This window comes from Halichoeres trimaculatus, unplaced genomic scaffold (genome assembly GCF_033239565.1).
Source record: "Halichoeres trimaculatus isolate MK-OKI-2021-1 unplaced genomic scaffold, fHalTri1.1 fHalTri1_scaffold_17, whole genome shotgun sequence".
NCBI lineage: Eukaryota > Metazoa > Chordata > Actinopteri > Labriformes > Labridae > Halichoeres > Halichoeres trimaculatus.
The window spans coordinates 25,891,500-26,012,433 of NW_027437195.1; the positions used below are offsets into that span (position 1 = coordinate 25,891,500).

At 41.7% G+C, this 120,934-nt stretch overlaps 9 protein-coding genes across 11 annotated transcripts; 6 read left to right on the forward strand and 3 right to left on the reverse strand.

Moving 5' to 3' along the window:
* Positions 1 to 2,123: 2,123 nt before the first annotated feature.
* On the forward strand, positions 2,124 to 13,829 carry coch (coagulation factor C homolog, cochlin (Limulus polyphemus)). 2 transcript variants are annotated; one of them, XM_074692491.1, is made up of 16 exons: positions 2,124 to 2,145; positions 2,299 to 2,376; positions 4,053 to 4,094; positions 4,240 to 4,284; positions 7,262 to 7,418; positions 8,447 to 8,580; positions 9,263 to 9,334; positions 10,537 to 10,593; positions 10,804 to 10,951; positions 11,149 to 11,252; positions 12,059 to 12,285; positions 12,411 to 12,525; positions 12,636 to 12,779; positions 12,869 to 13,025; positions 13,142 to 13,236; positions 13,326 to 13,829. In XM_074692491.1, exons 3-16 carry the CDS (start codon positions 4,061 to 4,063, stop codon positions 13,496 to 13,498), a joined length of 1,662 nt encoding a protein of 553 aa, XP_074548592.1. In that variant the 5' UTR covers positions 2,124 to 2,145; positions 2,299 to 2,376; positions 4,053 to 4,060; the 3' UTR covers positions 13,499 to 13,829. The 2 variants fall into 2 exon arrangements, with proteins under 2 accessions (XP_074548592.1, XP_074548591.1); XM_074692490.1 differs by lacking the exon at positions 2,124 to 2,145 and having other exon boundaries at positions 2,257 to 2,376.
* A 2,555-nt stretch (positions 13,830 to 16,384) lies between these two features.
* Positions 16,385 to 22,163, forward strand: drc2 (dynein regulatory complex subunit 2). The gene is made up of 9 exons (XM_074691930.1): positions 16,385 to 16,468; positions 17,121 to 17,336; positions 17,450 to 17,617; positions 19,173 to 19,324; positions 19,525 to 19,675; positions 19,762 to 19,917; positions 20,005 to 20,223; positions 20,302 to 20,418; positions 21,640 to 22,163. Exons 2-9 carry the CDS (start codon positions 17,154 to 17,156, stop codon positions 21,910 to 21,912), a joined length of 1,419 nt encoding a protein of 472 aa, XP_074548031.1. The 5' UTR covers positions 16,385 to 16,468; positions 17,121 to 17,153; the 3' UTR covers positions 21,913 to 22,163.
* On the reverse strand, positions 22,150 to 47,303 carry strn3 (striatin, calmodulin binding protein 3). The gene is made up of 16 exons (XM_074691929.1): positions 46,733 to 47,303; positions 35,197 to 35,300; positions 31,832 to 31,905; positions 31,617 to 31,695; positions 31,367 to 31,528; positions 31,145 to 31,283; positions 30,887 to 31,022; positions 29,873 to 30,012; positions 29,605 to 29,783; positions 29,020 to 29,067; positions 28,765 to 28,886; positions 27,442 to 27,609; positions 27,216 to 27,356; positions 27,033 to 27,140; positions 25,882 to 25,968; positions 22,150 to 25,075 (listed from the first exon to the last, which is right to left on the reverse strand). Exons 1-16 carry the CDS (start codon positions 46,997 to 46,999, stop codon positions 24,906 to 24,908), a joined length of 2,124 nt encoding a protein of 707 aa, XP_074548030.1. The 5' UTR covers positions 47,000 to 47,303; the 3' UTR covers positions 22,150 to 24,905.
* Positions 47,304 to 48,098: 795 nt separating this feature from the next.
* ap4s1 (adaptor related protein complex 4 subunit sigma 1) lies at positions 48,099 to 51,022 on the forward strand. Its single transcript, XM_074691290.1, has 6 exons — positions 48,099 to 48,347; positions 48,642 to 48,794; positions 48,873 to 48,959; positions 49,076 to 49,144; positions 49,237 to 49,248; positions 49,612 to 51,022. Exons 2-6 carry the CDS (start codon positions 48,657 to 48,659, stop codon positions 49,738 to 49,740), a joined length of 435 nt encoding a protein of 144 aa, XP_074547391.1. The 5' UTR covers positions 48,099 to 48,347; positions 48,642 to 48,656; the 3' UTR covers positions 49,741 to 51,022.
* Positions 51,023 to 51,136: 114 nt separating this feature from the next.
* On the reverse strand, positions 51,137 to 84,393 carry hectd1 (HECT domain containing 1). The gene is made up of 44 exons (XM_074691291.1): positions 84,164 to 84,393; positions 73,926 to 74,105; positions 73,602 to 73,751; positions 73,283 to 73,517; positions 72,267 to 72,494; positions 71,019 to 71,300; positions 70,643 to 70,913; positions 70,461 to 70,537; positions 69,868 to 69,966; positions 69,629 to 69,743; positions 69,344 to 69,518; positions 69,076 to 69,214; positions 68,786 to 68,956; positions 68,464 to 68,686; positions 68,113 to 68,376; positions 67,808 to 68,019; positions 67,579 to 67,725; positions 67,399 to 67,493; positions 67,208 to 67,313; positions 66,975 to 67,109; positions 66,543 to 66,682; positions 66,169 to 66,381; positions 65,960 to 66,070; positions 64,479 to 64,645; positions 64,118 to 64,294; positions 60,309 to 61,304; positions 57,900 to 58,121; positions 57,605 to 57,738; positions 57,359 to 57,515; positions 56,115 to 56,185; positions 55,816 to 55,967; positions 55,679 to 55,733; positions 55,357 to 55,585; positions 55,192 to 55,274; positions 54,934 to 55,061; positions 54,582 to 54,783; positions 54,330 to 54,467; positions 53,747 to 54,225; positions 53,436 to 53,594; positions 53,020 to 53,098; positions 52,819 to 52,912; positions 52,225 to 52,375; positions 51,989 to 52,133; positions 51,137 to 51,903 (listed from the first exon to the last, which is right to left on the reverse strand). Exons 3-44 carry the CDS (start codon positions 73,739 to 73,741, stop codon positions 51,766 to 51,768), a joined length of 7,734 nt encoding a protein of 2,577 aa, XP_074547392.1. The 5' UTR covers positions 73,742 to 73,751; positions 73,926 to 74,105; positions 84,164 to 84,393; the 3' UTR covers positions 51,137 to 51,765.
* Positions 84,394 to 85,451: 1,058 nt separating this feature from the next.
* Positions 85,452 to 109,259, reverse strand: heatr5a (HEAT repeat containing 5a). 2 transcript variants are annotated; one of them, XM_074692106.1, is made up of 42 exons: positions 109,153 to 109,259; positions 107,662 to 107,861; positions 105,008 to 105,201; positions 104,718 to 104,929; positions 104,445 to 104,553; positions 103,462 to 103,611; positions 103,170 to 103,341; positions 102,918 to 103,081; positions 102,582 to 102,831; positions 102,356 to 102,511; positions 102,028 to 102,278; positions 100,786 to 100,897; positions 100,513 to 100,665; positions 100,179 to 100,278; positions 99,904 to 100,013; positions 98,303 to 98,472; positions 98,060 to 98,223; positions 97,836 to 97,941; positions 97,489 to 97,679; positions 95,593 to 95,752; positions 95,239 to 95,428; positions 94,975 to 95,144; positions 94,819 to 94,845; positions 94,364 to 94,508; positions 92,239 to 92,421; positions 91,906 to 92,145; positions 91,650 to 91,828; positions 91,295 to 91,543; positions 90,978 to 91,200; positions 90,753 to 90,857; positions 90,533 to 90,667; positions 90,318 to 90,445; positions 89,903 to 90,050; positions 89,572 to 89,745; positions 89,387 to 89,488; positions 88,898 to 88,981; positions 88,561 to 88,716; positions 88,276 to 88,421; positions 88,064 to 88,171; positions 87,670 to 87,772; positions 87,353 to 87,506; positions 85,452 to 87,207 (listed from the first exon to the last, which is right to left on the reverse strand). In XM_074692106.1, exons 3-42 carry the CDS (start codon positions 105,131 to 105,133, stop codon positions 87,054 to 87,056), a joined length of 6,159 nt encoding a protein of 2,052 aa, XP_074548207.1. In that variant the 5' UTR covers positions 105,134 to 105,201; positions 107,662 to 107,861; positions 109,153 to 109,259; the 3' UTR covers positions 85,452 to 87,053. The 2 variants fall into 2 exon arrangements, with proteins under 2 accessions (XP_074548207.1, XP_074548206.1); XM_074692105.1 differs by having other exon boundaries at positions 88,561 to 88,722.
* hikeshi (heat shock protein nuclear import factor hikeshi) lies at positions 109,188 to 110,681 on the forward strand. The gene is made up of 2 exons (XM_074692110.1): positions 109,188 to 109,808; positions 110,171 to 110,681. The coding sequence occupies exons 1-2, from the start codon at positions 109,434 to 109,436 to the stop codon at positions 110,390 to 110,392; spliced, it is 597 nt and encodes a 198-aa protein (XP_074548211.1). The 5' UTR covers positions 109,188 to 109,433; the 3' UTR covers positions 110,393 to 110,681.
* A 760-nt stretch (positions 110,682 to 111,441) lies between these two features.
* On the forward strand, positions 111,442 to 115,140 carry LOC141806527 (dehydrogenase/reductase SDR family member 13-like). Its single transcript, XM_074692108.1, has 5 exons — positions 111,442 to 111,979; positions 112,950 to 113,068; positions 113,366 to 113,489; positions 113,586 to 113,912; positions 114,242 to 115,140. The coding sequence occupies exons 1-5, from the start codon at positions 111,850 to 111,852 to the stop codon at positions 114,496 to 114,498; spliced, it is 957 nt and encodes a 318-aa protein (XP_074548209.1). The 5' UTR covers positions 111,442 to 111,849; the 3' UTR covers positions 114,499 to 115,140.
* A 681-nt stretch (positions 115,141 to 115,821) lies between these two features.
* LOC141806528 (dehydrogenase/reductase SDR family member 13-like) lies at positions 115,822 to 119,667 on the forward strand. Its single transcript, XM_074692109.1, has 6 exons — positions 115,822 to 116,043; positions 117,210 to 117,328; positions 118,054 to 118,177; positions 118,298 to 118,470; positions 118,958 to 119,111; positions 119,236 to 119,667. The coding sequence occupies exons 1-6, from the start codon at positions 115,917 to 115,919 to the stop codon at positions 119,493 to 119,495; spliced, it is 957 nt and encodes a 318-aa protein (XP_074548210.1). The 5' UTR covers positions 115,822 to 115,916; the 3' UTR covers positions 119,496 to 119,667.
* The last annotated feature ends 1,267 nt before the right edge of the window (positions 119,668 to 120,934 follow it).

Here is a 120,934-nt window from a genome sequence, read left to right on the forward strand (position 1 = left end):
CCTACATCCACACCAGAAGAGAAGGAGTCTCATGTTAGATGTCATGTTTGAATTCCAGATCCTTAGAATAAAGTCGACTCTATGAGCCTATAAGAAAAATGCTGGTATCTGTTTCCTATTTCCAGGACTTTATTCTTTTGGGCACAGCTCAAGCTCTGATCCCATGAGAGCTGGGAAGCAGAACAATAGGTAAGTTTGGAGCCAGCATTACCTCAACTGCTGCTGCTTACAGTCTTTTTGTCTTTACCAATGAACAGCATCACATCATCTGCAAAAAGGCGGATATGCAACACTGACTCTGTTATATAAGATGATTTTATATCTCAGCAGCACTTGGAGACTATGATTTAGAGCATCCCTTTTGACCAGGGTCATGTCAACCCTACAGAAACTTTAAGTGCTTGGAAGAAGCTTAAATGAAAGAGTTTTGCTGGATGCCTTCCCCCATTCTCTATGGAGCCCATCTTATTTTCAGAAAGCTCATTAGTTAGAAGACCCGTTAGCTAGAGGGCCCACAAGTCAAGAGGTTCTATAGTCAGAGGGCTATTTAGTAATAGGCCCTGCAGTCACAGAGCCCACTGGTCAAAAAACTAGAAAGCTTGTTAGTCAGAAAATCTATTTTTCAGAAAATAAGTTTAGATTCAGTTGATATTCTTAAATCAAAACTAATTTCTGAGTAATTGGCCTTATGACCAACGGACCTTCTGATTTCCTAAATAAAGTATCTTATGACTAAATTATCTCTGACTCATGGGCTTTCTAATTCTATTACTAATAGGCCTTCTGATTTTCTGACTAAAGAGCCTTCTATTTTTTTTTTTTTTTTGACTAACAGGCTTCCTGATTTTCTAACTTAAGGGCCTGCTGATTTTCTGACCAGAGGGCCTTCTGTTTTTCTGACTAATAGGCTTTTTGTTTTTCTGTCTAACAGGCCTTGTGATTTTCTGACAAAAAGCCTTCTGATTTTCTGACTAACAGGCCTTCTGATTTTCTGATTGATAGGCTTTCTGTTTTTCTGATTTATAGGCTTTCTTTCTTTTCTGACTAATAGGCTTTATTTTTTTCTGACTGACAAGCCTTCTGAGAATCTGGCGGATCCCCTCTCGACCTTCTGTTTTGTCTCTTTTAAAGTAACCTTAAAAACTTACCCAGACATCTGCGTCTTTAATCCATCAACAGAACTCAGTGTTGTATATATGATGCTTACAGTCATCTTTTACATTGAGTACCATTCTGACTTGGATTGGAGAGTCACAATATAAGATGATGTATGTTTGGTCAGTTCTTGTTCCTACATGTGATGTTTTTACCTTCAGGCTTCACTGACATCTTGACAACAGCCTCAACCTACAGAATGACAACAACACAACTCAAAGATTCAGTGACAGCAGATGATATATGTGACATATATGTCAAGTCATCTCATTACCTACACTTCCTTTGTGTCATTGTTTCCTCTCATGTGTCCCCCTGAAGTCAGGCTTAGTCACGTTTGCAGAGGTCTCAAAACAAATGACATCATTACATTATATCCTGATAAAAGCTGTCAAACCAAAGAAAAGGATTACAGTTGAGTTCTGTTTTCATCTACTTGCTCCAACAACAATGAGGAACAATTTCTCGACAGCAGGTGGTGATGCTCATGGGAAATCAATCAATCAATCAGTCTAACACCTGTTAATGTTTATTTATTTATTTATTTCAGACCATATTTTGTACTTATCCCTTACTTGTAAAAGTGAAAAAATTATTTTTAAAAAAAATCTGTGCATGTGTAAAGAAACTCCAACAGGATCCTGTCCTCTTATTAAATATGGATGCATGAGCTGATGGAAAGCTCCTGTGAATTGTGGTTGAAACTATAAAAATGTAAACTGGGTTTTGGATGTGGTTTTGGATGTGGTTTCCTGTTTTCAGTTATCGGATGATAATGGTGAGACTGTTCCTGTTGTAGTTTTATATAACACTAAAGGATTATGGGTATTTTCCAGAGTAAAAGATGATGTAAATGATTCAGAGAACTCCTCCGTCAATCTGTGAAGTTTTTCATCTTTCTTGGTTCTTCGCTCTTTTCTCTCCTTCTTTTTCTCTCAGGTTGACCTGTCAGGGAAGCCCCTCCCCCTCCTCTGATGTCATGACTGTAAGGTGTGTGTGTGTGTGTGTGTGTGTGTGTGTGTGTGTGTGTGTGTGTGTGTGTGTGTGTGTGTGTGTGTGTGTGTGTGTGTGTGTGTGTGTGTGTGTTTGAGAGCTTATTTAAAGGGCTGACTCTTTCTCACTGGGTGACCAACACTGGCTCAGCATCCCTCGCTTACCGCCTGCTGCTTCCAGGGAATAAACTCTGAACTTTCTGACAGACGTCTGCTGGAGGAACAGTCAGTAAGGACACTCATTTTACTGCCTGCTTTGCAGATTCTTATAGATGGGACAGTTTTAGTTTAAGTGAAGAAAATAATTTTATTGTTTCAAACTTTTTGACTGTTTTCTTAGGTTGTCACTCTCCACATAACCTAACTTTTTCTATTGCTGACTGTTTCAATTTTGATTGATTTACTTGATACCTCATTAAACTTAACAGAAGAAGTGCAGCAGTTTGTGTTTGGTAGATTTGGTAGAGCCGGTTTATTTCTCTGATAAATGGAGCCACAGTTGTTGGGAACATGCATTTGTGGGATGAGTAGCAGAGCTGAGTCTGTGGGTTGTGCCCATGAAAGATTTTACAAATCTTCTTTACCACTGCTAAATGATTTAAAATTAGAATTATCACCAACAAATAAATAATCTGCTTTAAACAAATAGCCTTACTTTTTATGCTAAGTTTTGTTAATCGTCAGACTTCAATTAATCAGTCGACATTAGTTTATCCAGTTTATCTCTTTGCTGGTCACTTTTTAACTCTCCTGTTTAAGTTTCAGTTTGGTAAACAGCTACAACTAACTGGTTTATTAACTCTTTACCACACACATAAATACATTCAGTATTTCTATTATTGGCCTTTTTTCAAACTATCACTAACAGCTTGCTGAAGTTAACTCTTTGGGATAACCAGCCAGTGCACTTTTTGCATGCTAACTGGTTATCTGCTTACTGACTACTGGTTGGTTACTGGCCTTAATGAGCTGTTTTTAAAATTGCTGACATTCCATTTACTAGTTTATCAAATTTACCATTAGATGGAGGTTTCTGGCTGACCTGACTTGTCTTTTTAACAGACTAGCATCTTTAAGCCCTTAATGTCTGGTTAACGGACAGACTGTCCTTTCACTAAAGTAGTTTGCTGACTGCCTGATTAGTTTACATCCATGGTGACTCTTGTATCTCTCTCTGGAAATCCCTTTTGTTTACTTTTTTCTGACTTACAACTGGTAAAGACACTGGCATACCCACATGTCAATTTGTTTTGTTTTGATTTTTTTTTTATTGCTTGTTTTTTTTTGTTTTTTTTTTTTTTAATTTATTGGGTTTTTTTTGTTATTTTGCTCAGTACTTTTCTATCATTATTGGTTTTTAATCTCTGAACTAGTTTTTTCTGTTTTTTTTTTTTTTTTTTTTTTTTTTACTTATTAACTTTCTTATTCACCCCCTTGACTAAATGGCTTAATAGTTCAGTGACTGGTTTAGCAATTACTTCTTGTCTTGGCTGTCACCTTGGTATTGGTTTGATAATGGTTTGGGTTGTAGCTTGCACAGCATCCAACATTACTGTTTCCTTTGTTGAAATGAATTGCTAATCACAAATTTATCATTGTCTGTTGGTTACAGTTTATGATGACAATGGTTTGTAAATATGGAGTTACTTACCTGTAAACCAATGACCTAAATGCCATTAACTAACAGTTATGAAATAAGCCAAGTCATTCAGTCTTTTTTAACCTAATGTATCAACCAGGAGTTAACTAGTTAACTGTTTTACGTTTTGTTCTGTCATCTCCTGACTTTAAGCTAGCTTACAAGCTACCTGACCAGGTTAACCATGTTTGATGTGTCTTCTGACTGCACAGAGACATCTCTGACATCAAACCGACTTTTTAATCTGAGTTTTATTCACATTACAGGTGCAGATATGACTCAGCTGTCTCACCTGCTGCCTGTCACAGGTATACACTGCTTCATCACAATCTGAAGTTATAGATAATGTCCTGAAGTTCTCCATCTTTCTCTTTCTCCCTTTTATCTTTCTTTTTCTGTCTTTCTCTGCTGTGTTTGATGTCAGGTTAATGAGATCTGTCTCCTCCTTTGCAGGTCTTTTCTTCCTGATCTCCTCAGCCCTTGGCTCAGAGTCAAACGGTATGTTTGAGATGTTACGCTCTTCTTCCTTTTGTTACAGAGAGGACTTTATAACTGATCTTGAATAACTGATCAATTTTATATATTTGTCTGTTAATAATCCATGGTTTAAAAGTAGATTATTATTGTCAAAACTCAGCATATCCAAATGCTATTTTTCACTATCCTTGTTTGAGACAGTTTTCCCCAGGGGAACATGAATCCATTTCTTTTACAGACAACTTAAACTGATTTAATATTTTCCACATTCAATAAAAATTTACAAGCTGTAATAACCAGAGTGTACCTGAACAAAACTGAAGGACTTCAGTCCAATCAGAGCAGAGTGTTGTCCAGCTGGTTTGTTCTTTCCAATCAAAACAATTTAGGCTCATTAGAACTGGAAAGCACTAAACCGTGTCGACATATTTTACACCATATGAACACAAACCCTTCCTAACTGACATAATAATGAGCAGTCTCCTTGTATTTCATCCTTAAATATGACTTTTATGGTGTGCCAGTGGAAAAGCTCTTGCCTCCTCTTCTTCCTGTCTCCACTTTGATAAATGACCGTGTGCTTTTCAGACACTGCCGCTGTGTCTCTGGAGGTAACTTTAGACTTCCCCGTATGACTTCTTGTTGATCCTCAGAACTCTTCTCTGTTTATTTTGAGCCTGAATCATAAAAATGTCTGAATTTTAAATTTCAGTTCCTCTAATAGATGAAACAGATGAAAGCTTCCTTTATCCTGTGTCAGTCTTTCAAAGAGCACTTTTTTTATTTTGACTGTATTCTGATATATGATCGGCTCTCTCAGGAATATTATTATGTAACATTGAACCTTTTCTCTCCTCGGCCGAGAATCCGGTCCACTTCTACAAATTCAGTTCAAGAAGTTAAACGTTATTTAATTTAACTCTTAATACATTACTCATGGATAACTAAGGTACCCTAAAAGCTTTTTCAAGTAACCCTTTTGCAATCTCTTGCTTTGTCCTCACCTACCTCTATCAGTTTAAAGGACGATTTGGTGTCTAATTATAGTTTATCTCAACTTCTGTTTAAGGATATATGTAGTTTAAGGTACCCTGACATATTTTACTGTCCTAAGGAATCCTCTCACGTCCATTTAGAGATGATCTTTGACAGTTGTTTTAGTTTTCCTTTAAGGTTTTAGGTACCTCCTCTAGCCTCCTCTAGCCAGGGCTACACAGGCACCTCTTTAGAGGTGCCTGTGTAGCCCTGGCACAGGTGTTACATTTTACTGTTTTAACAAATCCTTTCACATCCCTTTAAAGGTTACATTTGGTATCTGTTTTGAGGGTCTGTTTCATGGTACCCCAAAAGCACTTTCATGTTTGCTTTGTACAATCTGATAAAGTGTATCCACACTAGAGATAGACTGATATGGATTTTTCCGGACCGTTACCAATAGGCCTACTGATTATTTGTAGACAAGGAGCCGGATATCAATTTGCAGTCAAAGTGCAAATATTGGTGTCAAAATGTTGAACAATACGAACTCCAACACTTAACTTCATGAGTTTATTAAACAGTTCCCAGGCTCAGCAGCATGTTTTATAAAGCTTAATTAAAATTTAAAAGAATAAATAGATAAAGTTTTCTACAGTAAATAAAGTTTTCCAAAATTTCAATGTAACTGCAATAACTGTAAGAACTTCACTGCTGGTTGGCGTTTTCCCAAGCCACGGCTCTGCTTGTAACCATCAGGTGATACTGTGGGTGGGACAAAGCTGGGGACTAGTTAGTGACAGCAGACAGTGGAGGCTGCATCAGAGTCGCAACAACACAGTTTTAAATTTGTTTCTTATCGGCCGTCAGGTTACAAAAAAGGCTGATGCCAATATGCCACAAAATGCCAAGTATCTGCCCCGATCTTACTGATAATCCATCAATCCCTAATCCTCACATGTCTGTACCAGTTTGAAAGACCATTTGATTTTAATTGATGGATCACACTAGCCTCATTTTCAGGGTACATTGGGTTTTGAAGTGCCCTGCCTGCAAAATTAGTTAAAGCTACCTGTTTGTTTCTGATTCAAGTGTCTGTTAATGAAACATTTTACTATGCCAACAACTTTTTGGCATCTGTTTCGTGAGTCCGTTTTGAGGTTACCCTTAAAATTTGGTCATGTTATCCTCCTAAAACTTTTCAGAGCCTAATGTATCCTCACATTTCTGTTTTAGTTAAAAGGACTATTTAATCTCCTTTTTTATATCACCTTAGCCTCTGTTTACCCTTCGATATATAATAAGGTACCCTATTAAAGGCAAACTAATGTTTAAAGCGACACAACCTTGTGTTTTTTTTCCAAGATATCCACACATGTGTGTTTTAGGCAAAAGTTTTGTTGTGTTTCAGCCTCGCGTTTACACGAAACGTCGTTTCAGCCGACCTAAAACGCAAATTTTTGAAAATGGCCTCCAGAGTGGGATTTTTCTGAAACGCTGACGTCACACTCCGCCTCGCGCGAGCGCACACAACGGGACAACAGTACCGTTGCTACGATCGTCGCGAACTACTGCATTGTGCTTGTGCTGCTCAATCTGCTGAATCTGCTGACTGTCTTTCAACAACTTGCTTATCTGTTACTCCACTTTTTAACTTAGTGTTCCCTAATCCACCAGATGATCAGCTCAACTCTACTTCGGTGGAGATCTACCAAAAGCGGCTTCTGGACAAGACGGTTATACCGCCACCTACAGGCTACTGCAGCGTTTTCAGTCCCTCAGCGTTTCCGTGTTTTCACTTCGTTTTAGCATTTTCATATGAAACGTTGTCGTGTAAACGGGGCATTAGAGATCCTTTCCAGTGTCTGTCATGTCGTACTTTTACAGTCAATTCAGGCAGCTACTTTTAGCATCCGTTTTAAGGTACCTCCTTTCTGGTTACCCTAAAAACGATTTGAACCCTGTACCCCAAATGACCCACCATCATCCATTTTTATTCTTCATTCTATCTCTCATTCATCAGTGCCATACCCGGTGACCTGTGTGACCCGTGGAGCCGACCTGGTGGAGGACGGCCTGGTGGTCTTGTGTCCTCCAGACTGCACCCAGTGGAGAGTGTCTGTGTTTGGAACAGGGATCTACGCCGCCATCTCCTCCGTCTGTGGAGCTGCTGTACACAGGTGAGACCTTTAACACCTGCCTCTTGGGTTCATATACTTCCTACCTCTTTGTCTTTTTGTGTTTTAATTACTAAATGTTAACTTTATCCATGGGACGGCATTGAAATTACACTCAAATTTCTCAAAACAAAACACATTTCGCAATCACAACATCTCACAGGAATTCATCTAGTTGAATTTTTCATTATTGTCTTCAGAATGAGCTGCTTACAGCAACACCCAGACTCTATATTTACAGTAGGCTGATATTTATTTATTCTGTTTAAGCTCAATCTGGACAAACGTTTAAAGTATTGCCTGTAGATCCACCACAAGACTACAAACACCGCTCAGTGACTGACAGCAGCTGCAGATGTGACATAATAATGATCAGCATGAGTCCTACTGTGTGCTGAAGCTCAACAAAACACCAACACCATGAAGGAATGTGCAGGATTAAGCGCTCAACCCTGCATGACCTCCTCCTTCCTCTGCAGGGGCCCAGAGAGGAAAAACTCTGAGCGACACCGAATCTGTTCCCTCAGGATCCTTTATTCAATTCTTCGTGTCTCATCTTTCTTTCCGCTGTGTTTCACCCTGGTTAACAAAACTTCCTTTTCCAAGATGACTTTTTTTTAAACAAGGTTTCAGTCTTAATTTAGACCTCGCTGTGATCAGTACTGAATCAGCTTAACCAGAATCCTTTCATTCCTTTCATGCAGTGCTGAGCGTTAATTAATCATAATTATAGTCTCTTAATATTATTAAGTGCTTTAACAGATTATTTTACTCTGTTACAGCTCAGGTCTTACCATGATCCTCTTTGCACAGTGATATCCTGCCCGGAGAACAAAATGTATTCACAGCTTTATTTTATTAAACCAGTTATAACTTTGTCTGGTTTGAATCCTCACAGGTTGAAAACCAGGCTTAAGTTTCACTTTCTTCCTACTTGAACACACACACAAGCGCACAGATTGTACCAAAATAGAACAAAGAGAAAAGTTGTTAAAAGCTTCTCTCTCAAACCTCTTTATTTTATCCTGTAGGGGGGTCCTGGGTCAGTCTGGTGGTCCGGTCCGGGTTCACAAGCTGCATGGACGGTACAACTACCTGAGCTCCTACTCCAACGGCATTCAGTCACAGGCCCTGTCCCGCTGGACCGCGTCCTTCAGCCTCACCAGTAGGTGGAGCCACTTTGGCCATTATCTATTTATTTTTATTCATTTTTTTTAAATATCCTTCCTGACACATCAGAAATCTACAGTTGAATTCACCAAAAAATAAATAAAAATAATCCCCCAAAAAATCCTGTTTTTATGACATTAAAACATGATTTTGATTTTCTGTTTATTTTTGATTATCCTTGTTTTTATGAGATCCTATCTTGTAAAAACAGGAATTTATTTTATTTTTTATTTACCTGTGTTGACCCTGCAGCTCTGCAGAGCGTCATGGGAAATCCCTATTTTAAAAGATAGTATCTCATTTAAAAAAGAAAATAAATAAATCAAAGATAAATAAATTCCTGTTTTCACAAGATAGTCTCTCACAAAAACAGGGAATTCTAAAATAAATTAATTAAATCAATTAATTTGTTTTTATGAGAGTTGTGTTGTAAAAACAGGATTTTTTTTTCCAATTGAATACAATATACCCTGCAAGAAATCAAGATAAACATCCTGGAATTAAAAAAAAACAAAAAAAAAAAAACAGGCCTTGCCCATCCTGTCACGATCCTGACCCCAGGACCACCTGCTGCCTTTACCCCTACAAACCCTTACTTAATTACCTGTCAGAGAGCTCTTTGGTCTTGTTAAACTCCATCAATACAGCCATAAATGTTTCTACTCTGTTGTTATCAGAGCCGGTTAGTTCTCCCCTGGAGCTGACCAGTGAGACCAGCACCACAGCACTACCTGCAGCCGCACAGCCAGGTAAATACACATATCATCACCACCATTCTCATCATCACTTATGTCAGATTAATTCTCAGCACTTTTCAAGCTCGTATTGTGTATCCTTATTGGTTCAAGTGTTTATTTACATCAGGTGTGGAGAAAAACAGAACGTTATCTTTATACTTTGCGTAAACAGTCAGGTTTTGTGTTCTATTTTAGCACGACTTTAAAACACTTTCTCAGTTTTTGTTGTTTAAAAACTTTAGTTTCATATTTTATATCCGAGCAGCCATGGCTCTGATTGACTCACTTTTGAAGCCTGGCAGAATTTTCTTTTCTTTCCCTTGCTTATTTAAGATGAGCCTGTTTTACATCCCCAGGTTAAAATAAAACAAATGTTTTTAAACTATGAGGAAATTTTATGGAAGAGGATTAAAAAATAGGGACATACAGCCTCTAAAAAGTTTTTTATTCTGTTATATATTCTTTTGCCTTTGGCCTCCTTACAAACAGCTACAGAGTGCCCTCCTGTCAGCCAAGTCAGCCATGCCTGTAATTATAAAAGAAATCAAAAGTGAAACGTTTTTTTAAGAGTATAAAAGAATTACAGCGAGTTTTCATAAAGAAATGAGCAATCCAAACCAAAATCATTATTTCGTACCAGGCTGTAAACATGTTCATTTTTCACTATCTCTGAATGGCTGTGTATCTGGTTTGTAGTGCTTCTGCAGCTAGCCCCAAGTGGACGCTTGAGGAACTGCAGTCTCAACGACAAACTCTTCTTTTATTTTCACGAAATAAATAATTTTATAGTTTTAAGTATAAAAATTACAAAAACATCTGCGTGAAAGAACATGTTTTTGATTTACTTCAGTCTTTAAAGTTTTCGTTTCTGCCTGTGACAGCTGTTATTAAACTTTAGGTGTTCCTTCTCAAACACCTGAATGTATAGTGTGAGCAGTGTCAGGGCAGAAAGACTCAAAGCCGAGCTTTATTTGCTCTTGTTTGAAATTTGTTGTGCCTCTTTAGTTAATTGTACCGCAGCTTTATTTGGAGAATCAAACCAACACAGAGACACACAAACAGACTCTGCTGCTGCTGTCGGGTATTTTTCTTCCTGCAGAGCGTCCAGTCACAACAGGAGTCTGATGTTTCGACCAGACTGTGTTACCCCAGCTCACCCTCCAGTGTGTTTGTTTGTGTGTGTAAGTGTGTTTGTTCCTGTGTGTGTTTTGCAGCAAAGAAACCACTGAAGAAGCCGTCAGTGAAGAAGGCTCTGACAGGCGGAAACAAAGGTACGCCGTGTGCTCTTTAACAGTCACTGAAGAAGTCATAAATGTGAACGTAAATAGAATTTACCGAGAAAATAATGATGATAATGAAGATAAACCAAGCTAATAGTATTAAAAGGTTCATAGTTACAAACACAACAACCCAGGATTGTTGATTTTGGGGCTTAATGAGTCTAAATGTGATTATTAATGTCTATGTGTGTGTGTGTACAGATTGTCAGATGGACATTGCTGTTGTAATCGACAGCAGCAATAATATCGGGCAGCGGCGATTCAACCTGCAGAAGAACTTTGTCACCAAACTGGCGGCCATGTTGAGAGTGGGACCAATGGGACCTCATGTTGGGCTGATCCAGGCCAGGTCAGACACACACACACACACACACATACACACACACAAAAGTAAAAAGTATCAGTATTACCAAAAAAACAGATTTAATTCATGAAACCAGCTTTGGTCGTCAAAAAAAATACAATCTTGACCTTGTGTGTGTGTGCGTGTGTGTGTGTGTGTGTGTGTGTGTGTGTGTTTGTGTGTGTGTGTGTGTTTGTGTACAGTGATATGCCCAGGACAGAGTTCCTCCTGACAAACTACACTCAGCCAAAGGAACTTCTCTTCGCTATTAAGGAGGTGGCCTACCTGGGAGGAGACACCAACACAGGTAACATATACAAAGATATACCTGTGTGTGTGTGCATCGAGCTGCTTTTTCCTCTGTAAACTGTGTGTTCTCTATAAACAGCGTTTAAGAATCACCCATTGTTTAGTTTGGTTGTCTTGTGTTTTTCTAACAAGATGATCCAAACAACTGATTATTGCTGGAGGCAGAAATGTTGGTGGCCCTAAAGTGCAAACCATGACAACAGAAAAGACAAAGTGAGAACAAAAAACAAAATGTGACAATATACACGCAAAAAAACAGAACATGAAAAAAACCCCAAAACAAAATAAAAAAAGTACTTGACAACAAAAAAAGAAAGCAAACAAAAAGCAAAATGTGACAAAAAAACACACAAAAAAGAAAAAAAACAAAATGATCAAAAAGAGAACACAAATACAAAAAGCAGAACATGAGACATAAAGGAAATCCCATACAAAAAAAGAAAACTTAAAAAGTAGAGAGCAGGAAAGGTACCTTTCATCAAGTCATCAAACTTTGTTGTTTTTTACATCCTTGAGGAAAGGTTAAAGCTTCATGAAAACAATGGAAAAAATGGCCGAGAAACTTTTGTTTCTGTATGAAGACAAGTCTTCTTACAGGCAGTTTGTTTGCCTCCTACTGGTCATTAGAAAGAATGCAGGTTCAAGGTATTTCACTTTTTTCATGTTCTCGATTTAGAAAAAAATCTTATCTTCTAATAAAATTTAATTTTATCAACACTAAATCAAACAGGCTGATGGGGAAAGCAGTTAAAATGACTTCAAAGTGACATCAACATCTTTTTTTGTCTTGTTGATCTGGTTCAGGTAAGGCCATCATGCACACAGCGGAGACCTTTTTCACCCAGGAGAATGGGGGCAGGCGAGGTCATCCCCGGGTCATGATGGTGCTGATAGACGGCTGGCCTTCTGATGACCTGGAGCAGGCAGCCATGTTGGCCAGAGAGTCCGGCGTCAATGTGTTCTTGGTTTCTGTGGCTAAACCAGCACCTGAGGAGCTCAGCATGGTGCGAGACAAGGAGTTCATGAAGAAGGTGGAGAATGAATTTAACTTTTTGATCACTGATTAAACTTTAAAAAAAAAGGTTTTGATTGTATGACGACTGTTGAAGTAAGACATGTCATCGTTATAGCAGAGCATCTCTTCCTCTTCCTGCAGGCTGTGTGTAAGGATAACGGCTTCTTCAGTTATTTGATCCCCAGCTGGTTCAGCACCACCAAACACGTCAAACCTCTCACCCAGAGAATCTGCTCGCTGGACGGCCTGCTCTGCAGTAAGACTTCATTTTAACATTAACTCTGTACACACACAGCCAGTTTTTAAATGTAAAAAATATGTATTTTTTTCTATACAAGAAATACATTCAAAATATCTATTTTGTAGGTAAAACCTGTTACAACTCAGTGAACATTGGCTTCCTGATTGACGGTTCGTCCAGCGTTGGTGATGGAAACTTCCGGCTGGTCCTGGACTTCCTGGCAGGAATTGCAAGAAGCTTTGACATCTCAGACGTGGGCGCTCGTATCGGTGAGCTCACAGGAAGAAAACAAAAATGGATTCAGTGTTAAGCTGATGAGCTGACAGGCTGATTGTTTGTGCACGTGTGTGATGTCCAGGCGCGGTGCAGTTCACATACGATCAGAGGCTGGAGTTCGGTCTGTTTGATTATCACAACAAAGACGAATCCATCAATGCCCTGAGGAGGATCCCCTACATGAGTGGAGGAACCGCCACTGGAGCAGCCATCACCTATGCCACCCAAAACCTGTTCAGGTCCACTTTTGATCTTTATAAAAACTGAGGCTTACAGGCAGAACGAGGATTCACTTTGTCTCGCAAATCATCTGAATTTTTTTTTTTTTTTTTTAATGTTTTTTTTAATGTTGCAGGCGGACAGGTCCAGGCCGCAACTTCCTCATTGTGGTGACAGACGGCCAATCATATGATGATGTCAGAGGACCAGCGATGGCTGCCCACAAACAAGGTGTGTGTACTTTGAATATATAAAAGAAAAAAAAAATGTTGAAAATTTGAAAGCGTCATGTATTTTTACTTCTACGATCAAACTTCCAGGAATTACCATTTACTCTGTGGGCGTGGCCTGGGCACCCCTTGATGACCTCAGATCGATGTCATCAGAGCCCAAAGACAGCCACACCCTTTTCACCAGAGAGTTCACCGGCCTCGGCGAGTTCATCCCACAGCTGGTCCGAGGAATCTGCCGGGACTTCACAGAGAACAACTGAGAACACACACATACACGCACACACATACACATGCATACATATTAACTATCCAAAGACCAAACCTAACATTTAAAAAGTACACACTTGTCCTCACATTGCAGAAACAACACAAACACAGTGTAAATATACTGACCAACCACTAAACTAATGCATACACTTGAAAACACATTTAAACTGTATATAAAGACTTTAAACATAGAAACCATTCATATATATACCAAAAAAAATCTATTTAACAGAGGAGGCATCAGGATTTAAACAATCATCTTCTTCATAACAATAAAAATAATACATTTTATTTAAAAGCGCCTTTCATCAGTGGTATAAAACGAAAACAGTCATTTTTTTACATCAACTATTGCAAATGTTTTTGTTTTTGTGGTCAGTTTTGTCAAAAAATAAATAAAAATGAAAAAGAGGAAAAGTAGTATCATGAACAACTTGCAAAAGACTTGGCAAACATTATGTATAAGAGCTAGCTCCATCGATTGGAACGTAGCCAATAGTTTGAGAAATTGTCCGGGACACTAAAAATAGAATTAACTGGATTAATCATAATGTAAATATAAAAAAATAATAAAAAGAACATTAAAATTAATTTAAAGGTACTACTTTATGGCTGTAAGTTTCATAATTGATTTGATTTGAAAGCGTTGGGCCTCCAGCGTTGTTATTTACAAAGTTGGTGTTTAAAGCCCCACCCCCTCTTGGTTTTGATTGGTTGGTGACATAACAATGACATTAAATGAAGCAGCAGGAAATCCATAAGTGACACATTTTCAAACTGTGTAGCATCAAAAATAACCTAATGAGTATTTTTGTGCTTGGATTTGGTTTTGTACAGAAAACAGGTGCTGCAACGCAAAAAACACAGGATCTTTTAATACAGTAAAGACAGTTTTTTTGTTACCTAATAGTTATGTTTTGAGTTTTAATTTTTGTAATTATGTACCATGTTTTTATTACAGCAAGAATTAGATTTTCAGCTCAGTTTGTTACAATTTCTTCATTTTAAAAGGAAGCATTGTTGAATCCTTCTGAATGACAGAAGAGAAAGAGAACTTTGCAGAAACCTCAACAAGAAGGTTTTTGTTGAAAATGCAATCTATTTGGACTCTTTAAGGTGCCAAAGTGATTGCTCAAAGAAGAATCTGAAACTTTTACCCCCCCCTTTGGCGTAAATAAGCTTTAAACAGATGATCAAAACTAGAGTTTCATTTCCCGACCCCAAAGTTTTCAGAAAGTCAATATTCAGAACGCACGCAGACCAAAATCAAACAATTAAAACCAGCCTGTTATCAAGAAAGGATTTTTCCACATTAAAAAAAGGAAATGCACTGATATCTCTCTAAGCTTCTCCCTTCTCTTACAGTTACTTGTGTCAGAATTTAATCATAAAACACAGGATCTCTTTTACTGAACTGTAGCGTTATCTTCCTGAAGTACATTTGCCAAACCTGTCAGCTTCTTTATTTTTCTTTTCAACATTTCCTATTTCATGAGGGTGGAGCTGCAGCTGGAAAAACTTCATATGTACTGTCATGAAAACTATTTTCTTATTATTCATTTTACAGAGAAACAGAAAGAAGTGAATTCAGGGACATAGAGAGCTGTGAATGTAAATGCATGGCTAAAATGTATTTTCCAAAAGAAGTGTGCCAAACATTTCTGTCACACAGCAAACATTATGTACCCTAAAATGCAACAGAATTGAATATGAAAGCATTTTTTGCAGTTTTGATTTTATTAAAGAAAGAAGTCTATCTTGCACAAGATTAAAATTTAACAGTTTGTTTCCACAGAAACGACACTTACCAAAACATTAACTTCAGTTGTAAACAGAGATTTTTTGATAAATAAATGAAAAATGCAACCAGAGTGCTTCTTTGCATCTAGTCCCAATGTGTCTGTTCACTTGATATTGGAGGAGTCAGTCTGTCATTGTAATAATTGAAAATATCATTTTTTATCTATGTGTGAATGAAACTTTCTATGCAATTGGATGTAAGATGATGATCTGTCCTTTTCTGTATTTATTATCTGTTGTTTCCTTTATGTCTCAATAAAGAATAGTTATTTTTACACCTTTTTACAGATGTGTTCATGGAACAAACTTTAAACAGGGAGTTGGCGCCACCTGCTGTCCAAACTACAGACTGTAGGAATCAACCTCTTATGGCAGAAAGACATCTATCTATCTATCTATCTATCTATCTATCTATCTATCTATCTATCTATCTATCTATCTATCGATCTATCTATCTATCTATCTATCTATCTATCTATCTATCTATCTATCTATCTATCTATCTTTCTATCTATTCATAGGACAATAGTCTTCTTCCTCTTAGTCCATCTTCAGGGTTCAGATCCAGAGAAGATTCTGGTATTTCCACATCATTTTAATATTAACAAATGAATGAAGTGATAAACTGTTTTTTTAAGCGATCTTGAGCCCATGCAGTGATTTCCACTTCAGAGTCGTGTTTGTTTTTACTGCAGTTAATTATAATTTTATCATTATCTCTATGAAGACTTACACAACACGTTTATACATTCGATAAAAGTAAAGTTAGTATTTTAAATATTCTTTTCATACAATTTTGAGGGTCCTGAGTCGTTCGGCCCAACATCCACGTGCACCAGCAGTACATACTGTACTATAATTTGGTCTTTGTGTAAAAGATACTAAAGACTGTAAATTTATGTAATAATTAATCTATATCCAGTCAACGATAGAAAAAGTCTGCATAGCTAAAACGTCGCAGCTTGTTCGAGTTAGCTTAGCATCGTAGTTCAGAACCTTCTAAAAAAAAAAAAAAAGAAAAGAAAAAAAAAAGAAAAAAAGTTTCCCGCCCCAAAATATGACGCAACGCCCACTGTATCCATGGAGACGGGACTCAAACACGGAAAGCCGGGTGCTGTGGCCGCAGAAACTAATTTAGAGGTCATTTCTACAAAGGTTTACAGGTCAGCTTATTTTATTTTTCTTTTGTCAGGCGGACATTTTCGTTGTTTGATAGACTGTTGCTAAATTTAGCTTTTCCAAACACCAGTTAGCTAACGTGAATTGAGTTAATAGCGAGGTTTTTACTAGTTCAATGTACGTTAGGGAACGGTTAGAACGGTTAAACGGAATGATAGGGAAGCCAAATGATCAGTCTTTTCTGTGTCGTTGCCCTGGTTACATTAATGGAGTTGCAGACATCAAATTGACAGGATAGCGTCTTTAGAGTCTTAGGATGCTTTCAGTTTGATCTCTTTACTGATAACTTTACAGCTTTGTCATAATGACAGCTGTTTCAGACTACGATCTCCCTGTATATCTTTTCAAAATAATGTCAACACCAGATTACAAGGCTGCAAATTGAAATTTGTGCTGAGTGCCATCTTGAATTGAATATGGAAAACTGTAGCAGAGATTTAATAATAATAATAATAATAATAATAATAACAGTAATAATAATAATTGAGCTGTACTAAATATGAGCTGACCAGGCGATGTATTTCTCTTGTCTGAATACTTTATGAAAAACATCATTACACTGTCATCCTTTATCATTAGGTTTATACACTGATGGTAAAAATATTTATTCTGATACTTTGTCCTTTTCTGTGTCAGGTGCTCCAGCAGAGGTAAAGAGGAAGAAGAGTGATGCCGAAGAAAGGGAAGAAAGCTGAAGGAGGTGGAGGAAAGAATGGAGAAGGTGGGTCGTTGAATGAGCAGCAGAAAGCTGGAACATGGGAGACGGACAGAAAGGAGGCGCATTTGAAGGAAGTTCGGCAGAGAGCTCAGGTCGAAGAGGACAGGACAAGACAGAAGGAGAGGATCCTGAAGGTAACTCAGTTTAAAGTATAATTCAAAAACTGCATTCTGGAAACAGTAACTCATATTTGTTTCCTTTGCTCCCTCAATGTGAATATGTGTGTTGTTTTCTGTGTGTGAATCAGGACAAGCTGCAGAGGGAGGAGAGGAACAGTGCAACGAACCTGATGAAGATCAATCAATGCTGGCTGAGGATTCTGGAACAAGCGCAATCTGTTGAGCAGAAAGAGGAAATCGCTGTGATGAAGGCGACTTTTGAGAGGGAGGTGGAAGAGCTGGACAGCATCGCTGAGGTGAACTTTTTCTATTCAAATTGATTTAAGTTGTCACTAGTTTGAATCTACTTTTTTTGTTACAACAGTAAAGAATGGAATAATAAACACATAAAGAGGGGGTAGTTTTCTTTTTGTTTGTCTTAATACTGCTCCTCTGGTGCTCCTTTGGTAACTTAACATGATTTAAAGCTAAAAAAAATCCTATTTTTCTCACTGGTGTTTTAGACTTCAGAATATATAAAGAAATGTCCGCTTTAAGAATGCATTTTCTAACTTTTATTCACTTTTCAATAATTACTACATTTGTCTACAACGGTGAAATTATTAACAAACAAAAGCCAGACTCACGCATGTGGGTTGTTGCAAAAATGAGAGGGCATTCAGGGCTCTGTCAGCCAAGGTGGGGTACTCCTTTCTTACATGTAGCCAGTAGTTAGACAGGGGAAGAGCCTCAAAGTTCCCCTCAGGTTTTTAGAGAGCTTTATAACAGGCGTAAACTGGCAGGTCGACACAGGTCATGACATCTTCATGGTGAAGTTGCAGCTGTCACATTAAGTGAGGTTTGGTACAATTGGAGAAGTGTACCTGGCGATTACGGGACTTTACGTGTTGCACGTTCAGAACAAATGGTTGAGGAAAAAAAAAAAAAAAAAACATATATAGGTATAAATGATAAAAAGTAAAAAGTAAAACTTTGATTCCATTTTTTTTCCTTCCCGCCAATTTTCTGAACCCCTCTTGTGGTCTCTAGCCCCAGAGGGCCACGGCCCCCACATTGGAAACCACCATTTTAGGCCCGGTTTACATAACAACTTTTCATCTGAATATGCTAAAACGCAGTGAAAAAAATCTCAATGACGTGGAAACGCAGAGGCACTGAAAACACTGTAGTAAGCATGCCAGGCCTGTAGTCGGCGCTATAACTGTCTTGTCCAGAAGCAGCTTTTTGGGAGATCTCCACCGAAGTAGAGTTGAGCCAATCATCTGGTGAATAGGGGAATACTAAGCGGAAAAGTGGAGCAACAGATACAAATTTTGTATCAAGACAATCAGTGTTGTATGAGCTTGTGCAAAGTGGAGTGTGACATCAGCGTTTCCACTGAAAACGCTGGTTTACTGTTGACACAGCAACAGTGTCGGCAGCGTTTCGGAAAAATCCCACTCTGGAGGCCGTTTTCAAATTTTTGCGTTTTAGGCCGCAAAAAGCCATTTAGGTTGAAACGCTATTTCAGTGTAAACGCGAGGCTGGAACACAACAAAACTTTTGCGTTTCACCCTAAAACCGTTGTCGTGTAAACAACCCCATAGAAAACCTCTGTTTTAGCCTTGGTCTGAGATGCTGTATTGTAGCTACTGTCTCTTTAAGGCTCCCCACTCCACAAACCCCCTCCCATCTGACTGGTCAGCCTTATGGACGCCTGTCAGGGGCAGAGCTATGAGTAGCTTTTTTCAGAACGGAGCATTTTTATCAGTTTACAGACACATTTGGGATTTCTATGACATTTCTCACCATCACAAACTACATCAAACTCACACTTGAAAGTTCACCCTTGCCGTCTCCTCCTTGTTGCAGGACTTGGAGCGTAAACGTCAGGAGCAGGAGCGTCGGTTGTCTCAGGTGCAGCATGATCACCAGCAGCATATGGAGCGTCTGTGTGATCTGCATGAAAAACGTCTGACGAGGGTGCATGAGCAGTGGAAGAGCTGCATGCTCCACTATAATAGGTAAGTCTTTTTCATCTTCTTTAACCTCCTCTTCTTTTTTTACCATGAAACATTTCCTCTTAAAGCTTTAAGGTGAAAAATCATTAGAGTATAACAAAACCAGCAGGATGTGTCTAAAGTCTGTGGATGTTGTTGTTGATGTTTCTTGAGGTGTTATTAAAACTGTTCATGTATGTTTTGAACTTGGGTTTTTCTTTCAGGAAGCAGAAGATGGGACACTCTAAGGAGCAGCTGAGGGCCGAGCTGGACAACGCTCTGCTCGCTATACGAGAGGGGGAGAAAAAAGAGACGGATGAAGTGCCTGAAGTGTGTCAGATGGCCCAAGAATCTCCTGATGAGACAGACATCCTGGTACCACACAGACACAGACACCCCTCTTTCTTCCTCACGCTCCCTGTCCTCAGTCCTCACTTTGAGTCTCCTTTCTCCCTCTGCAGTCCGAGTTTGAGACTTCTGATTCGGAAGAGTTGGAGGAGGTCAGAAAGAAACCCAAGAAGGCCTCAAACGCCAAAAGACTGGTGAAGCCAAAAGCGGCACTTTTAACCTTTCCCAACAGGCCGAAGGAGGACATGAAGAAGAAACAGAAGCTGAAGGTCAGAAGGCAGACAGTTGGTTTAGTGGAGGAGATTCAACAGCACAAATACCAGTGGATGAGTCAGTAACTCTTAAAAATCTCTCAGGAAACTGTCAGCTTGATGGAGGACAAGCTCATCTCCAAAAGGTTGGAGCAGGAGCAGCAGGAGCAGGTGCTGAGCGGAGCCAATGACCAGTTATACCGCGAATCTCTCAAGCTCCGGGATCAGCTGTCCAAGAATCGGGCTGCAGCGAGGAAGAAGCTCACCGACCTCACAGTCCACAGCAGCGCCGCCTCCAAGAGACTGAAGGCTCTTATAGCCAAGGTGACACCCCTCCCGTCCTGTTAACGCTCATGTCCTCTCTGTTCCTCCTCTCACTCTGGTTCCTCTCTGATGCTGCAGGGAGAACGGATCGTTCAAAAAGGTAACATCTGTCAGAAACTGGAGAGCAAAGTCCTGGCGCTGCTTCCTCCTGAGTTTGCTGCCCTGGGTGAAGACACAGAGGCAGTTTCTAATGAGGTAAGACAGGATCCAGGTTCTCATTTGGTCCAGAATCCTCAGAAAAAAGTCTATAACATCCAGCTTAGGGTTCTGTAACCTTTACTTTCATTAGAAAGCCATTTAGCCTCAGCTCACCTGAATTATCATTCCAGAGCCCCAAAATCTACTTTGTCTTCACAATTGAGACAATTAAGTCTATAAAATTCTGTTATTAGAATTCTATACATAATTAAAATCTAGTAAATATTTATCTTACTAAGAAGTTCTTTGCAATTTATGAAATATTCATGTCTTAGTTTTTGTTTTTTGTTTTTTTAATAAATTGGCAAAAATTTCAGAAAAATTTAATTTCAAGAATTTGCAAAAACTAAATAAAATCGAAAATATTCAAAATTTTCTATTTTGAAAATGCAAAAATTTACAAAAATTAAAACAAAATCAATAATATTCAAACATTTCAAAAATGTACAAAATATAAATTAAAATCAAAAATATTCAAAAATGTACAAAAATTAAAATAAAATCAAAAATATTCAGAAATTTCAATTTTGCAATTTCAAAAAATTGCATAAATAGAAAAAAAAGAAAATTAATATTATTATGGAATATTATAATTAAAAAAAATCAAGATTTTAAAATACTTGAATTTGATAGCATACATTGATAATATCAATAATTAACCATATTTTGTTGTTTGCTAAAGCCTTGCCATATATCAAGTATTTATATTTAACCAGGACATGGCAGTTAAATGAATCCATCCACAGAATTAAAATCTGTATTTTCTTCCAGATTAGTCTTTTTGTAGATGTAGTTATCCTCCCAGGGCTGTAAAACTTGAGGTTAGCCACAGGTGCATGGAAAGTTGGTGGGCTGTTGATGTTGTAGGAGGTGAAGTAGAGCGGTGGCAGGCTTTATTGACAGATGGGATGAAGATTTAGTTCAACAAAATGTTAACACATGATTTTATTTAGTGTCAACGTCTTCAATCATCAGTAGCCTCTGTAAGGAAAAAAAAAAAACCTTCATTTCAGTCATATTTTTGGAAAGCTACAAGGTGCCACAGCAAAAGGAGCAAAGAGCTGCAGGTTGCAGACCCTTGAGCTAGCTTAAATCTGAGGGCTCAGTAAATTTCAGAATAAAGACGCAGCTGTCAGTAGTGACATTGATTAGAAATGATCTTAATGTGAAGTGAAACCAGAGCTGGTAACAAACCTCTGACCTCTGTGTCTCCTGCAGTTCCCTGAGCTGCAGAATCTCATGCGGCGCATCAACACCGCAGCGCTGCAGGGAGGCACTCTCAGGAAACGCAGACAGGACCTGGTCAGAGAAAACCAGGAACTGAAGCGCCAACTGCGTCTGCTGCGTGACGGCAACTCACCGCAGCATGCCCTCTCTATAAGGCCCACCCTGCTCGACGTGGGGCCTGCCCCCACCTCCCAAGCCCGGGTGAACACTCAGATCTGCCACACCGTCAGTCAGGGTGTTCACCTCAAGAGACCGGGGAAGTAGGACTGATGCTGTGAGAGGAAAGTGAATATAAAAATATGCATTCTTCACTGTACCTAAAGTCTGTTCAAGAAATCTACAATCAAAAACCAAACAGACACTTTCACTAATTATTAATTAAGTTAAACTAGCAGAATGAAATTTTCAAAGATGGCATCGTGGCTTGACTTTTGTTTTGAACATGCATTTCCTGGTTGAGTGTGGTGAATGTGTGGACAGAATGAGCAGCGGAGCAGCAGCCTCTGTACAGGTACACCATTTAATAGTTATTATAGACATTTTATATACAGTTGTATTCTGCTATGTGGTACAATCTTTAAAATCTGCTGTTTCATAGTTTGTAAATCAATAAACAAACAAACAAAAAAACTTACAAAACTCATCAAAACTCGCAAACTGATCAGAACTTTTTTTTTCCATTTTTTGGAAGACTAGAAAAAATACTTTTATTGTATTAATCATGCATTACACAAACAGAATAGTTACACAGGAGGAGGTGAAAGAAAAAAAAATGTTTGTGGTGATCGATCAGGAGCCCCCTGCTTTTACAAATCCCTTCAGTTAAAAAATTAAATTAAAACAAACAAACAAGAGCAGGTCGAGGTGTTCAGCCAATCAGACGGCAGCTTTGTGTTTCAAACCAGGCTTCCGATTGGAGAGTTTCTCCTGGAGCTTGAACAGACTAAAAACACGTTCAGTGATAAAAAATAACTTTAACTTCTGCTTGTTGAGGCTGAGGAAGGAGAGTGAAATGTACTCAAACTCACACAGTGATTAATGAGGAAGAAGAGGAGAAGCGATGAAGGCTCCAGCTGAACGAGGAGGGTTTCCTGCTGCTTCTGAAAGGAAGTGTTTCCTGTGACAAACACTCAGCCACTCAGGCCAATCCAGGTGCCTTGTGTGGAGCCTATCCACCAATCAGAGACTCTGTGACAAAAACAAGATTTCTTTTCATGCATTACTCTTTTCTTTTATGGAATCTTGACTGGGTGGGTAGATTTATTAAAGGGATTGTTTTGACAGCTGATGAGTGACGTGTCAGAAAAGGCTTCAAAACATTTCAACTTCTCAAGCACCAAACTGCTGCAAAATCAAACGCTCAGGCCGCCACAAATAAAAAACATGCTGAGGAAGTCAGGGCAGGACTGATTCATCGAGACTTTTCAGCTGCTTCCTCCTCCTCCTCCTCTTCCCTCTTTTCAGTCTACATCACATGAAATCCTCTCTTCAGATCCAGAACCTGAACCAGATCCCCCACCACCTTCACGTGTTAAGATAAAGAAGGTCAAGACTCGTCATGTGACTGCAAAAAGAAGAAGATGGGCGGGGTCTGTGAGTGGCATGATGTCAGGACTGGACGGGACTGAGGGACCAGAGTCCTCCTCGCGTCTCCACGTTTATAAAAACGATTATAAAAACTAGATTTATTTTACACAAACACAAAATGTCCATGAGGAATTACAGTAACGCTAAACGTCCCAAGCCTTCGCTCCATAATGCAGGGCTCTGAGTGGCCCACCAGGGGCTGAGGTGGGGACGAACTATCCACTCCTCAGGAAGTTTTATAAAGGACGTCCAATCAGCTCAGAGGGAAAAACACAGAAGCATGATTTTTAACCCGGCGTGGTCGGTCATGAAGTCTATTTCCACGTCTTTGTTTCCTATTTATACTTTTAAAACACTAAAACATCTGCTTTTCTTTTCATGAGGACTTTAAGATAAAAACTACAAACCAAAGCACGCTGGGCTAAAACATCAAACGATCTGTTCCTCCTCTTTGAAAGCCTCTCTTCTTCTCTGACTGCAGCAGCTCGAGGTTGGCACTTTGAAGGAAAAAAACCCTCAGGTGTTCTTCTTCTGTTGTTTTGTTCAGACTGCGGTTCACTTCCAGGTCTCAGACTAACAAAAGATCATCTCTGGACTGTTTCTGCCAAATTCTAAAATCACACAAACTTCCAAAAGCTTTGAACTCAATGTTCCAAATACTACAACCATAAAATGACAGAGTATCAGGTGTTTATCTGTTTGTGGTGAGTCTCAGCTTCACTGTAAACTGTAAGGTAAACAGGTTTCACTCTTGCTTCCTTAAGCAGAAGGATTTCCTGTCATCAGGAGGAGAAAACAACTTCTTTTCTGTCGTTTATTTCTTGAATAGAGGTGAGATTCATCACTTCTGATGCATTCAGGGAAGTCAGGAAATCTAAATGCTGATTGTCCTTATTAACATACATTGAGCAGATTTGAGTCTCAGTGTAAATGTTTGATCTAGAACAGACTGGTAGCTGCTCTTTATGCTGGAATAAATCCTCAGATGGGAGCTGGGATTGTGTCCCTCCTGCTTTTGCTCTCCATACAAATACCAGATAAGATCGATGCTACTCAGACTACAAACAAAAACCAGAACACCTCTTAACCCTGTAAACAGAGACTACTTTTCTGCAGAATGTGGGAGCACAGAAACGATAAAGCTCGGTCTGACCTTTCAATCTGAAACTTCTGCAAACAACAACAACAGAAGAAGAAGATTAAGAAATCTACTAAACTAAGAAACTAGAAGCAGCTGATACAGGGGATTTTTCCTTTAAGTGCGTCCTCTGCTCCATTCAGGGGTCAGGAGGTGAGGCTAGTGTTAGAACAAGGGGAGGTGTGGTGGAGGAGGAGGGGGCGGGGCTTATGTAGTGTCATCAGGATTCTGCAGACGGGGGGATGACATCACAGGACAAGTGAGCTGCTCAGTGTCAACTTTTAGAAAACAACCGCTGAACATCTCTCAGTGTCTTCAGTCAGAGCTGTGTTTGTGTGTTTGTGTGTGTGTGTGTGTGTGTGTGTGTATGGTCATCCTCTCCTCTCTGTCATGAATATCCTCTATGTTCAGAGCTGAACAGACCTGAATACTGTTTGTGTCACAGAACAGCCCGTTTATCTCTCTCTGTTTGTCTCTGAGTGTCTGCGTCCTCGCCCCGTGTTCGTCGTCTTCTTCTCCTTCTTCTTCTCGTCTACACGTAGACCCTGGCGAGGGCGTCGGCTCCAGCGGAAGCGATGTAAGCCTTGGAGGGATGGAAGGCCACGTCGTAGATCGCCTCCTCGCTCTTCTTTCTGTGAGCCGTGATCTCTTGGACGCACGTTTTACTGTCCAGGTTCCACAGACGCAGGGAGCAGTCGTGACCTGAGGAGGAAGAGGAGGAAGAAGAGAGATGAGAGGGGACAGAGAGGAAGAAAGAAAAAGAAAGAGAAGGAGCAAGGATAAAGGAGAAAAAGGAAACAAAAAATAATGAAGGTGGGAAAACTGAAGATGAATGAACAGACCAGGGGTCTGCAGCCTCAGCTCACCTGGACTTAAGTCATTCAAGAACCACCAAATTATTAAACAAGGTTTTTTTTGTGCTTATAAAACTGTAGATGTAATGTACATTTTTAATTTTTAATGAATTTGCAAATATTTTCTTAAAGTTGAAAAAAATTGTAATAGCAATAATTTTATAAATTTGCTAAATTTATAACATTTATTGGGTTGTTTTTTTTTTCAAAATTAAATTTTAAAACTTTAAAAAAAAATTCAAAAAAATTCAATCAAAAAAATTTCAAAAATATGCAGAAATTTAAAAGAAATTTGAATTTGCAAACATTAATTTTTTTCAAATCTAAATTTCAAAAATAAAAAAAAAACTAAAAGAAACCCAAAAAAATAAATAAATAATTAAAGCTTTATTGCATGAGGTCGTGCATATTTAATTCAACAAGCATGCATGATTTTATTTAGAGTCAAGGTCTTCAACCATAATTACCCTTTGTAAGAAAAATATAGTTTTTTATCTCAAAAGTATTTTTTAAAGCTACAAGGAGCCACTGCAAAGGAGTCAGAAAGCTGCATGAGGCTCTAGAGCCGGTTGTAGATGCTTGGAATAGAAGAAAAAAAGGAGAGGAGGAAGAACAAAAGCAAGTGATGGAGGAGAGGACTGGATAAACACTCACTGCCGGACATCAGGTAGATCCCGTTTGGATCCACAGCCAGACTAGTCACTGCGTCCAGGTGAGCCACCATGGCATGGATCACTTTACCTACAGAGACAGAGAAGAGCATGTCAACACTGGTGCTCATACCTCAAAGACAATCCAACCTGCAAACATACCTGTGAGGCTCACCTTTAAACAGACATTTATTCATTCAAAATTAAAAAAAACTGTCTCTATGCAGTGCATTCAAAATATTTACCTATTTATACTCACCAAATTTCTAATACATCAGAAAAATACAACACAAAACAAAAACTTGTGAATCTCTAAAAGAATGCTTGTAATGCCCTCACAGCCCACCAGGGGGCCACAGCTCACACTTAGAGAATCCGATAAACGGAAGATGCTTGGAAGACTTGTGTTGGGGGATATGAGAAAAGACTTATATCACAGTATTTCTCTTATTCAGTGTTGTGAACTGAATAGTCATGTGATATCAAACACTGCTTCTCAGGGATCTGCTGCTACACCACGTTCCCTCCTCACTCATGCTTGCAATCATTTTCATCAGCTGCACTTCACAAAGACATTCTGAGTCTTTTAGCTCTTCTTAACAGCTGGGAGGGGCTAAAGTGTGCTGATAATCAGGAAACAAAGTGATAAAAAGAGAGACCAGTGAGGTACCAGGGAAATGTGCGGTCAGAAAAAAAGTGGTGTCTTCTTCAGTGAGAAAATATATGAGGAGGCATTAGCTTCCTTTTCATGGCTGGAAAACACCAGATGCGTCCGTCTGCCGTCCGTCTCCGCTTTGTCACAGTAACGGATCAGATAGGTTTCCATTCAAGTCTGCTGTAGACGTATCTATGTATAAGGGCTGGGACGATCCCACTCCCACTCATACTGTGTATATGAGGCTTCATACATAGTTTGTACATAGTAAACTAACATTTATTGTAACCATGAGTAAGGAGGGGATACAGGTGATGTGAGATCCTGCTGCATATTGTAAAGTCGTGAGGCTGCTGCGTCATCATGCAGTCTGCCTGTGTCAGGAAAGGACATTATGAATCCATGACATAGGAATCTAAATCTACATACATGTGATGTTTTCACACCAGTCACATCAGCTGTTTCTTAACTGCTGAAAACGTAAACAGACAGGAACTCACCTGACTTATTATCGTAGAATTTGATGTGTCTGTCTTCATGAGCTGTGATGGTGACTGGCAACGTAGGATGACTCACCACCTTATTGATATGATTCGACCCTGGGAGAGCTGAGAGGAGGAGGAGGAGATAAGAATAACATACACATGTAACCAGAAGTATCTCAGTTTGTGTGAGAGACTTACTGCCTTCTCCCTGCCCTTTCAGCACCAGTGCATTCTGGGAAGTCTCCAGGTCATACACTACTACATCTCCACTGTTAAAAGATGCCACCATGTGGGCGGGATCACAACCGTTGAAGTCCACCGATGTGGGGACGCCGTGCTCTGTGAACGCACACAAAGACACGATGCTCAGCAGGTGGATCTCTATCTCTCCGTCAGCCTTTACCCGAGGCCACGCCCCCCTCACCTTTGTTTGAGTTGAAAGTGCTGATGCAGGGGTTCTTCTCCGTCGGGTTCCACAGTTTGACCGTTCCATCGGCCGAGCAGGACAGGAGGCGGTTCTTGATGCCACTGTAAGCCAATCCCCACACGGCGTCTGTGTGACCGTGCCACGACCCCGCCAGGACACTGGGATCTGATTGGATGAGGGAAAAAGAGCAGGGTTTCTCATTGGCTGACTCACACTGCTTAAGTCACTGTAAAGCCTGACCCATGAAACAATAACCAGAATATTCTAATTTTCACCTCTGCCAAGGAAGGTTATGTTTTTGGGAGAGTTTATTTGTCAGTGATCAACAGAACTCTGATCTTGATGAAATTTTCAGGAAATGTTCAAAATAGGATAAGGAAGTAGAGATTCAATTTTGGAGGTAATCCAGATCACCGTCTGGATCCGGGAATTTTTTTTAAAGGATTCTTTATCATTGTGAGATGGGCCATTTTCACCATATGTGTATATAACTCCACCATAAATGGTCGGATTGCTTTGCAAAACAACACAAGACAAGGTCACCATAATTTCTGACAGATGTAAAAGTACGATCCAGATCCTGGAAATATTCTGGATACTAAGATCTGGAATATGAAATATGTGCTGAGTCATCATAATTTTCAACACCGTTAGGAAACAAATTATCATACAAACCTGCAACTAACACCAAATTGTAGCAGACAGTCTGCTGAAAGGGAGTATAACATTAAAGTAGGACTAAAGTGTTGGTGACAATCACAATATGCTTGGTGGAGGTCTGTGCTCTCTGAGTGCTTTTCTAGTTTTAAAAAAGTTTGGTACGATAATCTGTTTCCTGACAGTGTTGGAAATGATGAAGACTCAGTACATATGTCATATTCCAGATCTTAGTATCCAGAATATTGCCAGGATCTGGATCAGACTTTTACATCTGTCAGAAATTATGGTGACCTTGTCTTGTATTGTGTTGCAAGGCAATCTGACCATCTATGGTGGAGTTATATACACATATGGTGAAAACATCCCTATCTCACAATATAAAGAATCCTTTATAAAATCCTGGATCCAGACGGTGATTCGGATCACCTCCAAAATTTAATCACTTCTTCCTTATCCCATTTTGAACATTTCCGTTAGTTACTTTTTGAGTTATCTTGTTCACAAACAAACTCCCAAAAACATAACCTCCTTGGCGCAGGCAATACTGCTGAACAGGTTTTTAAGGAAACTATTTATCATGTTGATGAGATAGAAATCTTTGAAACTAGGGTTAAGTCACCAAAGTGTGATCATTTCCACTTCCTGACTGTGTTGGCGTACCGTAGGTATCGTAGGGGTCGACGTTAGAGCTCGGGATGTTCCACCACTGGATGGTTGAGTCGATGCCGCCGCTGAAACATTGTTCACCGCTGGAGGTCATCGCCAATGACAACACCGGACCCCTGGAGAGAACAGAAGAGACTTTATAAACTTCTAACAAGTTGTATATTCCATTAAAAAGCATTACAAACTTTCTGCAGCCTGAGGGTTTCACGTTTCATTAACACAGCTTTACGTGCGTGTGAAGATACGTACTCGTGGGCTCTGAATGTGTAGATGGGTTCCACGTCAAAGGAGGCACTTCTGTAGAACAAAATAAGAGAAAATCCTGTATTACAGACTGTCCTTGAACACATCGGCAGCAGCAGTAGCAGCAGCTGAGCTCCGTTGTGATGAAGTAAATCCTGAGGGGAGTTTAGAGCGGGGATTTAGAGCAGCACGCTGAAGGGAGTGTTTGAAGTTCAGAAGAATAGTGTCAGAAATGCTGCTGTGAGGAGAAAATGAGATGTAAATACTGACAGATCCTTGAGGAGAGGAAGAGAGGAGAGAAAAGGAAGGAGAAACAGAGGAGAGGAGAGGTGTTTCTGATAATATTTTGTTGTATTAAGTTATCAACTGAGCATCGCATTAGCATGTTAGCTCCTGCAGCAGTGCGAGGCATTATTAATGGAGGAGGCATCACCGCAGGGTTTTTACTCTGACTGATCTGACAGCTGGATCCATGTTGGGCAAACTTAAACCCACTGAGAGGTTCAGACAGAGTTTGTGGACTGCTGGAGCATTCACTCTTTAAGAGGTTTGTTTTCCCTGTCAGAGTATCTAGGTTCAGCGTTGACATACTTTTTGGCAGGGACGGTCTTGGTGAGGTTCCACAGTTTGAGCGTGTGGTCCTCTGACACGGTGACCAGGCAGGGCTCGACGGGGTGGAAGGCCAACGCTCGCACACCGTCGAAGTGGCTCCGCAGCGTGTACTTAGGGTTCCACGTCTTCCTAAACGAAGACTCCTTATTGGACGGCAGCTGAGGTCAACAAACAACAGATAACACAGTGAGGGTGATTGTTTATACTAAAGTCTGTGATTTGCAGCGCTGTGTTTTAGGCGTCTTACGTCGTAGCTGTAGTCTGTTTCGTCGTTGGTGACGGTGAGGTCAGCAAGGTCGCCCAAACCCAAAACGCTCTCTAATACGTCGTCTGATCCCCCCAACAGGAAGGACTTCCCCCCGCCAGGAGGAAATGGAAGAGGCTCCGCTACAGAAAGAAAAACTTTACTTTTACACAAGATCTTTGTTTACATTCAAATGTTCCTCAACAAAGTTTTTTTAATATTTAGGGTCTAAACTATGGCATCCCAAACGTTTCATAATTAAATTAATAAAGATTTTTGAAATAAATACCATTTTGATAAATAACTGTAAAATTTATATGGCCATTTAATTATAAAATACGGCAATATTATTATATAGAAATATTAAAATGAACTATTTTATAATCATTATTTTAACAGTTTCATACTTTTTAAAATAATTACTATTTATTTATTTTACAAGCCTTTGTAAAAAATCTAATTTTTTTATTTTTTTTTTACAAAAAACAAAAAAATCATTCCGATGAAAAACAACAACAAAAACAACATGAAAAAAAATGACTTTGAAAAAAAAAAAAAAAATTACTTTTATAAAAGCTTGGAAAATAAATAAAAAGTCTTTTTTTAAGTATGAAATTGTTAAAATAATCATTATGACATATTTTTTCATAATAATTTGGTATTAAAGAATAATAAAAAAATATTTCATAATAATATTGCATTATTTTACAATTAAATGGCCATATTATATATTTGTCTGTTATTTTTCTGAATGGTATTTGTTTCAAAATGTTGTTTTCATTTATTCAATTATGAATCCTTTGGGGTTCCATACTAAACAAACAAAAGAAGACGGGAGGAGTTGATCTACAGCTGCTTTCTTCAGTCAGTTTGTTATTCGTGGCTTTATGGTTTTGCCTTTGCCTCACATTAGGGAGCAGTAGACCAACAACTCCTGTGTCCACTGCGGTAAAAACACAGTGACTAACTTTTGTTCCCAGACCAAACTAAACGATGCACGTCTGAAGTTGTCCTTACCCCACTCTGTCCCGTCTCCAGAGCTCCGCGCCTCGCCTGCTCCCTCTCCGTCCTCCGCCGTCACCAGGAAGTCAAACTCCTTCAGAGCCTCCTCTGTGTCTGCGTCGTCTTCGGACGCTAAACCTTCGTTCCCCACCTGCAGGAGGAGGATGAGGAGGACAAGACATTAAGGAGAGGAAGGAAGGAAATAAAACATTAGTGTACATTTGTCTGTGTGTGTGTGTGTGTGTGTGTGTGTGTGTGTGTGTGTGTGTGTACCTTGGTTTTGTGTTTCTTTGCTCTGTGGTGTTTGTCTGTGGTGATGTCATCCATCAGGTCTCCCTCTTCGTCCTCCTCTTCATCACTGTCCTCAGCATTCTCTAGGAAGTTAAATGTCTCCAGTGCATCACCTGGACTCCTGAACACACACACAAACAGAGTTAATACTGTGAATGATGTGTAACCCCATGTAACTGCACGTATGTGGAAACACGTGTGTACCTCTTGGTGTCTTTGCGGCGCTCCGTCCCGTTGATCAGGTGCTGAAGGTTTTTGTTCTCCACGGATCCGTTCTGCTCGGAGCCCGAGAGGCCGAGCAGAGAGCGAACCCTCTGAGTGCGGACGTCCAGGATGGTGTCCGTGTATCCCACCTCCTGTAGGTACCTGAGGACACACAGCACACACACACAAAATTAAAAATGTGTTTCAAACCCGCAGCTCAGGGTCCGCTTCTGTAAGAAGGCGATCTTACTGTCTGAGTAGTTGTCTTCCTTGTTTCCAGGTGAGCTGACTGTTGGCAGGAACAGCAGAGACCTCGGAGTCTTTGGTGTCTAAAACAAAGCAGATCATGAGGACACACTTTCAGAAAAGGCTCAGTCATGTCTTTACTGACAACAAGCTGACTGGAGGAAAACACGAGGACATAGAAGCTGAAAGTGAAGGAAGGAGACAGAGTCCGCTTCTTACCTGATTCAAAGCTTGGCATCTTCATCTCTCCTTGGTTTAACTCTGTTCCATATTTTAACTTGTGATATTTTGCTCTGGGGAGGACAAACAAGAAGATACACTTCATCATCTGCTCTCAGGTATCACCTATTTATGACTGTTGAATCAAAGTTTTACAATTCTACATCTTATCCGCACAGATTGGGAATGCACCGGACGATCCTGGAGTCAGGTTTCAGTCAGATACTGAAACAATAAGCTGGATCAGGTAATGATAAAAACAAGCTAATCCATGCAGCCGGTTTGTTTAATGTAGCATTTATGGCAACCATGTACAACCTGTAGCCCATAAAAGTAAGGAAACTGTGTTGAATATAAGTAAGTGTGTGGAAGTCACCATATTTTTTTGTTGTTGAAACTTTCAAATTTTTATTTTATTTGAATATATAAGATTGAAAATGTGAGGATAAGATCATTACTCAGTTCAATTACAGTCAGTAAAAATGAAGAGAAGAGTAAATTTTATAGACAGGCACAGAACAAAGACAAAAAGAGAAAACTCTTAAGAGTTTTCGTGGGTATAACAATCCTATTTTTCCCACAGTCTATCTCCTTTCTTCTTCTGAAGGCGAAGAGCAAAAGTCATTTTTTCCACACTGCAAACAGAGTTAATAACACTTTTAAGATGTAAATTGAGGGGAGGTTGTTCTGCTACCAGCTTTTTGTTATTGCTTTCTAACTTGCAGCAGAGTAAGCTAAAATAAGCCTTGGAGCTTCAGCCTATCCCTTTTTTGGTTGCTGTCTTTTTTCTTTTTTTTTGTATAAACATGATTTTATTTTATTTGTTTTGTTGTTGTTTTTTTAACCGAAATAAAGCATTCATTCATTCAACTAAGAAAATCTTCAGAAGATATGTATCTCTCCTTCTGAGGACTTCAGGTATTTCTCCAAGATATCAAAAAAATGACAGAAAATTCTAATATTTCTTAAATCTCTTAGATCAGGTGGAATTCACTGTGTTTATTATAAAAACAGACATGACTCTTTAGTGGGAGTCACCATATATATAAAAAAGGGACAACTCTATAGTGATACCCACCATATTTAAAGAACAAAAATGACGGAAGTGACCATGATTAAAAAAAGGACATGACACTATTGATGAAATGACTGTTTTTGGAAGCACGACATGACCAGAGCTGGCAGGCAAGGCTATTTATGTTTGCACGCAAAGAATAATTGCAATGACACAGAGAAAAAAAAATGAAATAAAATAAATTAGATAATAAAATTATTGTTTTGTATTCTATCTAACATTTAACCCGTATGAAACAACTATTTTTTCAACCAGAAATTCATTGGCTTTGGCTCATTTTCTGTGAAGAACATAAATCAAAACACATTTTCTCTGACCAGATACTTTACACCCACCCTACGCATTTATATTACATACAGGGTGTTTGGGTCCACTGGACCCGGGGCTGACGTGTAGGTCCTGTGAACCCCTACTATGTCTTCCTCCTTTCTGGGCCTCATGATAGTGTTTTCTGCCCCTACTGTTCCTACACAAGGTGTGTGTGTGCGTGTCTGTGTGTATTTGTGCCTGCGTGCTTGAAAGTTGAAACATTTTTTGTTTTTTTATATTAAACCTTTATTTAACCAGATAAAACCCATTGAGATCAGGATCTCATTTACAAGGGTGACCTGACCAAGAGGTCAGCAGCACACGTCATAATTATACAAGTTGAAAATTCAACAAACACCATCTACTCTTACATTCCTGCACATTTTCCCCTTTTGTCTTGCAGGAACCAAACTTTTTTTTTCTCATACACTATCCCATAAATAGACCCACAAACACTGGCTAAGTAACAACAATACTAATACAACACAAGGGTTAAGAAATTGAGCACACTATAAATGCTCCTATGTAAAAAATTTAACAAATAACTTTAAATAACACATTTAAAGGATTGACATTATAAGTGTGCGAATGTATCTCCCAAGTCCGTCACCGCAAATCTCTTGGGATGTCAGTCTGCTAGCTTGCAATCACATTTATTTAGCGGCAAAACACTGTTAGCAAAGTATGCAAAACAAAGTAACACATTCAAAACTTTCTGTACTGATAAAAACCAAGCAACGGAAAACCATTCAAGGAGACTTTCTGATCAACTGTCCATGATTTTATGAAAAAAAAGTAAGCCTTGGCAGATTGGGCATGAGTGTATTTTAAAGTAGGGATGCACGATATTGGATTTTTGCTGATATCCGATATGCCAATTTATATCGAAACCCCTTTTGGCCGATACCGATACCGATCATCACAAGTTTGTTTTTTCACTGTAAAGAAAGCTAAGTCTATCCTGTACTTGAATTTATATGTTACTCTTATTATGACGGTCTTATTTGTTTAAGAAACACACATAAAACAAGACAAAAAACATTTGATTTTACCATAAATAAGAAATGTATTATTTTTTCAAACTCAACACATTCAGTATTGAAATAGAGAAAAATAATTTCTTTAGATCACATGAACTGTAAATGTACAATGCATTTTTAAACATAACCAAGTTGCATTTGATTATTTTAGAGCTACTGTAACAACCTGGTGACAGACACAGAGCTCTGCAGTGCAAATAAATGAAGTGCTACATTTTATTTAAGGAGCTCATTTTTCAGATGGAAAATAATAATAATCCTAACTGAATAGCACCTTATTGGCTGTGCATATCGGCAGAAATTTTCATATCTGCCGATACCGATAAACGTGTTTTTAAGCTTTAATCAGCCGATACCGATATTGTGCCGATAATATCGTGCATCCCTATTTTAAAGTGGCACAAGTCATGGAAAAGGTTGCCTATCCCCACTCTACAGATAGGATCATCGTATTTTAAAAATGGTCATGACTCTGTTGTGGATTTCACTGCATAGACTCAGGAACACCTACACATATCAGTATCTATAAGAAACAGTCCTTTGTGCTTTTCTCAAATGTAACTTTTAGCTCTGTTATGCAGAGAAGAAGCTATATGGGAACAATCCAGAAACACCACTGTATAAAATATAGATTTATGAGACTTGCAAATCATTGCATTCTGTTTTGTATCTTTCATTTTATATGGGGTTTTACTACATTATTTATCAATAAGTCTGTGCATTTTGCTTGGTGTAGAACTTATGTCAAGAAGCTTAATAGTTTAAGGGTATTGCACGGTTGTTATGTCTACAGCTCGTGCAGCAGATATGACAGAGAGTGGTGGTAGTGTGGTGAAATATAATACATTTAATTTAAAGTACCTACTAAATCATATATCATATATATGAAAGAGATCAACCAAACAAGAGCAGGAAGTGAAATGAAGCACTTAGTTTCTTACCTTTCCTGTTTTAAAGCGTATTCTAACATTTTTATTCTTCTAACCAGGTCGTTCTTCAGGTTCTCCTGACCTTTCCTTTCGCCCTGCAGGAACGCTATCCTCGCCTGGAGACACAGAAAGAAACACAGAGAGTAAATTCATGGTGTCATCCTCCAAAATAAACATTAAAGTGACACATTCAAGGTACGCCTGGTCCTGTTTAGTGTGTAGCAGCGGCACCAATCCAACCATTCCACCCACTGGAGATACCTCAAAGACCTGTGAGCTCCAGATGTTTACTTCATTTACAGAGGGGATTCATGTGATAGCTGCTTGTGTGTGCATTGATTCCCTTATTTGGGGAAATATCCCAAGATGCAATGAATAAAAGCTGAAGTCAAGACTTAAGAAACAGCTAGCTAGCTCTATAATAAGCTGTTTGGCATTGGCAAAGAAGATCAGGCAAATTTTTCATTGGTGCAATCCACATACTCAGCTCTGCAGCTCATACCACAAATGCAACTTTCCTACAACAAAGAAAGATATCTAACAAACAAGTACAGCAGCATTTTAAGTGTTCTTTGTTTATCAATGAAACAGGCTCATACATCAAAATGAGCAATAACAGGTTTGTTTTTATCTTCGCTGTAAGCCCCCCAGCAGGTGTCTGCACACCTGATGCTGAGCTCTGATTGGTCTTTGATTCTCAGGTTCAAACTTTATTAAAAAAGACACAACTGAGCTTGTTTTATTTTTCAGATGCTCTGAGTATAAAAGCTTCCTCGAGCTCCTGAAGACATTCTGCGAGTAAGCGTTTCACATCAGATCTCTTCTTTGAAGGTGTTTCACTGAAGGGTTGTTAAATCCAGCCGTGTGGATAAACTGCTTTCCAGCTGAGGATCTGGATTATAAATGCATCATTTCACTCCGCGGGAGTATCAGAGCCCCACTCTTTGTGGTGTTTTCAAACCATCTGAGCAGGAAAACAGCCGAGTTCTTCCTGTAGATCATTTATCGTGACGGAGCTTTTCACCAGACGTTTGCATACAGACGGGATATTTACACCCCTGTTACTCCTTGTCTGCAAAGTCATTCCTCGTCTGATCCTCCCACAGAGGCAGAACAGCGCTGTGTGTGTGTGTGTGAGAGAGTGTGTATGTTGTGCTCCTGCTGTGTGTTTACAAGCTGTGCCTCTCACACTTCTGTAACCCTGTAATGCAATGTGTAATCACACACCGGGATACATCAATGTGACGCCTTTTTGAGGTGCAGGGTACAAGTTTAAAGGTATAGTGATGGCAGAGTTGACAGGTTTGTGTTAAGGATGGATGTATATATATTGTGTTTTAATAAAGTCCACCAGCGTGCCCCTGGTGTCAGGTTTATTAAAAGTAGTATGATATATTTCAGATTATTTCCCCTGTGTTGAGCTATGAAGTGATGTACACCATATTCTGTGGAGAAAGCGTGTCGAGTAGTTCTCAGTTATTTAATTTATAAATGTCTGAATTATTTACAGTTTCTCTCTGAGTCAGATTTTTCACATTTTCGTGATGATTTTTTAACTTTATCAAAAAGCTGACAGAGGGCAGATAACAGGAAATGAGAAAGAAGAAAGTTGTTGAATGACATGTGACTTTTGAAGCAGAGTCCTGCACGGGTCCAATTTTGAAATCCGCGCCGCCCCAACCCGGGGACGTACAAACCCGCACCCGAACCGCAAACCAGCGCATCAGCCTGATTAGTACCGCAACCCGATCCGACCTGTTGAAACACGACCCGCAGCCCGACCCTTAACCTCATTTAAAGTAATCATTGTCTGAAAATTGTAAGGTATATCGCCATAGTTCAGATGCCAGTGAGTAAACGATGCACCTGAATGAAGCAACTCTTCCAATAAGAGCCTGACTTCAGCTCCATCATCAACCCTCTGTGATCTTCTCACATACAGCTGTAAAATTACTCGTTTTTTACCTTGAATGCTTTTAAACTTGTTATCTCTTAAAAGGACCTTAACATGTGTAATAGTAGACTTACTTTCGGTCCAGACTTAAGCGACGCTCAGCAGGTACGAGCTGTGATCATGTCACAACCATGGATGTATTAAAAGAACTGGATAGCGTGGCTATATGGTCACAGCCTTACAACCAGCTTACAACTAATGTTTTTATTTTATTGTATTTATTATCATTTTATATTAATTTTGATGTGTCAAACTAAAACCCACGACCCGACCCGCATGTTATTTTTTCCACCCAGATCCGAACCCAGGAAAAAAAGTTTTTAAAAACCACCCGCAAACCAGCTGTTTTTGCGGGTACCCGACCCAGTGCATGACTATGCCTTGAAGTCCTGAATCAAGGATGATACAGAAACAACAGGAAGTCCAAGGAAAGGTTTAATCTAAAAAGAACAGGGATAAAAAAGGATCGCCCACATGTTTTAAAAAGAGAAACAATATTTGAGTATTTAATTTAGCATTTGGGGAAAGTTGATGTCTCCCAAATTGAACTGACAATGGAGCGCTCCGTTTCTCTGCATCTCTGTGCAGTACTCCTCCAAAACACACGAGGGCAGTGTAGTCTGTATGACAGTCAGATTCACAGTTTGCTTTTTCAAAGTGACAAAAACTGAGCATTTTGTGTAGCACTGAAGCTAAAACATGATGCTGTCTGTAGCACAGCAAGTATCAGAAGGACGGATATGGAGGAAACAATGGAGATGTAGCATACGGCGATGTGCAGCGATTCCAAGAATGTTGGAAATAAAGGAAGCAATCACAGGGCTAGCAGCCCCCATTGTTTCAAAATACAGTGGGGTACCTTTCACATTTAAAACGACACAGTACCAATTTTTTGTACTTTTCTGTGTTTATGTGGTAATACATATGAACTTGTTTAACGGTAAAATCTCAAAGTTTTCAATTTAACATATTCATTGTTCAGTATATAAACTTGTAATGCTGTGTTCATGTCCAGTATGGAAAATTACCTACTCTTCCACTCCCACTCAGCCATAAGAATGCATTTAGGAAACCTAAACAGGGTAACGTTTGATTTTACGTAAACTGGACAAAGTTTTGTCAGTACCTATAAAAGTAAATTAAATCAGGCCATATAATATTTCAACTATGATCTGCAGTGTCCCGTGATTCTGAGATCAAAGTCAGACCGCCTGCTGTTGCTCCCCGTACAGCCTTTTTTTTCCTGCCGACACCTGACTGGTAAACAGTCCTGAGACTACAAACAGAAACCAGAGCAGTCCTCAAACTAAAATCCAGACCCCCTCCTCAAGTATGGATTCAATGTTATGCTGCGATCACAGCCATGCGGTGAGAGTTATAAGCAGAAAAAGTGGAATACCCCCACAGCCAGAGGCTCCAGACCCCCCTCCTTCAACCTGCAGACCTCCTGTCTCTCTGACCGACAAATGGAAGAACAGTGAGACAGGTGGGGTCGGTCCATCTGTCTGTCTGTGAGCAGCTGCTCCTGAAACCCTACACTGATGGAGGATGATGGCTATTTATACCCTGAGAGTGCTCTGCCAGGGTGTCCATGGCAACAGGGGGGACCAGAGGCAAACTGGGGGTTGAGACTTCTTCGAGTAAAGGTCCCCCTTCCTGAACCCCACACCTCTCCCCATACACAGAACTAAAAGAGAGACTAACTAACGCTCAGAGGGAAGGATTACGTAACAGACACACTATTTTAGCTGAGCTCTGATTGGCTGATTCTGTGACTGACAGCCACAGCAATACACCCTCCTACTCACCAGGGGCCGAGTACACAAAGTCAGTCAGTTGGTATGACCGAGTCTTTAACCAACCAAGCTGTACAATTCTCTCCTCTCCAATCAAAATACCTTGAAGGTATAGAAAACACAATCAGCAGTATAGAAAGCAGAACGTGTAAACTCAGAGTCGTGTTTGGACCATAGAAAGTTCTCAGACAGGGCTTAGCTACAGGTTGTAACTTTCAGCGCTAAGTGCCACATATAGTAACACCTAGGCTCAGTTTTTTCATTTCAGGATCACTGATGATAACAGACTCAGGTTAGATAGGTGTTTATCCAAGGAAAGCTCCTGATGTATTCTCTGAATGACCGTGAACAGACCGGTGATGTCATCGTTAGTCAGAAACTGTTACAGGAAGTCAATGATGACCCATGATTCTCTGCCACCTCTTCCACCATACATACAGTTCATTCTGTCAGATATATGGGGAGATTAACCAGCTGTTTACAGAGATCTTTGACATCTGTAACGAGCTGACACTGGGGGTCATTCTCCTCCTCCAGCTGTTTGTTGAATGTCAGCTGTCACTCTGTGCGTGTGTGTGTGTGTGTGTGTGGAGAAGCGTCAGTGAGTCCGACGTTGGGTTAATGTTTGCTGTGTCACTGCACTTTGAGCCAAAACTGCTGTACAGTGTTATCCATCCATGACGACAACATGAAGCTATTTTTAGACATTATTAATATTTAATGTAGTTTAGATGAAGCCTGTTATCCTCGCTGTACGTTAAAGCGCAGACCTCTGACGCAGGCTCTGGGAAATCATTGGAGCCTTTTGGGGACAAAAACCAGAACTTTTAGTGGACTCACTTTGATCCATGAAGGATTGTGGTGCAGACATTACAGCCTGTTTTCCTGCTGCAGGATGAAGACATCAGCTGGAAGATGTCCAAAACTGATGTTTTCTACACACAGATGAATCTAACAAAGGCCACACAAGAATAATGCTGATTATCAGCCGACTCAGGTATCCAGAGCTAACAGCTAGCATGAAAGACATTGAAAAGACCTCACCAGAACTAAGCTTTTCCAAGACTGTCTTAAGGACGATCTGTTTGAGCAGGTTGCAGTGACACCTGTGGCCATAAAAGGTAGTGTTTTGCGTGAATAAAAACAACCTCTTGTGAAAACTAAAACTCCGATGTGAAACTTAACGAATGCTAGACTCTTACCAAAGATGTGACTTTTACGAAGATCTGACTCTTTCTATGACTTGACTCTTTCAACGACTGACTCTTTCAATGGCTCGACTCTTCAAAGATCTGACTCTTTCTAAGACTTGACTCTTTCAATGGCTGACTCTTTCAATGACAACTCTTTCAATGGCTGACTCTTTCAATGACTCGACTCTTAAAAGATCTGACTCTTTCTAAGACTTGACTCTTTCAATGGCTGACTCTTTCAATGACAACTCTTTCAATGGCTGACTCTTTCAATGGCTCGACTCTTCAAAGATCTGACTCTTTCTAAGACTTGACTCTTTCAATGGCTGACTCTTTCAATGACAACTCTTTCAATGGCTGACTCTTTCAATGACTCGACTCTTAAAAGATCTGACTCCTTCAAAGACATGACTCTGACAAAGTGTGACTCTCTCAAAGACTTGGCCCTTTTTTAGAAGTGACTCTTTCAAAGACGTGACTCCTACGAAGACATGACTCTTATTAGGATGTGAATCTTTCAATGGCTGACTCTTTCAATGACAACTCTTTCAACGACTGACTCTTTCAATGACTCGACTCTTAAAAGATGTGACTCCTTCAAAGACGTGACACTTTCAAAGACCTGACTCTTATGAAGACATGACTCTTATTAAGATGTGACCCTTTCAAAGACATGACTCTTACAAAGGGTGGCTCTCTCTTAAAGACGTGACTCTTGTGAAGATATTACTCTTAAGAAGACGTGACTCTTGTTAAGTCGTGACACTTTCAAAGACGTGACTTGTACAAAGTAAGATTTTGTACAATAGGTGGCTCTTTCAAAGACATGACTGTTTTGAAGATGTGACTCTTACAAAGACGTGACTCTTGCTAAGATGTGACACTTTAAAGACTTGACACTTTCAAAGACCTGATTCTAGCACAGTTGCAACATGAGTCTTGCAAGACAAATGTGACTCGACTCCCCAGGAAGGCATGACTCTAACAAAGACGTACCTCTTACGAAGACGCAACCCGATTTATTCCTTATTCCTTATGAAGACTTGACTCTGGAGACGACATGATCCTCCAAAGACATCCATCTTTAGAAGTAAACATCAAGAATTGCCCTTATTTTTATCACTGCTTTTCTTTTTTCTAGACAACTTTATGGAGGATGTAACACAACAAAGTAATCTATATTTTAGACATGCACAGATCGATCGGTCAACTGATCAATTAGTGCTAATTTCCTTAATTTGGGGGATTGGTGATCGGCCCATCCTTACATATGAAACTGATCTCATATACCTACGGGAAGGTCTGACAGCCAGCCATTGTTGCTTTTTGCTCTGAGACCCAAAACTTAGGACACGTTCGTTTATTGGTTGTCCAAGTTAAAAGATAACAATTTTATTGTTTCACAGGTATTGTTCAATGATTTTCAACAAGATAAGATTGGAAATTTGAAGGTATATGCTGTCAGTGATAAAAAATAAAATCGGTATTGGCAGTCAGGCTTTTTAAAGATCGGTTATCAGCCAGAGACTTGTGATCGGTGCACTCTTACTATTTATATTTGTCCACTGCGCTTGTTTGCAATGCAAACTTTGTAAACTCAATCTGCAGGCCAACATTTTGTGGGACTCTTGGTGTACATACCACTAATGGATTCTTTTCTCTTGGAAATAAACCTGTCCCATTTAAAAATAATCAAAATATGACACTGATAATCTCATTTTAAATTGAGGATAATAAACAAAAATATAAAACTGAGACTATTTAAAATTTAAAAGTCCTCACAGGGCCTTTGGGTTGAAAATCATTTGTTCTGTTATTCTCCATCCTGACTGATCTCAGAGCAGCTGGAGGCGTCGCTCTGGCTGTACACCTGTTGAATTTCAACAACATGAATTAGGACTAATGTGAATGTGATCCCGAGGTCTAAACACTGAGTGTCTGTCTCTTAGCAGGCCGTTCATTTAGAGCTGAAGAGCTTAGAGCTGAGGTCACACTGCCCCTCCCGGCCCGTGCACCTGGTGAGCATGAATCAAGTGCTCCTCAGGGAGTGTGAGTGAGGTCAGAACGCAGGGTGATGATGATGGTGAAGAAGGGGAGGTGTGTGTGGAGTGAGCTCACTGGCCCAGATTTACCAGGATGACATATCAGGCGGGCTAAGCGGGGGTCTTGAGGGCCATTTCTTTGAACAACTGTGTCATTAACACACACATGAGCGTGCCGACACACTACTATAAATCAAAGGTCACATCAGTCTTTAAATAATTACTTATTAATAACCATCAAGATAACACAGTTTCAACTTCATAACACCACCTCAGTCATCTTTCACTGACAGGCAGTTGAACCTCGCTGCGTAGTTGTTCATGTGTGTGAACGTGCGTGCCTGTGTAAGTGTGTTGCAGTTATTTCGGGACAGTCTACTTTTAGTGTCCAGCTGGGATCGGGCTGCCAGAGCATGGCCCAGTAGGCCAGGACGCCTAATTACAGCCTGCCGTCCAAGAAGCACCCCCCCCTATCCCTTATTAACAAAACACAGAGTCACTACAGCACCGCAGATACGCATTAGCTTCAGAGTTCATCACTGCTCAGCATCTTTCCTTTGGACCAAAGCAGGAAGTCGAGGCTCGTGATGTCTCCTCACATCCTGCAGCTCACTGTAATGGCAGCAGACACACACTCAGCATCAATGTTTAACAGCTTAGATCCTTTTAACAAGCAGAGATCATAAAATACATCTGTTGCTGCTTCCTGTGGAGCTCCAGCTTCACTCCTGCTATGTTTTTACTGTGAAATCACCTGTTTCAACACAACACACAGTTCAGTGTGTACACAGAGGTGAGGGGGAGACTTTCTGATAAAGCCATGTTTAACATACAGGACGATCTGCTCAGTTTACACAGCAAACACAGGGATTTGAACCTGAACACATGTCAGGATTCAGCAGAAACAACACATCACAAATCCCAAATTTAAACTCTTTTCAAGGACTGGACTCTTTATTCCTCCAGGAGACCCCTCCGGTGTTTTCCTTCAGCTCTCTAAATCCTCTCCAAACCTAATCACAGGTACTTTCCGGGAATATTTTCTTTGAGTTTCCTCCTCAGATTAGGCAAATTAGACCAATCGGGGATTAAAAAGCGTGTGTGTGTTTGTGTGTGTGTGATATGAGATGGGATTTTGAACAACAGCACAGTCATGGTGATGTTTCTTTGGATTTAATGTTGTATAACCATGATGTTCGGATGTCAGACGACAAACATTAGTAAGTAAAGGAAGCTGGTCTGTGAGGAGCTGTTTGATACAAAATTTTAGGAAAAAGTCTCAAATCAATCATGATTTAGACGCTTTTGATGACTGGCTTCAATCATCTCAGCCATCCTTGACCTTTGACCCTCGTAAAATCATACAGATTGGAGACATCAGTTAAAGTTGTGAAACTTTTTAACTTCCTGTGCAGTTTACAGGTGCTGATGCTGCTTTAAGGACAAATGTTTCCATCTGGTTTATTATGTTCTATGACTCTTTCACAACTTTACAAGTGTGTAACGTAATGCATCATCAGCTGATCACATTTTGTGCTTATTCTTAAGAAAAATATGATCCTCACACTGTTTCTCCTGAGTTCAGAGTATTTGGGAGAGTCAAAACAAATGGGGTTAAAGTGGATTCTTCTCAGCCTCAGGTAGCTGGAAGCAGCAGGGGAATTAATCCAGACACAGTTCATGGAAAATGAGGTGATGTTACCCTGGTTGAAAGAGAATCCAGGAGATGTTATGAACAGGGCTTAGTTTGGTTCACTGACTCATCGTAGAGGACGAATATTTGTGAGTAATTTTTAAGTTACACTGCTGGACTCAACTGTACCTGCATGCATGATGTGGAGGGAAAAGCTGGGCAACATTAGACGCAACCTTTAATGGAATTAGGTCACAAATGCAGCCTTTATCCTGGGATTGAAAGAGATTTGCGAGGGCAATATGACGTTTAAACTAAACTTTAACTTCAAAACAAAACCCTTCCCTCTTAGACTTGTTCAAAAAGTAAAAGCACACCTCTCTGACCCGATGTATTGATAAGGGACTTCCTCAGAATTCACTGCCTCTCCTATTTACAACCTCCCCTCCTACAGTTAATGCAACAGGCAGGAATGTGGACACCTTGGCGCATTTGTTCTCCGGCAGGCAGTTCTTATCAGGAGCTCTGATGGAGTCATACTGAAGGCATCCAGTGTCACACCGCAACAAGTCAGAGCAGAGCAAACAGTGTGTTCTGAGAGCCTGTTATTACACACACACACACACACACACACACTCACACAGCCAGCAGCCTCCTCTTCAGCTCGCCTGCTGAAGGGTGTGTTATGACAAAGACATGAACTGTCCAACATTTCACACATTTCAGCACTTCACTGTTACACACACACACATATATCATGGATCATGAAGTCAAAGTCCACACTTTTAAAACCTTTACAAGACTTCTACAATACTGTAACAATATGACTGATAAAAAAAGTAATCAGTGAGTCAAACTATAGGAAACAAAATAATTGAATAAAACAATTCTTTATTGTCCACCAGGTGGAAAATTGCCGTTGGCTCTCCTGCACAAGAGACAGACAGCACTAAAACACAAACATTGTCACACATTAAAAATAAAATAAAATAAATTTACTTTAGTTTTGTTGCAAACAGACCTCAACAACACCTACTTGTTAATGAATGATGACGACTAAATGATGTTAGGCTGCCAAGCAACACTTTTAAAACCAAGCCAATGTGTCGTAAACACATGAAGCTTGCCGAAAATCTGAGACAAAGACAATCTAAGACCTTAATTCCCTTAAATTTTAATTTGAGACCTCCAGAGAAAATGTAGAAACCCAATCTACACTGACATGCACCAGATAAATATGATAAAGCTCCAAATGGGGAGTATTGACAATTTCTGCTGGTGAATTTCTTAATGTTTGCCATTGCATTACAGGATGATGTAGCCATTTATCGAATCACTGATGCTTTGATTCAATAATCACACAGTGGTCCTTCAGTCTGTGTACATTGCTCAGTCAGTACAGTATTCCTCAACAAGTCAAATTTCTTTGAGCAGCAGACAATGCGGCTATGCCACATTCAGTAACCTGATATAACCAAACTTACAAGGTCTATATGGGTGAAATCGACTTGTGTATGCAAAATAAAGACTTTTCAAACACACCAGTACTTCAGTCTAAAACATGCTTGTTTTGTTGGGCCCAGTTGTTGATCGGGTAGCTACATTAGCAAGCAGCAAAGCTACCTGTGCTTAGCTACAGTGACAAACCAAAATGGCTGAACACACATAATAGCTGACAGTCAGCTGTTGTAACTTATTCTTTATACCCATTGACTTCACGTATACAATTAAATCTTTCAGTGTTGTTATAGCATGGTGTGACAACTGGGTCAAAAGTTAAAGGGGTAAAGTGACAACACCAGCTAACTAAATGCTAGGTTACGTTTGACAGGGCTCCAAGCTATTAGCTGAAGCCATTAGCGTATTCCGCTATTCAAGCTTTAAGCTTTGAGGATATAACGTGGACCGTTAGAGGTTGATAGTACGTTTGAATTCAAGAAATAGTGACTGTAAACGTTGTTAGTAATGACCACTGTGGCAAACTTTGATCAAAGTTGAATCTTTTCAGCGCTACAAAGCTATATGCTAGCTATAGACAAGCTAACGGTAAGGTTCCGCTATTTCTGCCCCGACCCGTTAGCCTAGCCAGCTCGGTTGTATGACGCTAAAGTTAGCATAACATTCGTTACTTTAGATTCATTTGTTAAGGAAAGGTTATTGAATCAAGGTAATGATCATAGATCACTACACCTTGACTTGTTATACCCGGACCGGATTCTCTAAGCGAGTTTGGAGACTTTCCTAACACACAGTTTTACGTTCGTGAAACTTTGTCCATCTGAGAAAAAGCAAAAACTGACGTTTTCATTGCGTTTATTCTGTCCAGGTCACACAAGACAAGGTCCTAATCCAAAACCCCAATACCCAAGCTTTCCAGCGTTTGACCAAATTTTTCAAAAGAGGCTCTTGACTCTTCATGACACATCTCAGATTTGTCACACCTTAATTCAATTCATGACAATGAACGTTAGGGCGATGACACTGTTTTATATTGTACATACACCGGGTCTCGATTCTCAACTACAGTATCCAGACTTTTCAGAGCTAGACCAAATTCTTCCAGAGCAACCACAGACCATTTAAACACTGCTCCCAATCTGTGAAATATATGTTCCGTTTGACAGATGAAAACGGAGATTTCCTGCTTAGAATAATAACTTGGTTATCAAACCTATCCATAACAAACAAATCGGAAGCTCCAAATCATATACTAACTTCAGAATGGTCATTAGGCTGTAAATAAACGTTAGCTTATAGTACAATGCTTGTGGACTTAAACCATAGGGGGAACAGACAACGGTGCTAATAAAAGTTAAAGAGGTAGAGTGATCTCCTTTCTATCACGGTTTGCTGGAAAGCGTCCCCGATTGTTGTTGTTGTTGGCAGGGGTTAGTCGGATTGGTATTCAGTGCTAAGCTAATTGTGCTAACCTGGAGCTCGGCCCTCTCCACTTCCCAGTGCGCCCTCTCCATCTCGAACCGGGCCCACTCATGCTGGATGTAGTGTAGGATGCCGGGGATGGTATACTGCTGCTGCGGCCGGGGCAGCTCGTCTGGCTGGTGCGGCACCATGACTCCTCCACCGCCGCCTCCGATCGGCTGATTAGCGTTGCTATTGCTCCCCTGCTGCTGCTGCGGCGGCGGAGGCTGTCTCTGGGTGCCAGCTCCAACCCCTCCTCCGCCGGGGTGCTCGTCCATTTTTTTCTCTTTTTTTTTCCTCTTTTCTTTTTTTTTCTTTTTTAGAAAAGTAGAAGGAAAGTCCCAGGCAGCAAAGGTCCACTAAAGGATCCCCTTCCCCCCTGAAGCCCGTGTGTCCACTCCGTGTTTGTCACGCCGGTTCCGCCGCGGTGTGTGAGGCTGGATGCCCCCGGAGGGCTGAGGTGAGTGCGGCTGATTGCGGACGCGGTGTTTGGATGTGGATCTATCCGGCCGCCATTACTGCTCTCTCGCTCTCCCTGGATGCAATGAGGGAGAACCCATCCGCGCTGCATGATGGGAAAACCTGCCTTTTCCCCTGTCATCCAAATACACAATGTATGATTCAGGAGACAAGAAGAACGTAGGATATTAAAACTCTGTGTGGATTCACAGTCCCAGGTTAAGAACAGATTCCCAATATGTAAAATTCATCTCCCAGATTGTACGGGTTTTTTTTTATATATCTCTGGAGTAATAAATAAGTAATTTTAGAAAAAATATTGGCTTCCCATATTTATTTGTGTTTAGGACGTGACTAAATAGTAAATAATAACAAATCGATGCGATGTTGCTGTCACTTATTGGTTTAATTTCACAAAATATACTCACATAGACAAAAAGAAAGAGCCAATACAGAATGAAGCCTCTTCTTTGATTACAACGAAATTAAACATGGAGTTTTTGTAACAGTGACGCCACCCACTGGTCACATCAACAAATTACAGTAGCTGAATGTAACTACAACCGAAAACAAAACCAGAAGCACCCATTTCACACATCACAGAAATAGTTAAAAGCTGACATTACTATGTGTAAAGTGAGTGTTCATATTTGAACGTCAGATTTGGCAGAAAATAAAGGACATTATTATTATTATTATTATTATTATTATTATTATTATTATTATTATTATTATTATTATTATATGTGTAATTTTATTTAAGGAAGTGCTGATGACGCATGTTGTCAAACGTTTTTTTTTTTTAACTCTGAGGTTTGATAAGATTAGATTTACCAGTAGACATTTTTTCCTCATTGAAAATTCTCGGAGTTTTAGAAGCTCTGACTCACCACCTGAACGCACCGGTGGGGACCTCCACTGAGCATGCGCTAAAAATGCTTACATTTCTAGCTAGCTTGAAAAGTGTCATCTCCTGTTGGTTTTAATGTCATGTAAATGTAACCTAGTTGTAATTTGATTAAGAGATTATGAATGGCTACCTCTCCTCTATTTTCACGAACAAAATATGTTTTTAAAATAAGATAACATCCCTTATCTTTCGTTTGTTGTTGTTGTCTTTGGCCTGTGAAATGGGATTCATGTAGCGACTGTTCAGTTAGGCGGCTGGTAAGTCAGTTAAAATCTTCGTTGTAACCATAATGTGACACGTTTTAACGGGAAAGTCAAATTTGTGAAGTATTTCGACATGTTATTGACGCTTATTAACAGTTTGTTATATGACTACGAGAATATGCTACCTTCAAGTGTTGCTCGGACATTGCAGTTAACGAGACCCTGGACGCGACTTCCGTTATGTGTTGAAGATATTTCTGCACATTGGAGCGAAAAGTGATGAAAAATTGACACTTAAACTTTTATATGGTTTATGGATGATCCGTTTGTGTGACTGTGTCTGTGCAGGTGGCTGATCTCAGGATGATAAAGTTCATACTGATGGTGAACCGGCAGGGTCAGACCAGACTGTCCAGGTATTATACACCTGTGGAGCTGAGCAGGAGAGCTCTGCTGGAGGCCGACGTGGTCCGCTGCTGCCTGAGCCGCAAGAAGGATCAGGTGACCCTTTCTTTCTGCTCACCTGTCCGTCCTATTAGGTATATGATCATAGTAACATCAGTGTTGTGTCTGTTTCAGTGTTCTTTTGTGGAGTACAAAGACTTCAAGCTGGTGTACCGTCAGTATGCTGCTCTGTACATTGTAGTTGGAGTCACAGACAGTGAGGTAAGAGACACACCTGCACAGCTACAAATAAATGTAACAAAATTGGATCCTAAAAGAACATGCATAAGTTTGAGGAATGACATCTTTAAATATATTGTTGTCTTTTGTCTCTGCAGAATGAGCTGTCTGTCTACGAGCTTGTTCATAATTTTGTGGAAGTTTTGGATAAATATTTCAGCCGGGTGGTGAGTTCAGATCAAACTCTTGAGGATATCACAGCATCAGTTTCAGTAAAGGGGCATTCTGTCATTATTTGTGTCTATTTGTGTCTCTGCAGAGCGAGCTGGATGTATCCTTTCATCTGAACTGCCTCCCTCCATGAGATTTGTGTCATCAGTCTGTCATGACTCTTTTTTTTAGCTTTAAATTCACAAAACCTAAGATAAATTTTACTTGAAGAAGCGGAAGGACTACCATTTCTTACTGTGCACATATTTATTGAAGTCCACACAAAAAAATATTTGGCAAAGAACAGAGCAGAACAATTCTGGTTTGGTGTCACATATACTTTGCCAGTAAAGGCAGGTTCACCAATCAGTGATGTCACAAATTGAGCAAATCTCTTGTCCCTCTCCCTTAATTCTTATTTAACTTTTTAAATATATCATCAGATCAGCTGGTCTTTGTTTCTTTGACTCCATCCCCTCATCAGATCATGTTCAACCTGGACCGAGTCCACATCATCCTGGACGAGATGATCCAGAACGGACACATCGTGGAGACCAACAAAAGCCGGATCCTTGCACCGCTAACCGCATTGGACAAGATGGCAGACAGCTGAGACATAGAGACAAACAGGAAGTGATGCCCCAAGCTTTTCAGAGGGACTGTGTGCAGAGAGGCACTGTAATGTCTTGGTGTAAAGGTGCCAAAAAAGGGAACGTCAGCTCCTACTGTTGGGCAATCAGGAGCAGGATGAGTTCTCCACACGTCACAGCCTCAGCTTCAATCTGATGGACACATATGAAGAAGCTTTTTATATTTCATTATTGTAAGTCTGTATAAAATCAGGATCAACTCCTACAGCAATAAAAGGGAGAAACAAAAGCAAAACTTGTCAAATTGGTCCGTAAAGATAAACTTGGAAATTCCTATTTCAGTCAACTCCTACTTTATGTTCCTTTCCTTGTCTCCTCTTCTTGTGTCCTACTCCTTGCAGGGTTTGTGAAGAATAAATGTGCAGCTTTGAACCGGTTAAGAGTAAAATTGAAGGAGAGACAGCTCAAACATACGTCACATTGTTTCAGCCCAACATGTTCTTTTTGTTTCCATGTTTAAGGTTTTAAAGAGGGGGTATTATGCTTAACAAGATCGTAAACATGGATATATATCACATGAAGATCTCCTACTGGTGTATAGCATGTTAGCGGGGCGGGCCTCAAACACCAAGGTCTGCCCATAGCTCCTCCTCTAAAGAGGGCTGATCAATCAGATGGAAGGGGGTTTGAGGAGCTGAAAGCCTTAAAGAAACAGCAGCTCAAATTAAGCGTTTAAGGCAAAGACTAAAATAAGGTTTATTTTAGTAAATAACACTGTTGTGAAAAAAATAAGGATTTATTCAAGCTGAAAATCATACAAAGCTACTACTGGGGTACTAGAAGAACATTTTTAAACCTAAAAAAAAAAAACCCTATACCCCCTCTTTAAGTTCCATTTGTGACATCAAATCAGTTTTCCTCGAATGTCACAGGATTGGATATTAATGATTGCTGTCCAGCTATGGATGTGCAGTTCTGCTTTTTAGGGTATGACAGTAGAAAATTCTGACAGTTGGGGTCTCAATGATCAGATCTAGTGAGAGGAAATGAAGTCATCTACTAGAGATGATGTTTACATCAGGACAGATTCACATGAAATATTGAAATTTTTGGTTAACTCTGGGTGTTTTGTAAATTAAAAACAAAAAATAATGTTGAAATTTTCTGGATCATCTTCGATTTGAATCTCTTTTGTAAAAAAAAAAGCAGCAGCACAGGTCTGTTAAACTGTACAGGTCTCCACTTACATATATCCAGCTTCTATCTGCCCCCTGCTGGCCACTTTGTAGAGGTGAACCTCATCAACACACCACAGGACTCGTCTTTACTTCATACTTTGCAAACATTTTAATGATTATTTTTTTGAAGCATACACATTTGAAAATATCTGTTTACCTCAAACTGCAACTTGAGTTAAATAAATGTTTATAATATACAAAGAAAATACAAGGAGAGCAGAGCTTTTACATTTGTTTTCTTCTCTTCACATGTGCCTCGCACACAGCCAGTGTTTGTCTCTACAGCTTCATGTAAAAGAACACCAAATGCACTCCGACCTTTGACCTCTACAGCCGGTCTGAAACAACCCAAAAACTGTCGCACACACACACGGAAACAAAAAGCAATAAAACAAAATAAAAACAAAAAGAGGAGGAGGAGGGGAATGATTGTTTGAAACTGAAAACAGAAGCTACGAGTCAAACCAGGCACTAAACTGAGGACAGACAGTAGGAGGAGGAGAGGGAACACACACACACACACACACGCACGCGCACACACACCCACGCACAAACACGCAGCAGCTCATGTGAGGATGACGACGGAGATGAAGGAGACGAGGTAAGGAGGCAGCGGTTAAGGATGTGATTTTATTCTGCAACATAAACCCTCCTCTTCGTCCTCCAGCAGGCGGTCAGTCGCTCAGTCAGTCAGCCAGCTGGCTTTTGATTGGCTGGCTGAACTGTCAATCACGCGGCGGCGGGTGGCGACACGGACTCTTGGAGCATGCTCAGTGTGGCGGGCGGTGGCGGCAGAGGAAGAGGAGGCGGTCAGTTGAGGTGGAAGCCTTTCTCCATTGTGGCGGCTAACAGACGCTCCCTCATGATGTCCTCAGAGGAATATTCTGGAAGCTTCAGGTAGTGAACGCATGTGTTGACTGATGGGTAACTTGAGTCTGTGGCGTCCACCTGAGAGAGGAGAGGGAAGCAGCCAATCAGATTCACCGACCATAAAACGACTTTTCAGGCAGGGAGAAATCAAGCTCTGCTTTACCTTCCTGACGATGGTGAGGCGGGGGTGCAGGTTGGCGAGCCCACCAGGGGGCAGCGTGGAGCAGCCGGTGGTGAACTGCAGGAACGCTTTCCTCTCATCAGACGACATCCCGCAGAGGACTCTGACAAACCGCAGGAAGCCAGGGCTGAGGGGGCAGAGCCAGAGCATCAGCATTAGACTGGGTTCAAACCTGAACTGTTAGTTAACAGACACACACACCTGTCCACGTGACTCACCTGTCTCTGGTGTAACCTAGCTTTGGCTCTGTGTAGTTGATGATGTCATCAGCAGTCCAGGAAGGTGATTGGTTACCGCAGAGGATCATCTGGACCTCCTTATGGCTGAAGGAGCTCAACTTCTCCATCGGGAACACTCGATTAAAACCCTCTGAGGAGAGAGGAAGCAAGGAAAGAAGCAAGGAGATGATTGAGCAAACAATACAAGGACATGAGGTAACAAGAGGGGAGGGAAGAGAACAGAAGAGGAAAGGAAACAAGGAAAAGAAGTAAAGGGAGGGAGGACACAGGGGATGGAACAGGAGACCAGAGGAAGCAAGGAAAAAGAAAGACAGATGAGGAAACAAGGAAAGAGTTGAGTAGATAAAAGGAAAGGAAACAAGGGAGTAGAGGTTACAAGGAAAGTATGGAGGAAACAAAATTGGGGAAGAGAATAAAAAAGAAAGGAGAGAGAGAAGAGAGGGGAAGGGACAAGAGTTGAGAGGAAAGAAGGACAACAGGAGTAGGAAACGAGGAGAGGGAAGAAGTAAGCTCTGCAGCGCCCCCCTGTGGTGACTTAAATCAGTGCATTTACAGATCACAGTGTGTGTTTACCTCTGAATGCCTCCATCTGTTTCTGGATACCCGTGTGCATACACAAGTCAAACATCAGCTCCACGTACTCCTCTGCGTTCTCCATGGTCACCATCTACACACACACACACACAGAAAATGTTAGTCTGAGAAATCTGAGTAACTTGAAAGTAAGAAAGCAGTATGTGACAATGTGTGTGTGTTGGTGTGTGTGTTTTTTACCTCATCATCCCCGTTTGTTTTCAGATCCACAGCTGAGAAACCGTGAACCTTTGAGGATGGACAGAACTGGAAGTTCAAACTGAAAAAAAAAAAGAAGAAAGAGATCAAAGATTTAATGACATGAGTCCAAAGCATGTCCTGTGGGTGACAGTAGCCTGAGTATTTAGAGAAAGGAGTGTTAATTAGTTTCTTAGCAAAAATCAAAATAAAATATTAAACATCCTGAATCGGTGTAAGTCATTTTTCCGAATTCAGATGCTCTGTTTGTCCTTAAACACACCATCCAGCCCCTCCAGGAGTTAGAGCCAGAGGCTGTTGATGGGCTGTGAGTAAACACTGGAGCTTTAGGATGCCTGGAGTGGGACTTTGGTGTTTCTTTGTGTATGAGTGTGTGTGTGTGTGTGTGTTTGTTTTACCCCAGGTCCTCGATGCTGAGGGGGGGTCCAGAGCCCAGTGGGTTTCTTAGCATCAGATCCTGCAGTCTGGTGTTCTTCTCGTCTTCACTCAAACTCTTGCTGGACAGAATCTGCCTCCTCTTCACCGCCAGCTCCTTCACCTCCTTCAGGAAACTCGCCCTGCAGAAGGAAACAGAGGAGAGAAAGAGGAAAGGTTTAAAAAAGGAGGGTAGGAAACATGAAAGAGGAGAAGAGGAAGGCCAAAGGAACAAAGGGAAGGAGGGATCAAAGGAAGGAAGCACAAGAGAGGAGAGAAGGAGATAATGTCTCACCTGTGAGGGTTGACCAGCTGGAAGTCGTCCCAGGTGAGGATGCCGTGGTACCAGGCGGGGGGTTTTGGTTTAGGGGGGTCCATGATGAACTCAGACTTGGAGTCCTCGTCGAAGCTGCCCACAGAGTAAGTCTCCTGGCTCTCCTCGGTGGACGCCTCAGACTGCACCTCAGACAGCAGCAGGAAGGGGGTGAGGTGGGGGCGCTCGGGGTCGTGGGGGGAGCTGCGGGACTGGTACAGCAGCTTGCTCATGTTGGACTTGATGTCCCCCATGCACAGCAGCTTGAAGAAGGGCTGGGAGATGGGCAGGTCCACCAGGCGGTTGTCCTGGATGCACTTCGCCAAGAAGATGCCGAGGAAGTGGAAGAGCTTGGTGATGCGCTCAAGCTCCTCGCTGTCCTGAGGGAACGGAGCGGGGAACAGACCGCAGGAACGCTGGACGTAGAAGCCAGGAGGCTTCAGACCACCACCCAGGTCCACCTGAGACACAGAACCAGACTTCAGTGAACCAGAACAGATGGTATTTCTGACGTTCTTTAACAGTTTACACGAACCATGAAGACCCCAAAGTTTTCTTGTCGTACCTGTCGGGACTCATCGTCAGGGAAGTCGTCGTCACACAGCCAGATCCCAAGTGACGTCCTCTGAAACTCTGCGGCCACCAGAGCGTAAAACTCCAGAGTGGGACCAAGACCTGTTCCCTCCTCGCCCTGAAACTCCACCTGGAGAAAAACAAAACATCCAATGATGAAGCATGATAGTAAACACGAGGTTACTCCTTTAAAGTGGATCAAAAATATATGTTGTTCTCTAAATCAGCAGGGTTGACTTCTCACCTCCAGCACAGACTTCCTGTCGGCGTGCAGCTGCATGACCGACTCCGCCCACTCCATCATGGCTTCTCCTCGAGGGACTTTAACACGCTCGTGTTTCAGTCGACCCACTCTGAACTCTCCAGGGTCGTCACGCCGCACTGTAGTGGATGGCCGAGAGCGCTCCATGGTTGCCTCCCGCCGGTTTTGTAACCACACGATCGCCCTGCAACAACAGGTCAGAGGTCAGAGATCAGGGACGTTTGATTTTCCCAATGATCAGACTTTTCCTTACATTTGAACTTTTCACAATCTGTTAAAGTTTGTCTTCCTTTAAAATCTAAAGTCTTAGATCTTTTTAATCCTCCAGACTCACCTGGACGCTCCAAACGCTGTGCAGGTGAAGTAGAGCTGTCGGGTCTCGAAGGGGATGAGGAAAGGACACTTAGAAGTGAGCTGTTCACACCAGTCGGGCAGAGCTCCGCTGGCCAGAGCGAGAGGCTCCTGAAAGCAAACACACACACACTCAAGTGAGCTGCTGCTGCAGTTACACACTGATCTGTCTACAGAAAAACTCCAGCAGCAAGAAGTGATATTCTGCAAAACAAATCATCACTCCTGAAAAGAGCCTGACCTCGATCTGCTGCAGGATCTTCGTTGTGATCTTCTTGCTGGTGAATTCTTCTGGAGATGCATTAAACTGCAGCTCGTCGAAATCTGCACAAAGAAAATTATCAGTGAGGTTTGAGCACTTAAAGCATTTAACCTGAATTCTTTTTCCTTCCGTGTGTGTTCGTACCCTCCTGCAGCGTGCGCGGGTTGGAGGTGGCGTCTCCTCCGATGATGTAGAGGATACGCAGCAGCTGGAGGACGTCCTCGACACCGCAGGCGTTCTGGCTGCAGCCTGCCTTTGCCTGTGCCACTTCTCTGGCCATGCACAGAATCTCACTGCTCTGATTGGCTGAGACCGAGCTTGGGCTCAGGCCACCAGAGCGACCACCGACGCCAATACTGTGTTCACACAAGTCCTGTATGAAAAAGAGGACATGATGTCAGAGGGTGAGGAAAACACTGAGCTTGCACATGAGGCATCTGAAGCAAGACTTTAACGTGTTCCTCACCATCTTCCCACTTTCCTTCTCCTTGTCTGCGTCCTTCAGCTCTCGGTACATTATCCTGCAGGAGAGAACAGCCACAATAAAAACCAAACATCAAACAAGCGGTTCACATCACTCTCAGACTGCGCTCCTCCTCTTACGTGTATGTGGGCTCCCAGATGCGTCTCAGTTTGTCCGTCTTCACAGCTCCGTTACAGGAGAGCTGCAGCAGCCGCTGGACGTAGTAGAAGATGGTGGATTTGTAGTTGGACAGAGGAAGCTCCACCTCTCTGGTCGTTCCTAGACCTGCCACCTGCAAACACAAAAAACACAAACTTAACTGGGAGCTAAATCTGAAATGTGTTTTAAACTTTCCTCACATAGTTTCAGATTCAAAGAGCTCCATGTCTAAAAAATGAGAATCTAAACGTGTGTTGTGTGTGTTTGCTTGTTTTGTTACCTTTAGTGTAAGAGCCAGGTGAGGGGATGGAGCGCACTCCACCTCCTCCTGAACCTCCGTACGAGGAGTCCCTGAAAAGAAAAGAGTGATTAAGACCTTAAATACCTTTAAACCCTGCAACACCCGCTCGGCTTCTAACTGCAGCACGTAAGAGGGAGCACATTCTCCCATCCTGGCCTCCCTTCACTGGCTGCCAGTGTATTTTAGGGTGGATTTTAAGATTCTTTTATTTGTTTTTAAATCTTTAAACGGTCTGGCCCCACTTCTCTGAGCTCCTTCACCCCCATGCTCCTTCGTGATGCCTCAGGTCAGCTGATCTGCTGCTCCTTGAGGTACTGAGATCAAAATGAAAGCTCAGAGGGGAAAGAGCTTTTTCTGTAGCTGCTTCAAACTGTGGAACCAACCCCCTCATTGTGCACTTGTAAAACACGTCTCAAAACCCATCTTTATTACTTGACTTTTAACCCAGTTTGAGACTCTGCTCTTGTTTTAGTGTTTTATGGTTTGTTTTGGTTCTTAGTAATTGTTTTATTGTTCATAAATTGCTTTTAAGAACATGGAACAGTTATTTTAGTACCTTCACCTTTGTTTTATCGTTTATTTACCTATTTTTTTTATTATTATTATTTTGTGTTTATTTGGAATGGACAAAAATTAATACAAATCCATATACATGAGTGGATGCACAAACCAAAGTCCTTCCATTTCTCTTAGGAACAGAAACTGAAAAAAAAACAAAAAAACAATGAACCCGAGGGGTAGACTGTCACTGTCTTCAAAAAGATATTGCCATTTACCAAGCAGAAGGTAATAAATTTCAGGTTTCAAAACGATTGTACCAGTGAGATTAAATAAAATCTGCTCTTTTAGGGGTAATAAACTGAATCCATTTATTCCAAATCTGGTAAAATTTGTGAAGTTGAACTTTTAGTTGGTAAGTCAATTTTTCCATTCTAAAAATCTCAAGAATTATTCCTATCCAATCACCTTAACCATCTCCTTGTAATTGCTTTTTTACAAGCCGCCATTATTTACCTATTGATGCCTTCAACCTCTTTTGTGCACGGCACTTTGTTTCAGCTTTGGTTGTTTTTAAAGTGCTCTATAAATAAAGTTAAGTTGAGTGAAGAACACAGATCCAACAGTTAACCGGTAATTTGGCTTAATTTGATTCTATTCCTAAGTGTTTCTGTTAAATTATCCCCTTTCTGTGTGAGTGCGCGTGTGTGTTTGTGTGTTTCTACCTGGCGGGGGGATCTCAAGGTCCGTGGTCTGCTGGACGTTGGTTCTTCCTGGTCGGGGGTCAAATGCGGGAACGAGAGCAGAGAACTGTCTCTTCAGCACAAAGTCATCGTCCCACGTCCTCCTGCGTCCTCCTTTGGTCTCATACTCCTCCTCCTCCTGCAGGAGAGCACACACACACACACTCAGCACCTCCTCTGCCATTACTCAAACCTCACACCGCCTCAACTGACTAAACTGTGCATTACCAGGACCTCCTCGTACTCCTGGTCCTCCTGATTGTCATCTTCGTTCTCGTCATCGTCGTCATCTGGCTCTGGGAGGTCCTCCTCGTCGTCCAGCTCAGCCAATAGGGTGTTGGCACGGCAGCTGTCCAGGAAGTCTGCAGGAGACAAAGAGAGAGGAGGTGATGTTCTGTGATGTTCAGGTGTCGAACATTTGATGATGTTAGACAGCAGGTTAGTGAGAGCAGGCTGTGTGTGTGTGTGTGTGTGTGTATGTGTGTGTGTGTGTGTGTGTGTGTGTGTGTGTCTGGTCACCAACCATAGAGCGAGAACTCGGCCTCCTGGCCCGTGTCGCTCTCACTGGACGTGGACGTCAGGCTGGTCGTCAGTGTGTTGCTTAGCAACTGGCCCACCGACAGACCCGTGGTTGCCGTGGCTACATTATTGCTGCTGGTTACTATGGAGGTTGACATGGTAACGGTGGAGCTGGTGCCGGTGGTGGTGAGGTTAGGAAAGCTCTGAGCGCCCATGAGAGGAGAAGCTGCAAACAAACAAACAAACAAAGGGAGGTTAGTCTGTCAGAAACTCAGCAGCAGGGGAAGCTCGAGAAGCTGCAGTCAGCTGACAGGAAACAGCTGATGATTGGCTGCAGGAGCGCACTGGAGCATCAACCATGCAGGAGGTCTCGATCACAGCCCAGTGACTCCAGTGAGATACTTTAAAGATGCTTTAAAACATCTCCAGGAACTCTGTCAGTGTTAGAGCACTCAAAGTGTCAGGGATTGAGTTATGATGGTTATACATAAACAATGGGTGCTTTCTGACAAGATGTACCAGGAACTTTAAGTACCAGGAAGTAAATGGTTCCTTTGCCCTAAAGTTCCACGAAGATTGTCTAATTCAAACAAGTGATGTATAAAGACAAAAATAAAACTAACTGCACTGGACTATCAGACCAGTAGAGGGCAGTAAGAAAGAGATGAAGCCCATATTACAAAGATGACTCCATTAAGGGAGACAGGCCAGGATCATCATGTGTAACGCTACAGCCCTGTTACCACCAAGAAGTTTAGTGCAGTTTGTTTTTACACGGCATGCATTTTATGGTGTTTCCACTGACTAATCTCAGGGACAGATCCCCAAATAATCAAGACAAGCTGTCCCACTTTTTGGGATCCTTCTGTAGGGGTGCCAGACTAAACTGATCTGATCCCTGAAGGTGGAGCTACAACACTGTAGACCCCTATTATTCAAGTGATGCTGCCATCAGCATTAGGCTAACACGCCGCCTACCACAAGAGGGCACAGTTGGCTGTGGAAACCCAAAAAGGCCCAGGCTTAACCAATCAGTACCAAACCATACTGATCTAAACCAGACTGCTTGGTGGAAACGGGGCTTATATGTGCTAGCCATAGCAGAGGCTGACGGTGTTAACTGGAGACTTTCAGCCGAACACATCTCTCTCAGAGGTCTTAAAATGATGAGAATACTTAAACTGGATACGCACTGACACCTTCAGCTGACAGTATCCAGTTTACAGTGTCACTCTTTAAACATCAAGACAAATTCACACTATCAGGCTCAAAGACTGTGTCCCACAATCCCAGCTGTGTGTGATCTTGTTATGGAAGGAGGGTGAAATAAAGACACTGTGGTGCTCTACCAGTTGGAAACATTCAGCATTGCAGGCCCTGCCCCCTAACAATCTTAGACTTTTGAATAGAACACCCAACGAGAAACTTTTTAGGGGGAAATTACTATCCATGAAATAAATTTTGACTCTGGCTGTGTCCGAAATGGCATACTAACATACTACATACTGCATGGTTGTTGTGTATATACTGTATACTACATACTATGTATTACTATGTATTTTGTATTACATACTATGTATTACATACTATCTACTAAGTATGATTAGAGTGCCAACCGTTTACACTGTAGTATACTACTCAGTTTCCCATGATGCATTTCAAAACATTCAAAACATTTTAGGCGAGAAAGTCATCATGTAGAAAACCAAAATGTGGTCATTTGGGCCATAAAACGCACGGATACAAATTTAATTTTGACATTTCGGACATTCTGTTAAGCCCGCAATATGCTATCGAAGAAACTTCTGGTCAGCTCCAAAACAAGAGCCCAATTTACAAAAGCGTTGAAGAACTTAAAGGAGATAATAAAAGATGCTTTTAATTTGAAAACCGGAAGTTCGCTAGTGGCTGTTTTTTAGCCAACACGGGTCTCAAGACGAATTCATCATCCGATCGATCCGTCCGTCGCCTCAGGCACTTTATTTCTTTGTACTTACGTTTTGGTTTCCCTGTAGAGGTAAGTCCATTTTAGTTGCTTCTCATCTTGTCATCTCATTCACTATTTATGTTTATAAATATGGGGCTCGCAATGCATTATGGGGCGTGTCAGTGCGTCTAGTATGCCCACCTCCCATACTAAGAATTTTTTCAGATATAGTATACATCCAGGTATTTCTCGCGCACACAATCTTTTTATACTATTTAACGTGAACGCACTACATACTATTTTTGACGTCACACTTAGTATGAGTAGTACGTTAGTATGCCATTTCGGACACAGCCTCTGTTTCCTGCTGTTTGAGTTCCTGCTGTAGAACCTAGCACCCTCTGTTGTCTTGGTGCAGCAGTAGGAACACTCACTGTCAGCGAGAGTGAAGTATTAGTGGAGGATTACTGCAGGAATGATACTCACTGGCAGTGCTCATGACGTTCCTGCCCAGTGTGTTGGTGTTGTTGTCGCTGCTGCTGCGGCTCAAGTTCATGTTGTTGGTAGCGTTAGTGCGGGACATGTTGGGGGCCCGGCGGACGAAAGACTCCATGAGGCTGGCCTCTCTTGATGACAGGTTAGGCACGCTGGCGCTGGAGCTCATGGGAGCGCCTGCAGCCAGCAGGGAGCTGACGGACAGCCGGGCGTTTGTGGCAGAGCACAGAGGCCTCTGGGAAGGTGCGTCTTTGCTGGAGGACTCTGACACAGAGCTGACGTCAGGGGAGCTCACGCTCACCAGCCCCATGGAGATCGCTGTTGCCGGGTCGGTGCCGGCTGCAGCTGAGTCCTTATTCCTGGGGTCGTCTCCTGGGGCGGGGGTGTCAGCGGTTAATGTGCCGGAGCTGGACGCAGAGCCAGACCCTCCCTCCACGGCAGACGACAGCACCACGATCGGTTCGTGCTGCTGTCCATCTGGGCCTACCCCAACCCCCATCAGTCCCACTCCAGGGCCCTGGTCCAGCAGCAGCCCCTCGGCCCTCCTCTCCAGACGCAGACCGCCAGCCCCGGGGAGCCCAATAGAGGAGCTCAGGCTGATGTCCGAGGAGGAGGCAACGCTGCAGACGGAGCTGCTGCTGCCCTTCCTGCTGGACGAGCTGCCTCCACCCAACGACGTCGCCCCGCCTTTGTCGGGACAGTTATTTTTCACCAAGCTGCTCCACGTCTGCTGCTGCGACGATGAAGAGGTGGAGGAGGACGAAGAGGAAGTGGTAGTGGTGGTGCCGCTGCTGGCCGCTGGCGTCGCGGAGGGTCCCACCGTGGAGGAGGCGGGGCCTGAAACAGTGGATGAGACAGGTTTGGGTGACGGCGCTGTGGCAGCCGACTCAGGGTCGTACCCTGGAGCAAGCTTGAGGTCAAACTTCCCTTCAGCGCCCATACGGTAAGAGTTAGAGCCGCCAGCATCCCAGGTTACATCAATCCAGCCTGGATGGACAGAGAGATAGGAGGGAGACGGACGGATGGATGTCAGAGACCCGGCAGAGAGAGAGGAGAGAAAGAGGAGAGATACAAAGACAGAGAGATGGGAAGAGAGTGGTAGAAGGAGGTAGACAGACAGCAGAGAAGCAGCTTACAGTCAGAGCAGCTCCACACGGCTCCACACTGGACCAGGAAATCAACCATCACTATGAGTTTGTCTCATTTCTATGTTTACGTAGAAATGAGAGTCAGAAGAGACCTAACGCTTGATAAGTGAATAAATCAAAGTCAGAATAATTACTGATTAGCAATGGAGGAACTTCTGCTACCTGACGTCTATGATTGTTGAGTTTTACATGTGAAATTACTCTTTATTGTTATTATTTTATACTTTTCAAACCTCTGTGTGAACTATCTGTCTGGAGTTTCTCACTTTTCTCACTGAACACATAGAAGAGTTATTTATTCCTTTATTTGTTTATGTAAAATCAGCTGATTTTGGTTTGTAACAGTTAAAAGTTCATTTTTCATGCTGCTGCTTTTAACTGTTGTATTTCGTCTGCATCTTAAACAGCATCAACAAGTTTTAAGCAAAAGGTCCAGGTGGAGCGATGAGAGAGAAAAATATGAACACAGTCACAGAAAATGACAATCAAAGCAAAAGTAGAAAATATTTCTGCAAAAAGCATCAAAGCCACAAAGAAAGAAACCAAACTGAGGAACAACAATAATCCTGCTTCATGATTATTTAAGATTTAAAGATCAACAGAGCTGCCGGTGGAGTCTCCGAGCGCTCGGCTCACCAACAGAAAACATCTGATCTGAATTAAACACATGGAAACACAGAAAGGAGGAGGAGGAGGAGGAGGAGGAGCAGAAAGAGGAGGGGGAGGAAGAAGAGAAAAGAGGGTGAAAGAGAAAGTGGAGGAAAAGAAACAGGAGGAGGAGTAAGAAGAGGAGCATGAAGAAAAGAAAGACATGAAAAGCTGGAGCATGAGGAAGAAAAGAGTGAAGAGGAGAAGCAGGAGGAGGTGGAAGTGAAAAGGGGAGGAAGACAACAAGAAGGAAGGGAAACAAGGAGGTAACGAAGATAAAGATAAGGAGGGAGAGGAGAATAGGAGTGGAAAAAATAAAAAGGAGAAGCAAAAACAGGAGGAAGAGGAAGTGGAAGAATAAAAGTTGGTGGATGAGGAGGAAGCTGAAAGAGGAGGAGGAAAAGGAGGAAGAGGAAAAGAAGCAGGAGGAAGTGGAGGAAGTGGAGGAAGAAGACAAGAAGGAAGAAAAACAAGGATATAAAAAAGATTAGAGCAAGGAGGAAGAGGAGAAGTGAAAGAGGAAAAAAGAAGAGGAGGAGCAAAAACAAGAGGAGGAGGAAGTGGAAGAAAAAGAAAAGAAGGTGAAAGAAGAAGAAGCTGAAAAAGGAGGAGGAGCAGGACAAGGAGAACGAGGAAAAGAAGCACTGGAGAGTGAAAGAAAAGGAGGGGAAGAAGAGGACAAGAGGGAGGAAAAGGTACAAAGAGGAGGATGAAGAGGAAGAAAAGGAGGAAGTGGAAAAAAAGGAGGTGGATGAAGAGGAAGCTGGAGGAGGAGCAGGACAAGGAGGAAGAGGAAAAAAGAAGTGGGAAGCGAAAGTAGAGGAGGGGAGGAAGACAACAAGAAGGAGGAAAACAAAGAGGAGGATGAAGAGGAAGAAAAGGAGGAGGTGCAAGAGGTTGTAAACAAGAAAGAAGCAATTGAAAAGGAGGAGAAGAGCGAAGAAGAGGAGGCAAAGCAGTAGAAAAAGAGCAGAGGATAAGGGGGATGAAGAGAGAGGAAAGAGGCAAAAGAAGGAGGAAAAGGAAGAGAAGGAGGAGGACAAGGGGGAGAAAGTGAGAAGGAGGATGAAGACAAAGAGGAAGCAGAGGAGGAGGGAGAAAGGAAAGAGGAGGTGGAGGAGAGAAAAAAGAATAATGCACAGGAGGAGGAGGAGTAGAAGGATGGAGGAAGCGTCCCTTATGATGTCTCCAGGTGGCCTGCTGGGATGCTAACATGCTAACACACTAACACTGTGCTCAGCCTAGAGCGACTCCTTCAGATCTCAGCTGATTAAAGTGTGTCACCAAGTGTCCTTGTTCTCTCTGCAAACTGCTGATGCGCAGTTATGTGTATGAACATCCATTATCATGATTTGATTTGTGTGATGTGACAGATTTTACTTTTCTACCCACTGTGTTTGTGTTAAAGGTCACGTTATGGAAAGTTCAGGTAGGAAACGGTAAAACAGAAGTGTTGTGTTCATTTAAACAGGAACCTGCAGAGTCTAGACCCTGTATCAGAGAATAAAGAGGATTAGAAAACATGAGTGTGAGCTTTGGGGAGATATTTGAATCAGCAGGTCGTGAATTTGTGTATTACATTCTTAAAATCAGATGAAAACAACAAGCAGGAGACGTTTTGTTTAGTTTTCTGTAACTGAATGAGAAACAAAGACAGATTCAAATCTTTGTAAACATCCGTGTTTGTTTGCTCCCCTCTGTCTCTGTGGTAACTCTCAGGGAGTTAATCCATATTTAAACATCTTCTCTAGCCAAAGGAAACCTCTAATATTCAGAAATATTCAGAATTATTAAACAATTTTGACCTGCTGGCCCACAAATATCTGCCCACATCCAACCCTCTGAGGGAAGTTACAGGAAGCCAGGTACCTGTTAACCAAACCTTTAGCCAAAAAACCAAACCACTGATGATAAAACAACAGTTCAGTGAGTCCACCTGAAATTCAACGGTTTTCTGAGGCTTCTGGAGGAAAGAGAGGTTCATGTTTTTAGTCTCCGTCTTACCGTTATGGGCTTCTCCAGTGACTGTTCCCTCCCCAGCTGGGTTGCCATCCTGGTCTCGCCACTTCCAGTCGATGCCACGGACGACCCGCGCTCCAGGGACGATGTATTTCATCACCTGGGAGCGGAAGAGGCGGCGCTGACGACGGAGGTTTGCTTCCGCCTCTTTCACAGCTTTACCTGAGGGAGGAGGGCAGAGAGAGGAGGCATGTGAGAGTGACGAAATCTTCATGAAATCTAGTTTGTTTCTGTCTTAACATCCAAAAAGACAAAATCAGACTAGAAAGTCTTGCAGGAAGAAGCCTTTCCTTTCATTTTGCCCAGTTGTGTCCTAGTTTAAAATAAAAACATCATGCAGGCGTACCCAGCTGGTCCTCACAGACAGCAGTGACGGTGCCATACAGCTCGAGGCCAGACAGAGACAGGTAGTGAGTCTGTCCGCTGGCGTTCTTCCCCATCTGCTTGATCCGGATGTGTCTCCAGCCCTGCTTTTCTTCTTTGGATGGGTCAAGAGGCCATGTCGCCGTTGACCTGACACATGAAAAAAATAACACTCTTAGTGAATATTATGTTTTCTTTGCGACGCTCTAGCTTTGAGCTTTGATATATAACTTGTGTTGTGGCTGCCTGTTACAGCAGCTCTCTCTTCCTTGTCCATTTGTTGTAATTTTTTCATCTCTTTTCATCATTTTTGCATTTTGAGTGGATCATTACTTTGTATGGCTCATCTGTTGGTTGTGGACACCAAACTGGTTGTGGCTTCAGTGATATTTTTTATTTTTTTTGATTCTGTTTGTCTGGAAATCCTATGTGTAACCATGGCAGCATTATTTACATGTGAAATCAGCTGTTAGCAGCCTTTAGCATGTTAGTGCTAACTGGTGCTAGGCCTGATGTTCCCCACAAAGTGAGGAGAAGGAGGTGAGGACGACGTGCTGGTTCTCAGGTGTGAGCATCATGCTATTCACAAATGTGGCTAACAAAGCTAACACTAGACACCAACGCCACGTTGAAAGAACTTCACAGGAGACAGAGACTGAACAGACTGATGAAGAAACTCGGTCCTGGACCCTGTGGAGGTGGAGGTTGGCTGACTGGACAATGATGGACAAGCTGTCACCATTTATTTTCTTATGGACCTTTTTGCACTTTCTATACACTTTCTTACTTTTGTTTTCTTGATTGCTGCTGTGACTCCTCCTGAATTTCCCCTTGGGGGTAAAAAAAGTATTTTCTATTCTCTTCTATTTTTTTCTATTCTATATAAAGTCAGCACGAGCAAAAGTGTCCCTGTCGCTCTGTGTGGTTTATATTTACTTTACTCTTCATCCTGATCAGTTTGTGGAGACTGTAATGATGATAGGCTCTAAATCCAGTGACACATATTACGCACCAGCTGATCGTAAATCCTCCTTGCGCTCCTACAAGAGTCACCTTTCTGCTCTTTTTGGGCAAAAGTTACTGTTTTGTGCAGGGCGTGTCCAGACTTTCAAAATGGGGTGTCACAATGAGGGCAGTGACATAAGTAGGGGTGGCCAGAGTGTGCATAATTACAAATTATCACCATTTACTTTTTTTAGCTTCACTCTCTAATATAACAAATATGATGAACTACGGTTCTTTAACTATTATATTCCAGTGTATAAGTTTAGTAAGGCACAATTATTTTTTTGTTGACTAAATAATTTACAAAAGTTTTAAGTTTCTAACGTTTTGGGGTTTGTTTGTTTTTCCTTTCTGGTGTCGGGAGGGTGGGGGCCTGAGGGGCTCCCCCACAGTTTCAAAAAACCCTGGAAGAAACCCTGGATGTCAATGATGTTTTGGGATTTTATGTGAAAGGTTTACCCGGGTTCGTTCAGGCTGCAGTCATCCACATGCGTGTAGAGAGTCGTCCAGTTCTGACCATCCTTCGACACCTGAAACACCCAGTTCCTCAGTGCAGAACGACCATAACCCCTGCAGGAGAAGGAGGAAGAAGGGGATATGTGTGTGTTAAACAACCTGGAATCCACAGGCGATATGTTTATGAAAGTATCTGTTGTTTGTTTTCTCACCTGGCGTGTCTGAGTGTGTACGCTGAGGGAATGACCCAGAGGCCGAGGTCCACGGCAAACCAGGCGTTCTTATCATCATTGGTGTGACAGTTGAGGGCGGAGCTATCCCGACTCAGGATGTCTTCCAACCGCCCATAGGGAAGATTCCGCCCCTCTGATGATGTCACCACCACCAGGCCGTAGGCAGCAGGGTTTACCCACTCATAGGCAGTCCTAGGAGGAACACAGGAGGCGTCAGTCTGGCAGCACATTTTCCTACTTCCACCTGCCAAAAAGGATAACTACCCACTCTGACCAACAGTTGGTCCTCCACAAGAGCAGATTTCAGTTTTTTTTTTAATTTAGATAGACTGTCTGCATGTAGGGGCTCTTACTTGGCGTTGGTTCCGACCCAGTAGATGATCCCGTTCTCGTCAAAGTCGTGCTGGTGTCTGAAGGTGAACGTCTGTCCCTCCCTCAGCTTCCTCACAAAGACAAAAGATGAGCGCTCAAAGTCGTACCACTGCTTCGCCACCTGGAGGACAGAAGAAAACACTCGATGTGAGACACAAGCTTTTATTCAAGTTGGAGAGATGGTGTTGCCTTGTAAAATTTTACTTTCGATGCTTTTCTTATGCCTTTTAACTGCCTTACAGAAAGGTAACTTTATGTCCTGTTTTTGGAAAAAAGTCTTTAAGATGCTAAAGTTAGAGGAGTAAATGAAAAGAAGGATCAACTGTAGAAGCACAGGTGAGATCTCTAACTTAAAGAGTGGAGGTGGTCCTCCTGGTTGGATAAAAAAGTTTCCTGTAACTGTTTTTTCTCACCATCTTCAGCAGGTACTGCTCCAGAGACTCCACAGTAGCAAGCGGCTCCATCTTCAACATGCGTCCCGTCCTGTCGATCAGAGCTGTCTCACCAGGTGCTCGCTCCAGACGGAACCGCAACCTCCTTGTCAAGATCTGATTGAAGCCAAACACATACACAGTTAGGTTTATCCCCGAGTGAGCATGCACAGTTAGAGAGAATCAGCCTGGATTGAGGGCACAGTGTGACCCACCTGCAGGTTGTATGAGGAGCCTGGAGTGTCGTACAGGTGCAGAGGTAGACGTTCTATTGACTCCAGGACAGCTATCAGTTTACGGATTAAGGCAACAGCGGGTCGGCTGCAAGAAAGAAAAGGGAAAAGATGTGTAAAGAGGAATAATATTAACATTAGCGCAAAATTTCAACGCTATGGCCAGCATTCACCTTTCATCGTCTTCATTCTCGCTGAAAGCCGCCTTAAAGACATTGATCCTCTCCATTAAAGGCTTACAATCATGTTTCAGGTCCAGTTCCACACTCTGCGCACAAATCAACAAGACAATCACTTCAGATCAGATGTGTGTTTAAAACTGAGCAGGAAGAGAATGGTGGTTAAATACATACATTGTTGAGGACAGTGAACAGCGCCTGGACCAGGCCACTGCTGCACATCTCATACGGAGAAATGGTGTTTTCATCCTTCAGAACGACAATCAGGTTCTCCAGGGCTGTTTTCATCAGGTCTCTCCACGTGTTCTCCCCTTCAATACACTAAAAACAAACATACGACACATAAGAAGTCAGGAAACTCAAGTGATCCAGGGTTTAGGAGGGTGTGTGTGTTGGTGTGTACCTGTCTGTTGGTGTGCAGCTCCCAGGAGGACTCCAGCTGTGTGGAGATGTTCCTCAGGGTGACCACCACCCCTCTGGGCATGCTCTCCACAGCTTTGAAATGGTCGTCGTACAGCTCTCTCGCCATGCTCTTCACCTTCTGCTTTGTCTTCTCCAGCTTTGACTTTAGCTTCCTGCCTCTCTTCCCCGTCCAGCCCGTCACGAACTCTGAGCCTGAAAACACACACAGGAAGGGACGACATCAGCACAAAGGAAGAAGCTAACTTCTGTTCAACGTGTGAGAGTTCTCAGGTGTTTTTAACTGACCCAGAGAGGTCTCTGCAGTGAATGAGTGTTTGGTTCCTCGGTTGGACTCGAAGACGAAGCCCGGCAGGTCCTCCTTCAGGATGGTGGCCTGTTGTCCGTCTGAGTTGTGGATGGCGATCTCTCCATCCTTCAGGCAGGTCAGAGACCAGTTCCCCACCGTCAGCTTTGTTGGACCAACGCTGGACAGGATGGGCTGACTGGCTGTGACGGGTTTCACCTGACTCCTTGCACGCTGCAGTTTCTCCAGGAACTCACTGCGAGACTCTGAAAGACAGGAGAGAAACAGAAGCGTTCAGTGAGAGTGACAGAAAACCGCAGATCGATAAGTGTTTGATGAGTGTGTTTTCATACCGGAGCTGTCTGATCCTCCCTCTGGACTCCCACTGGAGTACATGGTTGCCAGCTTCCCGTCCAGGATGAACCTGAACCAGCCGTTGGAGCCGTTCGAGAGCTCGAGAGCAGCAGCGTCTGACCAGATGTAGAGACAGTCCCTCCCTCTGATGATTGACCAGTCCTTCCAGTGATAAGGCTTCCCCTGCTGGATCTCCCTCGCATCCTCCTGAACCTCTTCCTCCTGCAGCGAGAGGATTCTGATTTAGCTCTGGGACTTTTTTACAACACTTTTTAAAACTTCTGCTTCTGAAATGATATAACTGACCCAAACTTCAGTTACCTTCTCAGGTTTGGCTTCATCTTCATTCTCATCATCTGACGCCGGTCCAGCCAGAGTGGAAACCTTGTTAATGACTCCCAGTCGAGCAAGCTGGTCGAGGAATACGTCACCACCTTTATCCACCAGATCTCTGATGATCTGCAGAGCCAGCAGGTGACCGTCGTCATCGTCCTGAGACAAAAAGAGGAGAAGGTTTCAATTCTGCAGTCAAAAGCACAGCAGCGTTATTCCTTAGCAGCACAAAAACAAGCTGCAGCTTAGTGAGTGCAAGTGTGTGTGTGTGTGTGTACCTCCTGGTCGAGCACGGTAGCTGTGATCTCCACCAGCACAGTGGGAAGGTTGTGTCCGGTCTCGCTGTCACACACCTCCTTCAGCAGGACTTCGCTGCTGTAGTGAACCATCTTCCTGATCAGAGCCAGACTCGCTTTCCTAAACACAGAAAAACAAAAACGCTTCGTCAGGTGAAGAATCTTCAAAGAGAATGACTTAGAAAATGTTTGTTTTCCCCTTAACACCCTCATTGTGTGTGTGTGTGTGTGTGTGTGTGTGTGTGTGTACCTAATAGAAGGCAGCATGGTTTGCTGAAAGGTTTGTGCAAAAACAGGCAGAAGTCTTCTCAGGTAGATCGGAGCCATTTCTGGGTCTCCTTTTGGCTCGCTGCCCTCCTCCTCCTCTTTGTTCACGTCCTTCTTCTTTTTGTCGTCACCCTTATTCACAGGACACATCCAGTCCCCTGCACAAAACACACACACACAGGTCATATCTCCATACTACATTTTCATCCATGTCATGTTGTTGCTGAGTCACATTAACAGTCAACTTCAGTAAAATGTTGTTACTGACCAGGCGACTGCAGAATCGCCACCACCTCCGTGTGTCCTCTTTCCCTCGCCTTGTCAAGAGGGGTCTTCCCGTCCTCGTCCCTCAGGTCAGGGTTGGCCCCATGACGCAGCAGAGTCTACACACACAGACACAACGTATAAAAACAGGGAATCAGATGTTTATGAGGACATATGAGTGGAGGTAAGAGGGAGAGACCTGAAGGAAAAAAACTAAACAGCACAAAGCTGTGTTTAGCTTACCTTGGCTACTTGTGGGCGTCCGAAACAGGCAGCGTAGTGTAGTGATGATGACCTTTGACCTCTGTTGACATCTGCACCCCTCTCACACAGAAACTCCACCTGAAGAAACACAAACAAGGAGTGGGTCACAGATCAAAAACATCCAAAAGCTGACATTAATTCAGCAGACGGAAAAGGAAAATCAGGAAATGACACATGGATTCAGACTTCACCTCCGTCCTGCATCACACAGAGTGCTGTGTTTGTTGTACTCTTGTCAGCTCATATTTGTGTGATTTGTCATCTTTTGCATAAAACCTGTGCTATAAAAATGTTTACTGAGTTAATTTTTGAGTTAAACTCCAGGAAAGCTCGGTTTGATCAAAGACTTAACTTCCTGCAGATGTTCAGATTAAAGTTACCCGACTGTGGATCGGTCTTATAGCACTTTGAGATAAGCTTTAAATGTACAGTGCATCATATATAGCATGTATTATGATTATTGCACAGCAACATCCTGCAGAAGCTTGACCTTAATGGTTGAATGTCTGTACTTCTGCTAGCAACAGTCTGAAGGTAAAGCTAAGACTAGCATTTTTTTATTTTTTTTTTACCATTTCCTGTGTTCCAAAAGCTGAAGCCCAGTTGAGCAGCGTTTGACCAACATCGTCCATGAAGTTCACCTCAAACGCTGAAAAAACAAGCAGAAGAAGGGATATTTCATACAAGTGACAACAACAGAAACAACAGGAGACCTCATTCTTTTTAACAAGACAATTGGAGTCTGAGTTTGTACCTCCGGTGTCGATGGCATCGATCAAAGCGTCGGTGTCCTTGCTGCGGATACAGTCGATAAGCTGTCGGTGTGATCTCTCCCCTGAACTGTCCAGGCGTCGCAGGCCAGGGATCCGACCCGTTGACCCTGCGGTGGATTTGGGCAGCGCCTTCCGTCCCTCGAACAGGAGCACGAGCAGGAGATCCACCAGCCGCATGGTGTCCAGCACGCAGCGCTCATCTCCACCAAGGGCTGACTCCATCGAGTCGGGCAGCGCTGAACGTAACAGATCCTGAAGACAGAAGAGGAAAATGTTAATCACTTAGGGTTTGTAGAACGTAAAACACAAAGCACATAAAGAAGAAGTACTGGTGTGTTTGTGGCACTTAGAACCTACATGTGTGACAAGTGGTGACCCTCTGCAGAGCGTGGACAGCAGGCTGACGATGGTTGACACCTGATTGCTCAGTTTGGAGTCCGGGGCAGGGGGGGCAGCGCCAGTCGAAGTTCTGCCAGGCTTACAGGAGGAGGCTGGGCCTGACACTGTGCCACCTGCAGCCGCCATACGGGACAGCAGCTCCTCTGTCAGGCCATGTTTGGCTAAAGGGGCGGGGTCCACGCCTCGGCGAGTGAACCTGTCAGCTAATGAGGCAAAGCAGCGTAGAGCTCCGTCTGACACCTGCAGAACAGAGAGAAGTTAGATCCACTGAATCAGAAGCACCTGGTTACGAGCGGGCATCTTGTACCAAGGTTATAATAGTTTTGGATTTGTCATTACAGTTTAGTTTTAGTTAGTTTTGAATTTTTTTTCCTCATTACAGTTTAGTTTTAGAGCAGGCATTTTAGTTTTTATTTAGTTTTGATTTTTGCAACAAGGCTTAGTTTTAGTTTAGTTTTAGTTTTTCATACCCTATTAACCAGGTACAGGATTGAAAAAGGTCAGGGTAAATATTTTGTCACTGTTTATTTTCCAGTCCAACATAGTGCTCACTGCTCAGTCAATGCTGATACTGAACTGTTGGCTGCTGCCTTAAACACAAAAAATAATATAAACTCAATATAAAAAATATAAACATAAATTATATAAAAATAATGCTAACATAAATCACACAAAATTAATATAAACAAAAACAATATAAAACAATATAACATGAGCTTAAATATTTAGAAACTTGGACTTGAACAAGAAAGACAGACTTAAAAACAATTAAAGTCAGACTCACATGTAATTAAACTATTACAGTTGCTCTGATTCATTGCTCCACTACGTTTCGTCGCAGCACAGCGCACAGCCAGTCAGTGCAGTAAACAAGCACGTCCCAGCACATCGCTGTGATGGTGCTGTACGGCACTGACGACTACCGAAAACTGTCATAAAATTGGTTGGGAAAATGTGTCTAATGTGATTAATTTAAATCCTAAAGGCTATCAATATTGTCAGAAACTAAAACTAAGGGCATTTTGTCTATAATTTTGGTTGGTTTCAGTTAGTTCTGAGAACACAAGATACAGTTTTAGTTTACTTATCGTTTTGGTTTTCTTTTCTAGATTTTATTAGTTAGAGTTAACTGCAATGTAGTTTATATTTTAGTTTTCGTTCTTAGTTTCGTTTTAGTTAACTATCATAACCTTGTCTTGTACTCACCTGGTGGTCTTCGTGTTTGAGGAGGCTGGACAGGGACTCGACGCAGGTCTCCAGAGACGAGTCCTGAGGCTCCATCTTGCTGCAGAGTCGAGACACGACTGCCATGGCTGAGTGCAGAGTATCTTTGTGAACCAGGTGACCGCTGTCTCGGATGAAACTCAGCACACAGTTCAGACCACCGGCCTCGAACACAGCGCCAGACTCCCGTGTGCAAATCAGCTCCAGCACCTACACAACAAAGACACAAAGGTTAGACTTCAGATTTCAGGGCCTCAGAGCCACTTTCCAAACTTAAGTTTAAGTAGAAACTGTTTCATGCTTCATCTCAAAAAGACAAAGAAGACATTCAATCCTGATATTTAGAGAATCAAACCTGGGAGCGAGATCAAACAGCACCTGATAAATAAAAATAGATAAACTGATCCGAGACCGGCAGCATCTTTCTGTCTGTATCAGGAGATCACATCAGCAGCGAGACATGAGACACGGACAATCAGACGCCTGAATGAGCACAACCATCCTGTGATTTTTATTAATAAACGTCTGGAAGCACATGGTTTTAGATCTTCTGCTTGTGGTGTGGCTCTGCTCCAAGAAACAAACACACACACACTCACACACACTAAACTGAGCATCAGATCAGTAGCTAACATTGTGTCCTGGCCTCTCTGACACACTGGCCCTGTTCAGGTTGATAACAGCAGCAGAGAGGGGAAACTTGGCAGATAAAGGAGACAAACAGACTCTGTGATGAGATACAGCTGTAAGAAAACAAACTCAGCTGATCACGGTAATGACATCAAACCTTGAAAGAAGAAAACAAACTAGGAAACTAAAGAAAAAAGCCTGAAACAGTTTAATCAGGATAAAACTTTTGTTCTCTGCATTACAATAGAGATTTTTCTGATCCCACTCAAAGCTGAAAGCCCAGACTCAAACTTCAGTTTCTCTAAAGTCTGTAGATTATGTCGAGGGTATTCGTTTCCGTTTGTTGATGATGAAATCAGAAATCTCACCTTCACACACTGCTCGGCCAGGTCTCTGCTGGTCCTGTTGTTGAGCTCCACCACCACCAGCCGGTTGCACAGCGCCTTGATGGCCCCGTCCACTCCGACGATCCTGCGGGTGCACTCTGCTGACACGTCCAGGTAGTATGTGATGGCTCGGGCCGTGACCTCCAGCACATTATCTGGAGCGCTCTCATCCAGGAAGATCTTACAGAGCGCTGGGAGGAAGGTCCGAGGAGGACAGCTGGAACAGCAGAGAGGGGAAGGAGTCATCACAGGAAACTAAACCACTGACCGGATTGACTGGGATCAGAAAATGAGCGCTCACGTCTCGAAGCAGCGGTCCACGTTGTCAGACATGAGCAGCAGCATGCAGAGCTGCTCCAGAGCGATGAGCTGCATGTCGCGCTCATCGCCCTGACCCATCTGCAGCCATTCCAGCAGGGTGTCCGGGTCCACGTCCGCCATGATGGCTAGCCTACAGGGACAAAAAGATACATGAATCCAACCACTAGAAAGTACTGATTATGACTAAGGAAGCATTTGTGTTAAAAAATAATAAAAGATTTAATTCAGTCTCTGGTTGAAAACTTTCTTCTAACGCAGACTGTTCTGGAAGTTTCAGATTGAACCCACTCCCCTGATCTCTCACCTGGCTCCCCCGTTGGCTACCCGCTCTGGCTCAGCGCCCAATCACTGCTCAAAGTTCTGTCGCTGTTTGGGACTCATCCAATCACCCGGACGGAGGGAGAGAGGAAACGAGGATGAGGAGGAGGAGGAGGAGGAAGTTGCTCGCGCTCACTGGGGCTTCTGGGACATGTAGTCTCTTTACCTGCAGGCAGAACAATGAGAGGAAGTGAGAGGGGACATTTAAATAACGAGGGCGACTCAGTTATACAACTTCCCTTATTCAAACTGGAGTTTAATCAGTTACACAGCAGAATCTGTACGGACAGGGTGAGGGGTAGCTCCTGGGTGACTGCAGTCTGTCAGAAAACTGTTTCTTCTGAGCTCTGGATAATTCCTGCAGGACTGATGAGTGATGAGGATGATTACTTGAGTTAATATCTTATGCTTGACTACTACACTTTATACAGGAAAGTGGCTAACTTTTGCACACTACTGCTTGTTAATACTTTGTATTGTAGCAAAAAGAGCTGCTAGGACACCAGAACTAAGATATGAAACAAATAAAATCAAACAAAATTGATATGACGGCAACCAAAGTCAAACTCCTTGTTAAGTGTCCTCTTTCTTTCTTAAAATTATACTGTGTTTCTACAGAGGGAAGTCTTCCATCTGTATTTTTGATTTTTGTAACTTTATAGGCACCAATCGTGGTGCAGTGCCGTTCAGTGTCTGTAGGTTCAGACTCATATAGAACATAGAGGGACCAGGTGACAACGCTGCCTCTCTCTCTCTGGTCTATCTATCATTTATCAAACCAGAAAAGTCACACACAGAATAAAACTCCTTACGAGAATGTTCGAGCAAAGATTGGCAGCAGCTCGCACCCATGTGTAAGAGAAACAGACTTAACAGGTGTCTTTTGCGCCGTTTTTACGACAACAGTTTGAGGGTGAAACGCAAAAATTTTGTTGCGTTTCAGCCTCATGTTTACATGTAAGTGGGGTTTGAACCAACCTAAACGCAAAATTTTGAAAACAGCCTCCAGAGTGGAAATTTTCTGAAACGATGCCGCCATCGTTGACGTGTATAACGCCATATCAAGCTTTGCTACGCACAAGCACATACAAGAGGACGTTACAGTTGTTGCGATCGTCGCGGACTATCGTGTTGTGCTTGTGCTGCTCAATCTGCTGACTGTCTTTCAACAAAATGTGCATCTTTTGCTCCACTTCTGCTTTTAGCATTCACCAATACACCAGAGATCTTCCAAAAGCAGCTTCTGGACACGACAGTTATAGCGCCAACTACAGGCCTGACAGGCTTACTACAGCATTTTCAGTCCCTAAGCGTTTCTGTGTAAATGCAGTTTTTTTTCACTGTGGTTTAGTGTTTTCGGATGAAACATTGTTTTGTAAATGGGGCCTTAGTTAGCTGAACCAAGGCTGTGACAGAGGGCGGAGAAAAAAAACCAACTGCGGTAGCTTCCTCAATGATTTTGTGTTGGTATGAAAATTTTTAAAAGTGATAACTTGTAATTTCTAAGTTTAGCTCCTTTATTTATTTTAGAGCTAGCTCTCCAATCATGCTTCATTTTATTGCTTCATCCATGACTGGGATTGCTCTCTCTTAGCTGCTTATTGTGGGTTGAAAATATGACAGTAGCTTTATGTTTTTAACTGGCTTTTACAAAACCATCAAGAACTAAAAAAAAACAGGTATTATGCGAGACTATGTCCCCAATCTACCAGCTTCCTACTGTCTCTATTTTCCTGTCCTTTAATTCAAGCATGTGAAACTGGAAAATATCAAAGCATCGACATTTTGACAACTTCAGCAGCTCCTGAGAGGCAGCAGTTACGGTAAAGGCAGACTGGATAATTACTGGGTGACTAGTTTGTTTTTACAGGTCCGTTTTAGATCTGTCCCACTTTATGAAATACTTACAAAACCTCTGATTCAATACCCATAATTCATCCGGTCATATCGTCATTAAAAACAAAACCTGTTTCATGTTTCAGACATAAAATAGACAGAGTCTCCTCAGAGCAGAGGACACTTCTGGAACAACCGCAGCTTATTCTCATTTGAAGAGTGAAGGTGACATTTCCTGTTTGACAGAGCAGCTGAAAACAGTCCCCAGGTGTGATCCTGTTACACAGGTACAGTCTGAGTTTAAAAGGCTGAGGAAAAGTAAAAAGTGAATGACGTGCATCAAATGGAAGAGCCGATGCAGGAAGAAAAAGATCTAAACCACAGAGTGTGTGTTTGTGTGTGTCTGTGTGTGAGGAAGTTAGGATCTGACGAGCTAATTTAACTGCGTGTTGTCGTCACACACACAGGAGCCGGACTCTGATGTGGTTTTCAACCTCAAACAGATCTGAAGCCTTTCCAAACTTCCGAGCCTTTCAACCCTGCATTTTGTCTGACAGGCGAGGAGTCGTTCTGAGCAACATCACCGTCACAGTGAAACGACAAACAGAGCGCAGAATCTGAGGCAGCTGGATATAAAAAGCCAGAGCTTGACTAGCAGTCTGTTATGAGACCGCATTCAGATGGACTGTTAAAAAAATATATATTTAACGTCAGAACAAAACAAAACAAACAGGGATGCAGAGCAGGCTGATCAGACATCTAGAACATAAAAACCCTCCAGTTACAGCTGGTAAAAAAGGCCTGAAACAGGTCATATTAGTGTGCAGTGCAGATACAGATCAGCTCAAACGGTTAAACGTCTTCATTGTCTGGGGTAATGTGGTTTGGCAAGTTGCTTGAATGGATAATTCCACAGAGCCTCAGATGAAATCTCACGTTTCTGCAGTTTTCAATGTTGGATTTATGACAGGGTGAAACATTTCAACAATCAGAGAGATTTAGCTCGGGAGTTCGGAGAAAAGCTTAATACTGCTGAAGCTGGAAGGACTCTTGAGTTTAAAGCAGCAGAAACACTCGACATGTGGAACTGCTGGCTCAGGAGGATTTGGGGAGCTAAAAAACAGGGTCAGAGTCCAGAGGAGGATGAAGATCGTCTGAGTCCGTCAGCATCTGTGTGAGAGAGTTTGTCGGTTTAAGCTCATCTATAGTTTCTTTAAAACTGTTAATGTGTATGTATATATGTATGTATATATGTATGTATGTATGTATATATATATATATATATATATATATATATATATATATATATATATATATTTATTTATTTTATTTTATTTATTTTTTTTACTGTAATTGTTTCACTTAACTCTTCTAATTCTTATAATGGTATTTTATTATTAATTTATTTTCTAGTTATTACTATTACTTTGTATGTGTGTATAGCTTATTATTTTCTTTTCTTTTTTCCTAAATATTTTAAATATTTCTTTATTTTATTGAATTATTTTCGGTCATTTTTTTTTTCCTTATATTTTGAAAAACTTAATGCAGATATAGCCTTTTTTTGGGGCGGGGTGGGGGGGGTGGGGGGATATGTGTATATGTCTACGATTATGTATGTTTGTAAATACGCATACCTTTATTCCTCATAATGTTATGATTTTCCAATGCGAAAATGCACGCATTCATTGTAACCAATGGTAAATTTCTGGTAATTTAGTGCCAAAAATTCAATCAAAAAGAATGTTGAAAAAAAAAACTGTCATTTTGGTTTGGGTTTCACTGCAGGTTTTCAAGCAAAGATATTTTTCAATCGTCACCACTAACCATTAGCTGATTGACAGTATAGTTCTGCTTTTACCTCACAAAGTTTCCACCCAATCAAATTGTTTGTTTATATTTTTGTGATAGTTCCTCCCAGAAATCTTTGTTTTTCTCAGTGGTTAATCGCACAGTGAAACTTTTACTTTCTCAAGTTATGTGACATGTTTTTTGGAAGTCGTCTGGCACTCTAACACATTACAACCATGGGCTGAAGTCATATAAATGTTCAAGATGAAATAATAGTCACATAAACTACTCACTTCCAATATTTGAAAAGCATGACTCATTCACACTCAGGGTTAATTCCATTGATACAAGACATATACATCAATGACCCATTTTCCATGATGAAGACCTGACCATGAGGTCAATTAATTCACAGATGAACAAACAGAAAAATGTTTTCAAACTCTCTAAATTCCTTTAATTAAAAAACACAAAATTGTCTTTTATGGATTGTGGTACAGCCGCAGAACGAAAAGGAGTTTTTTGCAGACGAGAAAGGGAATTCTGGGAATCTGTGCTCGATTAAATTAAATTTTCAATCTTGGGTCAATTTTTTTCAAATTTAGTGTAATGATTCAAACTCAGTTTCTATGGCACATATCTCAGCCGATGCACTGGATTGACTTTTTTTTTTAAATATTTGGTGGTATATGTTTTTTGATGCTGTTGGTGGAAACGCGGCTTAAAACTAGTCTGAAATGTTTTGTGTTGGGCTTCGACGGGGGACACATTATTTCATGGAACTTTGTCCACAAGTCAAGAGCACCCATCTGCAGGGACTGAGCGTCCCTGCAGATGGGTGCCAGGGGCTAAGATACAGCAATCATCCAACAAAGATGCACAAAAATATACACATAACAACACAAGACAAAGAAAAGTTAAAATATTCTTCGTGTTCTTTTTGACTTTTTTGGCGCTACGGTGCTCTCATTAAACTGAAAGTTGGACATATTCGAGATTTTATTCGGGGCTCCATAACAAAATATGTTTTTATTTTCCTGTTTATGGTTAACAGAATTCAGACTGGCGCTATACCCCTGGTTGTGTTTCTTAACCATTTGTAGATGAAAATAGACGAAGAAATAGACGAAGAAGACCAACTTCCGGTTTGCCTTGTCCACTATGTGTTGACAATATGGCAACGCTCAGTCCCTGCAGATGGGTGCCTCTCCCAAAAGTGGGAAGTCAAAATCTGGCCAAAAGCCTGAGGGCCAGCCCTTACCTATAGGGCCCAATTTTCAAAAACTCAAAGCAAAAGTTTAGAACTAAATTGGAAAAAAAAGACCAAAAAGTGACTTAGATGAATAATAGCTGCCAAAATTAATACCAAACTCTCTTCTAATATGTGCCTGGATGCAGAATATATTTTGTAAACCACTTTGTGCAGAACACTTTTGGTTCAGAACAAGGTGACATTCAATATTTGCAGTATGTGACCACAGCAGCATGCAAACAACTCGCGAGCATGCGAGCACGGTATGCTGGAAGCACGGTATGCTGGGAGTCCAACGGGTGCAGGATAAGTTGATTAGGTCCTAATTTGAAGCCCAGCAGCTGACTGTGAGTCTGTCTGGATGGAACCAGGCTGAGCGGGGCAGATCCTCTTATCAACAGATTAATCATCACAACTTGCCAGCTAGCGTCCTGTCCTCTCTCTTCCTCTCTCCTCCCCCCTCCGGCCTCAGGCCTGAAGCCACCACAGCAGGACTGAGTGTCCAGCTCGCCCCTCAGTCACTCACTGGGTTTAGTTTTCACCCCTTTGACCCTTTGTGGTGTCCTGTGTCTACTTTCTACGTCAAAAATAAGGTCGGTGATCTCCTGAAGACAAACTTTTCTTTTTCATCATTGGTCTAACGTGTTTGTGGAGGGGGTCACAACACTAAAACTTCTCTCAGAGACAGATTCGATCAAAATTACACATCAACAACCCAGGCTGAGAGGAAAACCAGGTCTAGTTAAGACTTTCACATGTTTAACCGAGCAGATTCTGGGTATACTTTAACACCATGTCCAAAAGGATTCTGTGTCAGACTTCAGCCTCCCCCTAAATCTACAGACTCTGCAGGTTTGAAAAATATCAGATGCAAGACTTTTTTAAAACCACTGTAAAGCAATTTAACCTTTTCCTTCCAGAAGCAGCAGTTTTTCTGATGATCTGAGCGCTCACGCTGCATCAACACACAATCAGAGCGAGCTTTGTCTCAGCTGCTGCAGCCTTACAGGGAGCATTTGTCAACGAAATGCGTCAGAGAGGCACGACTAAAGCTCAAATGTGACCAAAAAGTGACATTTTCCTCCAGATTTACACAAGCTTCTGTTAGCTCCTTCTCAGCCAAACCATCTAAACTCTGCTTCTCATGCTATTTCCCTGAGTTATGGCACAGAATAAATCTCTGGTGACTTCAGAGAATATATGAGCGGTAACAGCTCCACAATAGATGAAAGAGTAATCTATATTTCTTGTCACAAATGCAAAAATACAACCTTGGATATTTTCTAAATTGCATGCTCCGTACAAGGAAGAGAAACTGCACACAGGGAATTTGATGTAATGCATTTGCTTGTTTACTAAATCAGCTGATGTGGCAGCAGCTGGATCAGCTAGCCTGGTTTAAACTCCACCCTGTAGGTCCTCAATGAACCACTGAGTGTTTTAACAGGCTTTAGTATCAATGTTTGGATCGGGTTTTAAAGTCTCCAGTTTTTCTGTTCATGCATTTAAATACCTTATCTTGATACTAGAAACCAGATGTTATACCCCCTTTAGCACTTACTTTGCAACTAACAGAACTTCTTAAGAGTGATAGGAATATGCTAGGGATAGGTCGTGATTTTCAAAGCACTGAAGGTTCATTACTTTACTATAAATGGAATGTGTATCACAAATATAATCTTTTTACGAAATTACAATTTTTATTGCTTTGACCACTGCCTGGTTAACGCAGTACTCCTGCCAGACACTGGATGTAACCTCTTCCTGCAAAAGTTGTTTGCTTACCACATTACAGAGCATGTTTTAGTTCCACGGTATAAAAATGATGACAAAATTGAACACCAGCTGAAATCTATCGCTCCATCACTGATGCAGAGGGCAGCTACAGAGCAGGCAAAGAAGAACGGGGGATTATTCAAAGATCAGACGAAGAAGAAAACTTTTAACCACAGTTGGAGGACCTACGTGCGCTAAATAAGGCTCTAGTTCTCATTGTGTCATATAACGGCGCTACCTCCGCTGCAGAGCCACAGCTGGCTACGAGGCGCTCCCCGCTTCAGTGTATCAGTTTGTGCACATGGTGTGCCAGATATAAACAAATGCAGGTAGTCTGCCAGGACGAAGAGACACGATGAGAACTAGAGCCTTATTTAGCGGTGTTTTTGTGTGAAAGTAACGCGCTGAAAATTCTCTAAATAAAGCGTGAATGCAGACAGATATCAGATTTTTTCGGTGGGAGTCCGTTTATTTGTGTTTTTGGTCAAGTAAAATATGGCCCCGTCTGAGTGCAGAGGAAACCGGCAGAGGAGCAGGGAGGGGGTGTTTGGTGCGTGTGCCCTGGGCTTCTGCTGCACAAAAACACTGCTGTAGGGGTAATTTCTGCCCTAAACCTTGTGACAGGACCCAACTTGTTCCATCCCGGAGTATCACTTTAAAGATATGTACATGTAAAAATTGTAGCTGGTCTTAACTGGTTAACATACCTGCACCACAGATTCTAGAGACAATCGAATCAACAAAATTAAATGAAAGCAGCAATAAGAGTGCCTCACTTTTGGAGTGAAGAAGAACCAGAGCTTTATATTGGTAGAAAGTATCTTCGCCCATTGCTTTCTCATCCTATGTTGTGTCAGTCGACTGCAATATGTCCTGTCACCTTCTTCCCCCATTGCTGGAAATAAGCTAATAAATACTTGTGTCATACTGCTAAGCCACAACAAACCACAGTGGTCTCATTTTCCAGGATCTCTGTGGTTTGTTTATATGAAATAAACATCACAGGCACCTACACAAATAAGACGCAAGTCATCAGCAAACTCATAACCCATAACCCAGGATACTCAAGTCCATGTATGAACACTCAGATTTAAAGCTGTCCCAGATAATTTAATTTTAGACTTTGACAAAGTTCTCAAAAACCCTTTGTTTCAGTGTCACCTGATCTGAATCAACAGCCAGTTACGTTTCATATAAACAAAGCTCTTACACAGATGTTACATCAGATCAACCTCATGGGTCACGACTCATCACAAACCCTGGCTCTACTGTTATTCTGACAGATACTGGTGACCCATGGAGCAATCTTTAAAATAAATATTTGTTTATCACTAGAATTACTTCATGAATGACGTATATGATTAGGTATAAAGTCTGATTGACTGACAAACAGACTGATCAAGACAGCTTGGTGTATCTGTAGGTATTTAAATGTAAAGGGAATAAGTGACCAACTAATGACAAATTATGCAGAGTTAATTCAATCAATTTTGGTTTCAGTCTCTGGTTAGGAATGGGTAAACTTTCTTACGCCTCACTTTTACTATATGATACATTCATTTATATATCTATTAAGTTAAAATAGTGAGTGGAATGGTACAGGAAGGCAAAAAAAAGTGCAAACATTGTTAAGAGTCAAGACTAAGAAAATTTTGGGGGTTAATATTTGGTTTCCAGGTCAATATAGTCTTAAAACATCATGAAAGAAAATTCAGATAAAAATCCAGATCCTGATCCTGACGAAAAAAAAAAATCCTGACATATTTTCCATATCGCCCCCTATTTAGAAGCAGAGTTTGCTGATGCTTACGCAGTACTTAACTCTGCAGAAAACTGACCACTTTTCATCTGGTATCAAGAGACAATTGAGGGACAGAGGTCTGATTTCGTAAGTATGTAATGATGGCACAAGTCTGTTAGACAACACTGGATATCAATTTTAAATTTTTGTTTCTTTAGTCTCATATATGTGTGAGTTTTGTCATAACAATGTTCAGTTATGTTCTGGAAAACTCTGAGTCACCTCTGTGTTTAAATTTGTTGTACAAATAGAGCTACTTTCCCTCTTCTCTCTTTAGTCTACCTAAACTTGGGTTACTCTATTGGAAGGAGGAGTGTGATAAGATAGAAAGCTCCAGAAGAGCGAAAGGGGAGAGGGCGCAGAAAGAAAGTTTTATAAACTTGTTAAAGTTGTTCATAAATTGGAAAAAAAAATTAAAAGGTGAAAAGACAGCTTTAACCAAAGTGTTCAGATGGTTTTTCCATATCGCCCTGCCTGAACAAACCTTCTTTGTTTGCTAGTTCAAACTTACACAATGCCATGAACAGACCAGTTAGAAGTTAACTAGAGAAATGTCATGGTTTCTCCATATCTGACAAAGCTGGCTGTGTGACCCAATGTTTCCTCACCTGTCTGAGCATAAGGAGCCTAATTATTTCATCAGACACAAATCAACATAAGAGGATAGAGCAGAGACATGTTTCAGGCAACGCTAAGCCCTCCAGCTAGCCTTCCAGCCGGGCACCCAGGGCCTTATGGCAAACTTACATCGAGCTCCTGCCAGGGTCTGAGAATTAGCTGTTAGCTTTACTAACACACAGGGTTTGCTAAGTAATGATGGTTAGCAAATGCGAGGTTGTCAGGCCTTTAAAACACACTGTAACCCCCCCAAAAAACAGAAGTATGTAACCAGCAATCCAACTGTGTCAGACAAATTTCTCTCTCACTGTGTTACCCAACAATAAAGTTAACTACGAGTCCGTAAACCTGGCTTATTATTTTACTGTATGGAGTAAATATACCGTTTCTTAGGTCATACGGGTCTTTTGTGGTACATTTAGAGTCCAAATTAAGTTGTACACAGCATACAAAAGGTTATATAGGGTAGTGTATAATGCTATAGGGCAATGTATAGTGTCAATACATCGATTACAGTGCTTCTAACATACTGTAAGATTTGAATTCAAAGTCTACTTTGTTGTAAGTGTATTGTATCTTTGAAAAGTACAATTGACTGTATGGTAAATTTTTAATGTGGTACGTGGGGTCGTATAATGTATAGGGTTGGACAGAGTGTATATGGTGTATCATAGAATGTATTCAGGAGAGAAAATGTATTTTCAGATAAAGTACAGCTAATGGAGTGTTTAAAACTATATTTCTAGGCGTCGTATTTTGTGTCAATATGTTAAACTGTCCTATATTGTGCAAGTTCTATGGTGTATATGTTGCTAGCCGGCTAGCACCACGCTAGCAAGTCTAATCGCTACCGTTGGCTTTAATAACGTCAGCGTCCCTGGGTTTTTTGTGAAAACAAACGACTAAAATACTGACAGTAAATATTCACTAGTTTGTAACGAAAGCTCGAAGTAATATAAACGTATTCTTAAGTGTCGTGGTCACGACAATATGTTGTTTCTAGGACAGCTTTATCACTGGCCTCTTTCTCAACCCCCGAGCCGCGGGGCTCGAGTTCCGAGAGAGCCGAAAGGCCGCAACTCCTACGCTGACGACCGCCACGAGCAACAACGGCCCAGGCTCGCTTCTTACAACGATATCAGCTACTCACCGTTTATTCTCCCCGGCTCAGAGACGGTCAGCAGAGGTAGGATTTACGATCCTTTAGGTCCAACTGAAGGGCGAAGATCTGTTTTTGTTCGGGGGTTTAATCAAGACTTTCCCATTTCTTCAGAACGGGTCCAAAAAGGTCAGAGTGGACGGCGAGGCGATAAACAGAACAGACCGGACTGAAATGGAGAGCTGAGCCGACTGCTGGCGCTGCGTTCAGGAGCACAACCTGAGCTCAGAATTGCCGACGCTTGTTTAATATGGTACTTCTGTTGATGTTCACTTACCCTGATTTTGGAACCATTTCTTAAATGTATTTGACTGATTTGTGTCAGTGTAACTAGTTTTACAAAAAAGATAATAATGTTGAATAGATGTATTATTTTATATATTCTTCTACTAAATGTACACTCATCAGTCTTGGTTGTAAAAACCACAAACTGGAAATTATGGTAATTAGTTTTCAAAGGACAGTGACGTGTATGGTTGATTGAATAATTTATAAGTGTTATAACTTTATTTAAATGTAAGATGTTGAATGTTGTGTGTTTTCATTAACAATGGCTTTAACTTATAATCTGTAGAAGTCACAGAGATAAATTGTTGTTTTTTAAGTGTAAAAAAATATAGCATCTTATAATTTATTTTCATCAAAACTGTTAAAAAAATGGTTTAAAACATTTCACATGCCTGGAAATTATTTTGTTTACAAGCTTAATCATTTTAGCTGTTATTAAAATTATTCTTACGTGGTTAATTATCGAAGATAGGAATTGAATACATTTGGATCTCACTCTAAAGCAAGTTAACCTTCACGAAAAGTACTTAATCACGCTCGTTTTCGAGTATTCTGGATTTACGGTAGCACCTGAAGGCAACACCTGAAGGTAAGGCACCTGACGTCAGAGGGCGCTGCAGCATCTGTGTTTCTGTGAGGACGTAAAGTTTCAGAGGTGGTAGGAGCTGATTTTAACACTTAAACACAAAACTCGGTATTTTATCGAGTCAAATACCCAAACTTTTATGATATAACTTTTCTTTCTATCAGTAAAATAAAAGTAACTAAAGAGTATGAAAGTAAAAAAATACAAGTAGTATTCACTGTGATGGAGTTCCTCCGGGCTCAGAGCATGTTTTTTTTTAAATCATTTGGCTTTGTCCATTTTTTTCTTTTTTCTTACCTGAAAACTTAAGTCGGACTCAGGTAACTCTTCACCCGACCTCACATTATGAGTGAGTTTGTTCATAAACCAAAACAAATAAATAAAAGTTCCAACTGTGTGTGAAGAAAAACAGGATTTTATTCTGTCATAGCCGTTAGAAAACATGTAAACTCATACACACCTGTACACAGAGGTTTATAATAAATCTTTAATGATTCTTTTTGATATGAGATCATGAATTGTTTGAACATTCACATTTAAACTTCCTTCAAACCGTACATTCCTCTCGCTCTCACACTGATGAAACAGTCGTAATTGATGTTATGATGTAGTGTTTTTAGACTAAAGTGCTGAACTGTCCCTTACAGGCCACCGTACCATGTGAATAAAAACAATCACAGTTTCCAGGTTTGGTGCTCATAAAATCTGTTAAATCTGAACTTTACTACAAAAATAAAATCCTTCTTCCGAGGCGTTCATGATCTGAGTTAGGTTTCTCACATTCACTCAAAGGGTCACATGTGAACATGACCTTTGACCCTTGACCTGAATTCATTTATTTCAATGATAAAGATGATGTTTTTTAAATGAATTTTCCTTCCATTGTCAGACCTGATAACAGAGTAAGCTGCTTTTAGAAGAGTCCTGCAATTGGTCAAAGACTGCATGGACTCTACGTCCTTCTTTTCTGATAAACGCAAACATAAAGAAATTAGTCTTTAAAGAGGGGGTATTTTGCTTCCTAGTCTTTTGGTTTCTATACTGTCACTCTGGCTTCTCTGCCGTAGCTTTATGTGACTTACAGCCAAAATAAAAATAAACCCATCCTTATGATTGGCCAATATCAACTAGTTAGAAGATCCTTATGTGATGACATAATTTTAGCAAGTCTCTTGAAGATTTTGTGCTGTTTTTAGGATGTTTTGAGCAGTTTATAGACTGATTCTGCATATTCAGTGAATTCTTTAAAATGTGAATATGTAGTGTAGTAGTTCTGCACATTTAGCACAAACATCCTGCATTGTTACTTTAAATCTAGGTTTAAAATAAAAGAAAGCAGAATACCCCCTCTTTAAGTTTGCAGTCGCTGCAAACACTCTGATAAGAGGTGGGCGTGGCTTCAATCAAGCATATATCTGACTTCAAAGACAAGAAATGTCCATAACCCTGATAACTATGTTTGTATCTCACACCTACTTTAATCTCAGAGTGTTTGACTTCACAAAAATCCTTCTGATTCATTTCCATCAGATGATTTACATCCTCCCAGACATGCTTAATCGATCAGATGATTGATGATTGTACAGACTCCCTATCAGGTAATCAATCTTAACCTGATCAGCAAAGTTGGAGGATGAACAGGATGTGTCGTTGATTGGATAAAACATGTGAAAGCAGCAAGTCTTCTTCTTCAAAGTGAGTTGGTTTGATTATAAAGAGATTAACAGTAGTGTGATATGTGATTTAGTAACATGCTGCCTGTGCAGAAATGTGTCGAGTATTTCATACAAGGAAGAGGCCGCCATGTTGGAACAGTCATTGTGGCTCAAAGAAGACATGACGTCACAGTATGGCCTTTTTTTCCCACTTCTTCTCCTCTAGCGTGGCCTAACACTGTGCTCACGCCTGTAAAACGTTTTCTACATGTTACTGACGATAACCCCAGAGGTCAGTGAACGCCTCATAATGCATTAGTGACACTAAGAAGAAACTGAACCCCCAGGTGCCTCACAGGAAGTTGGTTTTGAGCGTGATGCTGGGGGAGGACTTAGCGGTGCTACGGGGGTTAGCGCTGCTAGCTTTCGCGTTCAGACTCTCCTGGTTTCCTTTGACGGCGGCTTCAAGACGAGACTTCAGGTGAGGAGAGGACGAGATGAGAGATCTGAAGAGCAGGAACACATGTCAGGATGTAAAATAAGATTATTAATCACACATCTTATGCTTTAGGAGGAAAATTTACACTCAACCAGGAGTTTTACACATCCTACCTTTGAGTCTACAAAAGTAAACAGTGCATTTTGTGTTACCTGAAGACAGCAGAGTGCTGGGGGCCGAGACGCATCAGATCCTTGAGTGCCGCCTCGTGCAGGGAGCGGGACGCAGGGGGAGCAGAGCCAAGAGCGTTCTCATCTAATAGGAATGAAATAAGAAGCGGCAGCAAGACGGCGAGCAGCTGAGGACCTGCAGACAGAAAACACAGTCACTCACAGAGCAAACAAAAACTGCTCAGAATTTCAATGATTTTATCTTCTAATCGTTTTTCTGGCTCGACTGAAACCGTTTCAGAAGCAGTCAGAGTTTAAAAGCTGAACACGACGTTTTAACTCTCGGCGCTGTGACTCACGCTGTGCCTCGTCTGCAGCCTGGATCAGAGCCTCCATGGCTCGGACTCCCTCCAGGACTCCCACCAGCTCCTCGGCACTCTGAGGACGACTCCTCTCCACCCTCTGAAACACAGAATGTAACAGCTACATCATCTGTTCAGTTCAAAGCTCCTGCTGCACAGATGGACACACGGCTGAGAAATCACTGTCAAGACATCAAGTTTTCCTGTGAAAGAGAAGCTCACATCCTTCTGCCTCGTGTGTTGACTTTCTGTGTTTATATTTAGCTCCTGTGATAGGCTGGCGACACCTTCTAGTAACACACTACATGACAAAAAAAACTGAGCAAACAGTTCAGGACAAACTACAGCTCTGATGAAATCAGATCCGTCAGATCAGTTTGCAAATCAGTACCTGGAGGAATCGAACCAGTGGTGGTCCCAGTGCCTGAATGTACGGGATGGCCACTGTGGGCGGAGCCTGAAACACTGATGTCAACAGCTGATAACAGCGACAAACAACCTGCAGCAGAGACAAGGATAAATAATTAAAAGATTTCACCTCATGGTAAATCATGAACTCTCTGGGAAAAGAAACTTCATTCACACTTTCTCTGTCTCACTAACCAGCGGGTCTTTGGACTCCATGCTGGTGGTGAAACGCTGCAGACTGAGTGTGTGCAGAGGCTCGACGGTACAGACGTCTGGACCAGCAGAGAGCAGGAAGACGGTTAGTGCGGTGAGGAGACTGACCTGATCCACGGCACGATCTCCTGGAAATACAAGTTTATTTATAGATATTAACGACTTAAAGAGTTGTGTGTGTGTGTGTGTGTGTGTGTGTGTGTGTGTGTGTGTGTGTGTGTGTGTGTGTGTGTGTGTGTGTGTGTGTGTGTGTGTGTGTGTGTGTACCAGCGTCCCAGAGCCCCAGCAGTGTGTTGAGTGCTGATCTCAGCAGAATGTTCCAGGCTCCTCGGCTCTTTTCCTGCCGGCTCATTGGAGACGTCACAACACTCTTCAAGGCCTGAAGAGCCGCCTGGACCACCGTCCCCAGACTGGCCCCGCCCACTGAGCCTAACACCAATCAGAGGCAGGAGGAGTAAAAAAAAAAAGAAAAGACAGCAGAAGAGTGTTGACAGTGCTAGATTTAGAGGCAAATGTTTGTTTCTTTTTGTGTTTTTTTACTTCTACGACACGATACATCACAAGGATAGGGAGTGTGTATACAGTATGTGTGTGTGTGTGTTACCTGTGTGTGTGTTGGGCTGGTGGACGAGCTCTCTGAGGACCCCCAACAGCAGGTAGAGGACAGTGGGAAGGATGGACACACTGCCTAGAGGAGGAAAGTCAAGTTAATCATCATCAGGCTCTGCACCAGACTCCATTGACAAAAATGCCAATTTTAGCTGACAGAACGAGGATATTTCTGATTTGCGTTTACCGTTATCAACAACTCTGTTCTGTTACTGTGTGACCAAGAAGTACAAAATGATTTGTTCTGGCTGATCATTATATTTCTGTAGCTTACAGTTGCACAAAAAAAGCATTTGATGACACACAAGTGTAGAGGAGCTACAGAGGTGTGAAATTGCTGTTTTTTCAATGAGATTTGGTGGCTTTCAGAGAGTCATTCAACAGCTGTTTGTAGGTCACTTATTCCTTTCTTTAATGTTGTCAGACACTTAAAATAATAATCTGAGCCTGCCAGAAAAAACAAGCAATTATCCTCAGCTCTTACCCTCTGGAGAGCAGACAGACGGCAGCTCAGAGAGGACACACAGAGCGGAGGCCACCAGCCGACAGTCGCTGTCAGTCAGACTCCACACTGAACCCTCAGGACCTAAATACACAAAAAAGCACACATAAGGGGCGTTGTACTGACCTTGTTTACCTCCCCTTTTCTCCTCTTCCTCTTCCTCGTACCTGTTGGACTGGTTCCAGCCAGTTTGGGGCTGAGCTGAGGAAGCTTCCTGACCAGGACACAGAGACACAGCTCTAACGCTCCAAACACGAGAGAGCGGCCAGGAATCAAACCCCCCGTGTCACGTCCCTCTCCGAACTCAGGGAGTGTCTCCTTTTCTGCTGCTCCGTCATCGACTGAGGAACAATAAAGTTACACAGAAAAACATTCAAGATCATGGAGAGTAAGGCTGTTTCATCACTGTTTTCATCTCCTGTGCTGGATAAAAATGTCTCAATTTTGATCCCAAAGGGCATCCATACTAAAACACAGTGTATAAGAGTGCATGTTCACCTTCAGCGCTGTGGCGTTTCTCCCTGATGTGCTCCTGAGCCGCCGTCACAATCTGTCGTAGTAAATCCAACACGGCGAGCTGAATGCTCACGGACTCTCTGGTCACCATCAGTCTGTGGAGCACGCTCAGTAGCTCCACACTCAGAGCCTGGAGACAGACAGAGAGACTGTACTGTAACAATCTGTGTTAAAAACTCTTTTTGATCTTCACCAAAACAAATTTCCTAGCTTGAAGACAACAAGATGTTTTTCTGGAATCTGATCGGATTGTCTGGATTTTATCCTTCTTTTCTGGTTTGGTTTTCAGACCCGAGTCTAAGTCTGGATTCTGGGCAGTAATTAAGACACTTTTTAATCCAGACTCTTTTCTTGATTCCAGTCTGGATTAATGTGTTCTATGTTCCTGTAGTCTCACCTGGTCGTTTCCAATCTTGGCTCGGGGCCAGGAGACGTCGAGCAGCGCCTGCAGAGCTCGCAGACATGAGGTGATGTTCTCCATCTGGTCCTCAGAGTGAGGAGAACACAGGAACTCAACACTGATCCCTGACAGAGGAACACAACCAAAAACCTTGGATCAATACTTTTTATTCCATATGTCGTCTGGGTTTAGTCTTAGGACCTGATTTCTACCCAGGATTAGATGCAGCCTGTCTGAGTTGATGTCCTCTGGGCTCTTGGCCCCGCCCACAGAGCCGGTCTGTCCCATGGAGGTGGGCGTGGCCGGTCTGGACAGGGTGGCAGGTGAGTCATCTGGCATTAGAAAACCTGAAATGCAAACAGCTGTTTGTGTTTGCTCAATCTGTTAAATAAAAAATCAATAAAAGGGGGAGGAGGAAGGAGGAGCCCTGACCGGTGCTGTGGAGCCAGAGGGAGGTGGCGTGGAGGATAGGAGCCCAGGAGGAGGTGTAATGAGCTCTCGCCTGTTTCAGCGTCTCTGGGGTGTAGAAAGATCCTCCTGCAGGAGAAGGAAACAGATTTTTTAAGTATCACAACTTTAAATTGAGTAACATACTCTAACTCTGGGATATTACATCGTTAAGTAAAACTAAAACACTGATTGGTTAATCCCTCCAACCTGTTGCAGGCAGCTGTGATGCGTACTCCTGTGGGAGGGTCAGGAGGGCGTAATCCTGTAGCGCCGACAGCCACAGGCGGCTCAGAGTCGACAAATCTGATTGGACTAACTTCAAAAGTCCCGCCCCTCCTGACTCAGATCCTGAGCTGTCATTGGCCTGAGAGGAGAGTGACAGATCAGAAGCCGTCTTCTCTCTGCTCCTCTCCACGGCCACGATGTAAACCTGACAGACGAAGGAAAGGGTTAAACACGATTTTCAGAAACTGACCTCGATGTTCGATGAAAGCGTTCTTCTTACACGTCAACATTTCACCCACCTCAGCCCAGGCCTTCAGCACAGCCAGGGTCTCCATGGTGGCAGTGGCCTCGTTGTACAGGTAACAGGGCGTGTCTCTACCTGCCTGGACTTTGGCCAATGAAGAGGCAAGAAGCTGATGGACTCGCCGCAAATCACGGAGGTCACTGACGACACCGCTGGCGATCCAGGCGCTGCACACCTGACAGGCTTTAGCCGTGACATCAGGGGAGGCGTCAGCAGCAAAGGCTGGTCTGAGGGCGGCTCCAACCTTTAAAACCACACAGACACGCACATTCAAAAATCACTTTTTCCTTTACCCCTGGATAAATGTGATGGTTATTGAAGGAATTATTAAAACACAATGACGTCCTTACATTGGCCTGGTACTGCTCCAGGATCACATGACCCGGGAACTCAGGCTCTGGAATGGCTGAGAAACGTTTGATGATCACCAGCAGCGTCTGTAGCCCCGCCAGTCGCAGCTGGTCACTGTGATCTGTCGCCGCCATGAACGCCATACGGACCAGATCACCAAGATGGAGGACCAGGAAGTCTGTGTGCACACAGGTGAGAGATCAGAGAGGTCTGCAGGATCCGTGACACAGACTGACCTGAGAGGAGGGGTCTTACCTGTGGACTCGTGGAGGCGTCTCTCCTGAGCCAGAGCCATGTCAAAGTGGGCGGGGTCAGCAGTCTCACACTGAGCGATGATGCGACACACGCACTCCATGGCGAAACGGCGTGTGGCCCAGCGCAGCGCTGTGAACGGGCCGCCAGACTCCGAGCGAGCTCTGAATGCAGAGGAGTCGTCGTCTTTGGCGGGGTCTGCCTCCTCGTCCTCCTGACTCGCCTCCACGGGAGCTGAACCATCTGTTGAGAGGCGGGGTCAAATGTCATCTCAGGGAACTCAAACTAATCTAAAAACTTTTTCATCTGAAGCTGGAAGCTGCTGACTGGACTCACCTGTGGTTGCAGACAGGACGTCTTTACAGAGTTTGAGCCAGTGTCCCAGCTTCCCACTCGTCGCACTGGACGTCATCATGTGGACCAGAGTCTCCTGGATGTCTTTCCTCAGACCTGCATCAGACTCTCGGTCCAGAAGAGTGAACAGAGCTCCCTCAAGACCCACCTCCTTTATGGTCACATCTGCACAGGAGCAGGAGGAGAAAGAGGAGCAGAAAGAGGAAGGAGATTTAGGAAGTTACTTGGGGAAAGAGGACATCTAAAAGTTAAATATCCTCTTCATCATTTCCTGATGAGGATCCTGTGACTTCTTTAGGAGTGATTCTATAATTAGGGGAACTTTTCAGGTATACAAAAAGTGAAAAAAATATCTTATTTTTAGGGATGCACGATATCAACTCAACTCAACTTTACTTTATTTATACACGAGGGTAGATTTGTCTTGCAGACCGAGTGATCATGTTTCAACACAAAAACAATTAACGCATCAAACCTTGGTCAGAATGACAAGACATATAAAGTGCTCGGTGTTTCACCATATATATATATATATATATAGCAGCATGGATCCGCAAAATAAATAAATCAGATAAATAAAACAACACACAATAAAACACAATAAAAACCTCAAGAAGATAACTATAAAAATATAAAAGTACCAAAAGTAATGATAAAAGATAGAGCAAATAAATAGGATAAAAATGAGATCATTAAATAAAGTGCTATGTCACTGTATCATACTGGTATCAGCCGATGTTGGTAATTTTTCTAACATATCGGCATTGGCCAATATGTGTAAGAGTGGGCCGATATTTACTCATTAGCTGCTGGCCATTTTCAGAGCATCTTAAACAACCTTTTAAGACCAAAATAATATTGTTTTCTATGACTTTGTAAACACCAAAACTACTTTTATGTCTCTCTTCCTGTCTTTGATCCAAAAAAACAGACAAAACATACATTTTTGATTGCATTCATCAAGGGCGCGCCACTCTTTCTCTCTGAACTACCTCCACACATCATCTCAGATTTTTTTTTTCTTAACCAATATTGCTATCAGTAAATGTCGATTAGTGGCCATAACAGCAATATTGATATCGGATATTGGTATCAGGCAAAATTTTCATATCAGTGCATCCCTGGTTCTTTTTTGTTTCATTTTCTATTTAATTGCAAATTATATACCTGGAGTGTACTGCTTTCATTAGTTGGGAAGCTTAAGCTCTAATGAATTCTGAAATATTTAGGTATTAAAAAGCATAATTTTGTCAACCATGTTATGGACAAAAGTTGAGACTATTTTTTCAACATAAATCCATATTATACTGAATTTAGAGTTATTCAACATTTCTATTCAAGACTACGCTCCCTAGAAATGTCCCTCATCATTTATATCACAGTTTAGAAAAAACTTAAAAGGATTATGGCACAAAAATCACAGGTAACATAGTCGACATTTCCTCCATTATTTGTCCCTAGTGCTAACTGCAGACCTTGAACATGCCACCACCTGACCTCCATCACCTTATATTTCTGCACATTTTCTTCACAGTTTGGTCTTTATAACATCTATAGTAAGAACAGCAAAAAATGTTGGTAACACAGTTGATGAACAGTTAATGCGCCCCATGTACAGACAATCATTCTGATGAAATATTGATGAGGAGGAGCTGAAACATGACACACTTTCTTCAAGGTTCACACCAAAAAGGATGGGACCTCAGCTGATTTGGGTCATGTGACTTTGGAGCAAACCAATGCTGATTTATAAGGTTTTCTCCCAACAGGTAACACAGTTGATGCTGATTTCTCAGACACACAAAAAGTGAATTATTTTATCCATATAAATTATTAGAATAGTTTTTAAAACACCTTTTTTATGTTTTAATGATTATTTTGAACAAATAATACTGAAAATAATATTCACAAACATGTATACTAGTGTTCATTTTGAAGAGCAAACCTGACATTTGAGAAATCAGGCAGAACAAAAACTGCAAATTCCAACACACAATTTGCATTTTCAGCTAAATAAATGATGGAACTTGTTAACTTTCTTGGTCAATTAATACTTTGTAAAATTTATTAAATGTACCCTTAATTATAGAATTCCTCATAGACTCACCCAGCTGTGTGTTGTCTCGTCTTGGCAGCTCTTTGACCAGAGTCACAGCGTGCTCAGAAACCTCCAAAGCCTCCCGCTGCACCAGCTGACGCAAACACGCCACCACCGCCCGGCGCAGACACAAGTAGGAGCTGCACAAATGGGCCTGAGAAACACATACGTAGAGGAGTTAAAACATGAAACCGCTAGACTTTGTCAACAGGTTTAATGAACATCAGGGGACGCATGCAGCTACGTTGTCGGGTTAGGTATAAAAGTAAGCAGCCATCAAAAAAACTGAGAGCGTTAAAACAGCTTCAAACCCAACAGAGAAATGTTAAAACTTAGTGCAGAAGCAGAAAACTGTGTTAGGTGTCACAATCCAAAGAATAAAAAGAGTCCACATCAACAGAAAAGTGTTAGAAGCTGAAAATAAAGTGAGTCAAACAGCAGCTTCAGCTTTAGAGAGAACCTACCAACGTGGAATAATCCAACAAGATTTCCTGTAAGAAACAAGACGACGTCAAAAAAAACTCACAAACGGCTAACTTAGCATGGAGCTTCACTCAGTTTTCACTCTGTGTATGTAAAACAGGAAGTCAGGGTCTCAGGTGTAGTTTGGGTGAACTCACACAGAGTGCAGGTACGAGCGTGGCCAGGTTGACGTGAGGCGGGGAGAACATGTGCAGCTGCTGCAGACAGGAGATGGATCGAGCCTGAACCAGACAGTCTGGACCGTCCTGCATCACACCACATCCCACCAGACAGCTGGAGCGCAGACTGGAAACTGTTGCACCATCACCTGGAATACACACGTGGTTACACACATCACAGCTGCACTTTTCACTGTCCCCACATCCAACAAAACCTGAAATCTCTGTGTGCTCAGACGGTACCCTGCAGGTCAGGGCCCAGGCAGGTGATGAGGGCGTGCAGGCAGCGCCCCAGGCTGTGATGCACCTCAGGGTGAGTGGGCGGAGCTGATAGAAGCAGCCGGAGCACCAGGGTGAAGGACGGCTCAGCGTGGGCGCGATACAGACCGCCGGACAGGTCGATCACCAATGACAGACTGTGCAGAGACCAGGACTGGAAACACACACACAAAGAGGGACAGACAATTAATTAAAAATGTTTCAGAGACAAACAGGAGATCAAGTGAGACGCCTAAACCTAGTCTACACCAGATACGTCTGCAGGTGTATTTCCGCCGTGAGTTCAAGTATGTCTGTAAACATGAAGGTTGTGAGTACCTGGACCTCAGGTGAGGTGCTGTCCTGGCTCAGGGTGAACAGGACGCCCAGGCAGGTGGAGAGGTGCTGAGGTGAGCTGATGCCTCCAGTGTAGCGGTACAGCGCCCCAAGAGCCAGAGCGTAGCCACTGCGAGACGCTGCATCCCGAGCTGTCTTCAGCCTGAAGTTAGGATAAAAACTGTCAGTGTCCACTGTGTGAAACAAACCACTTTCTCTCTAAGACAAGAGACTGGAAGAGGTGAATTGTTTTGGAAAAATTGGAAAACCTATATGAGTACTTTAAAGTTTTGTTTTGTTTTGTTTGTTTTGTTTGAAGCCTTTCATTGCAGCAAACAACCATCTTTGTTCCCACCATGTAAATCCCTGGACTGATGAGACCCTTAAAGTCAGGGTTGGCAGTCCTGAAAAACTAGCATGGCTTTAAATGTAGCATCTCATCAGGACTCCGCCTAACCCCTCTTCCCCCTCCTCTTGGAGCTCCTCCAAAACAACGCCCCCGCTCACATGCACGAGCGCTGCTGATTCACAACTATGATTGTCAATGACTGAAAGACGGACTCAGCACATCATTTTACATTTTGCACTTCGTCGAGTCATGTCTCATTGAGAGGTAAGGAAACACCAAAATGATAAAACGTAAAGATAAAACACAAATAAACAAATGACTTTTGTCACTACTCGCAACTGTTATGCTAGTATTATCCACTTATACCTGTGACACACTATCAGGGGCAAAGCTGTTCTCTAGGACTTACTAAATATCACTTTTTTTTATTGCTGGTCAGAGCCCCTGTGGTAAGAGTATATTAGACTATATAGACTCTGATCCAAACTACAGCCCAGAGCCGAGTACCCCATCGGGTCAGAGGGGACAGGCCCGAGGTCAAGCGAGAGGGGCAGTAGTCAGAGGCAGGGGAACAGAAAAGAAAATAAATCCTCCATCTGTCTTTTCTTGCTCTGTTTAGCCGGAGGAGCGGTTACCAGTAATCTGGGTATGGGTAGTTTCTCTGCCATTCTTCTGCTGAGTTTGAACCTGTACACCTCTAAACTCAGGAACACACACTAAGTCAGGGGCAGTGCACGCCGGTGAAATGTACACACAGGAGGAGGGCAAAACTGCAGGACGGGATTTGATTGGTTTAACAGATTGGATTCAAATCGATGTGATTGGCTGATGTTTTCCTGGGTTTTCTCCTGCTGTAGATATCAGATATTATTCACTCTCATTTAAGAACACATCATGTATTGCTTGCCATTGAGACATATTGATCATTTTAACCAGTATAACAAAAAGTGTATCTAAATCATACTAAAAATTACACCATTAAGGATTTTGAAATCATTCTTGGAAAGTAAAGACCTTAACATTTGCACCGTCGTATAGCGCACCCCCCATTCTCCTTTTCGTTTGCACTAGGACCTCTTGTTGGATAATAAATTGTCTGTAGTTTCTTTTTGGGCCCTGAGCTGCTCTCCATCTAACTTTGGGGTCAGCTCAAACTCTTCCCTGCTGCTGTGCAGCTTCTGAAAATAATTTTCTGTCCCTGTTTGATGCTGAAGAGCGTCAGTGACTCACCAGATAAAACAAACCTAGTTATTTTTGGATCCTGCCTTCAGCTCAGATATTTTAAGCTCTTCTGGACTATTTCTGGTTCTGTCGGAAACAAACCAGGCATATTTTTCGACCTAATTTCTTTTTGCGCTCGGCTGGAAACGCATAAAAAAAAAATTCAAGCTGTAATGATGTAATAATGTATGAATACTAAAGTTAAAGAAACTTCTTTGAGTCCCCTGATAAACTCATATTACTGAGTATCCCGTAGACCCAACTCCAACACTGCCTGTGAAAACTGATGCATGTTAGATAAACAGGTCTGTGTGTTAACGTAAATCTACCTGTCGAAGCAGAGCAGAGAGACGGAGACGGTGAATCCAGGGTCTCCGACCACCTGAACCAGCCGAGCCAGACCTTCAGCAGCCAGACAGCGCAGCAGAGGACTGGCGCTCTCCAGTGCCCCAGTCAGGAGTGACAGCGCAGGGGAGCGGATCTCCTCTGGGCCCAGGGAGCCCCGAACACCTCCCTGATGCTGTGGAGGAGGAGGAAGCTGAGTGAGCCTAGTGACATGTTTTTCAGCTCGTAGAGAAACTCTGATGCTAAGAGGACAAAAAGACCAAAGGCTGCAAAAACTGACTCAAAACTAAGCGTTTGCCATATTTTATTCTTATGATGACAGGTGTGATACCTTGAGCAGACTGCAGAGGGCAGCACACACATGTGTCTGCACTGTCTGCTGGCGTTGACCCTTCAGTTGGTTCACGGTTTCTACAAACTGCTCCAAAATCTTCACCCTTAGAGAAGCAAAGAGACAATCTGTTATCCTTTATCCTAACATTGTGCTCTGCGCAGGCGACACCATGAATTCAAAATCCAGGTTTAAGAGTACCAGAGTCAGAGCAGGTGAGTTACCTCTGAGGGGGGATGATGTGGGGAAAGAGCGCCCCAAAGAGACGGACAGTTGCTGCAGTCAGAGAGTTTTGAGGAGGAAGAGGAGAAGGAGCCTCCTCGCTCCTCTCACACAGACTGAAGGCGTCGTTGTCCAGAGATCCTCCTCCTACGCTGCTGCTGTGGAGCTGAGAAACAAACACATCATAAACATGTGAACACACTCCCCATTACACTAAAGTCCAGCGAAAATCCCAAACTTGTCACCTGTTCTTCGATGTATCTGTGGTCGGTGTCGTGGAGGGCTGGGCCAACCAGCGGCAGGTCGTCAAGGTGGCAGAGAGGAGGCAGCAAGGTGAGCTCTGAGCATGACTGGTTCAGGTTCTCCTGACCCGACAGATCGGATACCAGTTGGTTCATCACCAGACCAAAACTCTCTGCAGGAGGAGATGAGATGTCTTTATGCTCAACGCTTTCTGAGTATGTTTACTAGGGATGCACCAACAGGGGCGTACTTAGTCGTTTGGGGGCCCAAGGCAAACCCAGTCAATGGGGCCCTCCATGTCCCTGTAACTCATCTTCCTCAGAGCTAGACTGGCCTTCCCTGGGTCCACTGTCTCTTTCCCGTCATCAAGGCATGGGACGGTGCTAATCTTGTACATGGTAACTTAACGCAACTAAATGCATTTCCTCAAGTTCTGTACTTTAGTTTGATTTTGAAAAAAGTAAATACATAGTTTAGTCCACTTTGTCCTGGATTTGAAATCTTTTATGGTCAATTGACAGTTTATTTGTCCCACAGTGGGGAATTTACAGAGTAACAGTAACAAACAAGAAAGTATGGAGTGAAAAACATTACAATAGGTAAATATTGAAAAAAAATAATTTAGTAAAGAAAAAATATGTGAATATCAAGCACAACATAAAACTGGAAAAAAAATCTACTGAAAGAAGTGATATTTACAGTTACCATACTTTTTGGTACTATTATTTTAAAGTTAATGTTTTTTTTATTTGACCCCCTGTCCAGTGAGCTATGTATCCAAAAAAGAGATTTTGTACAATAATGTTTATCACCAACTCAAAAAGTTTGATTTTGAGAAAATTATCCTGTTTCCTGGGCTAGATAAAGTCCTTAAAATCCTAAAAGTCTTATATGTTTATCTCAGATCTCAGCGTAACATTGTTTTTATTTCCGACTTGGTTGAAAATAAGAAAAAAATGGGAAAAAAAGTGTTTTTTACCACTTTTTTCCTGAATCAAATTTTCAGATGTGCTGCAACATGGAATAGCCCATTGAATAAAAAGGGAGGGGGAGTACCCAAAACGATTATTAAAGATTAAGCCTTTTGATGTATTTTAAAGCATGTGAAGTAAGATTTAGAAAAAAGAAATGCTTTCAATTGAAGAGAACTTCATAAATCAGTTTTTAAGAGATGCTTTGGGGGCCCCTGGGAATCATGGGGCCCCAGGCAACTGCCTGTGTTTGCCTAATTGCAGCTACGCCCTTGTGCACCGATACCAATGGTATCAGTGTATTGGTGGGAACAGAGCCATGGTGCCGATCTAGGTAAACAGCTCTATGCCTTTTTTTTTAACCAGTCAAAGCTTGAATACCAATAAAATTTGGTTGATATCAAAGCCCAGGTATTGGTATCGGCATCAGAACCACAATCAGTTGGATCGATGCATCCCTAATGTTTGCTCTTTGTTGCTAAAGAAAGAAACTACATAATTTATAAGCACACATGAAGAGACACCGAAAGAGCCTGCAGTTTTTAGATAGTGTTAAAATGAAGAAATCATGGGCGAAGTTGGAAGCAAAGGAGGAAGGGTATAGAGAGGTAGTAAAGGAGGAGTGTTGCTACCTTTGTAGGTCTGTGGGGGCAGCAGAGCGAGCATCTCATAGACTCTCAGTCTGTAGACCACGGACCAAACACGGACCGAGCTGCCGTAAGACCTGAGGAGGGCAGGCAGCCTGAAAAACACAAACATTTATTACAGACAAACAACACATGAGTCAAGAGATTTTCAGAAACATGACACTGATAATTCAAAGTCTTAATTCCAGGAAAACCAAACACAACAATTGAATCTGGGAAAAGTTTGTTAAGTCTGAGTTCATGAACACTGAGGGACTGACTTGGTGAGCAGGGCCACAGCGCAGGCCAATGGCGTGAGCAGACGGCTGATGGTGTCGTCAGTGACAAGCTCTCTGCAGTGTAGCAGCAGGTTCTTCATGGCTGTACACACGAAGACAAAGACTTCAAATCCAATCCACTTTATTTATTTAGCAAATTTTGAAAACAATAAACTTTCCCAAAGTGCTGCACAATAAAAATCAAATAAGAACATCAATAAAACAAATTAAATAAGTTAAAATAGCACACAGAAACCAATAAGAGCCATAAAAACAAAGGGGTTAAGACAAATAGTTTGCCACTTTAAAGTGAGTGTCACATATGAAGCAGACTGACCGCAGAGCGCCCCTGCACGTCCCTCCAGCGTAACCTGCCACGTGAAGTAGTCCCCTCGCCGCAGCTCCATCTCCTGCTCCCTGAGGGACGCCGGAAACACACACCGCCATAGAAGGAGGAGACGGGGAAGGTGGTGCTCCACTACAGCAGGGCCTTAACAAACACACACGCACGATCACAACAATATATTTTGTTTTCTTCACACCTAAAACACTAAAACATTTTATTTCTGCTCTGACTTGGAGATTTTCTGGATTTGCTGTTGAGATGTACCGAGGGTGATGAGAGAGGAGACGAGCAGCCAGCCGGACTGAGTCCTCTGCAGAGAGATCCGACTGTTCTGGGACGCAGAGCGCAGCAGGTCTTCAGCCAGACCGAGCACCACCTACAGAGCATACACATGCAAATGGGATTTCATCATCATCTATGGTTGGATTCTATAAATAAAAACTGATATATTCTGCTGTTTTTGTGGTTTGAAACTTAACCTCCTCACATTTCTCTTTACATTTTGTGAAGCACTCTGTAACCCTGTGGTGATATGGCCATATAAATGTAGTCTTATTATTACACTGGAAAAATCTGAGATCTTACCAAGTGTTTCTGTCTTGTTTTCAGTAGAAAATGTCTTATTAGACTTAATAGGAGCCACATTTACCTAACCAGCCCAGAAAAATGTCTTTTTTCAAGATATTTAAAGACAAAATGAAGTCTGAATTGCTTGTATCAAGTATAAAAAAAAATCTGCAAATGGAATAAGAGAAAAGTTACTTGTTTTGACACATTATTCTAGTTTCAAGTAATTTTTTCTTATTCCATTGGCAGATTTTTTTTTACTTGTTACAAGCAATTCAGACCTAATTTTTGTCTTTAAATAACTTGCAACAAGATTTTTTCTGGACCGATGGGTTAAATGTGGCTCATATCAAGCATAACGAGACAACTTTCACTTAAAATAAGACAAAAACACTTGGTAAGATTTCAGTTGTAGTGTTTGTCTGTGAACAACATAACTCAAAAACTAATGAACGGATCTTGATGAAATTTTCAGGAAATGTTCAAAATGGGATAAGGAAGAAGTGATTACATTTTGGAGATGATCTGGATCAGTGTCTGGATCCAGGACTTTTTTAAAGGATTCTTTATCATTGTGAGATAGGGCTGTTTTCACCATATGTGTATATAACTCCACCATAAATGGTCGGATTGCTTTGCAAAACAATACAAGACAAGGTCACCATAATTTCTGACAGATGTAAAAGTATGATCCAGATCCTGCCAATATTCTGGATACTAGGATCAGGAATATGAAATAAGTACTGGGTCACCATAATTTTCAACACTGTCAGGAAACAAATTATCGTACAAACCTGCAACTAACACCAAATTGTAGCAGACAGTCTGCTGAAAGGGAATATAACATTAAAGTAGGACTAAAGTATTGGTGACAATCACAATATGCATGGTGGAGGTCTGCGCTCTCTTGTGCCTTTCTAGTTAGTATATTTTACCCACCATGCCTTTGGTGTGTGGTATCCCCAAAGGGCAATGTTGAACTGCAGACACCAGGGCGGCAACAGCAGCTCCATATCCAGCCACAGCCTCAGGGGAAGACTTAAGCGATACCAGACGCTCTGCGCAGCGATCCAGCAGTAAAGAGCCCTGGGATGGCATGGCCACGGCGACACATCGCAGACACCAGGCTGCAGCCAGAGAGGCGGAGGCGGCAGGGTGGAGGAGGACAGAGATCACCGTGTCTAGGAGAGCTGCAGGAACAAACAAGACGATGTCAGCTTGAGGAGACACATACACTTCATCATCTGCATAGTTTGGTGTGTCAGACCTGTGCTGCTGTCGGTGAGGAGGGGTCCGGCTGTGGATCCTAGTCCTTGTATGAGTCCTCCCAGCTCCAGGAGGCAGCAAACCAACACGTGCTGACTTGCAGAGACGTCTGCAGAAGAAACTCTCGTTTCCAAGTTCCCCTCAGTCAGAGCTGCATCTAAACACACATAAACTTCATTAACCAACTGCTAATAACTCCTGTTCGATTTGCTCCCCACTCTGCTCACCAATGGCTTTTTTCTGAGCCGCCACAGCGAGGCAGAGCTGTTTGGCAGCGTTGGTCTGAGCCTTCTCCCCCAGCAGAGACCCCAGGGTGCTCCTCAGGATGAAAGAGACGCAGCGGCGCGTAACCGCAGCATCTCCAGGCGTCTGCGTTGCTCTGCCATGAGAGGCCAGCTCCATCAGTAAGGACAGGAAGGCCGGGAAGTTAGCCTCCAACCAGGAGCCACCCAGAGTGGAGACAAAGACCACACAGGCCTGAGGAGGAAGAGGAGGAAGAAGAGGAATGTCATGTGTAAGGAGTGTCAAACTGGTGTCGTGTGTTTGTCGTCTGTATGACCCACCTGTGTCACCCCGATCCGCACGTCTTTGCCAACAGAGCTTGTCCCCTTCAACATGTCTCCACTGGCTCTCAGGAAGCCTGCTCCACCCCGCAGGAAGCCCCCCAACAACAAATCCATCACCTCCTCCAAGGAGCTTCGACCTCGTGCCCCTGGCCTTGGAGTTGCTGGGATAAAAATAAAAAGTGGTCAATTACGATACAGTGAATGAGTTACTATTCATCCATTCATCTGTCCTCTGTCGGCTGATGGTACCTGTTGTCTGTTTGGGCTCCGCGGCAGCAGCTAGCAGAGTTCCCAGCAGTTTGGAGACGGACATCCTGACGTTGTAGTTTGATCCCTCGAAGGCTCTGAAGCACAGCGTGGCCACGTTCTCCAACTCGCTGCTCCACAGGAACACCGCCTCCCTCTGCAGCTCCAACAGACACTGACACAGAGACAGAAACACTTTATTTACGTTGATTGCAATGGCGGAAACAGAAGGAACTATGAGCTGGAGGACGTTTTGTTTAATAACCAGCGGCACGGATTTGCTACTGCTTGTTACCTTTGCGGCAGCGCAGCGTACAGCCATGGATCGATCAGTCAGGCAGGCTCTTGCTGCTTTGTAGACGTCACGGTGACTGGACACGGCGCTGACACCCAGACCTCGCAGGATCTTCTCCAAACACAACATGATCTCATACCGACCCTGAGACTGACAGAGAAAGATGAGATTGAATATAAAACCTCTTTAAAGTGATACTCCGGGATGGAACAAGTTGGGTCCTATCACAAGGTTTAGGGCAGAAATTACCCCTACAGCAGTGTTTTTCTGCAACAGAAGCCCAGGGCGCACACACCAAACACCCCCTCCCTGCTCCTCTGCCGGTTTCCTCTGCACTCAGACGGGGCCATATTTTCCTGACCAAAAACACAAATAAACGGACTCCCACCAAAAATATCTGATATTCAGAGAATTTTCAGCGCGTTACTTTCACACAAAAACACCGCTAAATAAGGCTCTAGTTCTCATCGTGTCGTAAAACGGCGCTACCTCCGCTGCAGAGCCACAGCTGGCTACGAGGTGCTTGCCGCTTAGTGTATCAGACCGCGCGGCGTGCCAGATATAAACAAATGCAGGTAGTCTGCCAGGAACTAGAGCCTTATTTAGTGGTGTTTCTGTGTGAAAGTAAGTTCTGAAAATTCTCTAAATAAAGCGTGAATGCAGACCGATATCAGATTTTTGGTGGGAGTCCGTTTATTTGTGTTTTTGGTCAAGTAAAATATGGCCCCGTCTGAGTGCAGAGGAAACCGGCAGAGGAGCAGGGAGGGGGTGTTTGGTGCGAGCGCCCTGGGCTTCTGCTGCACAAAAACACTGCTGTAGGGGTAATTTCTGCCCTAAACCTTGCGCTAGGACCCAACTTGTTCCATCCCGGAGTATCACTGTAAGACTGAAAATATTACACAGAAAGATCTGACATCAACTCCTAAAGCAGCATAATTTTAAAAAGTTTCTTCCATAGAAGGTTAACTGGGCAGCAGACAAACCTCAGCGCTCTTCATTGCCTTCAACAGGTTTGTCAGAGTGTCTTTGAAGCAGCCGACGAGCAGCCGGCCGAGCTGCTCAAACAGAGAGCCGAGACACGCCACGGCTGCCCTGGAACACACAAATCATCTGAACATCACTGCAGGGAATTTTACCTCGGTTGAAGAAATAAATTTCATTTGATTTTATTTCTAAAAATGAGCTAAAAGATATTTTAGTATTTGAAGCTCTTAATGCCAAATTCTCCTACGCGCCCTGAACTCATCCTGACTTACAGCCGGGTCGGGAGGCCTGAAGGAGAGTCGTCTTTGCTGCGAATGATGTCATTGCATCTATCCACCATCAAACTGGCAGGTACAGGGTCTCCCAGGCGGTACAGCAGGGCCAAGCAGTGGGCCAGCAGCCATCGAGTCGGTGGGCCGGGGGAGCCAATCAGAATCCCCGACAGCTGATCTATGAGGCGGCGCTGGTTGTGTTTGATGTCAGCCTGAAGACGATAAGAGTGTTAATGTTTCTGATCCTCAGGTTAAGATGTTTTTAAACATGGAGGCTGAGCAGCACTCACCCTGTCGGTGGCCAGGAGGAGCTTCTTCAGGTGGTTCAGCCATTCAAAGATGAACTCACCCCTCTGATGTTCACCCAGCTGAGCGCACGCCTCCTCGTTCAGGAGGAGGCTGTGAGCTTGCTCCATCCTGAGCCTCTTCCTCTCCTCTCAGTGGAGGTGAAACTTTTTGTGCTGCTCTGTCATCTTCCTAGATCCTGTGAGACAGATGAAGAGAACAAGCTCTGAAAAGTTAGTTTATGACCTCACAGGTCCATCGAAGCTCAAAAAACACCAGATACTACAGGTCCCATAATGCATTTGCACCAATATTGTGTTAAAGTTAAGAAATTTGGTGACTGTGGTGTTAAGGTGAGCGTCCAGATGCTAATGCTGGGTAAAAATCTTGCTATTACTGAGTTATTAATACAACCCCACTACAATTAATCCAAATTATCCCATTGACGAGTGTGCCCTGTTCACGTGCAGAAGAAACCACACGTCTGCAGCGTCCCTCTCAGATTTTTAAACACTTCAGCGTCACGTGTTCTGTGGGAAAACCTCGACCTGGAAGACAAACAGTGAACCAAACAAGCCGTGAAGAACTGACAGAGCTCCAAAACCAAGTCCTGAACAGACCGGCTCAGTGTTGGAGTCCCATTCAGAGCCAGCAGAGCGGATCAGACCGGAACAGGACGGCAGAGAGGAGAGGGGGAGAGAGCAGCTCATCAATTATTCAACAGCCAAACTCTGTCTCCTCCAATAACACACACACACACACACACACACACACACACACACACAGATCACAAAGATGCGGGAAGACTCTATAAATAACCTCCCGTCCCATCGAATAAACAGATCTGATTCAAACAGACACTTCACTGCAGAACGCTTCAACATTTAATGAAGAAAAAAGCCCGGCAAAGAGTGTGTATGCGTGTGTGTGTGTGTGTGTGTGTGTGTGTGTGTGTGTGTGTGTACTCATTCTAAAGTGACACTAATGGGTTTGTTTTAAATCTGCAGCTATCCTTTTTCATTCCATCACCGGTGAATCAAATGTTTTTTTCCGTGATAATCTGTTTTAAGCTTTTAATCTAAAAATTGTTAAAACCACTTGAAATAAAATAATCTAGAGACCATTTGCTCATTTTTTCAAAATATCTCTGTACAGTTCATGAACAAACAGAAAGAGAAAGAGGCTCTGGGACTCCGGTGCCTCATCTTATTGATTTTTAACCTCTTCTTTCAATGTTTTCTTTCTCTCTGACCTCTCTGAGGATTCTTTTTAATGTTTTATGTGAAGCACTTTGAGTCCTATTGTTGCCAAAAAAAGTGCTACATTTATCACCTGGCAGTTGATGAAAGCCTGTAACTAATTTTAATTTATTTTCTTTCTTTTTTTTACTCTGTAACTGATCGTATGTTGGCACAGTACAACATTTATCCCAAGAAATACTCATGAAGTACAAGCACATAATCAGATACTTGATCACAATTAGGAAGAGAAACAATGTAATTTATTAGTCTCTACCTCCCTGACTGTAACCAGCAAATGTTAAATACAAAGTTAAAAAGATGCAGAGCCCATAGACTGATTATCAAAACAGTCTTCAATTAATTTTATTTTGACTAAGTTTGTAGATGTAATTTGTTTTATTCTGGGGTGCACTACATTTTATTTAAAACTTCTTTTGTGTCTCTTGCCATAGAAATGTAGGTTATCAAAGTATATGAGTATATGAAACAGAGAGGCACTGAAATTTTGAGTCAGTTGCTTTAGACATCCTTGTAGTTATTTGATTTTTAAATAAAACGAAAAAGGGATGTTAAAGCTGAGGAGTGATAAGAGGAAAAACACATCGCTATCTTATAAAAGTGATACCAACTTCCATACAGGCAGAAGACAGACTGATTCTTTTAGATTTGTGTCTTTCTATAACACAATTTATTGCATATCCGATCTGTTTCTTAATGAAATATATAGCTGTACATAAAGTCAAAGCGTTCCCATCACATAGTAAAATGTGTCAGCTTTGGCGACGAAAAAACACCAACCCAACAACTCTAACCAGCACCTGCTTGTCTGTTTTTCACACACCTTTTTACACCTGTAACCACACCAGCTGGTGATGCCACAGTGTACAGATACACCCTGGAGTTCACCTGTTTATCACTGTAGGTGAGAAGTTCCATAAGAGGTCAACAACAACATCTACACTGTTAGATAGCATTAACTTCACCCATCTTTTGAAGCTTACTTGCATCAGATATTAGATATTTAATGCAGATACCCTTTCCTTGAACATATTTAGTACATGAATGATAACGTTTTCATGATCATCAACTTAAAAAAAACAAACGCAAACGCAACCTTCACCGCAACACCTTAAAATTCCGCAGCCTCCAGGTGAATCTTCAGCATCTACCCCAGAAAACCACTTATAAATGTATTCATAATTTGGTAAACATGTGTCAAAGTGCACTATGACCTGTTTAACATACACAAACTGTGTCTGTCCCGCGAAAAACAGGACTTAACAGTTTGTTATCTTCTTCATTCATCTTTTAAAACGACCGCAGGCTCTCAGGCTCCGTCGTTAGCATCGGGCGGCTAACCGGGAGAGCTAACAGGCAAAAGTTTACAGACAGACCAATTGAACGACGGGAATATTTACCTCTCAGTGTCTGAAAAATCCTTTATTCTTTTAGAAAAGCGTCAGTCCACAAAATCCACAGCAGGGAGTTTAATTCCGTTTATATGAAAGTCCTTAGTGGCTCCGTAGACTTATCCGTCCTGCCCGCGGCTGAGCGACCCGCTGATGGTCGGTCATCAAACCATAGGGACTGAAGAGGGAACACATCCGGTTGTAATTTCCTTCAAAATAAAAGAAAATAAAAAGCCTTTCTAAGAAATAAGTAAGAGAAACCCAAATTCTTGAAAAATGTGACCACGGTATTGTCCCATAGTTAATCTTTGTAATCATAAAAATGCTGAAATCTGATCAATGAAAACCTTAAGTGTTAAGATGGAACACCTTTTCCAAAATAATAATCCAATCCACTTTATTTATAAAGCACATTTTACAAACAGAGCGTTACCAAAGTGCTGCACATCAAAAACATAAAAAACAATAAATAAATAATAAATAATAGGCATTTCTTGGAAGGTATGTAACCACAATTAATATCCTGCATTTTTCCCTATCTAACTGAAGATTTAATGAATCATTCAACAAATTCAAGCTCGAACAAACTGTATTATCAATACTAACAATACCCATACCTATTTATTTATTTATTTATTTATTTATTTAGCTGAGATAGTCTTTGGGATTTCGTGCATTTTTGCTGGTGCTATATTAATTTATGGTTGCATTTGAAATTAGATTCCTTCATTTTGTTGGAAAAGTGATCTTTTGCAGAAATTTCATGAAGTACTTGTTTCAAACACCATCTCTTGGTCCTCCCCACATGTCTTCATTAACGATCGTAATACTTTTATCTTTTGTGTTAATTGTGTTTTGAAACATGTTTTCCGGTCAGATGTGTGCTCATTTCCGTTACCTTTACTGCACTGCTGGCAGTGATAAATCGATTAACGAACAATCGAACATCGACACAGCCAATAACAAACCCTCGATGTGACAATATGCCCCGTTCCAAGTCCTACAGGTATAACATTTTTAGCACTTCCTCAAAACTAGTGAACAATATGTAGATTAGTCATCTTTTGAGAAAAGAAGGGAAGTAACTTCAAGATAAACCTTAACCTATGACAATTTCGTGCTTAAAAAAAAAAAAAAAAAAAAAAAAAAAAAAAGATTGAGTGTGTATTTGTAAAATCTGCAGGGTGGATTTGTGCAACAGTTTACATATGAAACTTAGCTGAAGCACAAACGCTTTAAAAAAAAAAAAGTTGTCAGGTATAAACCTGTTTTATACAGTCTATGGTATAAACAGAAAAGGACAAATTGTGGTCATTGGTTAGTTACATTTTTTTTCTATGCTTATTTCTTCCTGGTATTGAAAATCTATTGTTGAACTAGTTTTCAAACATGTTCGCTTTTTGTTGAACGTGACAGTTGGTGATACTGTTGCAGTAACGTTTGTAAAAGAATGAAAAAGATATGCCTGCCAGTCAAAGTTCAGGAACTACTCCATCTTACCCAAATGCAGAGACGATGGTCGAGCAATAGATGCGTGTAGGCAGTCTCACTACAGACTGACCATGCTAGAAGTTTCTGTCAGCCCATGGCAGAAATCTTCATGAAGTTTCCAAGAGACAGCCAAAGTTATTTATCAGAGTTTGCCGGAGTAAATTCCGCTTATTGTTAGCAGGTTAGCTCGTTGCTAACTTGCTAGCAGTGGTTGGCGGGCCAGGCTAAAGCTCTATTCTGTTTATACATGACACAGAGCTGGCTAACGGCTAAGCTAGCTGTCAGCAGAGATGTTTGGCTGTTTAGTCGCCGGTAGGCTCGTTCAGACCGACGCAGTGCAGGTCGCTTCGGACAAGTTCGTGTTCAACCTGCCGGACTATGAGAACGTGAACCATGTTGTGGTGTTTATGCTGGGCACGGTGCCGTTCCCCGCTGGGATGGGCGGTGCTGTCTACTTCGCTTTCCCGGACCCAGCGAGTGGCGGCCCGGTGTGGCAGCTCCTCGGGTTCATCACAAACGACAAACCCAGCGCCATATTCAAGATCTCTGGGCTGAAGTCCGGGGAGGGCGGCTCGCATCCCTTCGGGATGATGGCCTCCTCCCCGTCGCCCTCCGCAGCTCAGGTCGGGGTGTCAGTGGAGGCTCTGGAGCAGCTGTCACAACAGGTGAGGAGCGTGTCCAGAGGTGGGGACGGGGTGGCATAGACCCCATCCTGGGTACCATATTAAAATAGTGAAACTATCATTTCAAAAAAGTTGACAAACTGTAAATTTATACTAAAAATGTAATTGAACGGTTATTATATATTTAACTGAATAGAGCGAAGAAAAAAATCTTGTTTTTATGAAAAACATGCTCACCTTAAATTTGAAGTGTCCGTATCAGTTTACTTGAAAATGTTGGTTACCGAGTTCAAGAAATGACTTCTAAAACTTTTGCTTTAGCTGCCACTGTAAAAAAATAATAATAATAATTTGTTTGTTATTGCTACCTTATCAAAGTTTAATTTCTGTCGTGATAACTGCAGGTCCCAGTGTCCAGCGCCACCGTGTCCACTGTGGACTCCTTCCTCCAATTTACTCAGAAGATGCTGGACAGTCTCTACAACTTCGCCTCCTCCTTTGCCTTGACGCAGGCACAGATGACGCCAAACCCATCAGAGACCTTCATCCCATCCAGCTGCATCCTCAAGTGGTACGAGAACTTCCAGAGGAGGATGGCACAGAACCCAAACTACTGGAAGAACTAATGAGAGCAGAGACACTGAGCAGAACTCTAAAGACTCAGAGCAGAGAGCAGACCTCTCAGTGCCTGCAGATTTTAATGAAAGTCTCATCTGAAGTTCTTCATCCAAGTTGGTTTCCACCTTCATCTCTGCACTTAAAGTCATACAGTTAATACTTTTTAAAATCTGGTTCCAGTCACAATAAAACAGGATGGCACTAGAAAACACTGTGATGGTTTATTCTCAACGACTGAAACATGAACAATAAACTCATCTTCTTGTTTCTAAAATGTTTCGACTCATCCCCTGAGGAAGTAAATTAAGACCAAGAAGAAATGTACTCTCAAAACTCTGTTCCTTGTTTACATTTTTTAATTCCAAATGAATGAAATTTTTCAAATTTTAATTTTAACAATACTTCTCTTCTAGAGCTGCAGTAACAAACTTTATTCTGACTCATCTGACTCACAAATTCATGATATAGACCCAGCTTAAAAAAAACTACTGGGAATTAGAAATAAAGATGAGGGAGAGCAAATTGCTTTGAGTGAATAGATGAGAGATATTAGCCTTGATAGATGGAAAACAAAATTAAAGAGATAAATAGGTCATTTAATACACAATTTAAGTTCATACTTATAGCTATAATGTAATAAGTCATAACAACTACGAGAGCCAGATAAATACAGGAAACACAAGCTGGAGGATTACCGCCATTAATTATTGTAAAACTGAGAAAAAGAGTTGGATTCTCATGGAGCACAGGAAAAATAAAGCAACCTAAATACTGTCTGGCCTTAAAAGATGTCACCAAACTAGTTACCAAAATTATTTACAGGAAGTATGCACTTCAGGGACTTCGACTCATTATTTACGTGTGTTGTCTGTGTGAGCAGGTTGTGTTTGGAAGTGTCATGACAAAACTGAACTGAAATGTGACTTACTTTACAATCTTTCCTTAAAAGAAGTTAAAAAAAAAAAAAAAAAAAAAAAAAGATGTAGCACAACTTTTTGTCAACGACGTAATATAACTTCCAACCACCAGGGGGCACTGCAGCGTACAATTACCCAAACTACGTCTGGGAAAAGAAGTGCGAATGACCTGTCTGGGCACAGCTAGTTTGAAAAACATCATTCTAGTTAAAATTATCTCCTCTTTGTTCTCTGTAAGAGGTGCTAAATTATTTCTCTTTTATGGTGATTTCTTTTTATTCGACACATTTATAAAATGGATAACTAGTCTGTAAATTGTTCTCAGAGCGGATGTCTCCAGCAGAGTTTTGGAGCCGAGCACAGGAGGGAAAATGGATCATGGGGCTTTAAACTGGAAGTGGTCTGTTTAGCTGTGAGGGAAATAGAGATAGAGGGAGGGCTACAGATAAGCTGTTACATAAAGACCCACAGAGAAAGAGAGGGCGTCAAGTGAATGGCTCTTTTCTTCGTCATTTGGTGACTTGTTTTCAGTGAATTTTGCAGTCAGGATGCTGCTGGAGCTGCTGCTGTGCGGGGCTCTGTTGCTCGGAGTGTATTTCCTTCTTCATATGACTGTTCTCAAGATGCCGAGGTGTAAAAGTGACGTCAAGCTGCACGGGAAAACTGTCATCGTCACAGGTGAGTTCACTGCGTATAGACCATAGGTATGACAAACATGCAGACGAATAGCAGCTGGAATCCCAAACTGACCAGTTTGGTAGAAATTCAAATAGCTGTTTTGGAAGCCTGAGAAATTCACCTTCTTGGTGTTATTATACAAAACACAGAACAATCTTAAAAATGTGCCACTATAATCTCCAGGAAAAAAATACATTTAGTGTTCACAGCCATTGAAGAATGTTTGTCTTGGATTTGACTGTGATTTTTTTTTTTTTTTTGTAAGTCTGCTGTTATCATTTGGATGTGAAGTTGAATAAAGCTAAATTAGCTGAATTTGAAAGTGATTTTTGTCTTAGGCCCTGGGGGTAGTTACAAAGTTTATAAAACCTGGCAATGCAAAGTGAGATATTATTAAAGGGTCATTCTGGTATTTTAATCCTTGTCCCACCCCCCACCCCCTTTTTTTTAGCAAACTGTTGACACAGAAACTGATAATACTGTATTAACAGCCAGCCGCCCTTGTAAATGCTGCAACCTCTGGTCATTGATCTTAAAGTCAGTTACACCATAGCAAAGCTGTTACATCACTATCCACAACATGTGACTTCTTTTTTTTGTCTTGTCCTTGAAAATCTTCCCACACAAAATCTTGACACCCCTCTCAGCTGATTATATAAATATCACATTATCAAAACATAACAGATTGTTGGTACAAGTTCATCTGAACTCCATCTTGAAAAACAACAAATTTTTCTGAAACTTATTTCGAGTAGAAAACTGTACCAAGCATCCAAAAATCTCTTGAAACCATAGCTGTCTGTAGATATTCTAGAGGAACAATAATTGAATTTTTGTGGCACTTAAAGATAAATCAAGGAGTCTATGATGTCAGCATAATCATTTAATGTTCATTTTCAGCCTCGATATTAGCAACATAAAAGATCTTTCAGTTTTTAAAACTTGTTATGGCCTTGTATATTCTCTCCAGGAGCAAACACAGGCATCGGTAAAACCACAGCACTGGATCTGGCCAGGAGGGGAGCGAGGGTGATTATGGCCTGCAGGGACAGAGGACGAGCTGAGGCCGCCATCAAGGACATCGTCCAGGTAAAGAACAAATACTTGAGAATTGGAAAGTTTCTTACTGCACAGATGAATTTGTTTAATGTGAACGGATTAATTTGGTGTACCTCAGGGTCGTAAACTAGGTCCTCTTTACTTCTACATCCAAAGAGTTGTATTGCTTAGAGCATCTCCACTATAACTTGTTAGCTTATGAATGTTCTATCTTCAAACAGTACACATGCTAAACAGAACTGTTTTAGGATTGATGAAAGTAAGGACTCCAAAGAATCCTGCGAGCTTTTCATGTTTTGTAACCCCTCTTTGTTTTCCTGACTTCAGGAGACAGGTAACACCCAGGTGGTCTTCATGCAGCTCGACCTGGTCAGTCTACAGTCTGTTCGCTCCTTCACAGAAAACTTCCTCAAATCTGAGTCCAGACTGGATCTGCTCATCAACAACGCTGGTCAGATTTTATCAAAACATAAAAATGAAATAATAATCATCTCAGTTTCTGTAAACCAACATATTTAGGTTTATTTTCTGTGATGTCTGTCTTTAGGTATCCTGTTAGGGGGGAAAACAGAAGATGGCTTCGGGATGATCTTTGCAGTCAATCACCTGGGTCACTTCCTGTTGACGGTGTTGCTCCTGGACAGGCTGAAGGCTAGTGGGCCCAGCCGTGTGGTGACCGTGTCCTCTGAAGGCCACAAAGGGGGGAAAGTGGACTTCAACTGCCTGACGACTCACAAAGATCTAAGTTTGGGCGATAACGACTTCCACATCTTTCAGAAATACTGCCACAGCAAACTGTGCAACATCCTGTTTACTACTGAGCTCGCCAAGAGGCTGGAAGGCACCAACGTCACCTGCTACAGCGTCCATCCAGGTAGGCTGACTTTGACTTCACTCAAGTTTTTCTAATGCTTCAAGTTCTCAAGGTTTTGTTTCTTTTTTTTTTTTCGGAAAAGAGTAGTTTCCTTTCTTTCACATAAATGCATCATCAATTTGAATTTAGTTATTCTGACCTTCATATTTGTGTTTTAATATAGTCTTTAGCATTTAAACTGAATGTATCATTCACTCACTCACTCAAACCAGAATTTTTATAAATAGTAAATATTTTTTGTCATTTCTTATTTAGGTTTTATTTTGGTCAGATTGGTCTGCCGTACATACATAAATTGTTTTATCTTCCTCTTTCTCCCCTCCGTCTAGGAATAATAAAAACAGAGCTCGGGCGTCACACGGGGTTCTGGTGGAGATTGGTGGCTGTACCCCTTGCCTCCCCTTTCTTAGTGGATGCTGAATCTGGGGCTCAGACCACGCTCCACTGTGCCCTCGAGCCAGGCATCGAACACCTAAGTGGACACTACTTTTCCCGCTGTGCACCTCACATCAACCTCAAGGCGAGAGACGACGCCACCGCCAAGAAGCTGTGGGAGCTCAGCGAGAGTTTCTGTGGTTTAGCCTGAAACCAAAAACTTTGTTTCTCTCCTGTGAGTCATTTCTAAAATCTCATTTTTAAAAAAAAATTTAATATGCGTGTTTTTCTTTGCCTGCTTCAAACTCTTACTGTTCATTGTACTCAAAAACTCAAGAGTCTGAGCGTCCTTGAAAGCATCATGCAGGGTTCAAAACTGTCTGAACTCTTTCTGCTGATTCATAATAGTGTTGAAATAACACAGTGTTTCCTTGTATTTTTAATCAAAGTGTATTTAAAAGTCTGTTATGTGGTCATGTGTATGTTTTATGCTTATTTTGGATTCATTTTTCACAATCTGATCTGTTAAGTGAAATGTGTGACATTTTACATTTCTACACTTTGCTTAATTTTGGCAGAAGAAAAATCATTATAAATGAACATTGGACATTTTGAAATCTATATTTTTCTTTCATGTCTTTGAACAGATGTTAAGGACTAAATTAATCTTTTGTTTTTAGAGTATAAAGTCAACAAAAACAAGAGTAACAGGAAACTAAAAGCTCTGTGTTTTCAGTAGTCCTTACAGGAGTCTTTATCCTGTTTTCTTAATGATGTGAATAACAATCAACACCTTTCATACAAGATAGGTGGAGAATATGCTATTAAAAATAGCTGTTGCTAAAATATTTTCCACTGAATAAAAACAAACAAAAAAGAAAAACATCCTCATGTTTTTGTATTATTATTTTGAAGGTCTCAGCAGGAAGTTCACTCTGACCTCTGCGGGGTTCAGAAGTACCAGTAGGTGAAAGGTCAGACAGCAGAGTTTCAGTTGAATGTCACAGCTTGAGGAGAACACCTGAACCTGTCAGACAGGTTTGAGCTGAGCTGAGACTGCTTCAGGTAGAACCAGTCTACCAGGTGAATCCCAGAGGCCTGCGCACATGCTGCATGGGTTTATCAGAGGGGCAATGACCAGTGAAGGGGTGCATAAAGTTTGTACATCAGCACAACACACGATGTAGAATTACTTTTTTATTTTTTTGCATATTTGTGATAAACATTACCTCTTTGATTTCTTGGATGGAAACAATGCCCAGAAGAAGAAAAAAAAAACAGTGTGACATTATCTAAATACAAAAAAAGATGGAAAATTGTTTTCTTAAATTCTCAGGAAATAAAATAATAATTTTTCTAACTTCAGACAACACAAAAAAGAAAGAGTTTAAAAAAATATATAAAGAATATCTAAGTTTACTGGCAACCGTAAAGATTAAGGTATTTCTACACAAGGGATCTCTCACTAAGATGCCACTCAAGAGTGGGTAACAAGCCCCGCCCCTCACCATGCGGATAGCCAATCACAGCACAGTGTAGTGGGACTCTACCTGAACTCCTACAAGTGTATAAGAAGCAGCTCTCCGACTCTTCCAGCGACTGTCAGGTGGATAATTCAGGTGTTTGATCATGCTTCAGTTTGTCCTTCTGGCCGCTGTGCTGCTGGGTGGATACTTCGTCCTCACGAAGACTCTCTTTAAACGATCCATATGTAAAGGAAACGCAGCCATGGCGGGAAAAACCGCCATCATCACAGGTGAGACTGGAGTCCTAACACAGCTGTACTACAGAGGGAAAAGTTTATAAGTGATGCTGTTATAGATCGAAAGTCTGTCATATTAATGTAAAACATTATTTATTGGTGCGTGGACTAGAGATGCAGCTCGTGAACGGGTCTTTAAATTACGTCACAAGTACGTCAGCGTAAAACGGATTTATCTGTCCTACTGTTTATGAATCAGAAATTAATCATCAATCGAAATAGTAAAATAATAATTAAGTTGAGCAGTTTTCTGCTTTCTGGCTTCTGTAAAATTTTCGAGATGTCTTTTTGACATTACAAATGTTAACTTTTCACGTTTTAATTAAAATATGTCTTTTGATAAGTATTTTTATTTATTTAATATTTATATCTTAAAAGGATTTCTTTGTTCGATTTGCTTCCTTTTAGCTGGAAATCTCTAACATTGCTTTTAAAAACCCTCTGTATTGACAATTTAAACGATCTATGAAAAAATGTGGCAATTTTTTACTCAATAAATACGGTTTTACAATGCTAATATGCTTTTATTCGTAAAATTTTAGCGTACAATTTTGTTTAATGTTTTACCAATATCTGTGTTTTGCATGTTGGTATGTTATGTAGGTGTTACGTTTACCACAAGCTTAATTTTGAGTAACACTCTGGCATTCTTATATGTTTATGATTTGTAAATGCTAACCGCCATAGTTTAGTGTGTTAGCATGCTAACATGCTAATAATAAGTGGGACTGATACAAGCTTCTATATTATTCAATACATTTTACAATGCTAACATTATTTTAAAATGTTACCACCTGAATTTTAGGATGTAAGTGTGTTATTTAGAGGGTATTACGATGCTAATATTTTATTTTGAATATATTTACTGTAGATTTTGGTTCAGTGTTTATCGCTACCTACATTTAGCATGTTTACCACAGCTTTAGTTACCCTTGACATACTATTATGCTAACATGCTCACGTTTTGTAATTGTTAGTTTAGCATGATAATATGTTTTTAAGTTTTTACAATCTAATCTAAGCTACATGCTAATATGTTGTTAATTATTAAAGTGAAATTATGCACAGTTCCACTCTTATTATTAGCATAAAATTGAGCAGTCTTTTTGTAAATGCCCAAGTGTATCATGCAGTCACTGACTCTGATTTTTCTGTTGCAGGAGGAAACACAGGTATCGGTAAAGCCACAGCTCTACACCTGGCCAGGAAGGGAGCCAGAGTGATCCTGGCCTGCAGAAACCGAGACAAAGCCGAGGCCGCTATAGCAGAAATTCAACAGGTAGAGACCCAGAGTTAAAATGGATAGTTAGATTAAAGGAGTGTCAGGAGCTCCTTCCAGCCTGTTGCATGTGATCACTTGTTGAATGGTGTGTTGGGTCTACTTGCACAATACCTCACAGTTTCTCAAGAAACAGGTTTGTTAAGTGAGAGTAATTCACAGGATGGGCTGTTTTATACCACACCTGTGTGAAATGCTCTTTTATTTTCACTTCACTGAATCAGAAAGAAGCAACAAAGTTAACAGATTTTAAAAACAGTTCATTTTGTGTTGCTAAAGTAAATTTCTTTGTAAACTCAAATTAAGATCTTGTGTAGGTTGTTAAAAATTTAATCTAATCAGATTACAACTATCAAATTGAAAACTGTCTCTTTAGAAGAAAGTTATATTTGGGAATTTGATTAGTTTAAGTTAGAAGACTCACATGCTGTGCTGCATTTGCTCAGATTGCTGGACATTGTTGAGCCTGTCAAATTAGCATGCTAACAGAAACTAAGGTTTAGCCACATTGTTTACCAGTATGAAGCTCACAGAAGCTAACAGATTTACCTCCATTTATGGTCTGTGGTGTCAATAACTAGAAGCTAAAAGTTAATAAGTGTTGTCACAGGGTTTCGACCAATCAAGCATCTTATATAGCTGAGAGATCAGTAAGAAATCTGGGTAATAAGATGGTAATAATGACGATGATGATGATGATGATGATGATGATGATGATATTCCAGAAAACAGGAAGCACAGATGTGGTCTACATGCATGTGGATCTGGCCAGCTTGAAGTCGGTGCGCAGCTTCACAGAAATCTTCCTGAAAACTGAGTCCAGGCTGGATCTGCTCGTTAACAACGCAGGTAAACACAAACACAGATTGACAGTTCAACAATAAGGGTTTACTGCTCCAGCTTTAACTCTGACAGGAAGCTAAATCTCTTTAAACAGATCCTTTAAAAACTTTAAATCTAAACCTGCAGGTCTAGTAGCTGATGGACGGACTGAGGATGGGTTTGGGATCGAGTTTGGGGTGAATCACCTGGGGCACTTCCTGCTGACCTGCCTGCTGCTTGAGCGTCTGAAAGAGTCAGGGGGAGGACGGATCGTCACTCTGTCGTCCATGGCTCACCGCTGGGGACACATCGACTTTGAGGTGAGATATTTAAACAATGATACACGACAACATGCACATCAGCTGGGTGTAAAGCCCGATAGACTTTATCTTTTATTCATCAAATCTACCTCAGCAGTTTTAATTAAATGAGATTTTTTTGGCCTTATTAATCATAAACCAAATAGTTTTAAAGAAAAAAAAGTTTAATTTATCTGAAGTTGTACTCCTCTCATCAAAGCTTAAATTGTGCAAGCTAATAAAAAAAAGGAATCTGAAACTACAGAATGTTTCTCTGCATGTCTCCAGCTCCTCACGTGTTTTTAACTACCTGACACATTCAGGAACACTGAGCGCCAGAACACGTTCTTCTGTCTCAGGTATTCTTTGTGCTCACGTTAAGTGACATTAAGTCATTCTGCCTCACACAAAGAGAACATTCCTCTGATGTCATCACATTTTCTCCTGTCACCTGTTCTCACTAGTGATCCAGGTGAGTTGTGTTAATGCAGCTTTGTGTTGTGTTCAGGCTCTGGCAGTGAACAAGGACCTGGGGACTGGCAAGTACAGCTGGCAGTTCTTCCAGGCGTATTGTAACAGCAAACTGTGCAATGTGCTCTTCACACACGAGCTTGCCAAGAGGCTGAAAGGCACAAACGTCACCTGCTACAGCGTGCACCCAGGTAACACACCTTTGAAGAATGAAGGTTTTCATGCAGTGGTTACATTTCCTCTGTAACTGTCAAATCCACATTCAGGTTTTTCAAAGCGTTACCCTTAGTGTCCTTCTTTCCTCTTGTCCTGTAGGTATCGTGCGGACCGAGCTGTCCCGCAACGTCAGCCTGTGGCAGAAGATCTTTATCGATCCCGTGGCCAAGCTGTTGTTCCTGGACCCTGAAGCTGGAGCTCAGACCTCGCTGCACTGCTGCCTGCAGGAAGGAATCGAACCTCTGAGTGGACGTTACTTCTCCTGCTGCGCCGCACAGGACGTACACGGCCAGGCAAAAGACGACGCCGTGGCTCGTAAACTGTGGGAGGTGAGCGAAAGGCTCTGTGGACTCAGCTGAGGACTTTCACAGACGGATGTTTCTGAGTGATGAGCGGGTGATCTGTTGATGTTTATTCTGGTGTTACAGTTTCATGTGTCATAAAAAGGATGTTTCTGTGAATTTGTGTTGCGTGTAGCGTCTCAGTTGTATATGATGTCAAACCGTTTCCAGTTTTCAAGATATGTAAATAAAGTTTATCTGAAAAATCATCGCCAATCACCGCTTCATGATTTTTCACAAGCCAAAAAAATGCCCAAAACTTTGGCTCCGCTGGAGATTAAACAGGACTTTTTTCTGTGTTGTTTCACAATTTATCCAATTTTTCTTTTGATTTATGCAAGTATTAAAAAACAGTGTCAGATATTTAATCTGAGTTTCACTTCTTTGATCTCAAAAACCCTCTGTGTGTGTTTTTGTTGGTAACCTTACAGAATAAAGATGTGTTTTCTTAAAATATGTGATTTAAAGCTCCTGTAAGGAGTTTTCATCTGGAGGGAAAACAGAAATTGATCCTGATACCTCTTTATGACCTGCAAAGGCAAGCAAAACAATCTGCAGCAACATTATTAAGGTTTATTTGGTAGTTTTGAACACCTGTAGTTGCGGGTAGGTGTCCGATGAGGTGTGATATCAAAAATTCTTTCTGTAAAAATTTGACAAACAGTGAAAATAATGTAGGATGAGACTGTTCTTTATAAAAAAAAATCAAAAGAAAACAAAACATGTCTGGACATGTTCAGAGCAAGATCAGCAAAGTCTCAAAAGGTACAGCTTTGACCTCAGGGGGCATCAGAACCAATGCAATAAAAAGGATCTTTACAGGAGCTTTAACTTTAACAAACTTTTAGTTTTTTACCCCTAAAAATGTACTTAAACTGGAGGGAAAATAAAATTTAAACGTAGTTTGTAGACTCTTTTTTTTGTTGAAGGGATAAAAATAAGTTTGTTCTCCAAGAAAAATTAAAACACTGTTCACTGTTTCTTTTTATCAAATATATCATTTTACTTTATTTGATGTCTTATGCTCTCACTTTAAAGGAATATTACTATAAACATTTTTTTCTTTTTGAATTCATTAAATGTCACTTTACCTGCTCAGGTCTGCTTTTACAAGAGCTTGATGTAATACCCCTTATCTCCAGCAGATGGCAGCAGATGTTAATATTTATATCACTGCTTGATTTTCACTGTAATGAGACTATAACACATATTTCAACATATTTCAACCTTAAAATAACAAGAAAATTATAAATCACTCATTGATTTCTTCAATTTAATTGACTGCACGTTGTATATGAATGAATATATTGGGCTGTTTTTCTCTGAGAGAGAAAGTCACGTCTCTGTCCTTTAAAAAATAAAATCCATAGTCTGGAGCACATTTATGCGTGAGCACAATGAAAAATACAAAGTTATAGTTGTGAGAAATCAAGATGAGTGTTAAGAAGTTTGATTCA

Excerpts from the sequence above, each read along its gene's own strand:
- coch (XM_074692491.1), top strand. The coding sequence starts at position 4,061 with ATGACTCAGCTGTCTCACCTGCTGCCTGTCACAG. Across the intron at positions 7,419-8,446 it reads TGTGGAGCTGCTGTACACAG|GGGGGTCCTGGGTCAGTCTG; the intron begins GTGAGACCTTTA and ends TTTATCCTGTAG. Across the intron at positions 10,952-11,148 it reads GTTGGGCTGATCCAGGCCAG|TGATATGCCCAGGACAGAGT; the intron begins GTCAGACACACA and ends GTTTGTGTACAG.
- ap4s1 (XM_074691290.1), top strand. The coding sequence starts at position 48,657 with ATGATAAAGTTCATACTGATGGTGAACCGGCAGGGTCAGACCAGACTG. Across the intron at positions 48,795-48,872 it reads TGAGCCGCAAGAAGGATCAG|TGTTCTTTTGTGGAGTACAA; the intron begins GTGACCCTTTCT and ends TGTCTGTTTCAG. Across the intron at positions 48,960-49,075 it reads TTGGAGTCACAGACAGTGAG|AATGAGCTGTCTGTCTACGA; the intron begins GTAAGAGACACA and ends TTGTCTCTGCAG.
- heatr5a (XM_074692105.1), bottom strand. The coding sequence starts at position 105,133 with ATGGAGCAAGCTCACAGCCTCCTCCTGAACGAGGAGGCGTGCGCTCAG. Across the intron at positions 103,082-103,169 it reads GGAGCCCAAACAGACAACAG|CAACTCCAAGGCCAGGGGCA; the intron begins GTACCATCAGCC and ends TTTTTATCCCAG. Across the intron at positions 90,668-90,752 it reads CCTCTGGCTCCACAGCACCG|GTTTTCTAATGCCAGATGAC; the intron begins GTCAGGGCTCCT and ends TTTGCATTTCAG.
- hectd1 (XM_074691291.1), bottom strand. The coding sequence starts at position 73,741 with ATGGCGGACGTGGACCCGGACACCCTGCTGGAATGGCTGCAGATGGGT. Across the intron at positions 67,494-67,578 it reads TGTTCACTGTCCTCAACAAT|AGTGTGGAACTGGACCTGAA; the intron begins GTATGTATTTAA and ends ATTTGTGCGCAG. Across the intron at positions 55,586-55,678 it reads AGAAGGAAAGTGGGAAGATG|GACTTGTGTGAACACAGTAT; the intron begins GTGAGGAACACG and ends TTTTTCATACAG.
- hikeshi (XM_074692110.1), top strand. The coding sequence starts at position 109,434 with ATGTTTGGCTGTTTAGTCGCCGGTAGGCTCGTTCAGACCGACGCAGTG. Across the intron at positions 109,809-110,170 it reads TGGAGCAGCTGTCACAACAG|GTCCCAGTGTCCAGCGCCAC; the intron begins GTGAGGAGCGTG and ends TGATAACTGCAG.
- strn3 (XM_074691929.1), bottom strand. The coding sequence starts at position 46,999 with ATGGACGAGCACCCCGGCGGAGGAGGGGTTGGAGCTGGCACCCAGAGA. Across the intron at positions 27,141-27,215 it reads GAAAGGGCAGGGAGAAGGCA|CTCTCCCAGGGTCGAATCAT; the intron begins GTAAGTCTCTCA and ends TCCTCCTCTCAG. Across the intron at positions 25,969-27,032 it reads ATTCTACGATAATAAGTCAG|GTAAAGTGATCCATGCCATG; the intron begins GTGAGTTCCTGT and ends CTGTCTCTGTAG.
- LOC141806527 (XM_074692108.1), top strand. The coding sequence starts at position 111,850 with ATGCTGCTGGAGCTGCTGCTGTGCGGGGCTCTGTTGCTCGGAGTGTAT. Across the intron at positions 113,069-113,365 it reads CCATCAAGGACATCGTCCAG|GAGACAGGTAACACCCAGGT; the intron begins GTAAAGAACAAA and ends TCCTGACTTCAG. Across the intron at positions 113,490-113,585 it reads TCTGCTCATCAACAACGCTG|GTATCCTGTTAGGGGGGAAA; the intron begins GTCAGATTTTAT and ends GTCTGTCTTTAG.
- drc2 (XM_074691930.1), top strand. The coding sequence starts at position 17,154 with ATGCCGAAGAAAGGGAAGAAAGCTGAAGGAGGTGGAGGAAAGAATGGA. Across the intron at positions 19,325-19,524 it reads TGCATGCTCCACTATAATAG|GAAGCAGAAGATGGGACACT; the intron begins GTAAGTCTTTTT and ends TTTTTCTTTCAG. Across the intron at positions 20,419-21,639 it reads CAGAGGCAGTTTCTAATGAG|TTCCCTGAGCTGCAGAATCT; the intron begins GTAAGACAGGAT and ends TGTCTCCTGCAG.
- LOC141806528 (XM_074692109.1), top strand. The coding sequence starts at position 115,917 with ATGCTTCAGTTTGTCCTTCTGGCCGCTGTGCTGCTGGGTGGATACTTC. Across the intron at positions 116,044-117,209 it reads AAAAACCGCCATCATCACAG|GAGGAAACACAGGTATCGGT; the intron begins GTGAGACTGGAG and ends TTTCTGTTGCAG. Across the intron at positions 118,178-118,297 it reads TCTGCTCGTTAACAACGCAG|GTCTAGTAGCTGATGGACGG; the intron begins GTAAACACAAAC and ends CTAAACCTGCAG.